This window comes from Paramormyrops kingsleyae, chromosome 11 (assembly GCF_048594095.1).
Source record: "Paramormyrops kingsleyae isolate MSU_618 chromosome 11, PKINGS_0.4, whole genome shotgun sequence".
NCBI lineage: Eukaryota > Metazoa > Chordata > Actinopteri > Osteoglossiformes > Mormyridae > Paramormyrops > Paramormyrops kingsleyae.
In genome coordinates this window covers 24,218,104-24,356,149 of record NC_132807.1, presented here as the reverse complement: position 1 = coordinate 24,356,149, position 138,046 = coordinate 24,218,104, and the positions used below count along the sequence as shown (strand labels likewise).

The window sequence follows — 138,046 nt, the reverse complement described above, 5'->3', positions numbered from 1 at the left end:
TCAAACCCGAATATTGGCATGATGGTCTACAGCTCCATGATTCAGTGGAAAAGCACAGAAATACATCGAGACTAAACTTCTGGTGCACAGTAATACTACAGGTGTCTGCTCCCTTTGTGTAATACCACTGTGGTTTTGGAAAAGGCAGATTTTATATTCTAGTGTTTGAGCTGTGTAATATAGCAATTTAACAAAGTCTTATTCATACATGCTCCCAGATTTATTTATGCTCCTTCTGTATCTGATGAAATACAACTGAAGGAGCTCATATTCTGTATTTTACTTAAGGGTAGCATAGAAGTATCCTGGTAAATACCATCTTCCTGATTACAGGTTTATCTTTTTTTACCGATTCTTTTAACAAATAATAAACCTGGCCAGCTTTTATTGGACCTGCCTGATCACTGCTCAACTGGAGCACTGCTGAGGTGCAGTCTCAGGATTGGCAGTGCTGGAGACTGTTCTTCTGCAGGGCCTGGCTGGGTTTCCATCACGGGGGAGATATGCGCCATGGCAACCTGGTTATCTAATAGGTCCTGTCACCATGACAACCACAGCATGCAGGCTCTCTCAAGGGCAGTCCATTGTTATTGCATACACAGCCCCTGTGGTAAGGAGCAAACATCATACAATCTTCTGTGCATAAATGTCACTATGTCACTCTTAGTTTCCTCCTGTTCACAAAAAAAAACACTTTTCAAGTAACACAAATCATTCATTTTAGACAAATGAATAATCTATGTTATGGCAGCCAGAAGTATAAGCTAATGTGTTATCTACAAGCTAATATGTGTATTGGCAATGGAAAAACTTTCATATATGCTCCTCCATGTATTTCTCATTATATCGTGTTGGTCACTATCAATCACTTTCAAAAACCCTGCAAATTCTTTGGATCCCTTCTCACTGCTGTTACCATGGCAACACTGCAAACCCCAGCATCAGTAAAGCAGTGCGAAAACATTCGCTCTCAAGAGTACGAGCTGAATTCACACACCGGGCAGCCACTCATACACAGACATATAATAACCATACATATTTAAAATACGCAAATGCCTGTTTGACTACAGATATGCTTTTTTTAAGGGCAGAAAAGAAGGAGCAGGATTTTCAGTATGTTAAACAGCCATGTTTTTTAGGGGCCTGTGCTTCTGTCTGTCTGACTGCGGCCTGTATCCCCAGCCCAGTCTGCCGCCGAGTCTGTTGATTCTGACATATACACTATGTGACTCTGCATCAAAAAATTACTGCCGCAATAATAGTCATAATAACAACAGTAACAACAATAATTATAATAATAATAATAATTCCAGACTACATCATCACAGTCTGTCAGCACTGTCCACAATACTGAGAAATATAATGTCACTGGAGTAATTTGTTGACAAGCACGAACATCTTCTGAGTTCACAGTTTCTATAAGGCGCCGCATGCGACTTCATGCGATGCTATCCGACAAACTATTCACATTATGTACAAACAGGGCTCCTAATAACATGCACTCCTTCATCTATATTCACAATAGCAGAAATGTGAGCTGCACCCTTAGTTATTAGGCCATTGGACATCGTGAAGTAGCAAAGCAGCCAAAGCATCAGAAAGAAAGAAAAATGAAAATCACCATTGATAAGGACCATTTAATAGTGTAAAAGCCGGCTTTTGCTCGGTGTGCAGGGTGAAGAGTGACTGCTAATAGCCAATTATCAGCTCCATGTCGATAGATAAAGACTGGTAAAGGGCAGACATAAAACGTCCCGCCTGTGTTGTCCCTCGTATACAGCTGGAGGTTTGGAACATGCTTACCCTGATAGCAGCCAGGTCACCCAGCTTACACCCAAAGTCGCACTCATTACATTTTCCCAGCTGGCTTGAGATGTTTTCAGCGCCATTTCTGATCAAGGCTACACAAACTGGGATTGTTTACAGTGTTGTAAAAGTAATATGTGTGGCACAATATGACGAATAATGGGATTTCTTTTCCACAAGGAACAAGGCCAAGTCAGGCCAACCCACGCTGGATTTATTGTTTTACCACCATAGTCAGGATCCCACACTGGGCTGCTGATTGAAAGGTGGTCAAATGACAAAGTATAGCTGCAGCAGGGTGAGCATATGGCTTTTGTTTTTGCCTGTACTGTAACATAAATCAATGCTTTGGTGTGAGCGTAGTATCCATCACTAATAGCCAATATTAGGCATTTGTTATGTTTTCATCCACACAGTTTTATACAAGCATTTAAATCATAAAAAATGCAAACAACTATATTCAAAATTAATACAACATAATCCGTTGAATAACCCCCTAAATATAATCACAACAGAATATGAAATGGAATATAAAATGCTGTTTAAATAGCATTCAATGTATTGATATTTTTATATAATGAAATTAATCAATATATACTTACATTAAAAAGAGAAAATGGTGTTTTTAGAAGTACATTTGTCAAAATAATTTTATGAAACTAGGAGCAACAGAAATTAACAAATAAATATGTGTATTAATTCTTTATTAAAGTTTGTGAAAGAATTATTAAATTAAAATACTGGGGACAAACACAAGGTTGGGGGTCACCAGCTAAAATGTTTGGACTTAGCTAGGATAACATACTGAATACTATAAATTTCAAATATGAAACAATGTTACTTCATGTAACTGTTCTAGTCTGGCCAGAGCAAACACTGCAACTCTGTCACAGCACTGCATGCAGTTGTTGAAGATGGTCTCTGCTGAAACTGGCCCAGGAGGGACATTGTTCTTTTGGCACTCTGCATATGATAATGGGGAAAACATCAAAAAACTATTTTCACAGTTTGTTCCAATACGATAATGGAATGACACCTCAAAATACAAGGGAGGGGAGAAGTGTGAATGAAACATGAATTGTTTCTGTTACAAGAGACACCAAGCATTGGGACTATAAACCTGAATGAAACTGGTTCTTTACACTGCCAAGGCTAAAATACCATTCTCTCTACACAGGAATATGTGGCTATATTAATGTAATAGAGAAACTGAGACAGCCAGTCATTGTTCCAGAATGGTAGATACTTGACAGTATGATTCTGTTCATGGTTGCATTATACCTGAAAACTCCAGAATAGTCTGAGAATGTATGGTTGAAATGTGTAGAACAAAAGGTTAAATGAAATGAATGGAAAAACAACAATGGAAACAATAAAGGAATAAGTGTTGGGGAATAAAAAACTGAAAGATGATGAAGTTCAAATCTGTGTGGCTATTCTACAGCTCATTCTTCCACAGCTCCCACTGCCCCAAAATCATCTCCACAGCTGCCCAGCTGACATTAAAAACCCTGTAGGGTCAAGCAGTCTAATTGGGGTCAGCTGGATTTCATTACCTGAGGAGCAGCTTGGTATGGGGCTTATGACCAGTAACCAAGGCGATGCGATTGATCAGTTTAAGCCCGGACTCTGTATCCATCTGTGTCTCATAATATATATGTTGACAAAAATAAGAAGCAGAAACGTCTCCTGTCTTTTTCTTATATTTCATTTTTATGGAATCCAGCTATATGTTGCACCCTGTGGAAGTCGGAATCGGGTTATCTTTAGGTTCATAGCACAGAAAGCCCTATTTTTACTGGAGTTATTTCATCATAAATCCTCCAAGGCTAAAGTAAGCAATGGAGTGATGGTTGTATAACCACAGAGCCCAGGAAAGCCCTTCTGCACAGGCAGGTGGATGTGTAATGTCAAGAAAATATGTTACTGACTGAGAACCATGACAGCTTAGGTTCAGCTGTGGCTTTCCATGAGAGGGGCTTTCCCCAGCCCCAGCAGGGAGGGGACACACATTCATGTGCACTCATCTGTCACCCATCTGCCCATGAATTTTCCATCACGAGAGAGCAAAGGTGTTCTCCTTTTTCATAGTCCACTGCCCTCCGTCCAGTAAAGGTGAGTGTGAGCGGTGGCCAGGCACAGTAGGGGGATATTGAAATGTCTTGCTCTGTTGTCATGTACATCTCCCCGGTGTGAGCCGCGCAGCACATCTACCTGAAAGGCGGGCAACCGGAAAGCAGCGGGATGCGGCAGCTTTTGGACAAACACGGACTGTGTTGTGCAATTAACACATCTAAGTGGTGAAAAACCCAGGAGCCGAGTGCTAGAGACCCCGCAAAGCGTACGGCGGCCTTCCGGCAGACAGAGGGGCCCGGCTGCATATGTTCTCGCTGGAACTGCACTCGTAGACAGAGGACCTTGCCATGCACACACATGGCTGACAGAAATCATTCCGCCCACGCACAAGTGACGGGTCTTGCAAGAACTACGTTCAACCAACACACCTTGAAATAACCCAGATGAAAAGACTTTACCATGCTCGGACTTATAAATGAACGAAAGCATTATTAGAGCCCAAAAGAGTCACATCCTTTTTCCATTTTTGACGTCTTACGTGGTTATTGCTACTAACTCACACTCTCTTGATGTCTCATAGTGACCATACCTCACAGTATACATGTCTCAACCTAACTGCTTCTCCACACTGCAGTATGGGCCAGGAGTCCTGAGAGGGAGCAGAGTTACGGGTGATGATTCACCAGAGAGTGCGCAGGTGTGTAGGCGTGCCCGAGTCGTCCATCACTCCTGAATCTGGCCTCACCCTTCTAACCTCATTCCCAGGGCGAAACTGTCTCTTTCTGATAGAACAGACATCTCCGAGGGGTTCAGTGTATCTAAATAATTGTTTAGATTTAGAAGAATCTGTGTGCAGCACAGTGATTAGCACTGTTACCTCTAACTAGGGACCAGCTTTCAAGTCTCCTCCATGGCTCCATGTGTGTGGAGTTGGCATCTTCTCCCCTTGTCATCGGGGGTTTCCTCTAGGTACTCCAGCTTCCCCCCATGGTCCAAAGACATGCTGAGATGGACTGTAATAACTAAATTGCCCCTAGGTGTGAATGTGTGGGTGAATGGTGTGTGAGTGTGTGTGTGTGTGTGTGTCTGTGATGGCCTGGCATCCCGTCCTGGGTTGTTCCTTGCCTTGCACCCATAGCATCTGGGACAGGCTCCACACCCCCCACCACCCTGAATAGGACAAGCGTTTACAGAAGATGGATGGATGGATGGATATCTGTTTTCAAGCATCTGAAGTTTTGATGTGTTCTGCTCTTTATGCTCAATCTACGGCTCTCTTTGAGCTACATTCTGGCACTGATAATACCCCCTTTATAAACCAAGAGAAGAATGTTCAAGCATTTTTTTTTAAATCACACTGTTTATGAAATACAACTTTTAGCCATTCGTCAGTCATCACAGAGTAGAAAGCTCATTTCACAGCTACCAGTAACCATTTATAGAGATTAGAGAGAGATGAATCTGGCAGAGAAGAAACAGTAAAAAGGAGTCAATTTTCCCTCCTCTTCAGTAGGGTCATTATAGTTTTGAAGGCTGGCCTTTATGTCCAGACTTATCCCATAAATAAGACAATGTCACCAAATGGCATGTGATACACTAGGTATTTAATTCACTTGTGATTTATTACTAAATATGTTTAAATATGTCTCTACCTGCCTTATGAAAGCAATTTTATATTCCACCCAATGATCCCACTTGCATCACCTGTCACCTGTAATCATTTGCAACATGCCACAACATAACTATTATAATTTGTTTTTCTCTCTTTGGTTAATTTTTGACACTTCAGAAGTTTCTCATTCACATTTAGTCTAGCAGACACTGAAAGGATGAAACCCAACACTATAAGAAAAAGTATTTCTTCAAATACTTCTTTTATGATCTCTTCTCTTTCATTCGACTTTTATGCTACGAACCGGAGCTGTGTACAAAATCCACTTATTTTAAGCACAGAAGCAAAGACCACTTCACCTTTTTTAGTCTTTTATCTTAATATTGCTTAGAAAGATTAGCTTGGAATGAACAAGTTGTAATCAAACCACAAGGGAGTTTTATATCATAAATTAACAATACACTGCTTAATTGTCCCATAAGCAGCTCGTATTCTTTCTCTGGCACGAGGAAAGATGGGATGGTAGGCAGATTTTTAAATTTTAATGAAGAACAGTTAAACCTTCAAAATCGGTTAATTGGTCTGGCTGGGGGGGGGGGGGGGGGCTGTGTAGACAGAAGAGAGGGGTGATGGGGGAGGGGGAGGGGGAGAGAGAAAGGGGCGGAAGCGAGAGGACAGCAATCCGAGGCTGAGAAAGCCATCTAAAAACAATCAGGGACTGTGAATCATACACGCGGACTGTCTGTCAGTGTTAGAGGGCATGCACTAACCTGGCCTATATTCATCATTCCATAAATGATAACAGATGTTGTACGTTATCAAAAAAGAACACGAACACACATGCATTTTTTACATCAGACAACTGTCTGGAAGGGCAGACATATTAACCTGATCTAAAGACGCGAAGATGAGGTTTACACCAAACACCAATTTTACCTTTCAAGGATCTATTAGCAGCAAAGTCAATGATTGCATTAAAATGAGTGGAAACTGCGTTCGTAGCGGTTATCTGCAGGTGGAAAATGTTATTCTAAAATCAAGAACAATCTGTAACATATGAGAATACAGGTAGTTATTTGGAAGGATAGCCTGGGTGGCATAAGGCAGGGTTTCCAGTCTAGTTCTGGAACCTGTGGCAAACCAGTGAACAGATGGATAGACCAACTGAAGACCAACAGAGGGAGTGTCCAAGCTGCTCTCCTGATCTCCTTTGGTGTTTGCATGGACATCATGAGTGCCACACGCTGTCATCACCATCCATTATTTTCTATAAAAGGATGCATTATAGGGCATAAATAAACGAGATAAGAAGGCTTACGCTGCACGCTCACAATGGGAGTGTGCGTGCTACAGTGTTGCGCATGTGTTTGGGTGTTTTTGCCGGTGATTCAGTGGTCCCTGAGATTATGGTGGAGGTACCCCTGTCATCCGCCATCACCGCTGCTGTTTTTGTGAGCTACTGCCTGCGGGGAATTTTATTTGTGTGTGACCTTTGAATGACCTTGCTTTTGTGTTTTTGCTTCCTTTATATCAATTGCATCCTCCCCTCTGGCTTTTTGGGAACCCGCTCGGTAATTACTCTCAGTGGTTCCCCCACTTTGACACTGTGAAAGGACAGTGTGCAGGTACCAGTGTGGGTGGAAAAGCCGGAATAGGCACTTATTATAGCGCTTTAGGCATTCTTCATGCCGCATCGACTGCTACCACATACTGTACACATTATATCAGATCACACTACACGTCATACATTTAATATATTTTTATGTGACTTGAGTGTTTTAATGTGGCCCATTATTTTCATGTAACCCACAGATGTGTGAACATAAGCCAGAAGATATCCATTACAATTACTAACTTCCATGTGTGCTAAATCTCCACTGAGACTTCGTAAACTTCGGATGCAATTCGTGAATAAGGCCTGGGTTTGTGTATGCGTTTTCATTTTGAGAGTGTGTGAGATTTCTTTGCTCTTGTCACCCCCCCACATACTTCACTACATTTCCCAAGGACCCATCTGTCTATCATGTGGGGGGAGTGCTAACCCTTGGTTGACCCCTCCCTGTACTTGTTAAGAGATGGCTTCTGGTTCTCATGCTACAACAAATGTCTTTCTCCTGGGGTAATGATGCAGATCTCCCCCTCCTAGAAGCAGAGCTCATGGTCTGCACAATGCTAATCTCTTGCATTCTCTTGGATTGAAGTCACTTCAGTTGTTGAAGGCCAATAAGCCTATGAGCACTATGAACATCCCTACCTGTCTGACACAATAAAGAAAATGGCACAGGATGCAATTTATTATTGACAAAGAGGGACTGCCTGTGTGAGTGGAACTATAAACACAATACTCTCTAACAAATGATCAGTATGGGAAACATCCCTCATTATTGAGGTTAGTCTCTCTTCAGTAATAAAGGATGTGTGCCAGATTCACATACTTTTTTCCCATACTTTCTTCCTTGTTTTTTTTCCATCCTAGAGAGCTGGATTAATGGGATTTTTGTGGCGTGGAGAAAGTTGCCCTTAGGGTGTGCGGTATTCAGACAATATGGGGTGATCTGTATGTTAGGATGTGAAGGAGACGGGCTCTATTATTTATGTTAAGGGCAAGGGAAGGTCAATGTGTGGCTGTGCAGTGGATGTGGTCAGAACGTCCACGGTACTGGCTAGAGATGGAATTCCTGCAGAAACAGGTACAAGCGGTCAGAGATATAGTGGACAAAGGTGAGAGATTAATAAATGGTGCCACCAGGAAATATACAGGTATGGCGATATACAGGTATGACGATATACAGGTATGGCGATATACAGGTATGGCGATACCTGTATATTTTCGAGATAAAACTCTGCAGCTGGAAGTTCCATAGATCCTTTTTATTTCCTGTTTTTTTTTTGTTTTAATCTATTTTCAATCCTTCAAATGAATAAATGTTTATATGAGTATTGTGGACTGAGCTGAACACAAGGCCCGGCATCTGACTTCAGCACACGTTTCACTGTGAAGTGCTCTACAGCTTTATTTCTACTCCATTCTGCTCTTCCTGCACACATCGGTAATGGTAATTGTTCGATATTAGTGATGTTGCATGGTACTTAGCCGGAGCCCGTGTGCAAGGCTCGCTAAAGTGTGTGATATCGGTACAATTTCCCCACCTACTGTCCAACACCAAGCATTGCACCCCAAATTCTGCCACATGGTTATTATCATGAAATATTTTGCATTCTGAACATCAGTTTTCCTGGTAAGTATCTAGCTGTATAAACGTAATATACAGTTCACATAGCCTTTTCTTTATTATTGTCCACTTTCCGGTGTGTTTTTCTGTTTCTATAGCAGCACAATGTGGTCTTCACCAAGAACTGTTTTTTTTTCTATTTCAGTTTGTTTACAAATACATAGCTCTAATTTATCGAGGCTCTAAACCAGACAACCTTCGGTTATTTTTCTCCCCCACATACAAACTATGACCGAGTGGCTTTTCCATTACTATTTTGTAAAGTACGCCAAAATAATTTTGAAAACACTGCAAACACTGAAGCCCCAAGCCACTGACCCAAACGAATGGCGAGAACCTTTGTGTTGCCATGGCAACGACGTTCCGCGAGAAGTAGTATTACACCGCAATTATGTTGCTTTGTTTTTTCTCTTTACATTATTAATAGCTTACACGGTTTGTAAATTTCCGAAGACACCGTGGACTGCCGGTTTAAAATACGGAAGAATAACTCCAGTTCAGAGTGTCATTTTTTCCCTTAAATTAGACAAATCACATAGTGACGCCGTAGTCCGTTCAGTGCGAATGGATCGTTGGGAAACTGTCGTATTGCGGTCAGGTTGTCTCTTTTACACTGTTCCTATCCGTAAAACAACCGCATAAAAATATAGTTTGTGTGCAGCCTATATGAGAACATGGCTAGCAAGCGTGCTGCTAAGAGGGAAATCTTTGGTAGTGATCCAAAACGTGCAAGAAAGTCCAATACTTAATAAATGAGGTTGGATATGATAACACAATATGAGCGTGGACGTGAATCCATTTAAGCAAATCATGCTGTTTGTCAGATTTCTGGAACCGTTTCGGGTTTCGATTTAATATAAATTATCGTCTGTGTAACTTATGATATATTGCCTTTGTTTTAGCACCTTTAAAACCGAATCTGTTAATATGCTGTTAATAATACATACACTTAGTATCATAAGATCTTAATCAAATCATTGATAAATACAGCAGAAACGACAGGTTTGCATCCCCGCCTCCTATGATATTACTTACACTTATATTAGCATTTAGAAACATCAAAAATATAATTCAGTATTGTTGTCGTCACGAGAACTGTCAATTAACAAGTACCTGGATTATTTAGACCAGGCGAATTATTTTGAATGAAGTGCTCTGTGATTCATCAAGGTGTTAGCTCCCCCTGGTGGTCGAGAGCCCCAAATATAACATCGCTGTTTTATTTCTGCAAGAGATAAGATAAACGCTACCTGTGTGTACAGGATTGACGTCCTCACATGGGACACTTAGTATACCCTGTCATCAGTGACACAAAGTTTCGTTGGATACTACATGTATAAAAGTCTATCAGAAATTGAAGCAATGACTGTATTAAATACAGATATTTAATTTTCTATTTGTACGTCTGCTCGTCTTAGTCGGGGACGCAGGGATGTGTTATTGCCAACGTCCCTGCATTTCCCTAATGTGGAATTGCCAATTACCTATTTTTTTAACGTGATAAATATACGTGAGCGTTCTCGGTTGTTCACGTCTTTCATTCTTCAGCCTGTAGATTTTATCATGTGACCTGACTTGGGAAAGACCGATATTAGGCAGCCCCGTCAGTGCGAAGCTGACATTAGGTGTCGCTGTAAACCAGTAAATGGAAGAAGGATCTCGTTGTTCTGCCTGCCCTAAATGCAAGCCAGTTTGCATCATTCATATCAAAGTTCAGATTGAACCCACATCTTCACTGCCATCACAGATCTCACTTTTACCATTGCCTCAGTGGAAAAAGGAACTGACAACGATGACAAAATTCCAATAAATCACGAGATAGTAACACAGTAGCAAATTTTTATGCTTTATTGTTTTTTTTTTTCATTTCGCGCCACATTTATTTAATAAAATTTCATGAAAGAGAAAATAAATGAATGAAACTGTAACATACAGCGATCCCCCCGCTATACCGCGGATTCTTCCCCGACGCATCACAGTCCTCTGCTTATCATGTACCTTGCTTGTGGTCCGATTGCATGTTGTGAGCAAACTAATTGTGAACTTTTCGTTTTGTTTTAAGCCCTACGATTTACGGCTTAAACTATTTTAAAATGATTACTTATATAAGGATGGGTCTGGAACGTAACTTCTGCGATAGGCGGGATCACTGTATTTCGTTATATCCGAAAAAGGGCAACAATTATGGTTGGTTGTTATATACAGAATAAGTCAGTCATATGGGAAGTCACAGGCATATGCAAGGTGTCCCGGTTGGACTACATATTTATTTATGTACAGGATTATATATAATGTATTAGTCAGCATATATCGAGTATATGCTAATTAACCAGACACATAACTAAATCTGACATTATTTAACAGGCTAAACTGAGTGTTGGTCAGCCACCAATATTTGATATCGCCTCATTTGATGTCACAGTGGACGCATATGGCTAAATAAATCATTGGATGTGGAATCATGAATTTGGGGATTTATTCCTAATCAGCTTTTATAATTAAATATTAGTCATTATAATTACTTTGTGAAAGAGGCCTAAAAGCTGTAATTGTACCTGTCAAAAAGGTCACTCACATCTGCAAACGTGTTTAGAATCTGCAGGTCCAGCAAGCAGCAAATAAAAAGAAACAGCAACAACTGAAATGCATATATACAATCAGGAATATTTAATCATCAATATTCAAAATCAAAAATAAACACACAAACCAATATTTTAACACTGTTAGTTACTACAGACCTTGAACATTTGACATGTATAGTGTAAAATGTTTTACAGATTGTCTAAGCATGCTTCAGAGATGGACAGGCTGGGAGCTACTGATTTGATCTGAGACAACAAATGCAGGATCTGAATACAAAGAAGTAATGCATTTACCAGTTGCTTACAGGATAAAGGATACTACATTTGACTCTCCCATAGGTTGTTAATCTTAATGCAAGTTAAACGGCGAAAGATATTTTGGAGGTTTCTATCTCATTAGCTGAATCTTTGGTTGTTCTGGATTGTAGGGTTGGGTTTGGAAAGGAGCATGATGTCTGCATGACGGCTGGGATCAGCACCCGGGGATCAGCACCCGGGGATCAGCACCTGGGGGTCCAGCCGGGTATCACAACCCAAGCTGCTCGTTGAGTCGGCTGAGTGCGTCGCCCACGATGTCGAGCTCGTGACGCAACTCCTCCACTATGCTGAGAATGCTGGGCGTGTCCTTCAGCACGTCCACACTTTGGGTGTAGGGGTTGTAGTGCACAGTGAAAGGCCTCTTGATGGTCTTAGCGAACTCCCTGTTCAACAGACAAAATTACATCATACACAGGGCTGTGTTTTGTTTTTCTTTTAAACAGAAATGGGTCTCCTGAATGCAAAACAGTCTACTGGCTGCATACGTGGTCTATTGGCTGCGTACACGGTCTACTGGCTGCATACGTGGTCTATTGGCTGCGTACACGGTCTACTGGCTACGTACTCGGTCTACTGGCTGCAGATGGCTGCAAAGTGACATGTCTTCTTACCTCATTTTGACTTTCGCTTCCTCAAAACTGTCTGACATGAAGTATACATCTTGAAAGGTGGTGATGAGGCACTCCTGCTTGCAGGTAGTCTTTGGGTCAAAGGGCATAATCCTGGCATTCCCAGAGAGGGCGTGCTGCAATGGGATGCAATAATCATTCAGAAGAAAGAATGGCACAGCATAGCCCTCTATGATTTCATGCAAAAAAGACATGATAAGGAGGTGGCTGTATTTACTACCATCAGACCATGCAGAAGTGTATAAATTATGTAAGCACAACTGCATGGGGTTTGACAGATGGTGGGCGACTCAGCAAGATTGAAAGATAATAGTGACTGGCATATTTTGTGGTGCAGTGAGCTGTGCATCTATTAAACACACAAAAGCATTACGCAAACACTGCTGGTCATTGTGTGTGATGCATGTGGCCTATGCTTCTTAATGATTAATTACAAGTTATAAAAGCTGGCACAATGCTACGTTCAACTGTGCGATTTTACAGGACCAGCCAACAGCTGTATGTTTGCTTAGTTGTTTTGTAAATTGAATACGCTTTTCACAAAACCGCTGCCTGTTTATACAACAATACATGGCTAACTGTAGAGGGAATATTGTGGAAATGCATATATTGAGAGTTTTAAATGAAACACTGTTTGATATGAAAGCCAGTTATAGTCTCATCATGTGATGTAGGATAATACAGGCTGATACACAGTAAAAAAATCCTTTTGCGTACCTTCAGCTCGCTAATGGAGGACAGCAGTCCGGCCCCATAGGCCCTGAGCTTCCCCTCCTGTTTGCACAGGCCAAACTCCACCGTGAAGAAATAGCACTGTAACAGAAGTACCAGATGTACCTTAATGGAACCTCAACGTGGCCATGAGAACAGCCATGAGAACAGCCATGAGAACAGCTGGCGGCGGAGGACGAGGTGGGAGCGCTCACCGTGGCCAGCTTCTGGACCGAGTCGTCGGAGGCCCCCAGCGAGGCCAGCCCGATCTCCTGGGAGAACTGGGCGAAGCTGGGCTCTGCCAGTAGGGGCACGTGACCCAGCAGCTCATGACATGTGTCTCTGGAACCAGGCAGAGGAGGTCAGACATAATAGTAACTGCGTTTCACATTAGACTTTAATTACACTTTAAATGTTAATACATAAATATGCAGATGAGTGAGTAGTTAGCATCTCTGCAGCAGGACTGGGTACATACAACATCATACATACATACACGCAATAAATAAATACTATACAATACTGCCAAATAGCTTCAGTTTTTTTGGTTGTGGAATGTTTTATTTAAGCAGCTTTCAATTCTTTTTGTGAATAAATTGACAAAGGACTGAGCTGATTGCTACAAATTTGTTGTAAGGAGCAAAGCAAAGGCTTCATGCAACTGCGCAGCGAATTTGCCTTGACAGCTCCATTACCACCCTACACGGCAGCCCAAATTCAGGGGACGCTCATCAAACAAAAGACCCAGACTGAGCAGCCATGCAGGTTAGCATTAGCGACGGCGGGGGAGGGACTTACGGCTCTGGGGTGTACAGCGGGTCAGAGCTGTGCCGCACATACTGCGTGCAGTGGAAGACGCGGAAAGCCAGGCCCGCCAGGAAGTCTCGGGGGGACAGGTAGCCGGCTACGGGCCGGATGGTGAAGCCTGTGCGCTCTGAAACACACATTCAGGCTGCTGTCATGCAAGAAAGCAGCACACAGTATCTGAGGCTGGCAACAGTTTGCTCAGGAGCATATTGCTATGGTAACCTTGAGAAAACATTTCTTAAAATGGTATTTGTCATTTGTCATGTATTTGGCTGGATGCAGAATAGACACACTGCCACTATACAGTGTAGGGCTGGATACAGAATAGACACACTGGCACTATACAGTATAGGGCTGGACACAGAATAGACTCACTGACACAATACAGTATAGGGCTGGACACAGAATAGACACACTGCCGCTATACAGTGTAGGGCTGGATACAGAATAGACACACTGACACTATACAGTGTAGGGCTGGACACAGAATAGACACACTGGCACAATACAGTATAGGGCTGGACACAGAATAGACTCACTGACACAATACAGTTTAGGGCTGGATACAGAATAGACACACTGCCGCTATACAGTGTAGGGCTGGATACAGAATGGACACACTGCCACTAAACAGTGTAGGGCTGGATACAGAATAAACACACTGACACAATACAGTTTAGGGCTGGATACAGAATAGACACACTGACACTATACAGTGTAGGGCTGGATACAGAATGGACACACTGCCACTAAACAGTGTAGGGCTGGATACAGAATAAACACACTGACACAATACAGTTTAGGGCTGGATACAGAATAGACACACTGCCACTATACAGTGTAGGGCTGGATACAGAATAGATACACTGCCACTATACAGTGTAGGGCTGGATACAGAATAGATACACTGCCACTATACAGTGTAGGGCTGGATACAGAATAGATACACTACCACTATACAGTGTAGGGCTGGATACAGAATAGATACACTGCCACTATACAGTGTAGGGCTGGATACAGAATAGATACACTACCACTATACAGTGTAGGGCTGGATACAGAATAGACTCACTGACACTATACAGTGTAGGGCTGGATACAGAATAGACACACTGGCACTATACAGTATAGGGCTGGACACAGAATAGACTCACTGACACAATACAGTTTAGGGCTGGATACAGAATAGACACACTGCCGCTATACAGTGTAGGGCTGGATACAGAATAGACACACTGACACTATACAGTGTAGGGCTGGACACAGAATAGACACACTGACACTATACAGTGTAGGGCTGGATACAGAATGGACACACTGACACTAAACAGTGTAGGGCTGGACACAGAATAGACACACTGACACTATACAGTGTAGGGCTGGATACAGAATGGACACACTGACACTAAACAGTGTAGGGCTGGATACAGAATAAACACACTGACACAATACAGTTTAGGGCTGGATACAGAATAGACACACTGCCACTATACAGTGTAGGGCTGGATACAGAATAGATACACTGCCACTATACAGTGTAGGGCTGGATACAGAATAGATACACTGCCACTATACAGTGTAGGGCTGGATACAGAATAGATACACTACCACTATACAGTGTAGGGCTGGATACAGAATAGATACACTGCCACTATACAGTGTAGGGCTGGATACAGAATAGATACACTACCACTATACAGTGTAGGGCTGGATACAGAATAGACTCACTGACACTATACAGTGTAGGGCTGGATACAGAATAGACTCACTGACACTATACAGTGTAGGGCTGGATACAGAATAGACACACTGACACTATACAGTGTAGGGCTGGATACAGAATAGACTCACTGACACTATACAGTGTAGGGCTGGATACAGAATAGACACACTGACACTATACAGTGTAGGGCTGGGTACAGAATAGACACACTGACACTATACAGTGTAGGGCTGGGTACAGAATAGACACACTGACACTATACAGTGTAGGGCTGGGTACAGAATAGACACACTGACACTATACAGTGTAGGGCTGGATACAGAATAGACTCACTGACACTATACAGTGTAGGGCTGGATACAGAATAGACACACTGACACTATACAGTGTAGGGCTGGGTACAGAATAGACACACTGACACTATACAGTGTAGGGCTGGGTACAGAATAGACACACTGACACTATACAGTGTAGGGCTGGGTACAGAATAGACACACTGACACTATACAGTGTAGGGCTGGGTACAGAATAGACACACTGACACTATACAGTGTAGGGCTGGGTACAGAATAGACTCACTGACACAATACAGTTTAGGGCTGAATACAGAATAGACACACTGCCACTATACAGTGTAGGGCTGGATACAGAATAGACACACTGACACTATACAGTGTAGGGCTGGGTACAGAATAGACACACTGACACTATACAGTGTAGGGCTGGGTACAGAATAGACACACTGACACTATACAGTGTAGGGCTGGGTACAGAATAGACACACTGACACTATACAGTGTAGGGCTGGGTACAGAATAGACTCACTGACACAATACAGTTTAGGGCTGAATACAGAATAGACACACTGACACTATACAGTGTAGGGCTGGATACAGAATAGACTCACTGCCACTATACAGTGTAGGGCTGGGTACAGAATAGACACACTGACACAATACAGTTTAGGGCTGAATACAGAATAGACACACTGCCACTATACAGTGTAGGGCTGGGTACTGAATAGATACACTGCCACTATACAGTGTAGGGCTGGATACAGAATAGACTCACTGACACTATACAGTGTAGGGCTGGGTATGGAGCCTGGTATAGTGCAGCTTCTGTTTCTCACCTTTGAGGAAGCGCGACACGTCCTCCAGCTGCGGGATGTTATCCTCCCTGCAGTCGCAGTATGTGGCCAGCAGGGGCAGGTTCTTCAGGTACTCCCGGCAGGCGTGGGTGGGGTACAGATTACTCAGCTCCCTGTACACCACCCCCCACGTCTTCACCTCCTCCTCCGTGAATTCGATACGAGGTATGGGGTCCCCACTGCCAAAAGGGAGTGTCACATGAATAGCACTCTCACATACTCAATTTATCAATTACCACAATCACTTTTCCGAGTGGTTAAACAGACCTATATGTTCATGCTTGAGATCACTAAGATAATCTATGGTTATATTTTACATGAAGAACAGAACCAACACACATTTTTAATCTATCTGCTAAAGCTTCTTTAATAACATACCAAAATAAATAAAATATATGCAGTAAAATACTGCAACCATAACATTTATTACAAATACCACTTTAACAACAAGCCCATAGATAGTATTGGATGACACACATATGCAGATATTAAAAAGATATTTAAAAATGATCATGATAGTTTATACAATAGTAAAATTATTCTTGTTTTGTAATTATTTATGCTTTTCTCTAAAAGGCAGCACTGGGTGTATCAAATTTCATTTAGCTCATTATCATTATGCTAAATTGCATGTATATAAACACTATCCATTAATTCTAAAAATGGCATGTGAGTAGTGGCCTAAACATTTGCTTTACTTGCTCAGACAGAAAAGCGGAAGTTTGCAATTCACAAGATCTCCACAACTACATATGTTCTATTAGCTGTAGAAGAAAATATCCCCATTAAAATCACAGACTTACTGTTTGTAACTTAAGGCCAGGTCAGCAAAGTACTTTCTCCTCTTGCGATAGACGTTATCCTTGAAGCCCTGTGTAAAGAGCACCGGGCCCTGAGTGAACAGTGTGCTTGGTGTATCGAGCACCTCTGAAAGTCTTCCATACTCTAGAAATTAGGCGGCACAACTCACCGGGTGCTCAGCATCAAGGTCCGAACCGTACATCAGGACGCGATTGGCGCACTTGTCCAAGTCGGAGATCTTCTTGGGGAACCATGGAACGTCAACCAAATCTGGAAAAAATCAGGTTTGCATCTTGAATAAATCCATTAGTATTTTTGGCACTGAAATCATAATAGGAATGATCATATTTTAAAGTTTAAATCTTTCTTCAGCTTGTACTGTGGTGGCACAAACTGGTCCATTACGCTGCTGTGGGTGTACCTTCCTCAGGCAGACAGGAGTTGTCAGGAGCATTCATGTTGATGACCTTCACGCGCTTCTGTAACAGCTGGATGATTTCATTAAGCTGCTCCTGCTCACTGTCGCAGTCCACAAAGATCTCAAACTCTGAGTTACGCCGCTTTGATTTCCGGGACTCAATGTGAACAAGGTTGACGTGGTTCTCCTAATAATCAAATTAAAAAACATTAGCATCAGCTAAATAATCTTTGTAATCAAACCAGAGTTCAGCACTATTAAAGAACCATTATATATGAAAAACAAGCTACGTATGGTAAAGCTGTATGAAGAGAACTGTCAATATCTGCAGACAAAGAATTAGAATAGAGATGTGAATTCTTCTGTTTTCAAAAATGGTGATTAGCTGAATGACCATGGACACAGAGATAATCTTCTACCTGAAAAAGCTTAAGTGTCTTCAGAAGTCCGCCGACTTCATTCTTCAGGGAGAATATGATTTCTGCTCGGCTCCTCTCTGAGGACAAGTTCTTGTTGTCTTTATTCTCCTCAATCTTGCTGAACACAGATTTGTTCATCTGCCCATGAGAAAACCACACAGGAGTCTGAATAATCTGCCAGTTGAATTTTTCTGTTTCGCACCTGATTCCCATAGTTCTCCTAGAATTTTTGATCAATTTAAATTGTTTCACTGTCAGATATTACTGGGACTACATAGGCCTGGAACTACATGGTTTGTGGTAAATGAGTTGATCCTAAATGCAGTTGTCTGGCCACTACACCAATAGCTGTCTGTATTTAATGAGGCACACAGCCATTGGAGATATCTCATTGAAAATTTCCTAAAGACACACAAGGCTGTTGCAAAAAATGTCCCAGATAATCCCAGCATGTCCCATATCTGATTACGCAATGGAATTAAAATCATCCATCACTTCACACCAAGACTATTGCAGATAACACTGCCTTTAAAAGTATTATTTAAACAAGATTTTATATTTTGCAGGGGAAAGTCGACAGTTTATAGTGTGATGATATAGTCTTTCTTGATGTTTGTTTAGCTTGATGCAACCAAATAAACATTAAAACTGAAAAAATAGCAAACTATTTAGGTAGTACTTTTACTTCTGCTTCAATATAAATAAAAAGACTTACAGTTATATCAATCTTTAAAAACGTCTTACTGTATTAAAAAGGAAAAGGTTACAGTCCATTTCACAGCTAAATAAGGGGTGAACCACGTAGCAGGATTTCTCAGTCAACTGGGTTAATTTAAACTGTAACTCATGAACGTCCAATAGGAATGCTCCTTACCTAAACTCTTATAGGACGAACATGATTTCTAGTTAAATTCAATCCAGCTAAGAAATCCTGCTTCGTGAAAGGTGTTATATTGGTATAAACTGATATACCACGGGGTTAATGAGTTCAGAGGGAAATGAATTTAATTTTGCAGAAAAGGTTAGATTGTTCAGTTACTTATCCCAAGATTTGCGAATGTCTAAAGCAAAAGTCTCTGGCTTCTGCATCTTATAAAAATCGTGTACATCAGTCTAAGGCAACACTTCATAATTTGACTATTCATCACTTTCAATCACATCGATGCATTTATAAAAACAGAATAACTGTTTTTATTACAACATGTTTATGTTGATATTACAAGTGTTCGAAAACTTCCAATGCTTTCATTAAGGACAGACGCATATTTAATATGATTATACGTGGTTGGTATTTAATTACCCTTTTTCTGAGACAAGCACCTACAGATCTCCTTTGTCAACAATCGTATACACCTTAAAGAAAGGGTTAAAGTGTTTAAAGAAATCTATTGTGTAAAATCATAAGCATCAAAGAAAGTTAAATATTAAGCAGTTTTTATTCTCCATGCAAGTTTGTGATAATATTCCTTCATAACGCTTAACCCGGCGTTGAAGCCGTGTCCTTCAGATAGGCTTAGTCCCGCTTATCAGAAGTGACTTAATTAGTGAGAGGTTTTTAATGAATAGAAAATGTGAGTGCCTTTGGTTACGATAAAGCGGAACAGCCTATTAAAGTCCCGTTTTAATGTACGTCACCTACATTATGTCATGCAAACATTTCATAGTTAAATCTAATGCAGAGGTGGAAAGTTCAGGTTCAGAAAGTACAAATCCAGAATAGGATTTTGTCTCAGCCAACAAGTTGCGCATAAAGAGCCACACTTACAGAGCGCTCAGCTGCTTAGCTGAAACAAAATCTTGGTCTGGATTTTTTATCTCTGAACCTGAACTTTCCACCTCTGTTCTAATGCACACATTCAGGACACCTCACCTCATTGTTCAGATGCTTCTCTTCAAAACATGTGTTCATAGAATCGAAGGATCTTCCTCTGCGTGGTCCATCAACTTTTGAATTCATATTAAATTCTCTCAGCAGGTATTTGAGTCTAATTAGGCAACTGAATTAACCTGTGATGTGTCGTTCACTCCGTGAGTTGTCGCTCTCTGGGACTGCTCATTCAGGTATTTATGAACGGTAGTCGTGTATGCTTGGGTGTTTGTCCCCCCGCGGGGGTGTGGGAGGTGTGCAGGATTTAGCACCCATAAGTGATCAGTTCACCCAAGAGCCAATGAGAACGAGCAGCATCGCTTACGTCATTGGGAAATTCATAAGAGAGTCATACCGGGCTGAATTACTTCTACTGGTAGAATAAAAAGAAAAGGGACAGACGGCAACGCCGATCAAAGAGCAGGATGACGGTTTTCCGTTTCTGTGATGGACGTTTTGCATCAGCACTTGTATTTGATTATTTATTTCCGCCGACGGCATACAGTTCGAACGGCCCGTAATGCGTTTGTGCTCCTGGAATAATTTACAATTGGAATGTTAATCATTGATGTTACATATTTCGGCAACACATTACTTCCTTTAATAATGGTATCAATAAAATAAATAAATATTGTGTTGCTTAAATAATTTACGAAGTAAATATAACTAGGTTACATATGAAATTAAGTGAGTAGCTGACGTGGACTATATTTTTGTTTATTTAATGTATGAGCAATATCATTTGATTAGACACAAGGTTCACCTATTTATTTTCTGAATTAAGGAACATTTTAATGCCCGTAAGCACTTTAATCAGCTTGACTTTTTTTTATAGCCCACCAAGTTTGTTTCACCCGGTTTTTAAAATGACGACCTTATAGGTTTAAAAACTACTCGGAGTCAGAGTTTTTATTTATATAGTGACTTTGTTTGTTTGCTTATGAATAAAAAGATATAAACTCGTATTAATTTCACATTTTTACCATAAAAACTGCGACCCAGACCAGTATTAACGGCTAGAAGATTGATGGATGGATACTTAGGTAATGTAAATATTGAGTGCTATTAGCTTCCAGTCGGAAATAGCGGGGCATTATTTTATTAATTTATTAAGTAGTAGGAATAAGGCAATAAATTAGGCTCAAATGGTTTATCACTCAGTAAACACGGATGAAGTGGGATGCGATAAACAGAACTAAAGGAAGACCTGAATAAGCTTCAGCTTTAACCGAACAAAATATAGAAATTAATATTTTTTGATAATAAACCACCGTTCCCTTCAACATAGGCCTATTTATTTTCATGTACGATTTGCTCATCATTATTTTGTGACCGTGGTGTATTGTGAAAAAATCCGGGCAATGAGTAAACAAAAAGAAGATATATTTATGTTGTTAACATTGTTAGAAATTTGAGTTTCAGTTCGTGCTGTCAAAACATATAAGATATTATACATCTCGTACATTTGTCAAATGTCATGAGGTATTTGTTTGAGACTGATAAAATATGATATCTGAAGTGTTAAAATGTAAACGGTTTTTACACTAATCGATACAATTACACTTTCGCACCTGCTTTGGACAATCCTGCATAGTTTTACATTCTTCAGAAGCATTCGAATTACAAAATAAATGCAATGCACAGTAAACATTTTATTAGTTGCATTACGCAATACAATACGTGTTTTTTAAATTGTTGCTTTCTTTAGCCTTTTAAATGTGATTTTTATAGTGTATTTTTTTGTTTCGTTAGTGATATAATAATGGACTTTACTTGAATTAATATTAATACATTTTAAGATTTGCGGTATTACAATCTGATCTCCTTCTCATGTATTATCATACTGAAGGAGCTTCCCTCAGTGGTGCGTGTGTCATTGAGGAGGACTAATGTAAACAGAGACTGGGTTGCTGTGTCATAAAGTGCAAGTCCTTGGCGTTAGTAAATGCACGTACAGAAGACGTTTTTTTAAAATGACATTTTGACATATTTTCCGTGGTTGAATGCGTCTGCCTATGTTTGTGTAAGACCACGCTGTTCCGGGAAGAGCCGGCCGGAAAAAAATAAGTGCTGAGAGAGAACATGTGGACGCTGTAGCAGCTAGACAAGGGGTCTGATGACAGCGACAGACGAGTTAGTCGACAACCACATAGGGACTTTTAATGTCCATTTAGTATACTATAAGAAAGCGGTGGTTATATTGGAAGAAACAAGTATTATATTGGATGTTTTCTGGGATTCAGAAAAATAAATGCAATATCCAAAATGGGAAGAAAAACATTTAGTTACATTTAAAAATTATTGTTATCCATGCTCCAAATAAGGACTGCACATCCTGGCAGTAAATATTCTGTGTTGGCGTTGCTTTGTCTGTTTCTCAATAAGCAAGCATCTCATTAAACTCCGAATGCTTTTCAGTCGGATTTAATCGCGTGCGCTGATAAATCGGGCCCACACACAGCGACGGTAACAAAACTGCTGTAGGCTACTCCTCTCTTCCTGACGTTTCCTTAATAACAACGCCGTCACAAATGATAAAACTAGGTTTTATGAAACTATATAGCCGGGCATTTGATTTAATTACATAAAATATTTAAGACGAATTGAAGTTTTGGGTAGTGCGGTGGTGCAGTGATTAGAACTGTTGCTTCACACCTCTGGGACCAGGGTCTCCACCATGCTTCTGTGTGTGGAGGTGGCATCTTCTCCCAGTGGTGATACGGGTTTCCTCTGGGTATTCTGATTCCAAAAAAAAGGGTTAATTGGAGTTGCCAAATGGCCTGCGGGTGTAAGTGGTGTGTGAGTGTTCCCTGTGATGGGTTGTTGCCCCATCCTGGGTTGTTCCCTTCCTTGTGCCCGTAGCCTCTGAGATAGGCTCCAGACCCCCCCACTACCCTGAACAGAACAAGCAGTTACAGAAAATGGATGGAAAACAAAGTTCTTTGCAAAGTCTTCTGCAATCCAGCCATATTCAAAGTAATGACTATAGGGCTACCCGTGTTATTAAATTTATTTATTTTTTATTGGTTTGCATTTATTCAACCAACTGAGGTAATAAATGGTGAGAAAAACACTGGGCTGCCTTGGTAAGTATCCAGCTGAACGTGCAATAATTGCCTTTATAGAGACTCCAGCCAGTCTATGAATAGATGTCTAGTCAGAGTGATTAATATAAAATTGCCCTCTGACATTTAAAGAAACGATTTTAAATAATGGCAGATCATGCACACGCACAGACTGCTGAATATGGATGCATGGTGAATGAGAAAAGAAAGACGGGGAGGTGTGAAACCCTGGAGGCTTCTGAAGGAGAGCGACAGAGCCGCTAGCCCAGCCGCCTGGCAGGAGAGCTCTGCTGCTTGGAGGCTTCTGAAGGAGAGCGACAGCCCAGCCGCCCGGCAGGAGAGCTCTGCTGCTGCCCTCTGGTCATTAACTTCTGGCTCAGCCAGCTTGTTAGTGAACACCAAAGTGCTCTAATTATGTCTATAGAATGGTCTCCAGATGTGGAGTCTCCCCAACTCTTGTTTGGTCATACAGCCCCCCCATATTGGATTCTGAGGTCATACCTGTGTCCACCTGGAGAGTTAATCCCCCGAGACAAAAAGGCATCCAGGAATCTTATAACCATATCATGCTGTGCCAGTTGCTCTAATCAATGTCAAATCCTGGATATTATTAAAGTAAGAAACTCTTGGTAATGGGAAAAGCATGGGACCACTTAATTCATGTCCGATTCCTGTGTCTTGGTCCCTTTTCCAGAGAACCTGAACTCTCTGGAACACCCAATGGGTGCGGACCATGCAGATTTAAAAAATGTCCAACATCATTAACCATGCCAGTGTGATCCATTATTATCTGGCTGAATCACCCGAAGAACGACATCATCCAACACCTGGAGAAACCTGTCCTTTATTGGCCGCTGTGCTGAAAGGCCCGAGACCCTGAACCATGCTGTGTGCGTAAAGCCTGGTGTGATGTAGTTAGTGTTTAATCTCATTTTCTGTAGGATGCATGAACGATAAAAAAAACGATAAAAAAGCATGTTGGTACTGTAGAAAATGGAGGAGCCGTCATTGCTGGCCAGTGAGGTGAGGGTCCCTGACCAGTAATCCGGTCAATTATCTGAAATACTAATATCTGAAAAGCAGATTACGTTCCAGCCTCTTTGAGCAAGGCGGACGGCCCACTGGCCCTTTCAGAGACACTGGAGGGTTAGCTACACCTTAGTCCTTGGGTCTTGGCCAGGGAAAGGGCAGTAAAACAGCTCAAGCAACTCATCTTGCGGAGAGATGGGATTACGGAGCCATAATTCCTTGGCTCTCATTTGCCTTCATGCCCCACCATCTTCCCAGGATTGAAAGGGTCACCGTATTACGCAGAGAAGTATGACATTTCACGTTTTGTACATATTTGGTGCTGGTCTACATCAAATAGTGTCATTTTTAAAGCGACAATACAGTAATATTAATGAATCTGACCTGTTTCATCTTGAAGTGGACCATCACCAGGACCACAAGAAACGGGTAAGCACCAAAACTTCGAGGCTGCTGATTGGACAGAAGTGTGCAGGAAGAAAGTGGATGATTAGTCAAAGCGGAGAGTAGAGTGACAGGGAGTCAATTAAATCCTGGGTATAAATGGAATATAATGTAAGTAATGAGAAACTAATCCATCATCGATCCATCGGATTCCAAACATTTATCCTGCCAGCACGGGGCACAAGGCTGGGGAACACCCTGGATGGGTGGATGCTTAATTGTGAAAAAGTGACTAGTTCAGCTGTGTCACTGGTGCACATCCCACAGCCCAAACATTTCTACTGATATAAAACATATAAACAACGAAACATGAAAACTGTCATGGAGTTTATTTGCAATGTTTTCCATAATCAGAGTTAGCTGGACAAAATGTGAAGGTGGGTATACATGACTTAAACATACAGGAGGAATTGGAGGCTTTGGCTTGAAGAATTTCCAAATGTCTAGTGTTTTGCTAGTCAACCTTGAGGCCAATATAAAAGGCAAAGCGGACCAGCAGAGATGCTAACCACTCCCTGATTGCACATTTTCAACCGGCGACCTTATAATAAAGACTAATTCGAAGTTGCATTTATAGTCTATTTATAATGGAACACGAAGAAGCTTTTGAAAATATTTCATAATAAATATGAGATAAAGACTGTGGAAAATTGAGACGCATCCCAGCCATCGCCACTACTCATACTCACCCTCTTCATTCATTTGAGTCCTGTTGATTAGCAGGGGTCTGTATAAGCCATTCAGGAGGGATTCGATTTTGAATGGAGCACACCAGACAAGCCCAATAACGTCTCATATTAAAGAACGCATTGTGCTTCTAATGACCTGCTTGGCGTTTTACAAATAAAAGTGTTCTGCTAAGCTGAAAATGTACACGCAGCACAACGAAATATTAGCCCCGGGAAAATGAGTGAATGTGGAACTAAAAATGAATGAGCAACTCAATGAAATGTCTGACTAGAAAGATGTACCACCAAACTAAACAATAAACAGAATGAATATAACAAGGCATTAGGCTATCTAAGGACACAAGAACAGCTTTGAATATCACTCAAGTGCCCTGAAAAATCATCCCCGAGAAAATACTTCTTCCTAAACTTCACGCCTGCCTCAAAATCCGTTTTCCTTCCTTGTCTCAACATGACTGTAAAATAGTTTCCTGATAAATTCTTGAACTGCATATAGCTGCAGAAGAGGAGCCGATGGTGATACAGGGACAGATCGTGGTGACCCAGACAGCATTTTCCCTGGCATGACATAGTCGGGGCATGTGACTCCATCACTCAGCAGCCTGTTGCTGGTGTTTAATTATCCTGCTTTCTTTCATGGCAGCACAAACAGAAGCACGCCAGGCTAGGTAACAGGATTACAGGAGCACGGGCCATGCCACCTGGCACGTACACACCTCACACCTAGAGAGGCATCGATGAGCCACAGTGGAGCAGAGACAGTGCATATAAAGAGAGAGAAGCTCCCGTCCCTTAAATGCTGTCAAAAGCTGCACCACACTGTCAGTAACGTGCCATAGTCGTGTATCGCTGAATATATCACAACTGTGAGTCTTACTTCACATCAGAATCACGATCAGAATACTCATATTCGCCAGGTACGGAAAGTATAAGGAATTTCTATTGGTGCAAGTCGGTGCCATAAAGTATACAATTAAACATACGATCAAAACAGAAACATAAAAGTCAATAAATAGAATAAAAAATGAAAATAGAAGTAGAAATCAAAATGTGCAAAAAATAAACATGTAGACATGTAAATAATGGGGAGACACACAGATGCAGAGTGGAAACAGCTTTGGGGTAACGTGCGAAAATGCTTATGAAATACAAGTAAATATGAAACAGTCCAAAAAGTGCAGTAGCAGAGCACTCCTTAAGCGTCCTTATTTAGGAGGACAATGACCTGCAGAATGACGCTGTTCAGGTGGCAGTTACTCCTTGTATTTAGGGCTCTTAGGGAGACACTGGAAGAGGAAGTGACCAGGGTGTGAGAGGTCAGATATTATTTTCTTAGCCCTGTTCCTCTTCCTTGATAAGCACACATTCATACTGATGTCCCTCCGCATCCCCGAGATTCAGTCCCATTAATTCAGAGGCATGAAGAGAGCCACACCATTTGCTGGTCTGTAAAAGCCAGGGACCTCAGTGGGTTTATCCCATGAGCCCTGCTTCCTAATCCTACTATGACAACCATGTAACAGAGGAACAAACTTGAGCGACAATGGGTAGGATTGCAGTTCCACAGAACAATGGCGTCAGCAGACTCTGTCAGCAAACAGGGAAGGCTGTCATCACTATTGCAGGGCTTTGGGGAAGGGAAACCAGTTCATTATAATGCTGTTTACACTAGATAGAGCAGCAAACTCAGGAAATGACTTGAAGGGTCTCTGATTACGACTCCCTGCACAGTGTATCTTTATTAGGCACTATGGACAGGTGGCAAATTTTAATATAATTTCATTTTAATCATACAGCCTCAGCTTTTCATATTTTTCCTCATGGCAAGAATAACTTAAAGTGTTCAAGTTCACGTATCACCAACATCCAAATGAAGTGGAGAAAGATATTTTTGGAAAAGTATTATAATCTTATTATTATGGAAAAGAGGTATATTTTATGCAGTAACTACCCACCTAATGACCTTCCAACCATTTACCCCGTCCTGGGTAGTGGGGAGCCTGGTTCTTATCCAAGGCAGACTAGGGCACACGACAGGTGGGTATGTTGGATGTGATATCAGTCCATCACGAGGCAGAAGCACGCATAAACACACGTACACAGTTACAGGCTAACTATTAGCTTTTAGCTCAGTGGTCTTTCTCTTCTTTCTTGTCCTGTCCTCTCTGCTCCATTAGCTAAAAGACAGAAATTCCTATCAGACCTGTCTCTCCTGGGATATAAAGATATAGGTTAGATGAAAATCTGATATTCGGAGCTTCGACTACATACTTAGCTGTACATACTTATTCCTTCTACTTTACTGTCCTGAGGGGAAAAGTGATGCAGGTTGTCAGATTCACTTAGGGAACATCAGAGGAATTATGGGGGCTCAGCGTGAACTTGACATACATCTGACAGCTGAGTACGAATGGACATGACGAGCAGAATGATGCCAGAGGCCCTGTCAGTTTTCATCATGCTGACTGGTAGCCCCGCCATAGAGATGTCAAACTGAACACCACGGCCTGATCCTCCTCGCTTAGAGATTCTAACATTGTGCTGCTTCAGAGATTATAAAATGCATGATGAAATTCAAATCGGATTCACATGGGTGGAAGCACGTCAGTTCGATTTCGGAGCTTTTTCCGAATGGATGGATCCATCGCACAGGGCTGGGCGATTGAGCTACACCGTGGTGTAGCGGCTCGCCAAGCTGCTCCGTACATTGGCACCATGAGAGGGAGTGAGGCCTTCGAACAACACTGCTGACTTGTGGCTCTGCGACACCCAACGCACCCGTAAGACACGACCCGACATGGAGGTACGCACGTCCTCATCCCCTCCCATCCCCGGCATTACTCGCCATCTCCATTACAATGACCACTTTGCATATCAATCCACTCGGTAATTAAAAACCTACTATGTTCCTGTGACCTGAAGAGGCAGGCTGGAAACACACAACCCACCGGGCCCCCCTCCCCGACTCTGTTCTCTGCTGGGAAGGGTGGAGAGGCAAAGGGCGGCATTTGGAAAGCAAATGAGTTCCTTGATCATGGGGATCTTTCATCTAAATGTGCTGTCCCCCCCCCAGTAAACACTCCAGTAGACACAGATGTCTGTTGTTCACCTGGAGGAGCACTAATCTCTTCTATTAGTCATAAAGACATTATAATTCAGTGCATTTTAGTGCATGTCCCTTACATAGATATGGATCAGCAAGCACAACCCTCCCCTTTGTCTGCTGGATGATTCTAAGAGGAAGATCATCTTCTCTAGCTGGAGTTTGTTTTTGCTATGATAGCATCAATCAACTCAAACATTATGTAGCGTATGTAATTTTGTACTTTCCCCAAGCGATAATAATATTCATTTAATTTGTGTTGGTTCTCTAAACCGGCTCAGGATAAGTAGATGGAAGATGGATGGATGTCTTGATGATGCATCTGCCATTCTCCATGGAATAAGTCCATTTCTATTATGTTTAACACATCTGTGCTCATCACACAGGGTGATTTAAGATCAAAGACCATGAGAAGGAAAAGAAATCCATAGTTTTTTTTAGCTTTTATACATGGTTGTATTTTAACCTCCAGTACCTTTGAAATCCAGGCCTAACTGGGGTGAATCGGTTTATTAATACTTTATAAAACTTTTATAGGGCAATCAAAAGTCAAATAAGTGCGGGTAACTCAGAGGATCAAAATAAAAAACTCTTTAGAAGGTTAATCATTCACAACATAATTTTTAAAGCATGCAATTCCACATTCACCAGACCGCAATGTTCTCTGACAATTACACACACACACACAGTCCAAGTATTCATGCCTTTCTGGGGACACTCCATTCATTTTTATGAGCATTACTCTAATCCCAGCTAACCTTAAGCAACCAAACTTTACACAAGACTTTTGGCTATTTTAGTTTTTTAATTGCTTTCACACACTTTTATAAAATGGAGGTTATGCTTGTGTGTCCTCACAAGATCAAAATAACAGTTTTTATCACATTTTGGGGAAAATTGGTCCCCACAATGTAATTATTACAAAATCATACACATACAATCCTCCCTTGTCTCTTTTAGTGTAATTCATGAGCGTTACCCCTCAAACCTGCACTCCAGCATAACCTAACCATAGATCCTGAAATTCCTGCCAAATATTCCCCAAGAACTTGCCCACTACACAATTCTGAATTTAGCTCCTAAATTGGAACCCTATCCATATGGCAACATTTTGAAGTTACTTTGTCCTAAACGAAATGCACCATGATGAAACTGAGCAATGTTTTTTTTAGTAAAACTAGAGAAACATTCATAAAGTGATTAAAATCAATATGAACACATAGGAACTGTGATTAATCTTACTGACAACTCGGGAACTCAAGAATATTATAACTAATTTGTTTCAAACTGTATGAAAAGCACACTAGCACCCATGATGAATGTGCATAAACTATAACAAAAATGGCAGAATTCCTATCTTTAAAATTCTTCATTAGTTAGGAAATTACACTTTTCCACAATCCTCTATGGTCGTGTTCTCATTTACACAATCAGTACTTTCAGTTAGAAGGTGTGTCAGCACAGTCAAGCATCCTTAATTAACCTTTATGTTGCTACATGCATACAGCTGCATCTCTCATCTTAGATTCCTGATTTTTTTCAAAGCATTTCTTTCTGCTTGTTCCTTTGTTTTTAAAACCCTAGGACATGGTATTCTTAGCGTTAATTCCTTCACAGTGGATATAATCTATCAAAGAGCATGAATGGAGGATTTGTTAATGAATCACTATTATAAGCAGCATAATTAATGGGGAAACTGGGGGTTCTAAAAACCTTTCCTTGTTCTTGTATGCTACTCTCAGCAGGGAATGGAAGCAGTGCGACCACATCTGCTTGACTCATTGTACTTACAGCCTTGATATTGCAGACAAACTTTCCTGAACCTCAGGGCAGCACCAAAGCAAGTTACCTTTAGAAGCTTAAAGTATATGCTGATATGAAATAAAAGACTATGACAAATGTCCCTGTGAATGTTCCTGTTGATTGCATGTGACATCAAGGAGCAGACTGTGACGGCTGAAATCAAGGACCAGGTCAATAAAATTTCAAACAGCTCTTAACACATAACTTTTAATCATATTTATGTATTGTACAGTAGGGGTTCCAAGCTTTTGGCTGGTTTGCGTCGCACATAATATCACGGGCTGGGAAAATGCAGGGAGGGTTTAAGCGTTTCCTTTTATTTCGGATACTAACAGAACGGTTGTGGAACAGTTGTGGAAAAATAGAAAATATATAGTTCATTTTTGGAAATTCAGTGAACTGTCTAGAAGAAGGCGCGCGCGCGCATACAGACACACACACACTCACACAGACAAACACGTCGGGTATACCGATCCTTATGGCGACCGCTCATTCACTTCTATGGGAAAAATGCTAACGCTAACTATGACAACCTTAACCCCCACCCAGCCCTAACCATAAGTAACCAAACAAAATACAAGAGTTTTTGTATTTTTAGTTTTTTCATAGCAGTCACCGATTTTTGTAATACGGATATTTACCAAGTTATGGGGACATTGTGTCCCCATAAGGTAAGGTATACCCGCTCACACACATACAAACACAAACAATCAAATACAGCAAATACAGAGACACATTTGTCTAAACTTCTTCATTAGAAATTTACACAAGCACAGGGAGAACACGCAACCACCACACACGGGGTTAGTAAAGAATTAAATAAAAATTCCCATTTGGTAGTTATGTAGGCCTGCCAGTTAGCATAAGTTACTCCTGCCATTTTTGAAAAGGGCACCGTGTTTTACTGGAAAAACAATTTGGATGGAGAATACGGATGTTTGTATACATCACGTCAGACAACTAACAACAAATTAAAGCTACTAAGATGAAAAATGTGGTGTGATAAAAGTTATGGATAAGTCTGAAACAGAACCATTAAACACTGCATGGCTATAACTTAAACACGTTTTTCCAGTTACCTGCAAGTCCCATTGCATTTCAACCATGCATCTATTGTAGTGGTCAGTGCTGCCACCATCTGACAATAATGGGAAAATCACTATCAGTGATATCCAAGCTGCAACCGTTCAACAGCTTTCCATTGAGTTTACCTGCACCCTAACTACAGTTTATACAAGGTATATGCATTACTGTATTTTGTTTATTTATTTGAAAAGCTCTTAGACTCCTGATTATAAATCTAAATCCTTGAGTTAATTAAACCTGATTACTAAAGAATAATCTTTAGCATTAATGGTTTTCAGCATGAATTAGTGTCTACGTTTTCCACCAGAAAATATCTTGAAATTCCTTTTTTTAATCCTTTCTTGCACTTTTGTTATACACTCAACTTGGGAAAGTTTGTGTAAAAACCAGCCCAAGCCGCCAATGTCTGTAAAAAGGCATAAGAAGCTTGATCTTACATTTCCCATTATGGCTGCCACTAACAACTATTTTTCTAAAGATTAATCTGTCGACTATTTTATCGATTGGTCGGTTAATCTAAACAATTGATTTTCCTCCAGAAAATCAACTTGACCGTTTAAGTTAATTTTATTTTGACAACAAACTGTATGCCATTGCGGGGCTTTAGATAATGTACTCACTATTTAACGCTATACAGTGGTACCTCCGAACTCGAAATTAATCCGTTCAGAACTCCGGACAGAATCCTAAAAAGTTCGAGTTCTGATCGAATTTCCCCTATAAGAAATAATGGAAAACCAATTAATTGGTTCCCGGCCCCAAAAAATTATGATTTTTTTAGCATTTAAACCCAAAGTGAACCGGACAAAACAAGAAAAGCATATACTGTATTAAACATCTAAGCACATTTATCAAAACAGTAATTTTTAAAGTAAGAAAATAAATGTATCCAAACAATGTGTAAAGTTAAAAAAACAATGTGTCCTGCCCCGGTCGTCCGCTCCTTCCGTGTGCCACGCCCCCTCGTTAACCCGTGTGGAATCCCCGTGTCATCAGCTGTTTCTGGTTGTTTTCATTAGCCCTCTGTATTTAGTCCCTGTTTCAGTTTGTTTCCCCAGTCCCGTCATTGTATTGTCCGTCTGTGTTGTGCCTGCCTTACCTGTAATTAAACCCCGTATTCCCCGATACCCTGACGTCTGCGCCTTTCTCTCCCTTCCATCCCGCTGGGCACGACAATATTATTATAATTAAATGTATTAATGGTTTATTATTAATATTAAAATAATTAATAAGAAATCCTTATTTTTAAATGTATTTTATTATATAATAATAATAATTACTGTTACTGTCAATCATTGTCTAAATGTATTTTTACTGTCTAAATATATATATTCGGCTAGTGTAAACATGCACGATGCTATCACAGCGAATGCGAGGCTGACACTGAAGTGTTACCCTTTGTTTCCGCTGAGAGACGTGTCGCGTGACTCATTTCCCCGCGCATACAACTTATCTTAGGTCGGTGTTCACGATTTGACTTCTGAGATTCAGATCGAGTTCTAGGTCATTTTTTCCCGAATTGATTGGTTCGACTTTTAAGAAATTCGAGTTCTAATGAGTTCGAGAACTGAGGTACCACTGTATATGAACATTATTTTCTCTCGCAATTTGATAAGCAGATTAGTGGTACGCCTAAAAATATTAACGAGATTCGTATACTGTGATGGCCAAAAGTTGGTCATCTGTATAAATTTGGCGTATCCTTTTCCTTAATAAATTAAGATTGTGGAGCTTGCCAATGAACTCGCGAGGCAGGTTAGCAGCGACAACATATTTTAGAGAAGATAGTGGTTAAATAAGGTAAAAAGGTGTGGGTGGTGTGGCGGTACTTTATGCAGATTAAAAGTTTCATTTTCTTCGGTTCACAAATTTTTATTTAGCGTACGTTTTCATTTCAGTTTGAGTTTATGATAACGACCCTGGTCCCAACAAGTCCAACCTTCATGAACGCACACAATCACACCGTAGGCCTATTCAGTGGAGATTCTAATGCAGCAGGCATACAAATTTATGGCTTTAATAATTAGTGTATTTAGCAGCTACAAGGACAAAAGATATTAAAAAGCAGTCCGTGTTAATGGTAATTTAATAAACATGGATAGACAACACGGTGGTTTTGCCTTTTCTGGTGATCTGGAATAGCACCTGTGTGTTTTCTCTTCCAGTGTGGTATGCCATCGTATTTTGTAGTGTAAAACCAGCTTTTTCTTTTCTTGATCATTTGAACTACTCCCATAATTACGTAGTGATCGATATTAGAGGAAAACATTTGATATAATGGATTGAAGTGTTTCAGAAATCATAAAGGTAATTCTATTAAAATAAAAAACGATGTGTCGCTTTAAAATATGGATGTTGACGCATTTTCAGCGTCTACGCCGTCGACTAATCGCTGTAGCCCTATTTCCCATTACACCAATAAATCCCCCAAACTACTAAAATACGCTGGATTTTCCAAAACCTGGGACCCTTATTTGTTTACACCCAAACCAGGAATGCACACATCCATCCATCTTCTGTAACCGCTTATCCTATTCAGGGTCGTGGGGGTCTGGACCCTGACCTGGATGCAACAGGCGCAAAGCAAGGAACAACCCAGGATGCAGAGCAAACCCTTTAAAGTCAAAGTATGTATAACAGAAAAGTGCAGAAAATGTACCATGATTATAAAGTATACGAATCAATTATAGAAAGATTTTTATTAGAAAGACGCTACATCTAATAAAGTCATAAAGAAATAAGTGGGGCAATAATCCGAAATAAAAGACCAAATCTCTACATATGGCTACTATCAACCGAGATTCAAAGCCAGTGTAAACACAAACACACTAAATAAAATGACGTCTGTAGGTACTTCAGTCCTGTTCCTCTGGAATCCCAGAGGATATATGACCTACAAGAGACAGAAAGCAGAGCCAGAGAACTCTATCTGAGCAGATAATTCCTTTATACACCAAGTCTCACAACATAACATTAGTGATCACAGCACAGGTGTCAGAGAACCTTAGTTCCTGGGAAAAAAACAGCTTGGAAGACAAAACACTGTCGTCAAGAGGAAACAGTCTGTGGACAACCTTGGGCAGTGTGAGCGTGACGCTGGATGCTGTCCCTCAACACAGCGTGCTTATATTCACACTGCCAGTGTACTCACTGCTAGACTGAGAGTGTGACACGACTCACAAGGGCCGTCTATGCGGACAGCCTGCAGGGCGGCTGGTTGGCAGGTCGGCGCGGTAACTCAGCTCCATGCTGCGCTGCATGAAGTCCGGAGAGGTTTGCCCAAGCAACCAGTGGGGGCAGAGGGCAAAGCAGATGGCACCGCTCATGTGACCGCAAGGGGGAGGAGCCGAGCAGCATGGCTGCTCAGGGCCTGGCGGCGGGGAGCTTCCCCTTCAACACGTCTACCAGCTTGGGCTCCTCTTCTGACAGTGCGGCCGTCATGTGATCTACCTGGGGGGAGACGGAACGGTTAGAGGCAGAATGACCTCAGACGGTTGTTCTGTGAGGACCTGGAGTGTGAAAACACTCAGCACACACACTAACACACTGCTCACAGTCACGCGTCTCGTAACATCACATTCACAATTAAGGGGTTTTGGTTTTGGAACTAGATTTAAAAAAAAAAAAAAAAAAAAAAACAGAACACGCAGCATAAACATTTAAAGTACACAGGATTTGTTTACAGTATACAGTAAAGAAATGCACATCGATTACAGTGTGCAGACATGATCAAAAGAGCCTTTGCATAGTCACTTAATGTCAAAAAATGCACAAAAACGAAAAGGAAACACGTAAAATACTGACTGCAGCCCTGTGCTGTGGCAACAGGCTGTTTGCCACAAGCAGACAGGTTTGCGCTGTTAGGGATCCTCTCTTCACCAGCTCAGCCATCGCACCCTGTGCACATGCAACACAAATGCAATATGTTGCGTTAGCACTGTCTGAGCATGAAGAAAAAACGCACTTCTTGTATCTTTTCTTGCCGTTTCTTTACTTAATAATGTCCCCTTACTTTCGTTAAATCAATTAGAACGCTGGCAAGGAACTCAGCAGTAGTTTCCTTCAGGGCCTGTAGCTGCACATCCTCTTCCTCTTCCTCCTCATCCTTGCTCACCTCAGAGTCAGTGTGGTTGCCAGTCTCCCTCTGCTGGCAGACCTGTAAGTACTGCAGCACCCGCAGCAGACTCCCTATAAGAGGCAGGTCTGTAACACAGACAGACAGAAACTCCACCTTACTCACCTTAGCCTGACAGGATCTCAGTATTTAAGAAATATTTTACAAAGGTTCCAAAAGAATTAATAATTTCCATTATTTGTTTTGTTATCAAAATACAATCATGTTGTGGATGCCATTATATTTCACTTCTGTAATTTGCCATCGATGTTCCATAAACTATAACCTATATTCTATTGCCCCAGTTCCTGCTCTCCTCACAGTCATTATCAGCCACCCCCCAATGCCCTGCCTAGATCCCAGTTCATACTCTGCTCCACGTCGCCGCCCTGCTGTCCATATCGGGGAAACAGAGTGGACAGCACAGCCAGTGCAGGAGCTAGCAGGCCCTTCTGCTCCTGCAAAATGACTGGAGGGTCATCCATCTGGCACAGGTCTTGACACACCAGCTCCTTCAAAACGTTCCAGGCCTCCTTACCAAGTCCCTCGCCCTCTGCTGGAAAGTCATGAAGGTTTGGGGAGGTTAATTCCACAGTCCCACGTTCCACTCACTTCCAGGGCTGTGGAGTCGGAGTCAGAGTCGAGGAGTCGGAGCATTTATCTACCGACTCCACAGCCCTGCTCACTTCTAAAGTGCAGGTGTTCATTACACCACCGTTTCCTAATCCAGTCCTCGGGGACCCACAGACAGTCCATGTTTTTGCTCCCTCCCGGCTCCCGGAGCAAAAATGTATACTGTCTGTCATGGAGCTCGGAGAGAGCAAAAACATGGAGTGGCTATGGGTCTCTGTGGACCGGATTGGGAAACACTGCACTACACTGATCAGTCATATTTACACAATTCTTAATAACATCATTTTAAACTTTCATACTATACCAATATGTTTCATGTGGCACACCAGAAGAGGCCAGCGAGGCAGCCAGACAGCAGTCGTGCATCTCTCCGCCACAGGCCTTACCCAGAAATAGCTGGACTCCTTCATCTACTGTAGTGAGCAGCTGGATTGCATGCAGGTACACCTCCAGACTATCCAGACTCTCCGTCCTGCTCTCCCGGACGAGCAAACAGAGTGGCACCAACAATGATGAAAGTTTGCATGAGAAAATGTATAAAAAAAGCTCAAACATTGTGGAACACAACCTAGGTATAAAGAGGAAAATTCTCCTGAAAATGTTTCACCTAAGCTGTTTGGTGGCTTCCAGCAGAGAGGTAGAGATGTGAATCTGGCTGTCAGGATCAACCTCACTGGGCTGGGCTGTGATCCAACTTTTCATAAGATCTTCATCAAGGTCGAAGAGCTTATCCACCAACTCCCCGACCTTCACTAGGAGGTCCGCTTTGGGGATAAAAGAAAAAACAGAAAGTCTCAGCACTGATATAAGTAGACAAGCAAACAGGCTGAAATCTGTTCAGGAATATCTACGTACATATTAAGACCATAATATGACAATATCTATGCTTACTATTTGTAGAGCTGCACATGATGAAACACAGGTTGGGGTAAACAGATTTTTGCTGACGCACTCGCTCCAGCCACAGGGGGGCGACATCAGACTGGGACAGACAGGTAAGCAGCAACCTGGCAAAACATTTAAACCAATAAACACATGAAGAGCATTTCCTGCAGAAGTCTCCTCCACAGACTGCTCATAATATCTTTGTCAAAGTAGTATGTTAATAATTCTGTCAGAGGGCAAAACATTCCAAGCAAGAATTGTGGGAAACTTAAATCTCCCACAAGCATGAATGGTTTTGATCTACAATGGTGCATTAAGTGTAACAAGATATTCTCCAAATCAAGAATTTTAAAAAGAATTTTGTTTAAAAAAATCTATTTATAAAACAATTATGCAACTCCAAATAATTTGTCATTTACAAAGGAGCTGTTGATCACACTATTCTCAGATTAATTTCAAAATCATGCACAGACTTCTAACATACCAATGGATATGCAAACCTTAATAACAAGACTATTAGAGACAACGCCTGGCTCTTCATCAGATAACAGTGTAGCCTCAGAAAACTAATGTTATGTTAACACTGACTATTAGCTAAGACGTTCCCCATGCTCTTGCCCACCTGTTTCCACCTGGTAACTATGCGAGTACAGCTACAAACTGACCTACATGTCTCCAGCAGTGTCGGTGGGTCAGCATCTCCAAGAAGGAGTAGCAGCACTGCTCTGTAAACAAAGGTCACACTTTAGGCTAAACATGCTTCACTCTGTGGATTGAGTTGATTTAGTGTTTAAAGTATTCACAGCAATATAGTATACTATGGTCATATCCTACTTACTTGTAAATAATCAAAAACCTATTTTCCCCCCATAAAAATTAATTTCAAAACATGGTGCCATTACTCATGAGGGCGGAGGGGTGGCTCTAAGGCTCGGGATGTGTGCCAGCAATCTGAAGGTTGCTGGTGTGAATTCTGCAAATACCAGGAGTGATTGTACTCCGTTACGCCCTTGAGCAAGGCCCTTAACCTGCAGCTGCTTCGTCCTGGGTATGACGTTAATCTACATCCAGGCCTGCAAGCAGGTCCTCCAACTTACAGGGAAAATATGGCGGTTGGTGGCAGGACTGGCAATCCAGCCACTGGAAAAACCTCACACTGTTCTATCTGGAGTAGTGTGCTGCTACATAAAAATAATTGACGTAACTGATCTGACAAACCAATCACTGTCTGTTACAACAGATTATCATCAACATTTTTGGTAGACTGCCACTGCACTTTCATGCGTTCAGAATATAATGCTGGAAACAATTAAGCTGGTTCCAAAACTTGTAGTACAAACTATCTTACCCCAGATCCTCATTTTGACTGAGAGTCAGACACGTGTTGGGGAAACAAGCCATGTTTCCAAGGATACCGACACAGATTTCCTATAGGAAAAAAGAACAGGAATCCAGCTTATAAAAGAAAAAACCACCAGCACACTTTATACCGGAAGAGTCTATGTTTTCGATTAATTTCTCATACAAAGATTGCAGATAGGAATGTTTAGACTTTCAGTTAAGACGTTACCACAGGCAACGGGACAAATATCTCAGTAGCAAAGGTATGTCAATGTGTATTCAGGGCCTGCAATAGCCATAATATCTGATACTGCATGCCACTGACCAGCCTTTCCGATGCACGATCCATGACCCCAGGGGTGTCGGAGGAGCGAGAAATCTCTGACAGATTAAGGGGGCCCAGCACTTGGCAGGGGCCCTTGAACAATTATAATTATACGTAGAACTGTGCAGGGGGCCAAGGTGCCCTCCGATTTTGTCAAGGGGCTCAACATTTCTCGATAGATAGATATTGAATCAATGCCACACATCTGTAGCAGAGATCAGGATTAGGAGGGATCTTGCACACACTACAGCAACGGTGCAGATGGGCAGAGCCATATTACTAATATTTTGGCACTTTTCCACTGGCATCGAGGAACTGGGCCGTACACAAGCCGTACTGCGAAGGGGGGCTAGTTACAGTGCGGTTCCAGTGCGCTTCGGTTTTCCACTGCAGAAGGGTCGGCTCGGTAAAGGTGCTGCTGGGTTTGGAGAGCGACAGCGAAGTAAAACCAAAGAGATGCACATTTACTGTTCGGTGTGCATCATGATTTACTAATAATTACCAAATTCTTTAGCACATCTGTGCGAATCGTCTTGTTATGCAAGCATCAAACGCTAGTGGAATTAGCATTAGCTTGTATAAATTTGCGTTACGAATCCAGTGCGTTTCGCCATTCTGTAGTACTTTTTTAAGCAGGAGGTTGGAAATTTTCAAGTTATCAGGAATGCATAAATACATCATGATGTATGATACTGCTAAAAATGAATATATAGAATTCATCCTTTTTCCTTCAGACAATCCATGTGCAGGACACTGGCATCTCCGTGCAGATGGCGGTGATGCAGACAGCTCGATTGGGTCACGATTTCGGCCCTGCTAGTATGCAGGGTCATGTCAGCGCAGGTACGGTTACGGTACAGATTACATTATTTATAATGGAAAACTGCTGGTTTGCAGTGCGGCTCTGGTATGGCTTGATTCTTGGTTGCAGTGGAAAAGCATCATTAGAGACCATGATGACGACTCACTGTAAGCCGGGGACTCCGGGACTTGGCAATCACCCCAAGGAGGATATCAGGAGCCTTGAACTCCTGTAGGAAGCCAGCAACGTCCTGCACATAGAGATCGAACAGTCAGGCTTCGGAAACCAAAACAGAAGAAAGCGAAACACAAGAGAGGACAGATGCATGGCCCACGGTTACTGTATCTCACCATATCTGCAAAAACACATCAATAAGCAAAAATTTCTCATATTCAGAGTTAGACATCGTTACCATGTGACACTAATATTGCTTGCAAAATTACTTAAAGAAAAAAAAAAAAACAAAACAAGGCCTTCTGTCTGTCTGGGTGAACTTGGGTGTGGTCTGAGAGGAGGAAGTCACGGCCAACCTTATCCATGGCCATGTCCCAGATCTTACAGAGCTCCTCCTCCTCTTCTTCAGACAGCTCCACTTGGCTCTCCTGATCACCTCCCTCCTGCTCTGTCACAGACTAAAAGTACAGAGCAACTGTGTCACCATGGTGCCCTGATATGCTTATTACGACCATGACAAACTTTGACATTTTTGTTGCCACAACCTATAGTTTCTCTCACAAGCACCTTACATAAACTATTTACATCACTCTTCAATTGATTCTTGTCTGGTTATATAATGAAGTAACCAGAGCTGGGTAATTCAGGTCCAGAGAGTAAAAGGCCAGACCAAGATTTTGTTCCAACCAACCAGTTGAGCATAAAGAGTCACAGTCACAGAGTATTCAACTGGTTGGTTGAAACAAAATCCCAGTCTGGACTTTTACTCCCTGGTCCTGAATTACCCAGCTCTGGAAGTAACTCTTTTCCTTTCATGCCATTATACTATACCTAGTATTCCATACCTGTACCAGCCGGGTCAGAGTACTGAAGAGCCAGTGTTTGCTGTACACAGTTTCACCGATGGCATCCCCTTCCTCCCCAGATTCAGCCCCGTCCAGGTCTGGAGGTGGCGAGGGGTTGCGGTCCATTTGTGCGGAGTCCCGTGCGCTAAGAGGCGAGCTGCTTATCGCCCTTCCCCCGTCATCCGGATCACTACCGCGATCTGATGAGAAGTGTCGATAATCCATAGCTACTGGCGGATACAATACTGGAATCCACTGCTATTTTTCTGACCTGCCAGGCCGTCCGGAACACTACATTTTCATATGATCCCGACGGAAGTGCTGCGATTACTGAATTTAGCAAGTAACAAAATGCACCAGTAGGTAAGCTGCAAGAACACCCCACAGTGGGCGACAACACATTTAGCTATAAATTAATATTTACTTACTCGTTTGTCGGTGGCAGTAAGTCAAAGTTATATTAGCCGACATACATTAGAGATACACTATATTTATAAGGTGTGTAACATTTGGCAATTAACCATTGATCTATAAGTAACAGTTGATCCTAAAGAAATCATTTAACTAGAAACAAGCAAATTTCATGCTAGGCTGCATTCCCCATAGCTACTTAACAGTAAAAAGCAACGTGAATTTAACAAATATTATTATGACATTAAAAACTTACCCATGTATGTCTATCAGTTAAACAGCACAGTGCAATACCGACAGAAAGGTCTTATTAATTAAAATAATTATACTTGATCAGTATATCTAAGTAAAATCTCTACAGGTACAAATTTGAACAACCCTCCGCTGCCGAACTGCACATGTGTAACTTCCTCGATACGCAGAGCATTCTGGGAGATGTGGACGACTGAAACGTGACGATGGGGAGATTCACGAAAGTGGTTTGCGCATATTCGCAGAATGTTGTCGCGCGGCTTACTGTCTTTGAAATGCAAGTTAATATATGTCAATAAGGTGGGAGTTAAATTTCAATGTATTGTCAAGTATACTCTTAAATAATTGTTGCGTCGCGGCTTTGTTGACGCAGCTTTATTATTATTATTATTATTAAAATGCTTAAAACTAAGCCGAATATCAATGGGGGAAAAAAACAAAAATGAAAAAAGCGTTTCACCTGGGGGAGGCAGGCTGGGACCAGTTGTTCTGTTAATGTGGCGAGATGCACCTAACCTCCAAGAATGACTTGCGCTAGATTGCCAGTATTAAGAAGTAAAATCAATTTTGAAAACCGATGTTATGTAATGTATGCGATGCTTTGCAGTCACTTTTTACAGTTTTAATAATTCACTGATTTTTTTTTCGTTTACACTGTCTTGCCTACACGTGATTATTTTTTTCTGTCGTTAACTGAAATTTGGAGTGCCACTAGGAGAAGTAAGTCGATCGCAGTGAAAGCTGGACGGGTTAGGGGTTTGAATTCCACCTCTGTCGTACGTGTGTGGAGTTTGCATTTTCTTTCCGTGTCGAGTGGGATTCCTCCGTAATTAGGCTACGTGGTGCCTCAAAATTGCCTGTATATTGTGTAAATGAGTGTATGTGCCTCGTGGTGGACTGTCATCCTGTACGTGCAGGATGTGCTCCAGGCTTTGTGCCTTGCGCTGCAAGTGACCCCCCCTCCCTGGTGTCCCTGACCAGGATAAGCAGATCTGGATGGATGGGCAATATTGTTTTTCATTTTATTCTATTTTTTCCCTAGACCTTTAGACATTTCAACCCTTCAATTACTGTCAGCCATGTCATATGTTTGTAGTCCTGTTGTTTTGTGAAACAACCTCTCTGCATGTAATATCAAAACATGCCGCTCCTTAATCAGCAAATGCTGTAAGAATGTATTCAAACCCTGGAGGTGTTAGGCAGCCTGGATCACCACTGCACCCCCAGATTGTCCACAGTGTGCATGTATGTGTCCGCACATTGATGGACTGATATCCCATTCTGGTACGTGTTTCCCTGCCTAGTGCTCTGTGCTCCATAGACTACTATCTCCGTATGACCCTGTTCTGGAACCTGTCTAAATGAGTTTTTTTTTTTAATATTTTTTGGGGAAAAAGCACCATTCACTTTAGGGAAATATAAACAAACATGACTAATATGACTAGATGCGTCGATATCTTGCATTTTTAGTAAACTTTTAGTCAAATAGAATTTTAAAGGCTGATTGTTAATTGCAAATGATATCTGAATCTCCTTTTAAGCTCTATATGTCTCCAGACTTATATGTTAGGTGACAAACAAATGAAAGGAAATGAACGACAGTCGAGTCATTGACGTGCGGCCAGTGATGTACCGTGACAGCAAATGTTTAAAGCTTGTCTGCGCGTTCTCGTCGTACAGGAATTTAACCACGAGCGCTGACGAGTTCACGAGCGCTACTGATTCGCGCATCTCCGCTTCCGAGTGACTCCCCGGTACGGTTTTTTCCGTTAAAACCTGCGAAACCTGGCGTGTCACCTTAGGGATAAATACGGTCTGTTGGACGGTACGAAATGCCAGCAGTATCGAAAGGAGACGGGATGCGAGGTTTGGCTGTCTTCATTTCAGATATACGGAACTGTAAGTTTTGCCGTTGAACCACGCTGTCAATTGACCTAAAATGACAATGATGATTTATGGCAGATAGTTGAAAACGTGTCCTGGGATTTCTTTCTCTTAGCTAGTTAGAGGTAAAATAAAGCTTTCTCCCAGTATGCTGACCCACGCACTTTTGGCAGCTAAGACGTATGCAAGGTGCAAGTGGGGAGGTGACTGTTACTCTTAGTTCAAGTTGCAAAAGTTATGAAAGTCTACAGGCAGAAGTACGTTTAAGTCAAAATTTAGCGTTCAGTGTGTCACATTTTCAAAAGTTTCCTTTGGCTGGCACTGACATTTACAAAAAAATAGGCGTGGGGCTCAAGCAAGGAACTATGAAACACTGAATAGATCAGTTTCACTTGGTAATGCAGTCACTGAGACAGGAAGTATGGGAATGATATATGGGGACTCATTTTGTATATATAAAAAAAACATACGAACAAGTCAAAACATTTTGAGAATAATTGCGTTTTACCAAACAACTACGGAAGACTGGCTATTATAAAGTGCGTTCATTTGTAATGAAAGTTTAGTGTACTGTAAATACAGCTTTTTCCGGGTCTGTACGTGTGCTGTACTGTTTTGCGATCCTGAAGCTAAATATCACGGCAAATATGATGCTTTAGACTGATTTCCCTTGTGTATTTGAAATAGTCGTCTAATATACTTTGAAAGATTTAACTGGAGGTCACTAGCGTTCCTGTAAGTTTACTGAAGGACGTGATGTATTTAAACTTAGAATAGTGCTCCAGCAACGTCACTGAATTGACTTTAATGAAGGATGGGTTGGGCAGTTTAATCTTTTTCTGATGACTACTTAACCGCATATTAATCTACTCGAAAATGAAATCTATTCCTTCCTTAGTAATTTTTAACAGCGTATTGCCGACAAACCGTGTTATTACCCAGAACTTTTGCTTAAAAACGAATAACTGAACTAAAAATACTTCATTTAAATAGCCACATATCATCAAAAGTCCTCATTAGCCTTGAAAATATTTTTGGCCTTATTGGCTGTCCTCTTACAAAGATATATTTGGCTGTCTGCAAGGAATGGGCGCTATCCAGTGACCTGAGACAAAGACTGGACCCTTTGGTATACTGCGTCTCTTTGTAGAATCCTTGGGTACCGCTGGTTTGACTTTGTGTCGAATGAGCGGCTGCTCAGGGAGCCCCGAATGAGGCACGTTACCTGCATTGTGAGGGAGCGTCAGTTATAGCAGTATGGCCATGTGGCGCGTTTCCCTGCGGGTGATCTGGTTCGCGGCCTCCTCATTGTTGAGGACCCAAGTAGCTGGACCAGGCCAAGGGGACGCCCATGTATTACCTGAGGGTGTTACCATTTTCAGTAGGTGGGACTAGACCGCATGTTGGCCTGGGGGTCGTCAACCAGGTTCCCAAGGTGTTTCATCAGGTGGTGGGTGTGACAATGCACTGTACCAGTGCTCCCTAACCTGACCTGACCTGTTTTGGGATGTTTTTTACACATAAACGTGTTACAGCTTACATATACCGGATATCACAAATAACAGTAATAATACTGAAACTGTGTGAGTATGTGCGTGTATGTGCTCCAGTATGGACTGGGTGCCCCCCCCCCCCCCCCCCCCCGCATCCAAGCATATATCCTCCTGAGACCCAAGGAAAAAAGTGTCCTTCAATTGTAGTTTATTTGTCTTTGGAGGAAATAAGACATCTTACAATTTAGATTTTTTCAAATTTATTCTTATTTTAATTTCACAGCATGTCCTCTTTAGTGCACAACAAGAATAAATACGTTTCCCAACATCAGTGAAAAAATAAATGCAAAAATACAATGTCCACTACAATGGACATAAATGAATGGGTGGGGTCTCAGGAGGTTACAGGGGGTATGTAAAGCATTACCCCTGCTCTGCAAAACACATGAAATAATTTGTCATGTGTGCAGTAATTTTACCAGGGCTGTGGAGTCGGTAGATAAATGCTCCGATTCCGACTCCGACTCCGACTCCTCAGTTTCTAAATCTTCCGACTCCCCGACTCCGACTCCTCTGTATGTATATACTATGCTAATGTATTTTCTACATCCATTGAAGGAAAGGAAGGCAACATACATGTCATTTCACCACAGAACTACTGGCTAGGAAGCCAACACTCTACTATAATGTCAGATTAAAGACAAACACAATGAAAACAAGGTTTCAAGGGTAGCGCATAGCGAAGGGGAGCCGACGGAGCTGAGAACACACCAGATGATTTTTCAGGCGTTTAACGCGTGATGACTCGTTGAACGGCCGAAAAATCGGCAGTGCATCTGTAAATGTATGCGGGGCTTTAGGCTAGGTTTCAGAGTTCCCTGCAACAGTGGAACACGACACAATGGAAAGCCGTGCCGCACCTTACCTGTGCATTACATCCCATATAGTGACGCATACAGTCAATGAAAAGCATGCTTCATGGTTACTTGACATGTTCGTTTTGTGGTAACATTATGCACTGCATGCATTGGGCTTTATTCTTACAGCAGAGAAGTAGTTCATTATGACTGTTTGTGAATTGGGACATTTCAACTTACTTTTTTAATTCCCATTTAAATTTAGTAGGAGTCGGAGTCGGTTAACTTTTTGCCGACTCCGACTCCGACTCCAGGTACCCAAAATTGTCTCCGACTCCGACTCCTCGACTCCGACTCCGACTCCACAGCCCTGAATTTTACACATGGAACACTGTCCTACAATTCACAATATACAAGTTAAAGACTAGAAAATATGTACATTTATGAGTGAAGAAGTGTAATTATTTTAATACAAAAAAAATCAGTGTAACGAGGAGTGCTTTTGATTTGAACTCTTTAGAGATTAATGAATGCACCAGTCAAACTGCCGGCTCCGCTGCCCCACCCTCTCACTCCCCTAGGTGCCAAAACAGGCCTCTATAGGACTGTAAAATGTGTACAGACTCATCACAGGGTGTTTGTGACTACAGCACCTTTGTCACAGTTGTGAGAAGAACATGCCCTTTTTTGTCTTGGCTGTATGGTACCTTTCTTGAATGACTGGCTCTAGCAAGATGGCCAGCTTTTGTAAAAGAAATACAAAGTGTATTAGTGCCTTATTGTTGAAAGCATCCGTTCAGGTTTTGTTCGTGAACAGTAACACTTGATCACGTTTAGCATTCATTTCATCATTAAATTTAGCAGGCTCTTTTGTCAAAAGCGACATACAAGTAAGAGAGCAGAGTTAGCTAATCCCTGGAGCACCTTGGGGTTAAGGGCCTTGCTTAAGGACCCATTGATGATATAATTATTTTGCCAGCCATGGTATTTGAACCAGCAACCTTCTGATTACAGCCGCAGAGTAATAAACCTGCGGAGCCACTCACTGCCTCTTTGTGCCTAGATGAGATGAGATGAGTTTTTTAACAGATGGAATTGTCACTGACGCTGTGAAATGTGATTATTATACAGTCATTAGTCACTTAACAATGAGGATATGTTCTGAGAAATGTCATCGTTAGGTGATTTCGTCATTGTGCAAACATCAGAGTACTTACACAAACCTAAATGGTATAGCTTACTACACACCGAAGCTACAGTAAACTGTTTTTTTTAATAAGTAGAAAGAGTACACTCTAAAATAATGATAGTCATGTCATATATGTACTGTGCATAATTGCATGTGCTGTACTTTTATACGACTGGTAGCGCAGTAAGTTTGTTTATACCAGCATCACCACAAACGTTAGTAAAACGTTATACTGTGATGTTATAATGGCTACGACATCACTAGGCGATAGGAATATTTCAGCTCCATTACGGTATAATCTTGTGGGACCACCATCATATATGCGCACCATTGTTTACAGAAACGTCATTATGGGGCACATGACTATATATAAATATAGCATATTTAGAAATGTAACTATGGATATTAGAGACAGATAAGCATGGGGTGGGGGGAGGGGTTTACACTCTTCTCAGTATGGCCTATATGTTCTGGACTGTCATAGTTGGAACTTAATTGGGCAAATGTATCAAGGACTATACATTAAGTTTATATGAATATTATTTGTCATGTAAAATACAGAACCACTTGAATAAAAGAACTCTTGATTGTTGCGGGCAAGTGATTGAGATCTGATTACTTAGGGATTTATTTGGACTAACACAAAGTCTAGAAATATGGCAGTAAAATCTAGTCCATGAAAAACACAATATCTGATTCTTTGATTTGTAAGACATCCAGAGAACACCAGTGGTGGCCACATTGCGACATGTATTGGCTTCTTTTGACCATATGGCATTTGTTCCTAACAGACATGGGTTAATAATGAACTTGACTGGGTTGAGTTCCTTGTGGTGCCTAATAGCCCAATAGAAGACAGTCCCGATCTGCTATGGGTAGGCACACTAAACTGGCCCAGCAACATTCCTTGTGGGAGAAGGTGCTCAGAAGCTAGCACTGACTGTATAAATGGCGTGGTCCAGCAATGGCATGGTCCAGCAATTAAGGAAAGGGACCTACAAGCAGATAACTACAGTTAGTTGTAGCCAGATGTGGCATTTTGTACTCCTAAGATTCATAACATTATTGTTTGTTGTGCATCAAGCTGGAAAAAATAAAAACAGCTATGCTTATCTTTTCTTGTTGAACATGTTGCGTGTTTTACTCTCGCACGAGATTAATTTGATTGTTTTTGCATGTTTCTAGTTTGTTTGTAGGTACTGTATGTGTGTGTACGAATGGAATTCTCTAGATTTTCTTGCGAGACATTTCACATGCAGTACTTTTTTCAAACACTTTTCATTGTGCTGCTGTCATCTTCTTTGATTATAGAAACTGAATCTTCACAAAAAATTTGATTATTAATACTCAGTAAAACTACCAAAGCATGGGAATGCAACAGGAAAACTTAACTGACAAGTAAAATTTTCAAGTTCTGTGTCTTTTTGATTAATTACCTTTTCCTCAGAGTACATTTTACCTTATGACCCAAAATATAATGATCACCGCAGAGCTACCAGGTACACTTAGGCCTAAATTTTCTTTAGTTTATTCTGGGGTTTTCTCAAGGAGTCATGTAACCCTACCACCACATATTATTCACTTTTGCATGACGCTAAGTTTATCTGATTAGGAGAAGATTCTGTACATTTACTGTGATGTCTGCCTATTTTTTCGAATTCTATGTGTGTTACATCTCACTGTTAACCATTAGTGGTTATATGCCCCAGTATGATGTAGATTTGTACCGCGGTGTCGCTGATATATTCACTGTATTTTTTTTCTAGGCAAAAGCAAAGAAGCAGAAGTGAAGAGGATAAACAAAGAATTGGCCAACATCCGCTCTAAGTTTAAAGGTCGGCTTATCTTATGCATTCTGCATAAATGCAATCTGATTCTCGGGACCTATTTGCATTATTATATTTCATGTGAATTTAAATTGAGCAGCAATGGGATGCTTTAGTTCATGATACTACTGTAAGTATCATTCAAGGTAGCATAACAAAACTGGAACTAGATGACATAAGGTATGCTCTGCAAATATGAACGTTTTTCCCAAGATAATTTCTTTGGTTCGACAGGTTCAGATTATTTTACAGGTATAGGCACATGCATGCAAGACACAGCCTACCAGGGTCACATTGTTTCCACTTGAATAATTTGTTTTTAATAGTGCTGGTCTATTGTGTCTTAGAATTAGCTATCAAAGTCAAACTGTGAAGGCTATTGTCTAAGTGTGTACTAGAAACACATTATCTGGGAGGCTAAAGGCCAATTCATGCTTTACTTCTCCAAGAGCAACGTAAATTTCATCATCAGAGGTGTCCGGTAGACATGTACAGCCCATCTTTTTATGGCTGGCAGACGTTATGCACGTCAGAGTGTGTCCATTGCTCATGTCCTAGGACATTGACTAGGGATTTCCAGTAGGTGGCAGCACTAACTTTCACAGAGCAGACGTCAACGAAAAAAGAGCAGATTGAGAATAGTTGGCATATTTGTAGTTATGAAGAGTAGCTGTATCAGGATGTGTGGAAGTATTCACATATCATATTCACATATCAGACATTATACTGCAGCATACAGTATTTTCAAAAGCAATGTTATTCTGGGATTTTGAAATCTTGGTGATAAAGTTCACTGAGTTGGAGTGGTCCTGGGTAATTTTGTTGCCAATATGTCAAAATACCACAATATGACAAATGACCATAATACTGTCTGAATAATAACTAAAAATGTTCATAAAAATGTAGCCATTTCACTATGACGCTTGTATTTGTGTTTGTTACAATATATCTGCCCTCTTCTGGTAATACAGTAAGAGTTCAGTACTGGTATGGAATTTATTCACACGGAATAAAAACAGTCAAACACTGACCACATGTGAAGAATTTTGCAAGCAACTGCAACAGCGAAGAGGAGCTGGAGAAAAAAAAATAACGGAAGCGTACCGTACCCATTTCACATTATTCGTGCGATGTCTGTGTGACAGGGGACAAATCGCTGGATGGCTACAGCAAGAGGAAGTATGTGTGCAAGCTGCTTTTCATCTTTCTGCTGGGGCATGATATTGACTTTGGCCACATGGAGGCAGTCAACCTGCTCAGCTCCAACAAGTACACAGAGAAGCAGATCGTGAGTGGAAGACACAGCCCCTTTCACTTTGTGTGTGTTTGTGTCTGGATGTGTGTGTTCGGGGTGTATGAAAGGTAGGTGGTTGAGTAATGTAGCTAAGGTTATCAGTATTGATTTTTTTTCATTGTTCTTGGTGATTTATATTCAGGTGTGTTCCATTTTACTTTGCCCCCGTAGCCCAGATCAGAGAGCCCGTGTGAGTGCTTTCTTTCTTTCCCCGAGATGGGCAACTTAATTTTTCCAAGAAAACCTTGTAAGCTTATCCCCAGACAATTCCTCTCTGTCCCTATCAACAGGAACTTCTGATCCACTGTAAATGTCCTTGTTGTAGGGATGTTGTGAAACAAAACCTGTGTTTTAATCTACTTTAAAAAAAAAAACTTAATAATTTTCATTTTGAAAAATTTGTTAGAATGAGCTTAAGGCTCTCATTAACTTATTAATCTCTTAATTGAACTAAAAATGTATGTGTGTGTTGTATGCTATCCAGCTTTAGTCCTATTTAATTTATATAACTCTAGCATATCTCAAATGAGAGACATTTGGAATGTAATTTTGGTGATCTTACAGTATGTGAGCTATTGAAACATTTCAGTAGACCTTCCCTTAGTATTCAGTCAAAACATGTTGTTTCATGACATCTCTTTTTTGCCCGTGAAGCTGAAAAATTCTCTCTCCTCTCCTTAATTTTGCCATATGTCCGCATTTTAACAAGAAAACCTAGATTTTTTTTTTTTTCGTCTTTTAGATGTTTAATATTGTAGAATATGTCCTAATACACATAGTAACAAATCCTTCCCTTGTTCCAGGGCTACCTATTCATCTCTGTGCTGGTGAACTCCAACAGCGACCTTATCCGACTCATCAACAACGCCATCAAGAATGACCTCTCCAGCCGGTATCCAGTGTTCATGAAGCTGGCCCTGCATTGCATTGCCAATGTGGGCAGCCGTGAGATGGCTGAGGCCTTTGTCCAGGAGATCCCTCGCATCTTAGTGGCTGGGTGAGCCGCCAAAGGGAATTTTAAGCAGTCGAATCAAGGCCTCAGAAATGCAGGTTGAGGAACCAACTCTAAGACAGGGTTTGAATACTGCAGACGTGCGAACACAAAATTCTTGATATCTCTCTGTGTCCATTTAACAATGGAAGTGGACGTCTTAGATGTTCAAATGTAACCCGCGTTGACAGAGACGAATGCAAAGAGTACAGAATAAACAAAGGAGACACTTCTACACCAGCAGATGGTGAAAATGTGACTTCTTTCCATGTGGGGGACGCTGCTAAGTTTGGACATGTGTGGAGACACATCTGCTGAGCTTGGTCTGAGTATTACAAGGAGAGTATCCTGTCTGCCCTAACCATGATCTGTGTGTTACAGGGATACCATGGACAGTGTGAAGCAAAGTGCAGCTCTCTGCTTGCTTCGGCTCCACAGAACCTCGCCAGACCTGGTGACAATGGGAGAGTTGACCTCTCGTGTGGTGCACCTGCTCAATGACCAGCACTTGGTATGGCCTGCTCCACAGGTGGACACTGAGAGCCTGGGGGTGGGGGGTAGTTCTTATAGCAGCCTTTGGTACTTTGGTATGGTATTCTACCGTAAAAGGGTATACATGCTTGCCTATACCCTATACTAAATACTTTTAGAGCAATATCACATAGTGCTTGATATTAGATTAACTATTATTCAAATTTAGTCAGAGGCTGAATGGTGAGCAGATGTTTCTAAATGACGATTTGAAGGCCATTATATGAGATAGCACTGTCTCTGCTGCAGGGAGTAGTGACGGCAGCCACAAGCCTCATCATTGCCATGGCTCAGAAGAACCCAGAGGAACTCAAGGTTTCTATTCCTCTGGCTGTGGGTAGGCTCGGCAGGGTAAGTCACGTTGGTAAAGGTGGAGCTACACATTTGGAAGTCTCTGCTTAAGGAATGCCTACATTTGTAAGAATTAGTTAGAGAACCCTTTGAATTTATCTGGACAGAAATGGCTCCTAAAATTTGATCTAATCCTTATCCAAGTTAAACGAATGTATCAGTTCATAGATCCAGGTTCAGCAATACCAAAATGTAATCCACAATCTTTACTCCGAAGTGCAGGCTAGGGTCAGAAAATATCACACGCTTGAGTTTTCAAGTCCAAATCAGAAAACCAAAAGTCAAGCTCAATATACCCGGTAAATGTCAGAACAACAATGAGGTATGAAGGTTCAGTAGAATGGTAACATTACCTGTGTATTATGCTGAAAATGTCCTTATAAAACCCTTGGCCCAATTAAGAAATAGACAACAGGTGTGTCTAATATTCAGTTGAGACAGGGCGTGGTCTGGCTTGCCATGGATAGGTGGGCATGGCTACAGGGAGTATTAACTGTTATTGGCTTCTTCAGTTCTTTACAGAACTGTTAAAGTTGCTGTATGTTTTTTTTTTTGATGTCTTGCTTTAACGGCCTGTGTCAGATAACAGGAACATGGACCTTAACAAGTGCTAGATATGTCTGGAGATCTTTAGCATTCATCCTAGGGTTCTTTATTACTTCTTTGAGAATTCCGTACTGTGCCTTAGTGCCGATATTTTTAGTATCGCCGCCCCAAGGGTGAGGAGCAGTTGTTCTCAATTTTTTCCACTTGTAAGCTTTCTGCCTGAATGTGGAGTCTTTAGAAAACCTTTTGCAGCCTTTTTCCCATCTTATGAGCTACAATAGCTCTTCTTTTGTGTTCCTCTGAAATCCATTTTGATCAGACCATATTGCCCTTGAGTAGAGTCCTACTTAGCGGGTAACCAAAATAGTTTTCTTTTATATGGAAGGTTATGTCAGACCCACACATGAATTGATAGGAATGCCTGACTCCAGTTACACCTGTTTTGAAGGTCATTGTTCTTTATTTATTCAATACACTTGTGATAGTGTGAATGTCATTTGTGTTCTTTGTTAAGTCCTTTTTATTATTATGACTTATGATGAAGATCTGATGACATTTTAGGAGCCATTTATGTAGAAATCCAGAAATTCAAAATAGTTTACAAATCACAGCTGCATGCTGTTTCATGGGGCCTGTAGATTACGTATTTGAGTTTTGAGCTTCTTTAGCCTGCAGTATGTTCTGTAATGTGGTGTTGGGAAAGTTGCATCTTAAAATTAACATGCTGTATATAAATAGGTAAGTTGTTTTCGTTAAGAAAAATATTTTGGGGGAAAAGAGGGCTGCCCTCTGCCTTTTTTCAGCAAATGTTTCAGCTTCATCCTTCTTTATTTCAGATCGTGATCCCTGCTGCTTCAGATTTACAGGACTATGCCTACTACTTTGTCCCCGCCCCATGGCTGTCTGTCAAGTTGCTCCGCCTCTTGCAGTGCTACCCACCTCCAGGTAAGATGTCACATCGGATGTTAAGTACAGCAGTGAGGTTCCACTTTATATAAAAGCTTAATGTTTCATCATCACGTTGTTGTTTTGCCGGTGCTGGCCAGAGGATGATTCTGTTCGCAGCCGGCTGGCTGAATGCCTTGAATCCATCCTAAACAAGGCCCAGGAACCACCCAAGTCTAAGAAGGTGCAGCATTCAAATGCTAAATATGCTGTGCTTTTTGAGGCCATTAGTCTCATCATCCACTATGACAGGTTAGTAGCCAGCATTTATTTCACAAAAGAACAACACAACTGTATATTAAGTATATTTCAATTTGAAACCCAAGTATTGGTAATGGTTATAATGTGACACTTTATTCCTCCCAGTGACCCTGGCCTGCTTGTACGTGCCTGTAACCAGCTGGGCCAGTTCCTCCAGCACCGGGAGACCAATCTGCGCTATCTGGCTCTGGAGAGCATGTGCACACTGGCCAGTTCAGAGTTTTCCCATGAAGCTGTTAAGACACACATTGAAACAGTCATCAGTGCCTTGAAGGTACCTTTTCGACCTTGTTATATTGTGGGTGAGCTGCAGAAGGCAAAGCTTTTCAGTGAGGCCATGTTGTGGATGACCTGCATACTTTTTCAACTCCTTATAAGGATGGACAAAATAGCAGAAACTCCCAACAATATATTAATTAATATCAAGGCCATAATATGAAGTGGGCCACTGTTTGGCTTCAGTACAGCTTTAGTCCTTTGTGGGCTGCTGTCATGCACATCCTGAATGTCGCTTAGTGTGATGTCTGACAGGTCTTCTGGGGCTGGTTTGTGGCTTTGCATCCTGTGCCTCTGAAGGTCACTGGTTCAAATCACATTCAGTAGAGGAATTTCTCAATTTAACCCCCAATTACTCCAGGGATCGTCCAAGTTAAAGTAAAGTAAAGAAAAGCCTGCAGTTGTTTGATGGATGAAGGAGGAGGAAGTCTGCATGCCCTGGAATGCCCTTCAATCCATTTTGACTCACCTTTGTAGCTGTTTTTGTAATTGTGGTTTAGTTAGAGTACTTTTTTATGTGGTGTTTCCATGCCCTGCACATCTCCATACTCCTGTATAAATGCACCTGGTCAGTCTGAATGCAAATAGGCACATTTGCAGACTCTAAAGTCAGGCTTGTTTTCAGGATTGTATAACATGTTTCTTACGTATTTTAGGATAATTAAGTATGAGCGACTACAAGTGACCCATTCAGTATGATGATTTTTACTGGAATTTCTTTTCTGTGCAGACAGAGCGGGATGTTAGCGTCAGGCAGAGGGCGGTGGACCTGCTCTATGCCATGTGTGACCGCAGCAATGCCAAACAGATTGTGGCCGAGTTGCTCGACTACCTGGAGACAGCAGACTATTCCATACGGGAGGAGATTGTGAGCAGGATTGTTACGTCAAATGTCTTTGCTTGATTTACATTATCTGATCTTTTTTGCATATTGTTTGGAAATCGGTATAAAATTCCATTTGCATTCCAAATTTGTGTTCTTCAGTAACTATAAGTCATTGTCTTTTGTTTTCAAGGTGAATTATATATCTAGATAACAAGCTTTTAGCTTTGGTTATGCTGTGTAGATCAGTGGTTCTCAACCTTTTGTCATCCAGGGACCCCCTGTGTCCCTCCCGCTGCCCATATAGGTTCTGATATTGTTCTGAATTGGTGACAAAAATTCCCAATGTTAATTAATATAAACATATGTTTATTTGATTACACTGCCAAAAATGTCATTTCTTTTGAACATGACTTAAACAGGGTTTTACTCCACAATTTCTACTAGCACTATTATTTTCTTAGTTCAGAAAAGAAGGTGGATGTTTATGAATATCTTAATAACTAACAAGCCTTCAGCAAAATAAAACAAATATTGGAAATTCTGATATTTTTAAAATGAAATGAACCTAATAACAAAGATTCCTTTTCCCCTCCGTCAGCTTTCCCGTGAGACGCTTAACTGAATGGTTATCGATATACCGTATAAATTCAATATAGGCTACTGCCCAACGCTAGCTTTAGCACAATAGTATTTTTCCTGTGCTTCACGAAAAAAATTGCATGCCCCTCCTTGGTCCTCGCTGAAGCCCATTAGTGGCCTGCGGCCCCCTAGGTTGAGAACCGCTACTGTAGATGCACAGATGTTAAGAGATTTATAATGTTATACAAATGTGTGTCTTCGTCATGGTCTATCCAGGTGCTTAAAGTGGCCGTCATAGCTGAGAAGTATGCAGTGGACTATGCATGGTACGTGGACACCATCCTGAATCTGATCCGCATTGCCGGCGATCACGTGAGTGAAGAGGTGTGGTACCGTGTCATCCAGATCGTCATAAGCCGCGAGGAGGTCCAGGGCTATGCTGCCAAGACTGTCTTCGAGGTAAATGTAGAGCCACTTTCAGGTGTCTGCAGACTCATTTTGTGGGCTATCAGAACTAGTAACAGCAGTGTTTTTAGTTCAAACTGATTTTTCACTGATTCTGTAAGCTTCATACTGTTATTTTTGTTTGCCTTTTTACTATGTTCATCATTGGATTGCACTTATTGCATTCAGTTGCAATTAATGCAATCATAATTGGAGTTGCAATTTGAGTTTTTTTAGACTTGTGTATTCTTGTTTTGTGTTAGTATTATGTATATTTATCTAGTACAGGGTTTTTAAACCTTTCCAACCACACATTGTTTATCATGACGATGGCTGGGTGGGGGCTGCTTCCCTCTTCCTCATTCAGTCCACCTTGCACTAATCCACCTGCCTTGCTGATCCGACAGGCTCTTCAGGCTCCAGCTTGCCATGAGAACCTGGTGAAGGTCGGGGGATACATCTTAGGGGAGTTTGGAAACTTGATCGCTGGAGATCCCCGGTCAAGGTAGAAGCTTGTCTCTGCTTATACTGTATGTGTGACTTCGCTTTGCCCATGACCTCTTAGCTGCAGTGAATTGTGTCTGTATAACTACCTCTGTACCTGCTGGTTTGCTGGTAGAATAAATCACTTCCTTCCATTGTGTGCACTGACTCCACCTCTTTCCTTGGCCCTGCAGCCCTTTGGTCCAGTTCAACCTTCTGCACTCCAAGTTCCACCTATGCTCAGTGCCCACTCGGGCCCTCCTTCTCTCTACCTACATCAAGTTCATCAACCTGTTTCCAGAGATTAAAGTCACTATCCAGGATGTTCTGCGCTCCAGCAGCCAGATCCGCAACTCAGACGTGGAGCTACAGCAGCGTGCCGTGGAGTACTTGCGTCTGAGCTGCGTCGCCAATACTGATGTCCTGGTACTAGAAGAGGGCTGGGAACTGGGAGGACTAGATATAACTGCAAAAGGCTGAGAATGCTTAGATCCAAGACTGCTGTTTGCATGGATATTACTGCTTAACTGATTTAAGTTTGGTGATAAGTAGGTAGACACAAATCCCTTGTTTATGAACATGATGCCTATTGAAGAGTAACAGAATGTAAAAAAGCTTTTATAATTCTGATTTTCTTAATTCTAAAGCCTGATTTCGGGAGTTTAATGGACGGGTGAAAAGATGAAGGTGTGAAGGATCCAGGAAATACCGTAACATTCACCCGGAATGGTCAACTAACCAAAGCCTTCATTTCCATTTGTGTCCATCTGAAGGCAACAGTTCTGGAAGAGATGCCGCCCTTTCTAGAACGCGAGTCCTCCATACTGTCCAAGCTGAAAAAACGAAAAGGGCCGGGCTTGCTTCCTGAGCAAGAAGACAGCCCCAAGGATAAGAATACTGGAGTCAACGGCACGGTGGAGTCAGTCAGTTCCAGCAGCATGACTAAGGTACAGGCTACTCTATCTGCCACTCTCACTCAGCTGCGTTTACAGATGCTTTGTCTAACATCCTTAACTTCTATTTTTTAACTTCTTCTGCTTATGTGCTGTGGATGTTACTAGAAAAAAATGTTCTGCCTACAGGCTTCTCTGTCACCATTGTCGGCTGATCTGCTGGGTTTGAGTAGTACCTCCAGCCAAAGCTCCTCCTCCTCTGCTCCAAGGGGAAGCTTGTTGGTGGACATCTTCGCTGATAACCAGTCTCCCGTCCCCGAAGCTGCAGCTGCACCTGTTGCCACTGAGAACTTCTCCAAGTAAGAGTCAAGAGTGTTCTAGCAAGTCAGTGAACATCTAACAAAGCTACCTTTCTGGTGGGCAGAGTTGACCTGGATCATCTAGACCTTTTCATCAGCAAGGACAAAAGTAAAAGTAATTTAAAGTTGATGAATAGAATTTTTTGCCACCCGGTGACGTCAGTGATTTGTGGTCTTTTAAGAGTTTTTTTTAATAGGATTTTTGGAATTACATGTACTGTAGACAGAAGTTTTACTGCCTGCATTTTGTTATTCTGTGTTGTGATATTTTGTGAGATGTGTGCACTTTTATTTTGAATATCGCCTACAAAAAAAGTTTCAAAAAATGGATTTACATACCATGAAAGCAGCAGCTGCAAAAGGCGGTGGAAGGCTTAATTCTAGTGGTATTCCAAGACTACTGTTTGCACGGATATTACTGCTTAACTGATTTAAGTTTGGTGATAAGTAGGTATACATCACTTGGTGGGTAAGTAGGTACAGTATACACCACTTGGTGGTGCTGGGTAAGTAGGTACAGTATACACCACTTGGTGGTGCTGGGTAAGTAGGTACAGTATACATCACTTGGTGGTGCTGGTTAAGTAGGTACAGTATACACCACTTAGTGGTGCTTGGTAAGTAGGTACAGTATACACCACTTGGTGGTGCTTGGTAAGTAGGTACAGTATACACCACTTGGTGGTGCTGTCCTCATTGACATGAAGTCTGGTCATTTTACTCTTTTTTCAACGTAATGGAGTTCATGCAGGTGAAGAGCACTGTGTCACTGAACACGAGGCGACTAAACACATTGGCTACTGAAACAATCACTTCACAGAGGTTCTGCATTAAACAGAATCATCTCCGTGGCCTGTCTGCATTCACGTCTTAGATAAACATAGAGGTTCTGTGTTTCACAATATGTCTTCTTGTGCCCTGATAGGTTTGTGTGTAAGAACAGTGGTGTCCTGTTTGAAAATCAAATGCTCCAGATTGGACTGAAGTCAGAGTTCAGACAAAATCTTGGTGAGTTTCAGTCCATCCATCCATCCATTTTCTGAAACCGCTTAATCCCAACTGGGGTCACGGGGGACTGGAGCCTATCCTGGGAACAATGGGCACAGACGGGAACCAACCCTGGGCAGGCACCAACACACCGCAGGGCGCACACACTCACATACACACACACACAACTACAGGGCCAATTTAGACTCACCAATCAACCTATCCTGCACGCTTTTGGACCGTGGGAGGAAACCGGAGTGTTTCACCTACGATAATGAGATTATATATCAGTATAAAGACCATTACTTTTCGCCACGTTTCATTTGTTTCCTCTCCATTAGGTCGCCTCCATGTGTTTTATGGAAATAAAACTTCAATGCAGTTCCTGGATTTCTCACCATCTGTGGTCTGCCCTGATGCCTTAAAATCTCATATCCTTTTTAAAAAAATGTGTATTATCAAAAGCCGTGCAAAGTTATTATGGGAAATATTTATGCAGATTTACATTTTTTTTTTTAGGTTTGCTTCATAATGAGAAAATATAATTAAGACAAGATGTTCTTTTTATTAGCATGCACTTGATTGGAACTTAAATGAAATAAAATTAGATTAGGTTCAACTTTATTTTCATAGTGCTACAGGTACAGAGTCGCCATCTAACCAGGTCCAATAAATACAATAAATTACAGATAAGTTATGAATATAAGTGTAAATTATGGTTCTGTATAAGGTATTGTGTAGCTTATGGTGCAGACAGGAAGTACAGAGAATGATTGTGTCAGGAAATGAGAAGATGCAATGATAGAAGTGTAAACTGGAGATATACGGCATGCAAAATGAATAGTCAGTGCAGACAATGTGCAAATGTTCAGTTGAGGTACAAAGCTGTGTGTGTTCGGGGTTGGGTTTGAGACAGGGTGGAGTTAAGCATGTGTTGTTGTTTTGCTCTGCATATGGCGGCTCACCCTGTCATTCCCTCTAGTGTTGTGTTCTTAATGATATCATACAAGTCAATGTACATGCTAAGTCTGTGGACCCCGTTGTGAATGGAGGTGCCCAACTCCAACAGATGTTCAACATCGAATGTATTTCAGATTTCCAGGAGGCACCAAGTCTAAACATCCAGTTCAGGTAATTGGTCATTTCAGATGACTGGCTTTTAGTCTGTTGTGTCGTAAATGCTGGTGGGTATTCCACAAAGCAAGATTTCTTCATTAGCCAGATAACTTAAGACAAATTTAAGGACTGTCCAATAGGAATGTCACTCATTTCTCTTCCTATTGGGCAGTTTTCATGTTTGGCTGTTCACTGAAGTCCACTGGCCTACATCGGCTATCCATTACCATGCAAATGGCAACTACTTACTCTTCCAGGTATGGGGGCACCCTGCAGAATATAGGTTTCAAGCTTCCAGTCACCTTAAACAAGTTTTTCCAGCCGACTGAGATGTCATCACAAGAATTCTTTCAGCGTTGGAAGCAGCTGAGCATGTAAGAGTGTTTTGCTCATTGTTCCCTCCCATATTCTGTTCTGCTACCACCCACACCCACAGAGCCTAACCTGTGTTACCTATCTTGCCTTATTCTTGACTCCTTCCTTTGTCTTTGTCTTGTGCTACATTCCTTTCCCTAACCTTTATCTATTGTATCAAACTGACAGCCCCCAGCAGGAGGTACAGAAGATCTTTAAAGCAAAGAATCCCATGGACATGGATGTCACCAAAGCCAAAGTAAGATCTTAGCATAAGAACCTGGCTCAGCATCAGTATAAAACCATTCTTTGGTTTGTAGGCATGTAGCGATGAATCACGAATCGGTTAAAAATCAATGTAAATGTATGACGATTTAAACTGGCTGATGTGGAAAATTAATCACTACTTTAGGAGTACTTCATAATACTTTAACAGAAAAACTGGTGTAATATTACATTTGATTTCACGATGTCAGTTCGACGACAGATGTCACTGCATATTCACGTCGACGTCATACGTCAGTTTTTGGTTTTGACCGAACGCAAGATGGCGAGCATATTTGAAATTGAGGACGCACAGCCGGGCGGCGCAGTGGTGCAGTGGTTAGCACTGCTGCCTCACAGCAAGAAGGTCCTGGGTCCTTTCTGTGTGGAGTTTGTACGCTTTCCCCGTTTTCACCGGGGGCTCCGGTTTCCTCCCACGGTCCAAAACTATGCAGGATAAGTTGATTGGTGAGTCTAAATTGGCCCTGTAGTTGTGTGAGTGTGTGCGTCCTGTGGTGCGTAGGCAACTGCCTGGGGTTGGTTCCCGCCTGCACCCACTGTTCCTGTGATAGTCTCCGGTCCCCCCTGCGACCCCAGTTGGGATTAAGCTGTTTCAGAAAATGGATGGATAGACGCACCAACCATGCCCAATCTTAAATCGGCGGTGTGGCAGCATTTTAGCTTTCCGGTAATCACAAACAAAAACAGCAAGAAAAGCACAGACAAGACAAAAACTGCATGCAGACATTGTAAAAGACTGATAACATACACAAATTACACAATGAACATGCTTCAGCATGTCCACCGGCATCACAGTGAGCTGAGCAAAGATTATTAACAGGGCAAACCATGCTAAAAAGCTGCACATGCAAGCCTTAGTTTATTTATTTGAAGATAATTTTTTTATTTACTTATTTTGATTTGGGATTTTTTAAAAACAGTATTATCTTTCAGTTTCACTGTTAAGAAGAGGACACATTTTGCAGTTTAGAAAGATAAATAAAGAAATATTTTTGAATACATTTGTTTGAAGCTCATTCTGCTAAAAAGTTGTGAGAAAATCGTATCGTGAACTCAGAATCGTGAATCGTATGGAATCGTGAGTTGAGTGTATCGTTACATCCCTATTGGTTTGATTTGGATACCTTGCTGGGTATTGTGATGTGATTTTAATTTTAGTAAAATTAAATTTAATTAAAGTTGTGTTTTAAGAAAATATTAAGATTTCACCTGAATTGTTTCTTATTCTGTTGCATATTTCGCCTGTAAAATTCATGATCTTGCAAACATTGCTCAAGATCTCTCTGTATTGTTCGCATGTGCTTGCCCTTCTAGAATCATCCTGTTCTGTTGAATAAGTGTATATAAGTTGCACATAAGACCATAAACTGATTGTGATAGAAATTGGCAAACAAAACCTTCTAATCAGGTGGTCATCGTTAAGGGAGTCCAATCTGGGTAAACTGGGCTTTGTTAACGAGGTTCCAGTTTGCATGGGGCAATTCTAAATTTCCAGAACCCAGTCTGGTGACATTCCTGTATTTTTTCTCTACATGCACATAAGGGTAGTTCGCCCAACCTCATTTTGGATGAGGCAGCATGTTGATAAACTCTGCATGGTGTAACTCATTGGTAATCACCACAAAATGGCCTCATAGCAAAATACAAAGAGGTAGCATTAGGTTTTGTGCCCTGATATCCACAGCGGATTTAGCAGTGTGCTGTTTTTCAGATCGCTGGATTTGGTGTAGCCCTTTTGGACCAGGTAGATCCCAACCCCTCCAACTTTGTTGGTGCTGGAATCATCCATACCAAGACAACGCAGGTGGGATGTTTGATGAGACTGGAACCCAATACCCAAGCACAGGTGAGCCGGTCTCTCCACCAGACAATTTTTCTTCACATTGGTTCTATGTCAGTGAAATACATCAAGTCAAGCCAAGTGGGACTTTATTTTCATGCCAGTCATACAGAAGTATACAGTGGTGTGAGACATCATTTCCCCAGGACCACGGTGCAGCATAAAATACATGTGGGGGGGGGGGGCGCTGTATGAACACAATTACAGGGGCAAAGTGCAAATTAACACATAGTGCACATGACACGACAGGAGGGCAGACGGATGATGTATGCGAACTATCTGAACATAGCAATGTTAAATATAAACTTTCTACACATAATATACAGTATGTACGATAATTTAGCAGCAGGTAATGTAGCAGCGGATAACAGAAAGTGCAAACATGCCAGTAAAAGAAAGAAAGTTAAAGTGGTTGCTGAAGTGAGGAGTTTGTGCTGCTCTCTTAGTGAGCAACTGTGGAGGAATTCAGTGTTTACACATATCCTTTTCCCATCTGTCCTTATACCTTCATTGCTGTGTGTACCTTTCCTTTGTTAATAATACTGTATTCTGTGTTCCTTCACCACCAGCTCAGCATGTTTCCTTACTGATGACTCCTATGCCTGAGCCTCGCACCACATCTCCTTGTACCTTCTTCCAACTGGCCTCATAACTTCTTCAGATACCTGTTCCTACACCGTTCCCTCTTACTACATCACCTTCTGTCACTCATGTCCACATTCTTCTCTTCTTTTACAGATGTACAGACTTACCCTACGCACCAGCAGGGACAGTGTGTCCCAACAGCTATGTGAGCTGCTCTCAGATCAGTTTTAAACTCTATGCTGCCAAATGAGCCCCACCCGATCAATGTGACCTCAACAGCCTCGTAGTGCAGTCCATAATAAATATTCAATTTTCTTTCCTATTTTACATTGAACTTCTCCAGTGTATAGTGTAAAGGTGTTTGTTATTCTTAATATATAATCATACATAAATGATATTTGTTAATTAACTTTCTAACAATTCAGTTTTTGTGTTTGTTTGTACAATATAATACTATGCTTTGTTTTCCCAGTTTCTCTGTGAAATGATAACTTACTTGATAGGACCTGTCTATTCTGCACACCGGTTAACTGAATGAAGGGCTTACAACAGAGGAACTGTGCAGGGATGGAGACCAGCTTCAGCTGTTCCCATTATTTACAGTAACCCTGTCTATGGCCCATACTGTAGTGGACAATTAATTCTGGCTGCTCTTATTTCAGTGAGAAAGCCATTGCTCCCCACAGCTTAGGAGAATGTGTTGGGTACAGATATTTGTGTATAAAATGCAGAAGTGGACAGGACAGGGAGGTACACTCTGGTATTTGTTTGTCAGAATGAGCTTGAGGAATGTGTGCTGTGGCTTCTCAGTGTGGAAGTCACCCTTTGTCTGTTTTCAGTCTCATTAATGCCAGGGAATGGATCTGTCATGACCATATAATATGAATTTGGACAATATGAGCAGAAAGTTAGAATGTTTACGAGCCTGTAAAAGAAAAAGCAAACCCAACCAGTAAGGTCAACTGGGGCTTGCTGCTCCAGTGGTTTTATAACCAGGGTCTCCTCATCATTTGGCCATTTCCCACCTGTCATGATATTGCCAGCTGTGCCACTGCCTTATGATCAGAGATGGGAGATTCAGATCCAGAGAGTAAAAGTCCAGACCAAGATTTTGTTTTATCCACCCAGTGGAGCATAAACAGTCAGTCATAGACCACTCAAATGATTGGTTGAAAAAAAATCTTGGTCTAGATTTTTACTCTTTGAACCTGAATTACCGACCTCTGCTTATAATTTTCTTCCTTGATTGTAAGACTGTGATTTGATTTTAGAACAATTGTCTTGTATGAGAATTCAATCTGATAATAAGTGATTCTATGCAGAAGAGAACTTTGTATACTTTAACTTTGCATATAAACTGAGACTTTTAATGCATCAATGTCGATGTACTTTTCATAATTTTTAAAATATTTTTGCACCTCAATGGATGTACTGTATGACAAATATGAATGAAAAACTCATCTGTTGGATTTTATACAGTGGATCAAGGCAAACGCATGAATAAAAATGCCATAAATCTCCGACTTGCTGGCAAGACGGAAATAAGGGTCTCGTAAGTCTTACTAGCATTGAAAAGTTGTTCAACAATACGTATGAGTCAGTTTTTATTTTATATCAACAGAAATGTGCCAATTTGTTCCTTATACGTGAATGTAAAATAAAATCTATAATTTCTTCTGACTGATTTTTTTTTTTATTCCAATAATAAATCTTACCAACACAGCTGCAAAATATATGATATAAAATTTCTTTGATATTGGCTTTTTAGACTTATATGATTTATAAATATTTATAAAAATATAAATGTGACGTGGAACTCTTTCTTGGTCCATAGGTGAGCTCTGGCAACCACATTTTTGGTATTTTTTCCACTGGGGGAAATCATTTAATTGAATTGAAGGTCTGCAAATCCCTGATTAACATAGTTGTGAGTTTATTGGTGATGCAGTAAAGTTACCCTGATGTTTAGGGTTTATGGGGGGCATTTTTGTGCTCTTGCTTGATGTAGCTCGTCTAGGGAGTACAATTGCTTTCCCTGATTCAAGTTCTCTTCACTGGATCACAGCAGTGCTTTCTCTTGATACAGTCAGTGCCAGGGCATGGTACTTAACAGCTATCAGTCTTAACAGTTTTTTTTTGTATACATACACACACGCACACACAGTCATGTAATCATATATTTTTGGGGACCGCTCATTCACACACACACGCACACAGAATTCAGTGTAAAAGTTGATGGATAACAAGAGTATAAATATACTGTAGCAGAGGCAGTAGAGTGGAGCTACAGGATGCAGGTCACAGGGCATCAACCCATCACAGGGTACTAACCTATCACAGGGCACTAACCCATCACAGGGCGCCAACCCATCACAGGGCACTAACCCATCACAGGGCATCAACCCATCACAGGGCGCCAACCCATCACAGGGTACTAACCTATCACAGGGCACTAACCCATCACAGGGCATCAACCCATCACAGGGCACTAACCCATCACAGGGCGCCAACCCATCACAGGGCATCAACCCATCACAGGGCACTAACCCATCACAGGGCGCCAACCCATCACAGGGCATCAACCCATCACAGGGCGCCAACCCATCACAGGGCATCAACCCATCACAGGGTGCCAACCCATCACAGGGCACTAACCCATCACAGGGCACTAACCTATCACAGGGCGCCAACCCATCACAGGGTACTAACCTATCACAGGGCACTAACCCATCACAGGGCACACTCACACCTATGGACAATTTAGCAATTCCAATTAGCCTCAGCATGTTTTTTGACTGCAGGGACGGGGGGGCTTTGGAATACCTGGAGAAAACCCCACGATGACACAGGGAGAACATGCAAACTCCACACACATGGAACCCAGATCCCTGAGAGATCCCAGAGGTGTGAGGTGACAGTGTTAATCGTGCCATCCAATCACATCTCAATAACACACTTTTAGTTCCAGACATGACAATGATCAAGGTGACGTAAGCTTAGGACAAAATTATTTTTATTATGTTGCTTTACAAACAAAGCTACCAGGTATTTCTGAATCCAAATTTCAAATTTTTTGTTTCTGAAGTTACAGTTATAATCCATCCATCCATCCATTGTCCAACCCACTTATCCTACTGGGTCGCGGAGGTTCCAGAGCCTATCCCGGAAGCAATGGGCACAACCCTGGATGGGGGGCCAGCCCATCGCAGGGCACACTCACACACCATTCACTCACACATGCACACCTAAGGGCAATATAGCAACGCCAATTAGCCTCAGCATGTCTTCGGACTGTGGGGGGAAACCGGAGTACCTGAGGTGCGAGGCAACAGTGCTAACCACTGCACCACCATGCCGCCCCTACAGTTATAATAAATACTACAATTTTTATCTTTATAAGTGCAGTTATACACCTTATATACTGTACACCTTATTTCCATGTATTTAAACTATGCTAAATGATAAATGAGTTTCGAAGAAGTTTCCTCTTTGAATAAATATTTATTCAAGAATTAGTCTATATATTACTTCAGATAATTGGAGACTAACTATGCCAATGTAAAATAAACGTCATATGGCGTATTCTGTTTGTCTAGTATTAGAGAGATTATTTCTTCTTAGTAAAAACGTCAGAGAGAAAAGCAATAATGTTCAATCACAAAGCAGAGCGTCCTGTCTTTGAAACACTATTGTTTTTGTTACAACACAACTTATCCAGACATCCTCACTGGATTAAATCAATAATTCCTGTTAGAGAGTGATATATCACTAGAGCAGTCGGGCCTGACACTAAGCTAAGGACATACATAGCCTTTGGTCTTGGGGACAGCAGTGCCTTATCTGCGTTATTCAAACAAAAATGTGTACCTGAGAGCTATTGGGCTGAAAAGAGCAGGGTTCATCTGTATCTTTAGTTTTTCAACATCTGAATTTTATAGTATTGATGCTTATAATGGCAGTTTGTCACGCAAAGGGTTACTGGCAACAATAATTATATTTAAATAGAGAATAACTTGCTGAAGTTTACCTTGTTCAGTGTTAAAATTAGTTACTTAAAAGCAAATAACTTCATTATTTATTTAACTAAAAAGTGAAAATATGAAGCAATTCGTTGTCATTGTTGACACACCATAATGAAATCCTCTACATTTAACTAATATGTGACATAGCAGTGGGCAGCTATTATTTAGCACCCAGGGGGTAGTACATGGGGGCCATTCCCTACTCAGGGTACCTCAGTGATGCCTTGTTGGTCAGGGATTTGACCCAACAACCTCTCCTTCACAAACACACTTCCCTAACCATTAGGCCACAATACAACTGACTGCATAAACAGAATGTCAGTTAAAAATAACGAAAATAAAGCTAGCAAGATTTAAAATATATAAAATAGAAAAATATTAAAAGACAATGAACTATTAAAAGACAATATGGTTTTCCTGTTATTACTGGGGGAATGGGCAGCATGCAGCTGAAACAGTAACAGGGTTAAATCCCAGTCTTTTTCTTGCTTTTTAACATTTTGTTAAGGTCCTGGGTCCGCACGGACATCCTCATCATTATGTCTGTCAGCTGAGCTGGTTAACATTCGGCCGCTGATACGCTGCTCCTTCTGGCAAAGTTCAGTCCTAACCTACATTAAAGTCCAGCACAAGCATGGATATCACCAGCTTTTTAAAATATGTAGTCAGGAAATATGTTGCTGACCTGATGAAAAGATGCTTCTTAAGTGATTGTTAATGTGATTTAGCTGTAGTGTAGTGAAATATTCCTTGGAGTTGAGTGCAGTTTTTCCTGATGTCTGAATAGCTATTGTTCCTCTGAATTTAAATATCATTTCAATTTAAAATTAATATAACGCTACAGCAAGGGAGTATATTTGGGTGTGGATGGTAGGGACACATCCCAACCGATATTGTGGGGATAGCATGTGTGTTTAGGGGGGTGAGGGGGTTTGAGGCTGATTTTTTCCCTGCCAATGTTGAAACCAAACATATGCCATTGCCCTAGAGGCAGTTTGGATGTTTTATCATCATTTTTTTAACTAAAACTTTATTGGTTGCCTTTTAACATTAGCACAATGCCTAAGTAGCTTTACAAACTGAATTCAGACCTGACCACTACAAAATGAGCCAATGTAAGCCTGGGAAACTCCCTGAGGCTGACGAGAAAGATCTTAAACTGGAGCCAGTTCCTTAAAGAGGAGCTATTGTCTTCACATCCTGTTTTAAAAGGAGGGGGTAGGATATAGTTCATGGAAGCAAGTCCATCCTTATGTTTAATATTATTAATTTGTTTACTCAGCAGACTGTTACACCTTTATAATACACATCCTTTCCACTGTGTGTACACCAAGATGGATGGGATAATGCCCTTTTATTTCTGTTTTTATGCATCATGGTGAAAGACAGCTGAATGTAGACCGCGTACACAAGACCCCTACACCTAAAGCAGGGGTAGCCAATCTTACCCAGAAATGGCCATTGTGAGTGTGGGTTTTCGCTGCAGCTCCCTAATTAGATTTCTAATTAGGGGACTGATTGGCTGAAGAGTCCTCACACCTGGGTTTGAACAGCTGACCTACAGGTTATCCCAAAAACCTGCATACACACCGGCCCTTTGCGGATAAGATTGGCCACCCCAGACTTAAGGGATTCACTCGATAATGTGGCTCATAAAATGGCCTGGTATTAATTTCCATTGTGTTTACTGACTTTTCTGTCATAACATTTTATGCTGGAAATAATGATCAATATATTTAAAAACCAATCATTAAGGTGGAATGTTAATTAGATATATTCTCATCACAATATTTGACATCAATATATACTATTACACTGTCTTATGTGTACATTGTCTTATCAGTACTGACCTCGTTTTAATTTATCTGTCCTCTTTTGATACCTTGTCTCCAAAGGATGAATAGATTTGCCATTTTATTTACAAGTTAGTTTATATATTTTAAACACTTTTGTTGTCATGTTTAAAAATCCCCACTCACTAAGTATATCCTCATGATCTCTAAAAGCAGCCCTGTTCTTCAGAGATGCTTCACTGGCTATCTTCATCACGGAGGGAGTATCTGCTCAACTTGACGTCACAATTTCATCATTATGCTGCATCTGCGTCATTCACCTCTTTCCATGCTTCTTTTACAATAATACACCACACGTTAACCTTTAATAAGGTGCCACTCATAAATCATATTCATTTATTTTACTTCTGGATTCTGTACTGTAAGCTTATGTTAAGGGCAGGTTGACACTCCATCTGTTTACCCAGTTAAGGCAAGGCAATAGGTTTCAGAATTGGAGAATCAATCTGTAATGATTAAACAAACCACCTTGAGCCGATGAACCTGGTAAACAGTGGTGGTTTTGACAAGGCTTTCAAAAGGGTGGGAAATGAAGAAGGATACTAAATCTTCTGAAGAAAACCATCCTGTGATTGAAATATGACTAACACACTAACATTACAACATATGGTCAATATTACACTTAGGGATTGGTCAGAACAGGACGTTGTGCTGCAAAACAGGACCTTTCACTATATGAACAAAACAAAGGCCAGTCCAAGATCAGTACATGTTAAGGGTTACTTATGGGTAATAGGAAACATTCCTTTACTGCTAAAATTGCTGTGAGACTTCTGGTCATCTATAAAGTCTACAAATCAGATGTGCTGTCATATTTTATTGAATACTGGGAAATCCTGTGATAAACTGGCATCCCATCCTGGGTGTACCCCAACCTTGTGTCTATGCTAACCCCCCCCCCCCCCCCCCCCGCTCATGACCAGGACAAGAACATAGATAGATGGGATGTGTCTCTGATTGTGGGACATGGATCTGGGACAGGTTCCAGGTTCACCCCGACCCTGCAATGAATAAGCAGGTATGATGGATTGATGGAGTTCCTGTCATTACCAGAACCATATTTGTTAAAATCGTTGAAAACTGTCATGTTGTTTTTCCATGCAAACAGAATGAAAGACATTTTCATTTGAAATCCCGGCATGTGTGGCCAGTCATGCTGAGAGGACATCAGCGAAAAAAAAACAAACGATTATTCGATTTGTTTTGGGGGTTAAATAACTTATTACAGATTCTGGAAATACAGCTGGTGAGGTGAATCGGGTCATTTCTATCTGCATAATTACATAACACCACAGCTCTGGTAATGTAATCCAAGCAATAATGGTGATTTTAGTTGTGTAATGTAATTATAAAACTAGTGTTACCAAAACACAGCAAAATGCTTCAGTGAGGAGCCCCTAGCAGGACGTGCTCCAAAGTAACCTGTATTCCTTAAAAAATGTATAGGTACTTCTGTTGAATTCTGCTAATATACTGCCTAATGTAGTAATTATGGCTGTCCATATTCAAGTAATATTACATATAAAAAATAATACATTTACTGTCAATGTCATTAACAACTGGACAAAGTAACCAAACGAGAGGCTGGACATAAAAACATTATACACGCAATTCCATTTAAGTAAAATCCCATGGAGTGTTAACTGACTTGACGATAGCTCTTCTTACATTAACGTTAAAATAAATAATCAAGTGACAATATCCACACAATAATTTTAATAGGTATCTCATTTCTTCTTCCAAATTTTGGTGATGAATTATTTATATTTGTTTCTCTTTTGTTTTAAAGCTTAAAGGTATATTTTCAACATGAAAGAAGGAGAAAGTGAGACACAGTGTATAATGAAATAGCAGACAATTTTGATGTAGGATGTTTACAAATTAGGGAGGGAATCTATTGTATTTCCCGAAGCCTATTGTTAACAACTTTAGAATTGTGCTCCACCTTCATCCTTAACTTTTAAGCATGCTGGTCCCTCCTCAGAGTTAGGTGGTATAAAAATCAACGCATGCTTATGCATATTGCTCAAGACAGGTGTTGCTTAGTGAGACTCAAGACACAGGGGGGACATGGGTACGGCAATGAACGTACCCTACTGGGTACTGGTATGGATGGCAATGTCTGTCGGACTCTCCTCCACACAAACAGGTTGGTAGACTACGAATTTCTAGTTCAAAACTAGTTTTTTCTAGAGAGAAACATGGACAGTATGCATGGACAATGTTCACTGACCAAATGTATTTTAAGGTTGTAATATCAAATTTGTGTGTCAGTTAATGGCCCTGAAATTCTTCTGGCTTTCTCCAGTTGAGAAAAAGTATGTTTTTAGGTGACTAAATTGTCCATAGTATGTATATGTATGATCATTTTGTCATGCTTGTATTTTCTGTGACCTAGATCAATGGCACCGTATGAAGTATTTAAATGATTCAATATAAAAGATTTGGTTCAATATAGATCATAGTTGTAAAAAAATAATAATGAGTGATAGTAAAAAATATAAATTGAAAAAAAAAACATTCCTCCAACCCTGATTGGAGTAAAAATATGTCCTCTTACTTCTTATAATGGCTACGGATGGTTGTGTACTTCATAAACCCTCCTTCAAAAAATTGTTAAAAAGTATTATTATATAATGATACAGAATGAAATTGCACCTAACTGTTCTTCATTCCAGTCAGAACAACTGACAGTCTTACTATGACTGGCCAGTGAATTGAAAAATATGATGACACTAATATATATGCACTGATTTACCATTGACCTTTCTGCTCATCTTACGTCATTAGCTACCATCAGAAAACTATGCAACACATTTAATATGTGTCCTTTCATTTTTAGTAAGCAACCAGACCATTACAGCCATTCCACCGTTGCTGACAATCCCAAAGACTGCAGGTAGGAAGCTTACAAACGTGCTCTACAGTAAAAGTGTGATTAAAGAGTGTGATTATCTGAGACTAGCTTGATGATGCTGTTATCTATTTTGCCCTAGGTGTTAGCCCTTCACACAATGGACAGATTTGCAGCACATGGGGAAACTATCACTTCAAGACCTTTGATGGGTACTTCTTCAATCTCCCCTCAACCTGCAACTACATCCTAACCTCACTCTGCAAGACTGCTTATGAGGATTTCAACATCCAGATGAGGCGTCAGGTTGTAGATGATCTGCCCACCATCAGCAAGATCACGATGAAGCTCGATGGGACGGTGGTGGTGCTCCAGAATGGTTCCATTGAGGTCAATGGGCAGATGTGAGTGCTACCCTTCTTTTGGCACCTGAGTGGCATCAATACATTCTGGTTAAAAGACTGAAATTCTAAGTATCAGCTTCTAACCATAAAGTATATGATTATTTACTAAAGTTCTATTAGCAAAATGGATTATTGCCCAAGTTACTACAAAGTAATCATATCTCTGCTGGAATTCTGTTTCCCCCAGAGTCGTGGCGCCTTTCAGCCAAGCGGGAATTCTTATTGAGAGGACCCCTTCCTACGTGACTATCCATACAAGGCTGGGACTGCAGCTCCAGTGGAATGAAAACGATTATCTCATGGTACAAATGTTCCATAAATTCATTTTTTAATGTTATTTTTAATAATTTGCATCTCCAACATACCCGGCTTTCCGAAGAACAAAAATATCATGCATTAGGAAACTCATGCGTCTTAGCATAGCATTTAGCGTTGAGTCTCCCTATGCAGCGTCATGGGGTTTCTCCCTAAGGAAGGTTAGGTAGACTGGGGTTTCTAAATTCCCCATACTGTGGGACTGTGTGTGTACATTTGCATTACATTTTACTTTACTTAGCAGACTCTTTTGTTCAAAGCAACACACAATTGAGGAAAACTGTGATTAGATGCTGTCCCATCCTGGGAATTCCCCTGCCGTATGGTGTGTGATTCCTACAGTAGGATCTAGGCTGACCCTCTATAGGATGCTTATTGGGGAGATGGATGGATGGATCACTATGCGCCATTCAATCCAAATTAATGCTGTGCTGCTTGCAATATATTTGTAAAGTCTGTTCACCACCATTTAAGCACCTTTGGTCAATAGTTCCTAACCCAGTCCTCAGCTCCCCTCAGCCAGTTCATGAGTTTTTTCCTAGTCCACCACCTGCAAGGCTAAGCCAGGCCAAAAAGGGTACTGTAGTTGACAGGTTAAATCAGGTGTGCGGGCAAAAATGTGGACTGACTGATATTAATGCATAAAAAATACTGCTGGTTGGCTTTGACCTTTTTAAGGAGTGCAGGTGATTCATCTCATTTAATGTGCTGTTATAAGCTTCTGGGGAAACGGCATTCTTCAGCGATTTATTTAACACTCTACTTGTCTTAATAGGTTACTAATTTCTGTACTGTCCCTAGGTGGAGCTGGACAGTAAATACAGAAACCTGACTTGTGGACTTTGCGGAGACTTCAACAGCGTACCTCTGTATGATGAGTTCTACACAAATGGTGAGTCACCATTCAGTGTCCTCTTCCGGAGAATTCCACAGGGGGGGGTTGACTTTGTTTAAACAGTCCATTTCCTTTCAGGTGTGTTAATGAATACATTGCAAATGGCTAACATGTGGAGAATGGACGGGCCAACAGAAAGCTGTGAACTTCAGACTGTACAGGAATGTGGGGAGCAGGTATTTAGTCTGATTACAGTCATGAAATATGTGGAAGTTTAACGCACTTGTATATAATGCCATATGACTTTGGAAGACTTTTCTACACCTTTAGTCACTGATCACGATGTCATCATAGAGCTGAGTTTTCCTGTGTATTAAGCTCCGCCTCTTCCCTGTTCACTGCCAGGTTCCAGTTTGCCAGGAGCTGCTGAGCAGCTCTGCCTTCAGCAATTGCCAGGACCTCGTCTCCGTCGACCCCTTTATCCAGGCCTGCGCGCAAGACATGTGCCAGTGTGACAACAGCAACAGATCCTTCTGCCTGTGCAACACCATTTCAGAGTACTCACGTCAATGTGTCCATGCAGGGGGGGCGCCGGGGCAATGGAGGACGGACCAGTTTTGTGGTAAATAAATATTAACATAAGACTAATTCTCATTAAAGTGGTACTTCTGTTGGATTTCAGGGTTTGACCTTTGCCTCCCTATATCTGGCAGCTGTGTCATGTCCCTCCAACATGGAGTATCAGGAATGTGGCATTCCTTGTCCTGACACCTGTTCTAACCCAGAGAGAGGGCAACTGTGCGAGGAACATTGTACTGATGGATGCTTCTGCCCACCTGGTATCGTATTCATTTAAAATGTATACTTGATTTAATGCTCAGAAGATTGCCCTCACCTGAAATTACATACATTTGCAGTGCGAGTTCACCAAGTCAGTTTCAAAGAGGGTTTCTAAATCTCCTCTGATCTGTGTCAGGCATGGTTATGGATGACATCACCCAGAAAGGCTGCATCCCATTGGAGGAGTGCTCCTGCAGACACAATGGGAATGTTTACCAATCTGGGGACTTGTATACGACCGGCTGCAAAAGCTGGTAAGCAACCTGCAGCGGCTGCCTCACAGACTGAAAGATGGTGTCTTCGTATTAAGTGGAATTTCGTTAAACCCATTTCTTTCTGATATCCTAGTGGGGAGATAGTGGGCAATAAGTCCCTGAAGTTGACCCCAAAGAATGTACTGTTTGCAAAAGAATTACTGTGCGGCAACCAGTAGAAACTCAAGCGTTATATAACTTTACACTACTGAGATTAGTACTTTTTAACTCTAAATGGATATGCATTGGCTCAATCAAGTGCTTCAATTTGTGCTGCTAGCATGTGCTATGGAGGCCAATGGAACTGCCAAGACCTGGACTGCCCAGGTAACTGCTACGTGGAAGGAGGTTCACACATCACCACCTTTGATGGCAAAGCCTATAGCTTTCATGGAGATTGTTCCTATGTCCTTACAAAGGTCAGTGACTTAGTTTTCCTTTTTTTGTAGCAAGTTGGGGATAGGAACCATGCAAGTGGCAAAACAGTGATCTGACATTCAAGTTACATTTTGTGTATTTCTACAGGAATGTAACGGAACTGACTTCACCATTTTGGGAGACTTGAATAAGTGTGGACAGTCTGACACAGAGACATGTCTCACCACCGTGACTCTCTCCATCAGTGATGGGTCCACTGTGAGTAAGCCGGGCTTATTCCTGGTGAAGTAATAATTTGTTTGATTACTCTGGGAGCTATTTATAGATTGGGGCAACAATCTTCATATTGATCTGACTTGATGATGCTGACAAAAACCCATTGTATCTAAAGGTCATCAGAATCCAGGACGATCAAAATGTGCTTGTTAATGGACTGAGCGTAAAGCTGCCAATTTACACAAGTAAGGTTTATGTTTTTAAGACCACAGCTTCCATGTCCAAGTCATATAATTGAACTGTTTTATAAATAACCCTTTTTTTTGTTTCACAGCATCTGTGATTATCTTCAGACCCTCCACATTTTACGGCATTGTACAAACCATGTCTGGGATTCAGCTCATGGTCCAGTTCATCCCCACCATGCAGGTCTACATCTCTCTGGACTCATCCTACAAAGATAGGACATGTGGTACGCACTCCCATCTCCTTCTTCCTGAAGATCTTGTCGGTATAACCACATCAATAGGAGGGGGGCGGGGGGGTGCACTGTGATTTTACATTTATTTAGCAGGCACTTTTATCCAAAGCGACGCACTTTTTTGAGAGATTAGCCAGTCCCTCAAGTAACTGAGGGGTAAGGACCTTGCCCAAGGGCACAGTTCCCTAACCTGCTGAACCACACGCCATGCCCACATTTCCTATCTTCCTATTTTTGCGACAGGTCTCTGTGGGAGCTTCAACAACATCCAGGCTGACGACTTCAAGACTGATAGTGGACTGGTAGAGGGAACAGCTGTGGCCTTTGCCAACACCTGGAAAACAAGACCCAGCTGCCCAGATGTGAGCAGCAGCTTTGTCAACCCCTGCAGCCAGAGTGTGGACAACGGTACCCATTATTTCTGTCAGCTGTTCTTACTGTATATCCTTTTCCCTCAGGATTTTTAAAGATTTTTCCTCCAGGGCCTTCGGTTTCCTTCCAGAGCCCGGAGACAGTAGGCGATTGCCAGTAGTGTGTGATTGCATGTGAGTGAGTGTGTGGCTGTGCTTTGAGATGGAATGACGTTGCGCTACGTGGCCTGAGCTCCCTGCGTCCCTGTTCTGGATAAGCATGTGGAAGATGGATGAATTTCTGCAATTGCATTGTAATCAATCTTTCTATTTCAGAGCGATATGCTGAGTACTGGTGCTCCATGCTATCAGACCCACAGGGAGTGTTTGCGCCATGTCATACCGAGATAAGTCCAGGCATCTATGAAGATGTACGTCTACCCACACTTATACATCCCTCACTGTTTGGTAGATTCCTACCCTTGCTAGTACTAAAGTTAAAATGAAAATGAAATACTTATCATTGAAACTTCCCTTTAAGAAACTCTGCTCTCCCCTTGCAGAACTGCATGTATGACAGCTGCAACTGCGCAGACAGCGAGAAATGCATGTGTGCTTCTATCTCCGCCTATGTTCATGCCTGTGCTGATGCGGGCGTGCTGCTCTCCGGTTGGAGGGATACCATCTGCCGTAAGTTTGGTGTCATTCAATGCAGGACAACCTAAAAGAGTTCAGCGACATTCACATTAACACCGTGTCCTCCTGCATCCACCTGTCCAGAGACATACAAAGCCAGCTGCCCCAGCACCATGGTCTACTCCTACGACATGAACAGCTGCGGCCGCACCTGCGATTCCCTCGTTAAGCCAGACTACTCCTGTCAGGTGAAATTCACAGCCGTAGATGGCTGTGGCTGTGATCAAGGGAGTTACATGGACCAGGCGGGGAGCTGTGTCCAGCAAGACAGCTGCCTCTGCCAAGAGAGCCTGGCATCGGGGTAGGGGTTTCCCACTCATAATCACAGGGTTTTGCTTTCACTCCATTTACAGGTTCATTCTTTGCTTGCAGTTTCCCTAAATCTGCAAAGATGCAACATATTGTCGATCATAATATCCACCCCATGAAACTTCCCTTTATTGTATTTACATTGACTTATTTACCAGATGCTTGTATCTAAACCAATGTACAATGAGGAAGCAGGATCAACTAGTCCCTTCTGCATTTGGGGTTAAGAGCCTAGCTTAAGAGCCCAACAATGAAATCATGATAACTAGATGTGTGTGTGTGTGTGTGTGTGCGTGTGTCTGTGTTAAAGGATACAGGTGCAATTCAAGACATTTTCTTGAATTTTTTGTGGCTTCATTGGTGGCAGCTGAATTAGAGTCTGTACATGCAGATCTGTCTAATGCTACTGTCCTTCATCTTGCAGCGTATGCAGTGACGGGATGGCCGTGTTGCCCCTTTCTGCCGAAACGAGTATGTGCTTATTTTTTCATTGAAAAATCTATTTGTTATCAAGAATATTCAAATGAACCCAAACATGATTTGACCAGCTTAAATTACTTCATAAATAAAGTTTGATAAGGCAGTTCTGTGGGAAGAGTGACTAGCTTCTCTTTGTCTCCTTAGGATGCCAAAGCCCAATGGTCTTCTTCAACTGCTCAAGTGCTGGACTAGGTGCTGTAGGATCTGAGTGTCAGAAGAGCTGTAAGAATCTGGATATGACATGTGTAAGTCGGCTGATAGTTAGCACTTTACACCATGATAACATGATACCAATGTCGACATTTCACCCCCTCCCTCCCTCCCTCCATCCATCCATCCATCCATCCATCCATCTTCAGAACGCTTCTCCTAGTGATGGTTGTGGTTGTACACACTTCATCCAGTTATAAAGCAGAGATGCCGACTGTAAGCGATTGTTTCCAATAGCACCCGACTAACTTTTTTATTCCCCTGTCACAGATCAGCACAGAATGTATGTCAGGCTGTACATGCCCCCCCGGCATGGTATATGATGGGAACGAGGGATGTATAGAGGAAGAGAACTGCCCCTGTTTTTACAATGATGCTCCACATAATCCAGGAGATAGTATTAAAGTAGATTGCAACACATGGTATGTTCTCCATCTTTGGACAATTACTGTAATATCAGAGTCATATGAAAGTATACAAATATGAAGCTATATTGTGGCTTATATTGATTTTCTTAGTTCAGATTTTCTGTTCTCTCTTTATTTCAGTACTTGTGAGAATAGGAAGTGGGACTGTACCAATAATCAGTGCTATGGTACCTGTTCTGTCTATGGAGATGGACATTATGTCACTGTTGATGGGAAAAGGTACAACTTCAATGGAAACAGTGAATATGTTCTCATCCAGGTATGTCAGAGTGATTTAAACTTCCGTACTCACGTTCTCATGAAGTAAAAATGTCACTCGGTTTTACAATAACAATTACATTTTATGAAAATCAAGTGTTATGTAAGAGTTCTGAAGTTGAAACACTCTTGCAGGACTATTGTGGTGGGAGCAATTCCAATGGTACCTTCAGAGTCATCACTGAGAACATTCCATGTGGCACCACAGGCGCCACCTGCTCTAAGGCTATTAAGCTCTTCCTAGGGGTGAGGGAGAAAGATCAATCTTCTGTCCACTTCAGGGAAGGATGAGATCTTTACCCAAACCTTTTGGTTATTAACACATATAATCTCTGTTTATTTCAGAATAATGAACTTATCCTTTCGGAGGGAGAATACAAAGTAATTCCGAAAAATACAGGCATAGAGGTGCCATACCAGATCCGAATTATGGGGATTTACATTGTTATTGAAGCCAACAATAGCCTCATATTCATGTGGGACAGAAAAACTAGCATATTCATCAAACTGAGTCCTGCATATAAAGTGAGTAAATACAATTTTTAAAATATGTGATTGCAGTATTAATCTCCATCTTATTTCTAGTTGGTTCTAACCCTCAACGTCTTGTGTTTTTGATTGTTCATCTAGGGCCAAGTCTGTGGCTTGTGTGGAAACTACGATGGCAACAGAAACAATGATTTCATCACTCGAAGCCAGTTAGTCGTTGTAGACCCCATTGAGTTTGGGAACAGCTGGGCAGTCTCATCGAACAACCTTAATGATACAAGCAACAACGATCCTTGCAGCACCAATCCATACAGGAAGTCTTGGGCCCAGAAACAGTGCAGCATTATCAACAGCAATGTGTTCACTGCTTGTCATTCTAAGGTACAAAATCTGATTACACTCTTGATTACTGTCTATGCTAGGGGTGCCTTGTGGAATCTGCATGACTAACCTAAATACCTCGAACCTATACATTTAATATTGCCATTAAGATGCATGCACCATAAGTGTAATTTTTGTAATAGCTAGCATTTTGACAGCGCTTGTAATTTCTGCTAAGGTGGATCCCAGTGAATTCTATGATGACTGTGTCAAAGACTCATGTGCCTGTGACAGTGGAGGGGACTGTGAGTGCTTCTGCACAGCTGTTGCAGCCTATGCTCAGGCCTGCAATGAGGCAGGTGCCTGCATCACCTGGCGGTCACCCCAAATCTGCCGTGAGTTTCTGTTCCGAATTCAATTGACAGCACTGCACTTTATGAGTCAAATAAGAGAATCACAAAATAATGATATTAATAATGTCATAATGATCTCCTCTTCCATGCTGTAGCATTGTTCTGTGATTTCTACAACACTCCTGACCAGTGTGAGTGGCATTACCAGCCCTGCGGAGCTCCATGCATGAAGACTTGCCGGAACCCCACCGGGGTGTGTTCTGAACAAATGCCAGTGATGGAAGGTAAAACGATTTTGCTGAGTTGGACTACATGTATAAGATTTAAAAAGGAATTGCTGTTGTTAAAACTTCTATATACTTTATGTGCGAAGGGAAACACGGATTTGCACAGTGGTAAACTTTGTTTGGATGAATCTGTCTCAAGGTTGCTATCCCAATTGCCCCTCGAGTCGACCCTTCTTTGATGAGGACTCAATGAAGTGTGTGGAGGCAGAGCAGTGTGGTTGTTATGATGCTGAAGAGAAACACTACAATACAGGGGAGAGTGTTCCCACCACACAGAACTGCGAGTCTTGGTAGGTGTCTCGTATTTATGTCTATATATCATTTGTAAATCACTATAAAGAAATAACACATTGTGTTTTTCCCCCCATCAAGTTACTGTTCATCAACCGGAATAAACTGCACCTATGATGTTCAAGGTAAGCACGATGATCTGCATCAGTTCTGTGAAATTTCATTTGATGGAGAAAAGACAACCATACTTAGAAAAGAAATGTTTCTCTACAGCTTGTTCCTGCATCTACAAAGGAAATAAGTACTCATATGGGTCAACAATATACCATACTACTGATGGTGATGGAAGCTGTATCACGGCAGTGTGTGGGGAAAATGGAACCATTAACAGGGACATGAACGCCTGTGAGACTACTGTAGCTCCTACCACAATGACAGCAACAACAAGAACAAGAACCACATCAACACCAACTACGGTTTTTGTATTTTCAACAGGTAGGAAGAGATACTTTTACGTAATACATTTAGCGAGCCTAATTATTTAAAAAAACTAACTATATATCAACGGTTGTAAATATCAAGGATAGTAAAATGTTGAAAAGTAATTCTATGCTCTTTAACTTAAAAAATTACAGAAAGTACAACAGCATCTACTGAAGCTCCTACCGTAACAACAAAAACAGCAGGAACTACATCAACACCAACAACCATTTTTGTATATTCAACAGGTAGGAAGAGATATATTTAAGTAAAATAGTTAGTGAGTGCGATAATTTCTAAAGATCAAATGCCAAATATGTCATGAAAATCAAACATAGTAAAATGTTGAAATGTAACATTAGGCTCTTTACTTTCAACATTTACAGAAAGTACAATGGGAACTACAGCCATAGCACCGCTAACACAAACAATACCAATGATGACAGCAACACTGCCAATCACTGAAAGTACAACAGGAGTTACTAGTGGATCCACTCAACCATCCAAGATTCAGACCAGTGGTCCATCAACTGCTTCGACAACGACCCTTGCAGAAATTACAACTTCCACCTTACAGACTACAGCAACTTCAGGACCACCTTCAAGCACCACAACTATAATTCAACCTGAGACAACGTCAGCACCTTCCACAAAAACAGAAACAACCACAGTCCCAACATCAACAATACCACTCAGCACAACAACACCTGAAACAGTGAAAACCTCGACTGAAGGTACAACAACAGGAGTTACTAGTGGATCCACTCAACGATCTAAGACTGAGACCAGTGGTACCTCAACTATGTCAGCGCCAACTATATCAGAATTAGAAAGCTCGACAACAGGGGTTCCAAAAACTTCTGTGGCGTCTTCAACAACTTCGACTGAGAAAACGTTAGCTCCTTCCACAATAACAGACACAACAACTGTCCCAACATCCACAATACCAGTCAGCACAACAAAACCTGAAATAGTGACAACCTTGACTGAAGGTACAACAACAGGAGTTACTAGTGGATCCACTCAACCATCCAAGATTCAGACAAGTGGTCCTTCAACTGCTTCGACAACGACCCTTGCAGAAATGACAACTTCCACCTCACAGACTCCAGCAACAACAGGACCACCTTCAAGCACCACAACCATAATTCGACCTGAGACAACGTCAGCACCTTCCACAAAAACAGAAACAACCACTCTCCCAACATCCACAATACCAGTCAGCACAACATCTGAAACAGTGACAACCTCGACTGAAGGTACAACAACAGGAGTTACTAGTGGATCCACTCAACCATCCAAGATTCACACCAGTGGTACATCAACTGCTTCGACAACGACCCTTGCAGAAATTACAACTTCAACCTCGCAGACTCCAGCAACATCAGGACCACCTGCAAGCACCACAACCATAATTAAACCTGAGACAACATCAGGACCTTCCACAAAAAAAGAAACCACCACTGTCTCAACATCCACAATACCAGTCAGCACAACATCTAAAACAGTGACAACCTCGACTGAAGGTACAACAACAGGAGTTACTAGTGGATCCACTCAACCATCCAAGATTCAGACCAGTGGTCCTTCAATTGCTTCGACAACGACCCTTGCAGAAATTACAACTTCCACCTCGCAGACTGCAGCAACATCAGGACCACCTTCAAGCACCACAACCATAATCCAACCTGAAACAACGTCAGCACCTTCCACAAAAACAGAAACCACCACTGTCCCAACGTCCACAATACCAGTTAGCACAACATCTGAAACAGTGACAACCTTGACTGAAGGTACAACAACAGGAGTTACTAGTGTATCCACTCAACCATCCAAGATTCAGACCAGTGGTCCATCTACTGCTTCGACAACGACCCTTGCAGAAATTACAACTTCGACCTCGCAGACTCCAGCAACATCAGGACCACCTTCAAGCACCACAACCATAATCCAACCAGAAACAACGTCAGCACCTTCCACAAAAACAGAAACAACCACTGTCCCAACATCCACAATACCAGTCAGCATAACATCTGAAACAGTGACAACCTCGGCTGAAAGTACAACAGCAGAGGTTACTAGTGCATCCACTGAACCATCCAAGATTCAGACTAGTGGTCCATCAACTGCTTCGACAACGACCCTTGCAGAAATTACAACTTCGACCTCGCAGACTCCAGCAACATCAGGACCACCTTCAAGCACCACAATGATAATACAACCTGAAACAACGTCAGCACCTTCCACAAAAACAGAAACAACCACTGTTCCAAGATCCACAATACCAGTCAGCATAACAACACCTGAAACAGTGACAACCTCGACTGAAGGTACATCAACAGGAGTTACTAGTGGATCCACTCAACCATCCAAGATTCAGACAAGTGGTCCTTCAACTGTTTCGACAACGACCCTTGCAGAAATTACAACTTCCACCTCGCATACTGCAGCAACATCAGGACTACCTTCAAGCACCACAACCATAATTCGACCAGAGACAACGTCAGCACCTTCCACAAAAACAGAAACAACCACTGTCCCAACATCCACAATACCAGTCAGCACAACAACACCTGAAACAGTTACAACCTCGACTGAAAGTACAACAGCAGAAGTTACTAGTGGATCCACTCAACCATCCAAGATTCAGACCAGTGGTCCATCAACTGCTTCGACAACGTCCCTAGCAGAAATTACAACTTCGACCTCGCAGACTCCAGCAACATCAGGACCACCTTCAAGCACCACAACGATAATCAAACCTGAAACAACGTCAGCACCTTCCACAAAAACAGAAACAACCACTGTCCCAACATCCACAATACCAGTCAGCACAACATCTGAAACAGTGACAACCTCGACTGAAGGTACAACAACAGGAGGTACTAGTGGATCCACTCAACCATCCAAGATTCAGACCAGTGGTCCATCAACTGCTTCGACAACGACCATTGCAGAAATTACAACTTCGACCTCACAGACTCCAGCAACATCAGAACCACCTTCAAGCACCACAACCATAATCCAACCAGAAACGTCAGCACCTTCCACAAAAACAGAAACCACCACTGTCCCAACATCCACAATACCAGTCAGCACAACATCTGAAACAGTTTCAACCTCGACTGAAGGTACAACAACAGGTGTTACTAGTGGATCCACTCAACCATCCAAGATTCAGACCAGTGGTCCATCAACTGCTTCGACAACGACCCTTGCAGAAATTACAACTTCAACCTCGCAGACTCCAGCAACATCAGGACCACCTTCAAGCACCACAACCATAATCCAACCAGAAACAACGTCAGCACCTTCCACAAAAACAGAAACCACCACTGTCCCAACATCCACAATACCAGTCAGCATAACAACACCTGAAACAGTGACAACCTCGACTGAAGGTACATCAACAGGAGTTACTAGTGGATCCACTCAACCATCCAAGATTCAGACAAGTGGTCCTTCAACTGCTTCGACAACGACCCTTGCAGAAATTACAACTTCCACCTCGCATACTGCAGCAACATCAGGACTACCTTCAAGTACCACAACCATAATTCGACCTGAGACAACGTCAGCACCTTCCACAAAAACAGAAACAACCACTGTCCCAACATCCACAATACCAGTCAGCACAACAACACCTGAAACAGTTACAACCTCGACTGAAAGTACAACAGCAGAAGTTACTAGTGCATCCACTGAACCATCCAAGATTCAGACCAGTGGTCCATCAACTGCTTCGACAACGTCCCTAGCAGAAATTACAACTTCGACCTCGCAGACTCCAGCAACATCAGGACCACCTTCAAGCACCACAACGATAATCAAACCTGAAACAACGTCAGCACCTTCCACAAAAACAGAAACAACCACTGTCCCAACATCCACAATACCAGTCAGCACAACATCTGAAACAGTGACAACCTCGACTGAAGGTACAACAACAGGAGGTACTAGTGGATCCACTCAACCATCCAAGATTCAGACCAGTGGTCCATCAACTGCTTCGACAACGACCATTGCAGAAATTACAACTTCGACCTCACAAACTGCAGCAACATCAGGACCACCTTCAAGCACCACAACCATAATCCAACCAGAAACAACGTCAGCACCTTCCACAAAAACAGAAACCACCACAGTCCCAACATCCACAATACCAGTCAGCACAACATCTGAAACAGTTTCAACCTCGACTGAAGGTACAACAACAGGTGTTACTAGTGGATCCACTCAGCCATCCAAGATTCAGACCAGTGGTCCATCAACTGCTTCGACAACGACCCTTGCAGAAATTACAACTTCAACCTCGCAGACTCCAGCAACATCAGGACCACCTTCAAGCACCACAACCATAATCCAACCAGAAACAACGTCAGCACCTTCCACAAAAACAGAAACCACCACTGTCCCAACATCCACAATACCAGTCAGCATAACAACACCTGAAACAGTGACAACCTCGACTGAAGGTACATCAACAGGAGTTACTAGTGGATCCACTCAACCATCCAAGATTCAGACAAGTGGTCCTTCAACTGCTTCGACAACGACCCTTGCAGAAATGACAACTTCCACCTCACATACTGCAGCAACATCAGGACTACCTTCAAGCACCACAACCATAATTCGACCTGAGACAACGTCAGCACCTTCCACAAAAACAGAAACAACCACTGTCCCAACATCCACAATACCAGTCAGCACAACAACACCTGAAACAGTTACAACCTCGACTGAAAGTACAACAGCAGAAGTTACTAGTGCATCCACTCAACCATCCAAGATTCAGACCAGTGGTCCATCAACTGCTTCGACAACGTCCCTAGCAGAAATTACAACTTCGACCTCGCAGACTCCAGCAACATCAGGACCACCTTCAAGCACCACAACGATAATCAAACCTGAAACAACGTCAGCACCTTCCACAAAAACAGAAACAACCACTGTCCCAACATCCACAATACCAGTCAGCACAACATCTGAAACAGTGACAACCTCGACTGAAGGTACAACAACAGGAGGTACTAGTGGATCCACTCAACCATCCAAGATTCAGACCAGTGGTCCATCAACTGCTTCGACAACGACCATTGCAGAAATTACAACTTCGACCTCACAAACTCCAGCAACATCAGGACCACCTTCAAGTACCACAACCATAATCCAACCAGAAACAACGTCAGCACCTTCCACAAAAACAGAAACCACCACTGTCCCAACATCCACAATACCAGTCAGCACAACATCTGAAACAGTTTCAACCTCGACTGAAGGTACAACAACAGGTGTTACTAGTGGATCCACTCAACCATCCAAGATTCAGACCAGTGGTCCATCAACTGCCGCGACAACGACCCTTGCAGAAATTACAACTTCAACCTCGCAGACTCCAGCAACATCAGGACCACTTTCAAGCACCACAACCATAATCCAACCAGAAACAACGTCAGCACCTTCCACAAAAACAGAAACCACCACTGTCCCAACATCCACAATACCAGTCAGCATAACAACACCTGAAACAGTGACAACCTCGACTGAAGGTACATCAACAGTAGTTACTAGTGGATCCACTCAACCATCCAAGATTCAGACAAGTGGTCCTTCAACTGCTTCGACAACGACCCTTGCAGAAATTACAACTTCCACCTCGCATACTGCAGCAACATCAGGACTACCTTCAAGCACCACAACCATAATTCGACCTGAGACAACGTCAGCACCTTCCACAAAAACAGAAACAACCACTGTCCCAACATCCACAATACCAGTCAGCACAACAACACCTGAAACAGTTACAACCTCGACTGAAAGTACAACAGCAGAAGTTACTAGTGCATCCACTGAACCATCCAAGATTCAGACCAGTGGTCCATCAACTGCTTCGACAACGTCCCTAGCAGAAATTACAACTTCGACCTCGCAGACTCCAGCAACATCAGGACCACCTTCAAGCACCACAACGATAATCAAACCTGAAACAATGTCAGCACCTTCCACAAAAACAGAAACAACCACTGTCCCAACATCCACAATACCAGTCAGCACAACATCTGAAACAGTGACAACCTCGACTGAAGGTACAACAACAGGAGGTACTAGTGGATCCACTCAACCATCCAAGATTCAGACCAGTGGTCCATCAACTGCTTCGACAACGACCATTGCAGAAATTACAACTTCGACCTCACAAACTCCAGCAACATCAGGACCACCTTCAAGCACCACAACCATAATCCAACCAGAAACAACGTCAGCACCTTCCACAAAAACAGAAACCACCACTGTCCCAACATCCACAATACCAGTCAGCACAACATCTGAAACAGTTTCAACCTCGACTGAAGGTACAACAACAGGTGTTACTAGTGGATCCACTCAACCATCCAAGATTCAGACCAGTGGTCCATCAACTGCTTCGACAACGACCCTTGCAGAAATTACAACTTCAACCTCGCAGACTCCAGCAACATCAGGACCACCTTCAAGCACCACAACCATAATCCAACCAGAAACAACGTCAGCACCTTCCACAAAAACAGAAACCACCACTGTCCCAACATCCACAATACCAGTCAGCATAACAACACCTGAAACAGTGACAACCTCGACTGAAGGTACATCAACAGTAGTTACTAGTGGATCCACTCAACCATCCAAGATTCAGACAAGTGGTCCTTCAACTGCTTCGACAACGACCCTTGCAGAAATTACAACTTCCACCTCGCATACTGCAGCAACATCAGGACTACCTTCAAGCACCACAACCATAATTCGACCTGAGACAACGTCAGCACCTTCCACAAAAACAGAAACAACCACTGTCCCAACATCCACAATACCAGTCAGCACAACATCTGAAACAGTGACAACCTCGACTGAAGGTACAACAACAGGAGGTACTAGTGGATCCACTCAACCATCCAAGATTCAGACCAGTGGTCCATCAACTGCTTCGACAACGACCATTGCAGAAATTACAACTTCGACCTCACAAACTCCAGCAACATCAGGACCACCTTCAAGCACCACAACCATAATCCAATCAGAAACAACGTCAGCACCTTCCACAAAAACAGAAACCACCACTGTCCCAACATCCACAATACCAGTCAGCACAACATCTGAAACAGTTTCAACCTCGACTGAAGGTACAACAACAGGTGTTACTAGTGGATCCACTCAACCATCCAAGATTCAGACCAGTGGTCCATCAACTGCTTCGACAACGACCCTTGCAGAAATTACAACTTCAACCTCGCAGACTCCAGCAACATCAGGACCACCTTCAAGCACCACAACCATAATCCAACCAGAAACAACGTCAGCACCTTCCACAAAAACAGAAACCACCACTGTCCCAACATCCACAATACCAGTCAGCATAACAACACCTGAAACAGTGACAACCTCGACTGAAGGTACATCAACAGGAGTTACTAGTGGATCCACTCAACCATCCAAGATTCAGACAAGTGGTCCTTCAACTGCTTCGACAACGACCCTTGCAGAAATGACAACTTCCACCTCACATACTGCAGCAACATCAGGACTACCTTCAAGCACCACAACCATAATTCGACCTGAGACAACGTCAGCACCTTCCACAAAAACAGAAACAACCACTGTCCCAACATCCACAATACCAGTCAGCACAACAACACCTGAAACAGTTACAACCTCGACTGAAAGTACAACAACAGGAGGTACTAGTGGATCCACTCAACCATCCAAGATTCAGACAAGTGGTCCTTCAACTGCTTCGACAACGACCCTTGCAGAAATGACAACTTCCACCTCACATACTGCAGCAACATCAGGACTACCTTCAAGCACCACAACCATAATCCAACCAGAAACAACGTCAGCACCTTCCACAAAAACAGAAACCACCACTGTCCCAACATCCACAATACCAGTCAGCACAACATCTGAAACAGTGACAACCTCGACTGAAGGTACAACAACAGGTGTTACTAGTGGATCCACTCAACCATCCAAGATTCAGACCAGTGGTCCATCAACTGCTTCGACAACGACCCTTGCAGAAATTACAACTTCGACCTCGCAGACTCCAGCAACATCAGGACCACCTTCAAGCACCACAACCATAATCCAACCAGAAACAACGTCAGCACCTTCCACAAAAACAGAAACAACCACTGTCCCAACATCCACAATACCAGTCAGCACAAAAACACCTGAGACAGTTACAACCTCGACTGAAAGTACAACAGCAGAAGTTACTAGTGCATCCACTCAACCATCCAAGATTCAGACCAGTGGTCCATCAACTGCTTCGACAACGTCCCTAGCAGAAATTACAACTTCGACCTCGCAGACTCCAGCAACATCAGGACCACCTTCAAGCACCACAACGATAATCAAACCTGAAACAACGTCAGCACCTTCCACAAAAACAGAAACAACCACTGTCCCAACATCCACAATACCAGTCAGCACAACATCTGAAATAGTGACAACCTCGACTGAAGGTACAACAACAGGAGGTACTAGTGAATCCACTCAACCATCCAAGTTTCAGACCAGTGGTCCATCAACTGCTTCGACAACGACCATTGCAGAAATTACAACTTCGACCTCACAGACTCCAGCAACATCAGGACCACCTTCAAGCACCACAACCATATTCCAACCTGAAACAACGTCAGCACCTTCCATAAAAACAGAAACAACCACTGTCCCAACATCCACAATACCAGTCAGCACAACAACACCTGAAACAGTTACAACCTCGACTGAAAGTACAACAGCAGAAGTTACTAGTGCATCCACTGAACCATCCAAGATTCAGACCAGTGGTCCTTCAACTGCTTCGACAACGTCCCTAGCAGAAATTACAACTTCGACCTCGCAGACTCCAGCAACATCAGGACCACCTTCAAGCACCACAACGATAATCAAACCTGAAACAACGTCAGCACCTTACACAAAAACAGAAACAACCACTGTCCCAACATCCACAATACCAGTCAGCACAACATCTGAAACAGTGACAACCTCGACTGAAGGTACAACAACAGGAGGTACTAGTGGATCCACTCAACCATCCAAGATTCAGACCAGTGGTCCATCAACTGCTTCGACAACGACCCTTGCAGAAATTACAACTTCGACCTCGCAGACTCCAGCAACATCAGGACCACCTTCAAGCACCACAACGATAATCAAACCTGAAACAACGTCAGCACCTTCCACAAAAACAGAAACAACCACTGTCCCAACATCCACAATACCAGTCAGCACAACATCTGAAACAGTGACAACCTCGACTGAAGGTACAACAACAGGTGTTACTAGTGGATCCACTCAACCATCCAAGATTCAGACCAGTGGTCCATCAACTGCTTCGACAACGACCCTTGCAGAAATTACAACTTCGACCTCGCAGACTCCAGCAACATCAGGACCACCTTCAAGCACCACAACCATAATCCAACCAGAAACAACTTCAGCACCTTCCACAAAAACAGAAACCACCACTTTCCCAATATCCACAATACCAGTCAGCACAACATCTGAAACAGTGACAACCTTGACTGAAGGTACAACAACAGGAGTTATTAGTGGATCCACTCAACCATCCAAGATTCAGACCAGTGGTCCTTCAACTGCTTCGACAACGACCCTTGCAGAAATTACAACTTCCACCTCGCATACTGCAGCAACATCAGGACTACCTTCAAGCACCACAACCATAATTCGACCTGAGACAACGTCAGCACCTTCCACAAAAACAGAAACAACCACTGTCCCAACATCCACAATACCAGTCAGCACAACATCTGAAACAGTGACAACCTCGACTGAAGGTACAACAACAGGTGTTACTAGTGGATCCACTCAACCATCCAAGATTCAGACCAGTGGTCCATCAACTGCTTCGACAACGACCCTTGCAGAAATTACAACTTCGACCTCGCAGACTCCAGCAACATCAGGACCACCTTCAAGCACCACAACCATAATCCAACCTGAAACAACGTCAGCACCTTCCACAAAAACAGAAACAACCACTGTCCCAACATCCACAATACCAGTCAGCACAACATCTGAAACAGTGACAACCTCGACTGAAGGTACAACAACAGGTGTTACTAGTGGATCCACTCAACCATCCAAGATTCAGACCAGTGGTCCATCAACTGCTTCGACAACGACCCTTGCAGAAATTACAACTTCGACCTCGCAGACTCCAGCAACATCAGGACCACCTTCAAGCACCACAACCATAATCCAACCAGAAACAACGTCAGCACCTTCCACAAAAACAGAAACCACCACTGTCCCAACATCCACAATACCAGTCAGCACAACATCTGAAACAGTGACAACCTCGACTGAAGGTACAACAACAGGAGTTACTAGTGGATCCACTCAACCATCCAAGATTCAGACCAGTGGTCCATCAACTGCTTCGACAACGACCATTGCAGAAATTACAACTTCGACCTCGCAGACTCCAGCAACATCAGGACCACCTTCAAGCACCACAACCATAATTCAACCTGAAATAACGTCAGCACCTTCCACAAAAACAGAAACAACCACTGTCCCAAGATCCACAATACCAGTCAGCACAACATCTGAAACAGTGACAACCTCGACTGAAGGTACAACAACAGGAGTTACTAGTGGATCCACTCAACCATCCAAGATTCAGACCAGTGGTCCATCAACTGCTTCGACAATGACCCTTGCAGAAATTACAACTTCCACCACGCAGACTCCAGCAACATCAGGACCACCATCAAGCACCACAACCATAATCAAACCTGAAACAACGTCTGCACCTTCCACAAAAACAGAAACAACCACTGTCCCAACATCCACAATACCAGTTAGCACAACATCTGAAATAGTGACAACCTCGACTGAAGGTACAACAACAGGAGTTACTAGTGGATCCACTCAACCATCCAAGATTCAGACCAGTGGTCCATCAACTGCTTCGACAATGACCCTTGCAGAAATTACAACTTCCACCACGCAGACTCCAGCAACATCAGGACCACCATCAAGCACCACAACCATAATCAAACCTGAAACAACGTCTGCACCTTCCACAAAAACAGAAACAACCACTGTCCCAACATCCACAATACCAGTTAGCACAACATCTGAAATAGTGACAACCTCGACTGAAGGTACAACAACAGGAGTTACTAGTGGATCCACTCAACCATCCAAGATTCAGACCAGTGGTCCTTTAACAGCTTTGACAACGACCCTTGCAGAAATTACAACTTCCACCACGCAGACTCCAGCAACATCAGGACCACCTTTAAGCCCCACAACCATAATTCGACCTGAGACAACTTCAGCACCTTCCACAAAAACCGAAACAACCACTGTCCCAACATCCACAATACCAGTCAGCACAACAACACCTGAAACGGTGGCACCAACAACCTCAACTGGAAGTACAACAACAAGAATTACTAGTGGATCCACTCAGCCATCCAAGACTGAGTCCATTCCTCCATCATCTGCTTCGACTGTTTCTACAACTTCTATGTCTCAACCACCGACAACTTCAGCAACACCTCCAACTAGCTCTTTTACTTCAGCTTTCAGCAGTACAGTCTCACAAACAACCAGATCATTTACTGAGAGTCACAGTACAACAATGGAAACTTCAACCCCTTATACTGCTGTTGCACCAATTACACAAACATTACCTACTATTACAATGACCTTTGCTAAAACTACCGTATACGCTACACAACCCCAGCATGTTTTGACAACTAGCACTGGAATTGCTCAGTCTGAAATTACAACACAGATAAAGTCGTCAACTATATCTACTCATCCCCTCCCCCCAATTACTTCTGCTGCCTATAATACTAGTACTGTTCACGAAACAACGCTACCTTGCACTTGCAAGTACAATAACACAGATTTTACGCCAGGTAAGTCCTGTTTTTTATTGTATGGATGTCTACACATGAACAATTATTCAGTCTTATCAGTAACATCTTTCTTCATTTACTTGGTACTATTATCTTTTTTCCACCATCAGGTTCGCTGATATACAACCAGACTGATGATGCAGGATGGTGTTTCACTGCTATTTGCAGTCTCTCATGCATTGTGGTCAAACAGCCAATGCCCTGCCAGACCACCATACCTTCACCCACTTCTTCATCTTCTACACTGAATGCTGCTACTTCTGCAATGACAACACAACAGCAAAGCACAGCCACACCATCACCCACATCCGGGCTTGACTGCAACAATGTTCAGCCACCAAGAAAGGTGAAATATGACACTTTAAAAACAATTTAATTAAAAAGTACTCGCTCTGAGTATTGCCAGCACAACAATAGTCCCTACGTTACTCAATAGATAATTAAAGTAGTAGTTAAGTCTTCTTTTCAGAATTACCTTATTTCTAAATATTTATACCTGTGATCATTCATAGCATTTCTGTGTTTCTATCTGTCTCAATCCATTGTAAAGAGTAAAGTACTGTTGGGAAATGGAATGAAACATGTGGTGGGGGCAGCTAGTCAAATCTGTAAGTGTTTCTCCTTTTCTGTGACAGGATGGCGAGTCATGGCAGGTGGAAAATTGTACTACTGCCACATGTCAAAACGGCATTGTTTACACACGTTATGACTGTCCATGTAAGTACAGATTTTATTGATATTTTCTACTGAAAACTGTTTAATTGTTATGCATGTATATGTGTAGTAATATAAGTACACTACTGTTCAAAAGTTTGAGGTGACTTAGAAATTTCCTTGTTTTCCGTGAAGACATACAAGAAATTTGAATAGGAAATATAGCTAAATAGACCTTGGGCATTCTATATGTCAATTTGTTGAGGTAATCAGACAATATTTCACCCTGTGCATCCTGAAGCATCTTCCACAAGTTGTATTGGCTTGATTGTCATTTCTTACGTACCATTCGGTCAAGCTGCTCCCATAACAGCTCAACAGAGTTAAGATTCTGTGACTGTGCTGGACACACATTATATGCAGAATACCAGCTGACTGCTTGTTCCCTAAATAGTTCTTGCATAGTTTGGAGCTGTGTTTAGGTCATTATCCTGTTGCAGGACGAAATTGGCTCCAACTAAGCGCTGTCGGGACACAGGGATGCATTGCTGCAAAATGGAGTGATTTTCTTCCTTCTTCAAGATCCCTTTTACCCTGTAGAAATCTCCCACTTTACTTTCACCAGAGCAGCCCCAGACCATCGCATTGCCTTCAACATGCTTGGCAGATGTTGTCAAGCACTCATCCAGCATCTTTTCATTTGATCTGCATCACACAAAAGTTTTTCTTTTTGATCCAAACACCTCAAACTTAGATTCATATATCCATAGCACTTTTTTCCTCTGTCCAGTGTCTGTTTTCATTTGCCCGTCCCAGTTTTTTTTCCCACTGTTGACATTGAGACTGGTCCTTTGCAGGTATTATTTAATATAGCTGCCAGTTGAAAACCTATGAGGTGTCTGTTTCTCATACTACATACTCTGATATATTTATCCTCTCGCTCAGTTATGCACTGGGGCCTCCCTCTCCTCCTTCTGTTGTGGTTAGAGCCAGTTTGCGCTGCTCTGTGAAGAGAGCAGTACACAGCATTGTGCGAGATCTTCAGTTTCCTGGCAGTTTCTTACATGGAATAGCCTTCATTTCTCAGAACAAGAATAGACTGACGAGTTTCAGAAGAAACTTCTTTGTTTCTGACCATTTTCCGCTTGTAAATCGAACCTACAATTGTTGATGCTCCAGATACTCAACTAGTCCAAAGAAGGCCAGTTTTATTGCTTCTTTAATCAGCAGAATTTTCATCTGTGCTAACATAATTACAAAAGGGTTTTCTAATGACCAATTGACCTTTTAAAATGATAAACTTGCACTAGCAAACACAACATTCCACTGGAACACAGGACTAATTGTTGCTGATAATGGGCCTCTGTACACCTATGCAGATATTCCATTAAAAAAAAGTTGTTTCCAGCTGTGATAGTCATTTATAACATTAACAATGTCTACACAGTATTTTTCATAAATTTTATGTTATTATAATGGAAAAACTTGCTTTTTTCAAAAGCAAGGAGATTTCTAAGTGACCCCAAACTGAATGATAGTGTGTGTATGTGTCTAAGTTTTGTCTCCCTTTTTTCAGACTGTAATGGTTCTGATGGCCAACTCAGAAAGGTGACCGTCCTGGATCATTCATTCATTCTTTCATTCAAATTAGGCATGCAAGTTTATGGATTTTTGTATATTTACTCTGCAATCTTGTGCTCCAAACTCTGTACCACAAAATGCAGCTTGGAGAGACTTGGCAGACCAACTGTGACCAATGTGAATGCGATGCCAGCTCCGTGACCATCCAATGCCAGCCTTTCAAGTGTCCAACCCAAGCCAACCTCACCTGCAACCTGGAGGGCCAGGTGATAGTGACTGAGACATTGGACTGCTGCCAGAGGAACAGATGTGGTGAGTAGAACTCAATGTCAGTGGAAGCCTATGTAGAGCCCTAGGCAAGCTTCACGGTCCAGTTTCACTTGGTCTCGGATGCTCTACACGAGGGGGTGGTGCCCATGCTGAAGCTTGCCCTCAGTAGATGCTGCCCTAGGCAGCTGACTGCGTCGCCTAATGGGTCGTGGTAGAGAATCATTACTTGCTTCTATCTGTTAGCTTTGCATTTGTTCTTCAAGAAAGAGACAGAAATACCATACACAGTATCACAGATATCCTCCCATTTTGTCTTATCACGGATGTTCTACATCTACGTGCTGCTCAGACCCTATCTGTCGTTCCTTTTCGGTGCAGAATGTAACGTATCCCTGTGTCCCAAGCCTCAGCCTTGTTCACCTGGCTACACCCTTGTAACAAAAACACCTGCTGGACCTTGCTGCCCATCCTATGAATGTGGTGGGTACTGCCTAGAAAACCTTGCATGACAACTTACACACCATTAAAGTACAGCTGTACACTACTGTGTATAACTGCTGTGAATATACCATCAGTACAGTGGTAGTAACCTACAGGCCATAAATTGTTGCATCTCGTATACGAGAACGAAGACTGAAATATCCACCAAAACTTATATCTTATCTTTTCCAAAACATTAATAAATGTTCACATATGCTAATTTCACCATGTCCTACCTTCTACAGAACCAAAACCTGTCTGTGTTTTCAATAACACTGAGTTCAAGGTAAGAGTCCATAATATTAGTTAAATAGTAACTTTTTACAGACAACCAAGCCCATTATGTTTGGAGTACCAGGCTTAGCAATTAGAGCCTAGTGGTACATCGCAAGGGGTTCTCTGCCACTTAACGGTCAACCTGTGGCTGTCCCTTCCCTAATATCAGGTTTCTGACACTGTCATTGCCATACTGTCCCCCAGGTGGGAGAAACAATGCCCAGTGATGACTGTGAAGTGTGCAACTGCAGCACCAACATCGATCCGATAACAAAGTTGCACCTCAACATCTGTGTTCCAATGACCTGTGATACTAACTGCCAGCAGGTGGGAAACACATTGGTTGCCATACAGCATGTCTATATGTGTAATGTGTACTGTGTATACAAATTGATTTTCAAAGGCCTAGCTAATGTACTATAATGTTTAAAGTGTACTGTAAATACATATCGATTTTCAGAGGCCCAGTTAATGTACTATAATGTTTAAAGTGTACTGTAAATACATATCGTTTTTCAGAGGCCCAGTTAATGTAGTATAATGTTTAAAGTGTACTGTAAATACATATCGATTTTCAGAGGCCCAGTTAATGTACTATAATGTTTAAAGTGTACTGTAAATACATATAGATTTTCAGAAGCCCAGTTAATGTACTATAATGTTTAAAGTTTACTGTAAATACATATCGATTTTCAGAGGCCCAGTTAATGTACTATAATGTTTAAAGTGTACTGTATATTCAAATCAATTTTCACAGGCCCAGCTAATGTACTTTGTTTGTGTCAGTATCAGGATCACGTAAACACATTTTTAGCCCATTTTGTAAGGAAAGCAATAAATTCAGAATTACTGATATAAATGACATTTGTCTAGCTCAGTTAATATGATTTAGTATGGCATATTCTGAAATGTAAAAATATTAGCATCAAATGATTTTGTAATGCCTAAAAATGCATAAACTGTTTTGCATGTTTGTATCTGTGTTGATGTGCATATTCTGCTCTTCCTGTATGCAGGGCTTTGAGTATCAGACTGTTCAGGGACAGTGCTGTGGTATCTGTGTACAATCCACCTGCATCGCATCCCTGCCCGATAATACCACACATCTTATTGAGGTAAGCCGCGCTATTGAGATACACCATGGTTTTGTGAAGACATAGACTTCTGTCCCGTCTCTTTGCCTTCTGTATATTAATAGTTATAATTTTATTTCCTTCCGCAACTAAGAGAGTATTAAGAATTTTTGACTTACCCAAGTAATATGTATTTGACTGGCAGCCTGGGCAGAGCTGGTCACCCGCAAATGATAAATGTGTGACGTACGAGTGTGAAAAGATCGGAGACAAGCTGACCACTGTGAAAGTCAAAGCTGTGTGCCCAGAGTTCGATCCTGGGAACTGCATGCCTGTAAGTATCACCATGATCCCGGTTCTCTTTTGGTAATTTAGATTACATCTCAGTGATGATTACTGTCATCTAAGCTGTTCCCTTTACAATGCAAAACTTTTTGTGAAAGGATCTTTTCTGTCTTATGATACCAGCCTCTGACTGATCCAAACTGCTGAAAAATCCTGCTCACCTGTTAAATTGCGGTGCAGATCCATTAAATGTATTCAATTGTAGCTGGTTTACCACTGACTTAGAACTGCTTAAATGCACCAAAAATATGTTATTATAACCATCAATTTCATTTGATTGTTTTTCGTATCAAAGGGTACCGAGACAACTGATGCGGATGGCTGTTGCCAGACCTGTAAGTAAATCGGATACTATAAGCATTGGTGCTCCAGTGATATGTTGTAAATTTCAAAATAAATATTCGTTACCACACACTCAAAGGCCCAGGAGGTGGGTCTCACATTTACCACACACTGAAACATCTTCCTTTGCAGGTACCCCAATTCAGAATTGCAACTTAATGAAGAACAGCAGCATCCTGGTGCACAACACATGTCAATCCGCAGATCCTGTAGAGCTGTCCTCATGCACGGGATATTGCGGGACGTATTCCCTGTGAGTTTACACGCTAGTGTGTGTGTATAGCTTTAAAAAAGTGTGCTACATTTTATCAGTCGCTGATCTTCATTTAAAAATGTATTCTACTGCTGCCACTCAATGTACTTTCCATGCGCAGTGTTCTCATGCATCTATCTGTCCTCTGACAGGTACTCTGCTAACGCAAATGACTTGGTCCACTCCTGCTCCTGCTGTCAGGAGACATCTGTCAGCAAGAAGCAGGTACAGCTGGTCTGCCCAGATGGATCAACGATGGACTACACATACACCTACATTGAGAGCTGTAGCTGCAGCCCTGTGAACTGTGCCACGACGGCTGCAGGAAAGTGAGAGGAAATACTGCTTATTTAATCCCTTAAAATGTCTCAGTCGTGAACATTAGCTTTGTTTCTTTTTTTTAGCTGTCTTTGGCCATGCTTCTTAATATTAAACATTATGTGTTTTAACTGTTAAAGGTATATTAACAAAAGTAAAAATGCAGCCCCAATAGCACTACTCCGCTTTCCTGTATTTGCTTCTCAATAAACTGTAGCTGTGCAAATCCCATGATCCTTTATTCTTCTGATTTATTGCCCCAGTTTGTGGTTCCTATATATGCTGCTAGGCTAATTGGCATCTATATATTTCCCATGGTGTGCAAGTGTATGTGTGTGGGTTGGAGGATGGATGGTTCTCCATTAATAAGATAGCATGTGCTTTAAACTCTCATTCTGACTCAGGCCCCATTGTATACGTAATCAAGCAGTCCTGATTAGATATAGATTAATAAAGGTTAATCTTCTCTAAGAATATTCTTTTTTTATTTTCAAATGGAAAAAGCAGGTGCAAAATGTTATTGTTAATCAAGAGTTACTCATTGGAGTGGATGCTTCAAAGCCATTTAAAAAGCTATTCACTAAATAGGAGATAAACCACAGCAATTATGCTATGCATATCTAGTGCGATCAAGGCACCTGCCTGTAATGAACTAACATCCCATACAGAGTGACTCCTACCTTGTTCCCTGTGTGAAAGTGATTTTAAGAAATACTGAGTTCCTGAGATAAGACTAAGGAATACAAAAGGAAAAACGTTTGAGGGGAATCGGAGTAATCCAGCAGAAAGTCTTGAAAGCCATAGATGAGACTGGAAGTATTGAGACTGAGAAGGTCAGCAGGCAAGCGATTCAACAAGAAGAAAACAGGGCAAAAAGGGTACAGGAATCGCAAAACGAATTCAGCAAGGTGATCCAATGTATCCGATGTTCAGGAAATAATGGAATGGAAATGCTGAATACTTGCTCATACTTTTCTAAAAACTCTAAAACAGTGTTGCATGCGGAAAAGCATGTAGTTTCTTTAGCCGTCTCCTGTGAGAAAGTTTCTACAGCAGGGTATATACAGGAAAAAAGGATAACCATAATTCATAATTGCATTAATTAAAACATGCCAAAATCCTCAAAATAAATGGAACGGACCAAAAAGTATTTACAGCAATTTTTTGTAAATGGAAATATCTAAACATCAAAACATCAAACACACACACACACATACACACACACACTTTATGCTGTTGTGCCCTGCATTCTCTGGGTGAGGCTTCAGTGACCTTATAGGAGACAAGCAGGAGGAAGGTGGGTGGACAAAAATAGCTTTATCTCAGAATAGACCCAGTAATGTTTCTAAGAAATGCACAGTCATATGGTGTATGTCACCAAAAGTGACTCCCAGGACATGAATAGCATTGTGCTACTGTTACTGTGTTAGGGTCTATTTACTATTTCACTGTAGTTTTGTAAAATACATTTGGTTAAAAAAAAAAATTATAATTTGGGACTTGACCAAGGAGAAATATGTGTCCTGAGACTAAAACAGTTAAGAAGCACTGATTTACATTTTGTAGAAATATTTGAATTTTTGAGCAAGGAATATTATGAGAAAAGAAATCAGAATGGACAAGAAACAGGGGAGGAGAATGTGTGGAGATGGGTAAAGAAATTAAAGACAAAGACAGTCAGACTGCGGGACAATTTCTTGAAAGAAGTCATTCGGGAAATGTAACCAACTACTGATCATCAACAGGTAGTGCCAACTTTTTAAGAAATCCTCCAGAATCCACATGTCCAGCAGTGGGCGCTGCACCACTGCTAATTCTAGTCTCCACAAATGGATGCTATGTTACTGAATAATGGCAGACACCCAAAGTGCCTAATATGCAACCAAACAGTGTCTATTCCAGGAACTTATTTGCTTGAAACCATTACAGAGTTCAATAATCAATAAAAACATGGATCCGCTATTATGATGTGAACAACACTATACAACTAAAAACTGTGTGCACTAAGAAAACAAACACTTGGATCTGTACACCGAAAAACAAAAGGTAAGGCAGAGACTACAATGCAGAGCAATATACCATCATTAGTTTAATCATCAGAGCTTTAATTTCTCTCTCTCCACTATCATCATTTGACATCAATTCAAAACTAATGGGCCAGCCTGATTTGGGAGAGAGTTATTGAAGTGTGTTCACAACCTAAACACTATATTAAAAACATTACAGTATGTATATGTAACCAGATATTGTTCTGTTGGAACACCCAGTGCTACTGGATCCCTTGTTAAGTGCAGAAGATACTAAAACTGAAATTTACCATAAACGAAATGCATGCAGAAAACCTCCTGACTGTAGTTTGTGTGGTAACCAGACTGTGACTCATTGGGTCAAAATGGCGCAGTTGGACACCATTCACAGAAGGCTGGATGTGTAGCTTTGTTGGATAAGACAAAGACTGAAGACTCCCATGACTGACTTATAATAACCATCCATCCATCTTCGATAGCTCTTATGCAGTACAAGGTTGTGCCGACTCTGGGGACTGTCCCAAGAATGATGGGGCGCAAAGAAAGGGACACTCAGTGTGACAAGTCACTCCATCACAGGGCAAACTTTCACACGCAAGCACTCTAAATTGCCTTTGAGACAATTAAAAAGTACAGATTTGCCTAACTGTATTTTTGGACTGTGGGGAGACACCAGAGTACCTGGCAACCCACACGAACACAGAGAGACCATGCAAACTTCGCACAGGGAGAGGAGCCAAACCTGGGGTAGAGAGGCTAAGGTGCTGCCACTGAGGCACTATGCTGCCTCTTATAAAAATACACAATAGTTTACATTTTGTTTTACATTAATTTTTATTTAGCAGACATTTTTCTCCAAAGTAACATACAAGTGAGGTAAAACAACTTTAGTTTAGTAGCATTAAAGTTGTAAAGCAGTTAAGTGAAGTGAAGTGAAGTGAAGTGAAGTTAAGTTAAGTTACGTTAAGTAAAGTAAAGTAAAGTAAAGTTCAAAAACAGGGTGGTGGTGGCCTAATGATTAGGGAAGCACAATTGTAATTGAAAGGTTGCTGGTTCAATTCCCCAGTGTTAAAAAAACACACTGGGTGTTGAATTAGCTGCCCACTGCTATGGCAACATGGGCATCTTGCTGTGGTGCACCAACAATGGCAATTAAGCACTTCACTATAGTAATTTCAAAGCAAAAATGTTCCACAATGGTTATTTCCTATACTATCAATAAAATAATTGCTGTGCTCTACTGTTACTACTGGTTAATGTTTTGATGACTATAAATGATCTAAACTGCTTATTTTGTTTATTCCAGCCAACAAGGATAATGATTCCTGCAGCAATATAAGCTTTAATCATGACTAAGGAGTTTTAGGTGAAATATATGCTTCCTAAATAATGTGCTTAGATTCTGCATAGGGGTCATGCTTCAGTCTATTTTAAAAACACTGCAATAGCTGACTGTCTATGTTGGCCTCTACAAATAGCCAGGCCAGATGCAGCTCTGCCACAAACTAATCTATTCACCGATTTTCTGTTGCTACAAGGAGTTGGCCTCAGCTGTTTATGGGCCTTAAGAAATAAATTTACTTTTCTTTGTTAGACAAAGTAGCCGTTTGCTTATCTTTGCATCTCTACCGCAAAGATGATGATAAGCAACCTAATTATCTCAGTTTCAATTACAGTTTGATAATCCCCTGCTGATGGGCAAAATCATTTACAGCAAACTTTATACACACGTTACAAGCGATTGCTACAATTTATGTTTGTTTACAAATTTTTTTGTAAAAAAAAAAAAAAAAAAGATTTTACATTGCAGTATTTTAGGTACGGTCATCAGCCTTCTGTCAATATTGCCTCCAGTGGTTTATTCCAGGGATGCATATCAGATCCCAGATAAAATGGTACCTTGCCCCCCACCTCACACATTTCTACTTATAATATTATGTATTCAAGGGCTTCAGTAAGGGGCTGAGCCCCCTGAATCTACCAGGGCACCCATGCCCCTTCCACATTCCACAGTCCAATAAAAGTGCAGTTATATGAACTGGAAATTCTATTTTGACCAAATTATGTATTTGGCAAATGCATCTGTTTTGGGGGGTGGGGTGGGAGGGGGGCCTGTACTGACATATAATTAATTGGCAATTGTGTAAAGTATGTTCCCTGTGTGAAGGAGGCACTGGTACTCCTGATCTGTTCATTTTTAGAGACGAAAAACTGCCTGCTTTGTATATTGCTTGGTTCACCCACCTGTTTAATCTTAAGAGTGACAGTAAAGTTTAACTTTCCATCTGCATAATTGGCATGTCCTGCAGATCTGCTCAACTTTCCATCCGCATAACTGGCATGTCCTGTAGATCTGCTCAACTTTCCATCCGCATAATTGGCATGTCCTGCAGATCTGCTCGCTGTCCGTCACTTTGTCATGGAGGAAGCCTGAGTTTTTTTTACAATGCGCTATTTTGTTAGTGTTTGCACTGAAGTGGACTGGTACGATCGACCAGGACACTCACCTTTCCTGATACTAATGTAATGTATCAGTAGGATAATATGTATTCTATGTGCTAAACCACTGGCTCTCAACCGGGGGGCTGTGTCCCACTAAGGGACCTCAACAAAGACCGAGGGGGGGGGGGTCGCACATTTTATTTGAAAATCGCCGAAAATAATGTGACATTATTAAAACTGGAGTGGGTTGGTAGCCCATATCGAATTTTTATGGTATGTCGATATTTTTTCAAAATAAGATAATATTGTTTATTGTTTATTACATTGATATAATTATATTTATATTAATAAACATTGGCTATTTTTGCCATCTCTGCTAGACACAAATAAGAGAAACAATATCATAACATGGGGGGGGGGGCAAACATGTTTTCCAGGACACAGGGGGTCCTTGGATTAAAAAAAAGTTGAGAATCACTGTGCTAAACAATAAAATAATATCAAGTCACATTAATGCTCTGTATTTTTACATTTACCTAATCACACAGCTGTCGACTGTAGGATGAATCCGGATTACCTGAAGAAATACACACATAAACTTTGTAATTGTCAGGCTCCTTTTCCTTTGAATGAATGAATGAAAGTTACATTTATGCAGCGCTTTTTCAAGCACTCAAAGTGCTTCACAGAACCAATGGGGAACCACTTCAACCACCACCATTGTGTAACACCCACCTGGATGATACGACATCATCCATTCTGCGCCAGTATGCTCACCGTACAGTAGCTAAGGGGGTGAAGGGGTTAATCTAACTTTAATGGAAACATAAAAAACAATTATGCCTCAGCAGACTGGAGATTCAGTACATTGTACATTGAAACTAGTACTACAACTTCTATGTATTTCCTCACATACTATATCTGCCTCATAAAAGTTTTCTCGCTTCACAGATTTATTTTGCTGTGTTTCAATTTCACTGAATCCTTTTGTTTGTATCCTCTGAATTTCCCCCTGGAACTAAGCCAAGCAAACTGCATCTTCATTTGTGTGTCAGACACCAGGAGAATGTGATAGACGTAAAAATCCCATGAATCATGAAACCAGAACTACTTGCATATTCATGGGTTCCAAAAAGTAACAGATAACATGTCAAGATGCACTGAATAACAAAAAAAAAATCCTGATTAAATGAGTCGTTCCGAGGGAAATACAATTTCAGAGGCCGAACGGTGCATTTGCATTTGCTGTATCGTTCTTCCTCACAGTGGGTGTGCAGCGTACCTGCATCCATGTGTGTGTGTGTGTGTGTGTGTGTGTATGTGTGTATCATACTGTGCTAGTTTTTTTCTGTAGTAGTACTGAATACCATTAGGTGTCTTACAGAATTCATTTCATTTACATTTTTGTGTAGTTATGGGCAATACAGCAAACGTATTGTTAGCATAAGTAACATATTCAGTACCTCTTCCTTATACTGATACTGGTTCTATTCGAATTAATTATTTAATTGTAGTAGGTGCTGTGCTGTAAGTCCAGTGGCGAGTCACAATTAACAGCTGGATATGAACTAGTTGATTTCCGGCACGCTTTCTTTCAGACATTGTGACCTGGACGCTGCTGCGGTAAGAGCAGGGGTGCAGGGGGCTGCGCTTGTGTTCCTTTAATTATGGAAACCAGTTTGAAACCAGCAAAACGGCTTAGTGGGGAAGGGGGAGGAGCACGTGCTGGAGCATTAGTGCGTGAGGCACGAGCTCCATGGTGGTGAACTGGGCTGTTCCGCTGGTGCAGGCCGTAGGAGACTTTCACTGCAGTGTGAGACCCTCATGTATCCCAGGCAGGAGAAGCTGGGTGGGATAGAAATGAGACTCGTGACAACATCTGGAGTGAAGACCCTGCACTTCCCTGTGGTCAGCATTCTGTTTCGCAGGACAGATCCAGTTCTCTCACCCTACATATTCTTATTTTGATTATCCCCTGTATCCTCTATCACCCTGTGGTACCGTGGGCAGCCTGCTTTGTGAATCTTTCCTGTTTTATGTGCTTATTCTTTCCTGTTTTTGTACTTGGCTCAAATTTGAGTAGGGTTGCTGGGTAATAACCATTTGCTTATGGAATCACTGCAGTTTTATTTTTCTTAAATTGTTTTGGAGAGAATGACTGATCTTCCCGCCCAACTAATGGCATTTATTAACCATTTCTTAATGATCGTAGCTCCTTATAAAAGGATTTAAGGCACCTGTGTTTGGTCACCTTCATTCAGGACTGCTGCACGAGAAAGGCACCAGAAACTGATGGTTGGGTAATGAACTCTGACAAATGCAATTTATCATTTTCACACAGCAAATACGATGCAATCACGTTAGTGCAAATTACCTGCTGAAGAATTATCCAGTGTCAGGGAATTAACGAAACAAAATTGCAGTAGGTGAACTAGTGAGTGTAAATTGCTCCTGCTATGTATGTGAGTGCCCTGTTTTCACCTCATCTTGTGCTCTTGGGATAGACTCAGGTTCACTGTATTGTTAACTGGAAAAGTCATCTTTTTGTCGGTATGCTCAAATGTGTGTCAGGATGTCAGGGGCTTTAGCATCGACACATGCGCTGTGTGAGATTAAACTGGATACATGCAGGAAACCAAATTATTAAGTAAAAAAAAAACACACACAAACAAAAGAGAACACGCAAACCCCAGCTCCTATAACAAGGCAACATTTGATCTCAATGTGTCCCATTGTGATTAAAAATATTAAGCAGTACAGGATTTATAGACAATGTATTCCATTGTAGCTACTCCATTAATCCAGCAGTCCCTTGATATTTGGGTTAGTTTGCCAGCATCAGCAGGTTCTGATTACTGATCTGCACACAGTTAACTTTTAAAAGGCTGACATTTGCTGTGGTTTTACTGCCATAAATCCACACACATTCACTTCGTTGGTTCTATACATTTACATAATTGTGTGCTGTGGTCTATAATTCTTCATAAAATAGTGTTGAGATCAAGTGATGAATTGTGGAGTGCCATTCCGGAGTGATATGACTACATAGGATTCCAGGGTATGAAAAATGTCACATAGTATGAATATGTTCTGCTCCTTATTTCCTGGAAGGTCAGATCTATGAAGATTTGTGGTTTTATTAATCAGTTTATACTGTGACATTAGTCATGTGACATAGATCCATCCTGCACACAGCAGCATCTGGTAAAAATATAGTAGCTTGGATACATAGTGAACCAAAATACAGCACAAATAAACAAATAAGGTATGTGGACATTAAACACCCTTGAACTCTCACCAGAAAGGCTAAGTGACATCTATGACAATCTGGGACGGACATAAGTTGAGGTACATAATTAAAGATACACTATCATTCATCTGCAAATGCTATTTTAAAAATGCACAAATTGAAATGTTCAGATGTTATTCCTAATATTAAAAGTGGTGTTTAAAGAATAAATGTGTATTTATTTCATCCATCTTCTAATAGCTGATACTGGTGAGAGTCATGGGGGGGTAGTGGTGGGGGTTGGGCTGGCATGCAGACAGCATAGGTCACAAGACAGGGGGACTCCCTGGGCAAGATGCCAGCCCATCACCGGGCAAACTGACACACACAATCACACATGACTGTCCCCTGGGAGATGTCAGTCAGCCTAACTGCATGTCTTATGGCTGCATGAGGAGCACTGTATTCCAGAGGTAGAACGTGCAGACAACCTTAACCCTATCCAGCCCTAACCTTAATCATAAGTCACCAAATGAAATACGGGACTTTTGGAATTTTTAGTTTTTTGATTGCAGTTTTATAAAATTAGGTTTCCCCTTGTTGGGACCAAAAAAAAAAAAAAACGGTCCCCACAACATTACATTAATAGGTTTTTGTTGTTGTTTTTTATCACATTGTGCAGATATTTTGTCCTTACAATGTAACATATACATAACTTAGACACACACACACACACACACACACACACGCAAGCCTGGAGGTGTGAGACAACAGCTACAATTTCTTTATTATGTTTTTATTCTACTGAGGCTTCAAAAAATGACAGCATTTCACCTCTAAAGTATTTTGGGGTTTAAGTTTGTCACGAAGTCACATTAACCTTCTTAACAACTGTTAGATAAAGTATTATAAAGTATTATTTTAACACTCTAGTGTTGTAACCCACCTTGGTCTTAATATAAAGGGTTAATATGCTACTATGAAGTGGAACTCACTCACTCTAAATCGATTTCAACTCCAAAGGTGTAACAACGTGCCCTGGGTTACAACACTAGTGAAAGCAAAACCGCTACTAGATTAAATTGCTCTCTTGGTTTACAAACAGCGCTGAGATACCAGCAGTCTTCTGATGAAACATTAAGCTCCTGGAAAAAGTTAATCCGGTTTGCCTGATTCCCTCCTAATCCTTGGCCTGGTTCTTTACTAAAGCATTACTGGAATGGTCTGAGTGAAGTGCTGAGCTGGGTCAATTTTATTTAGGTATGTTCTGAATTAGCAGTTAGCACTATGGTAAACTGGCACATTATCCAGGGTATACCCCAGCCTAGTGTCCTGTGACAGCTGGGATAAGCTGCAGGGCTTTCGACGACCCTGAATAGGATGGAATATGGTCTGATTATTATTATTATTGCTGAAGTGCTATTCTGCAGGCGGCACAGCCAGTTATAATGCACATTCTCTTACTTCCCTTGACTGTTAGGTCAATTTGCCGCCATCACAGGTTGCTCATGGGAGTTTCATTTACACAGAAATGTTCTGAGGGCGGAAAAAAAAGCTGCTTGGACCCACCTCCTCTACAATCTGATTGGTTATCACCCTGGACCAATCATTTTTAATTCTGCACTCAACATTTTTGTGTAAGTGAAATTCCCATGAGCTTGCAGGTGGCCATAAAACTAGCACCACCAACAGTACTCCCCCCCCCCCCCCGCAACATCACATCCCCAAAGCCACATATTTCAACCCGCATGTAAAGCCACACAGCCCGTCCCCATCATACAAGTAGGTTAATAAGAGGACATGGAACTTCCTGGTTTGCCTGCAGCTCTTGGTATCAATGCCCATGCTTCCTTTCTCCCAGAAATGGGTGACAACTCCTTGTCAAAATATCATAATTTCAGCTTCGGTTATCATCTCTACCATCTCGTACATCAGTTGCTTCCTGTTCAAGGTGAGGTCTGACATCATGCAATATACCAATTAAATATTGTTCCTCAGTCAACTTGGCTTTTACAGTTACGCTTGTAGGTTCTGTAAGCTGGAAGTACCGAGAAGACAAGCTACTCTTGCAGAAACGGGCATCACCAGCCTTGTGCCTGCGGCAGATCTCTGCAACACCTCCGTTAATCAAGTGGGATTTTTCTTTGTGCTCATATTCACTCCCTGTAATCCCTAGTTCATATACTTTCACTCCTGCTCTTCTCCTTTCTACCCACCACCGTCTAGTGAAAAATAGTGTTCCTTACAGATTCTCCCAATAATTCATCCAGTAGTAATAATGTTGCAATCTTCTCTCCAGAGGATCAAGGGCAGCTAGCTTGCGGCTATGAGCTGGAGCTCCGGTGTTATTTGAAAGTGTTTCCCTCAGTCAGACTCTCCAACTCTCAGAAGATATAATGTTCAAAGTACGCTTTCCTCATATCATCATAAACACCGGTAACTGTGCAAATGAATTCTTTCTTATAGATTTTACTCGGCAAAGAAAGAAAGGATGCATGTTAGGGATGTCGTAGAAGACAACCGTTTATTCTGGTGTTTGGCAGACGTCCTGCAAAGTAAACTGCGCAAGTGAATATCATTATTGATGAAGTAAGTGGTGCCGCTGTACTAAGCTATAGAAGAAATGATGAATACTCAGAAGGAAACGGGACCTTTTCGTAACGATGGCGAAAAGCCATCAGCTGGTCCAGTTCTTATTTACTTGGAAAATTATTAAAGCCTAAAAAACAGCCATTCACCTATAATAAGATCAAATTTAGATGCCATATTATTTTCCATAAAAGAACATTTTTTTTTACTATGAGGTTTCTGTAGTAAATGGTAAAATACATCAAAGAAATGTACCACTGTGTGTGTGTGTGTTTATGTGCGTATATATGTGTGTGTGTGTATATACACACACTCAGTGACAAAAAAGTTAAGCACCCAGAAGTAATGGTCCGATTTGGATGCAATTTGGTACATGTGCAGACCAGCGATGGGCACACATGGTGACACGTCTAGTCACCAGACACAGAGGATGCCTCGTAGACGCATTAGACAGCATTACCAGCACTTGACAGAGTTTGATAGGGGTCGCACTGTGGGTTTGCATGAGGCCGGATGGTCGTATCGTGCAATTGCCCGGCATGTGGGGCATGCAGATGTCACAGTCACCCGATGTTGGATCCAATGGGCACGTGAGGGCACCCACACACGTCGTGAAGGTTCCGGTCACCCAAGACAGACCACACCAAGGGAGGATCGTCATATTGTGCACCAAGTATTACAGAACCCCGTGACATCTGCACCTGCCACCTGGACCCAGGTATTGGACTCTCTGCAGCACCCCGTATCATTCCGCACTGATGACTGGTTCACTGTCCCATGCGTAGGCTGCCGTTAACACCAGCTCAGAGACGGCTGTGTTTGGAGTGGTGCTGTAACCTGGAGGCATGGACTGAGGACTAGTGACGTCATACCATGTTCAACGATGGATCTTGGTTCTGCATTACCATGGATGAGTGTTCTGTGTGTGTATGGCGGCGCAGAGGGAAGAGGATCAATCCTGCCAATGTTGTGGAGAGACACACCAGTGTTACTCCTGGCATCATGGTGTGGGGAGCCATAGGGTATGACATCATGGTGTGGGGAGTCATAGGGTATGACATCATGGTGTGGGGAGCCATAGGGTATGACATCATGGTGTGGGGAGCCATAGGGTATGACCTCAGGTCATCTCTGGTAGTGATTCGGGGGACCCTGACGGCACAGCGCTACATCAGTGACATCCTGCATCCGCATGTCTCACCCCTCCTGAGACAGTATCCTGGTACAGTCTGTCAACAAAACAACGCCTGTCCACACACGGCACGTGTCTATGGACTGCCTGCGTCATGTTGAGGTCCTCCTGCGGCCAGCCAGGTCCCCCAATCTTTCCCTTTCAATCAAACATGCGTGAGATCAGCTCGGGTGTCAACTCAGACCCAGCGTCAATCTGCAGGATCTCGAGGGCCAGTTACAACATCTGTGGGCCGACTTGCCGCAGGAGAGGATACAACGGCTGTACGATTCCCTTCCGCACTGTATCGCTGCATGTATCCAGGTCCGGGGTGGGGGGAGAGGGTTTGGTGCCCTACTGACATGGGACTAGCAGTGTGCCCATACTGCCAACTCTGTTGTCCTTTTAATCTGATATTACAGGCATTGTGATACAGTCACATGACCTTTCACCATATATAGATTCATTTAATTTCCACCACTCCGTCTGGGACCTTAACTTAACTACTTAGTGTATATAACATTATATAATTAAATATAATGTATAATAAAGTAGAATTATTAGTATAGTACTTGATGATTTCCATTAGTGTACAATGAGGTGAAGTGTATATTTTAGTTGAATAACACCATCCCGAGAACCTACAGTTGCACGGCAATTTTCCTGTGAGTTTCATTGTATAGTACCAACTATACCCTGAGGCATATGAACATGTTAAAAGCATCCACAAGAAGACTTACAAAGTAGCAGATTTACAGTCTTACCATGGCACTGCCATGTGTGGTGCACCACTAATTCAACACAAAATTCACTCGAGGCTTTTGATGCAAGTGAACTCACATTCAGCTATTGCTAGATGACCATAGGCTCTGGCAAGACTGACAAGATGACAGAGACAGAATTGATTTTCAAAGCTCTCACCTAGCAGTTCTTTCAGATTTCAGATTTTGATGTTTCTGGTATTTCACCTCTCTTGCCCTCTTTGTCCCAGAAGGTCTGTACTCTTGCTGCCTTTGTTGGCCTGAACTTTCTTAGTCCTTGTCTACAGTCATTTTGCTTCCTTCTTCATCTGGTCCCTCAGCACTGTAGTGCTCTGAAATAAATTAAGTCCCAGCGGATGTCCTGTCAATCACAAATGACACCATGAATAAAAAGAAAGCCAGTCCACCTTAAAAAGATGCATCTCAAGAATGGGGACTCAAGATGCACATTCATAATATGTGAGAACAACAGAATGTTAAAACGTGTGACATATTGAGAAGCGTGTTGGGCTGTCACAGCCTGACCTTTGCAGTCTTACGTGATCGTATTTCATCATTAAGTCAATTGTTTAAAATTCCACGTTGCTTTTCTGGAAGTGTTTTTATTCTACGCATAAAAGCACTAACTGCTTAGGTCATGTTCAGTTGTGACCAAAAGAACGTCATTATTGTTCTAGCTGACAGACTCAGAAGTCCAACAATGAGATAGACAAAAGGCATCATATTCTTAAAGACTCTGTAATGAGCATTGATACAGACTCCTAATGCCCCCTACTTAGGATTGATCCCACGGGGGGCAGTTCCATCACAATGGAGAGTGGGAGAGACAGAGAAGGCAGGGCTAAGAGGCTAGAGTAGGGTTTCCTCAATTATGGTCCTGGAAGGCCAGAATCCAACACAGTTTGCAGATCTCTCCATTCAAGTACACCTACTAAACCTGGTAATTAGCTGATTAAGGTGTATGTTGAGCAGGGGAATCTGCAAACTGTGTTGTATTCTGGCCCTCCAGGATCTAGGGAACTAGGGAACCCTGGGGTAGTTTGAGTAAAATAAAACAACAAATGGGAAAACAAGTCTTACATTTTCCATAATGGTTAAGATAGTACAGGTGCTCCGTCTGAAAGATGATGGAATTTTGACGTCAAGATCTGAAGGAATGGATGAAATTCAAAAGACATTATGGAAGACTGATGGAATAAGAGATGTTTAAGTAGATTCACTGGTCATATAGTTTTTTGTATGTGAAACAGGCAGGAATTTAGCTCATCACAAAGCAGGAAGTATTGCAGAGGAACCGTCTATTTAGTCAACCTGCTAATGTCATGAATTGGCTATAGCTAAACCTCCACAGATATTCCTGCATCACATCTGCTTTGTATGTGCACCTCACTCAACGGTCCAAAGCAAGCCCAGTCTCACCATAGCGTGACAGACAAAAGCTGATAGACATGCCAAATATCTTGCTGTTTCTATTGTCTTTTTCACCCTCTGGGGATTATGACTTGAGCCCTATCAGCATATTAACTATAACGACCATAATAATGGTTATATAAGCACTACTCAGTGTGAAACGCAGTTCATATCTGGTCATTTTCTAATGGTTTCTAGAGCCAAGGCTGGGTGCTTTGGGAACATGGTGCACTTATAATAGGTGACGACCCAGTTGCTTTACCCTCAGGTCTTCTGCCAATAGCTAATTCTGCTATTCAGCTCCCCTTGACTGTCCGTGTCAGGCTTCCTGGGCTGTCAGTGTGTGTGTACATGCAGAAACCTGCTTAGCCATGTAGTCATCAATATATTACATACATTTACTTTGATTTAATAGCCATACTTTCACTATAACTATTATTAAGATAATATATTACTAATAATATACGCAATTATTACTCTGATATCCTAGAACCTTGGGGAAGTATCTGCTAAAATAGTTTTGGTCAGACTTGACCTTCAGTCTATATATTAGTGTAATTACCAAAAGGTGAAGAGCTTTGTTTAATACATATTTTAATAGTTCATAATAATTCATAAATGTATTAATTTCTTCCACACATTAAATCACATTTACCTTACCTTACGGCAGCCAGAGCTCCAGCCTGACATCTTCACAAAAATTAATAAATAAAATGAAATAAAAATCAGTAGTTCCAAGTGGCCAAAAGCAACACCAGATATTTGCAGTTATTAGTGTTGTGCTGAATTGGAAAACAGCCAATATCGGGACATTAAAGCTAAACCTTGAAAACCTAATTTTCCAACTGGGTTCACTATAATTGATTTTTTTTTCTCTTTACTGCCGATGCCTTATAGATTAATTAATTACACTATCAAAGTATTTCCAACCCACAAAAACATCTTCAGGCAACTTTGCCCTTTTCTGCCCGTCGAAGTTGTGAGGCCACTTTGCTTAGTACGCATATAAAGGTATATGCTGATAATGAATTATAACTGAATGAATACAAAACACAATTTATTAATATCGCGCGTTTAAGATTTTGGCCAGGTCATGAAACAAACAGTAAAAAATATTGGCAGTCTTGTAGATTTTCTAAGGTACAAAAAATTTATTACCTTTGAAGTCAGCGTGTATTTATATCCCACTGTCATATCGTGTGTCACTGCATGTTCTTCACCTAGTCCTGTGATCCATTCAGCAGCAAATACCACTTATGTATGATTCTTCAGTCACACAACTCAACTGAACGGATAAAAGAACCACTGTGGTAGAAGTCTGTAAGTGTTTTCCGATGAAATGCTTCAGGTAACTAATAAAACACATGTATGGTGGTATTTTTGTTTTTTAGCGTGTTTTTAGGAGGAATGGTTTTTCGTCTATGAATGCTTGTTTTTTTTTTCTCTTCTTGGGAACCTGTTTCAATCCCCTGTCCTTTATTACAAAGGCTCCATCCGTGCCATTGTAGTATATTTTCTCAGTTTGACATGACAGCGGCCCTTGTCTTTTATTTCTTTGTTTCTCTGTTCTCTTTCACCTGCGTGATTATTTCTGCTGGGGTCCAGCTGCAGCCTGAGTATCGTGACTCTTTGCCATCGATGGAATACGCCCATTGTCCTCTATCTACTGATAGTGTTTGACATTTAATTGACCCAATGTTTCATGTAGTCATCTTTTTAACTAGCATTTTTGTTTGTACTAGTTAACTAGATAGCTAGCTACCATTATTGTTAATTGTGAATATAAAACAAGATTAGTTTTTATCTTGTTCACACTGACATAATTGCCTTGCTAACAGTCCACGCAAGTCCTTTTCAAATATTAAACCGTTCACTGACAGCTGTGTAAAGATAGTTTTCCATTTGTGCTGAGGGTGTCTCATCACATTTTTTAGGTTAAATTTGTAGTTTCTGAAGGAAGTGTGTTTTTTATTCTGCTGTAATAATGGATTTTTGAAAATGCGTGTTTTTTGCTCCCTTGTGTTCATGGAGATATTTAGCTTCCGAGTTTTAATGCACTATTAGCTATCCATCCATAGCTACTTACTGAGTACCCAGCATGTCCATCCCAGCTAGCAGAGGGTGCCAGTCCATCCCAGTGGACACACTGCAGGCATCTTAGAGTCACAGACTGACTCTGCCACATCAATTATCACCGGGCCAAATCTAATCAGAGCGACAACATGCAAGCTCCACATGGGGAGACAGACAAAGGATTCCAACCCTCAACCCAGGAGGTGGGATCCACTGTGCCGTGGTGCCAATCCTCTGCCTCACCTAGGCTAACATGCCAGTATTATCACCTTCTGGACAGGGGCGGATTAACGCACAGGCTAGATATGGCTTAAGCCTAGGGGCCCCACGTGTGCCAGCCGGCAAGGGGACCCCCATTGGCACGGAGGGGGGCGGGGTTGGGGGGACCACAGACTACTGTAGCCTAGGGGCCTCTGTACACCTTAATCTGCCCCTGCTTCTGGGAATACTCTTTTACTTTGTATTAAGTACCACTAAAAACTGTCTTTCAGGCAATTGATTAGATGTACAATTTCTTCATATTTACGCTCTTTCCACTCCACATACTTCCCCGACAACTTCTTGTTCCACTTACTTGCCAGCGATTACCTTCCAAAACCAAATCACCCTGTCGTGTTCATAGGTTATCACACCTGAAATTGGAATGTTGTCACCCTCGCAATCACTGCTTGTGCTGATACGTGAGATGAGAGCGTTTCTTTCGATATCTGCTCGAGCCCCAATTGAGCTTGATGAAGACTCCAACTTTGCGAATCCTTCTGCCAGCTCAGCTGCTGTCTGATCCAGCGCAGGGAGGATTAATCTTTCCCAACTGACACTCTCATTACAGTGAGTGAGGTCAATACAGATTCTTATCATTCTATTTTCTTTCTGGTTTCAGCAAACCGGCTCGTCCGATGTCCATTGACCCCATTCACTGTGCTGTTCCTTTATTTTTGTCATTGATGCCAGCAGTGTGCCACAGACAGTACTTAGTGTGGAGTCTTTCAGTTTAACTTCATTGTCCCTTTTATATTATACCTAGTCCTCTGAAGGCTTTTGAAAGCGACTGTTAAGCTTTAAGAGCCTCAATATGGCTGATAAGGGTAGAATAGGATCATTAATTCTAATTCCAATTACTTTTTATTTGTCTTTTTTCTAGATGGGGCTGCAAAATCTTCCAATCTCGAAGTTTATTGTGGCCCAGTTTATCGTTGCTAGTTTGAAAGGTGCGTCATGCTGATTTTCTGTGTCCTCTTTTTTATACATGCACATCACTGCAGCGTCTTCCTTTTTATGACACTTCCAGCCACTTCAGAAGGGCAGTTTTGATAGATGGTTCCTTCTGTCCCTGTGTTGTGCTGCATGGCTGCATTTACTCTGGCTTGACCTTGTTTCCCATGTTTTTTTTTCTTAGAATTCCATCGCGACATTCGTTTGCTGGGAACCAGCTGAGTCATGAAAGGCAGACCCTCCTGTTGCTTGATTTCTTCTCGCTGATGGATTTCTGTTATTCTCTTTTTGTGAGCCGCTGCAAGCCCAGTTGAAGACACTCTGACAAATCGTGGCTCCTGGTTTTAGGCCTCATTCTTTTTTAGCAAACACAGTAGTTTTTATGAACTTGCTGTCTTGAGAAAATTGTATATTTTCTGTTATTTTGATTCATACAATGAACACCCGTTGTGTACAGTAGTGTGTGATCTTGAAGTACTCCATAGCTTAAACCTGATCATATGCTTATGAGTCATCCATTACTCAATCTGATCTATTTCAAATATTAGAAGTTGTGGTTAGACTGACAGTAAACATTGTCCCCCTTCATTACACTGCTTTTTTGCTAAAATACTTATGGTATACACGTTTATTGCTTCTGGAAGCATCTTTACCTGGTGACACTGCAGGCAGCCCAGGCTTATCCGCGTTTGACACAGTCCCAAAGGCCATGTCCCACTGCCCCTTTCATATCTCCAGCACTCCTTTTCCCACAAGTCCTTAGTGACATCAGAAGGCAAAGAGCAGTCTGGATGGCAACTACATGTCTTGATGAAAAATACCATGAAGTTAAATATAAAGCAACCATATTATCAAGTTACATTATAGTGAAATGCCTGCTGGGAGTTTTCAGAACATATAAATAACAGATAATGATCCCCATGTCTGCAAAACAATCATCAAGGAGCTTAGATTATTTTTTGTAGAAGTACAAAAGTCACATTTGGTGTAGATTTTCTATTGAATTTGTTGATTTCCACTTTACACAAAGGCATCAAGATTCTTTAATTGTCACATACATAGTTATACAAAGTAAACACGCAGTGAAATGCATCCTGAACCGCTCTTTTGTAGATTGTGCAGTGTCCTTCTCCAGGGAAGACCATGTATAAAGGTGACCCTGAGGCACAGAGTATTTCTGTGTGTTTCTGATGGTATCCTGTCCACAGCATGTCTTATTGTCATTGACAGACAGCATACTTTAAAGGCTTTTGTTGCAGAACTAAGACTACTTCAATCGTAAGTTGAGGGGGAACAAATACTCAGAAGTAACTCAATTACAACTGAAGCACAAATCATGAACAAATATAGTAGCTACTTGAGATAAAAGATGCATCACGATTCATGATGAACAAACATGAGGTCAGTATTTCACTTGTGTTCCTTAGTCATTCCTTCACTAGTTCCTTAGCTGTTCCTTCAGTAGTTCACAAAGGTTTACAGAAGTAGCAGATGTAGTAACAAATATAGTAACTACTTGGGAAAAAAGATGCGTCATGATTTATTAGTGATGAACAAACATGAGGTCACTTGTGTTATTCATTATTTGTTCCTTCAGTGGTTCCTTCAGTAGTTCATGAAGGTTTCAAGAATTAACAGATATAGTAATAAATACAGTAAGAGCTTGAGATGAACGAACATGAGATCAGTACATAACTAAGATTTATTTGTGTTTAATTAATAGATAAGCAATAGCATAAAATGATATTATTTGTGTCCCCTCAAGTTAAATGTTACTAATAACAGCTTTCCCATACACAGACTCACTTCTATATTCACAGTTTGTGACGTCCCTCCATCGGACCTTATTAATTTGTTTTGTCTTCTCTCAGATCTGAGGTTGCCATAGTAATCATTGGAGGAAAGCTTATGCAGACACACTGGAAGGTTATTACCCAGCTGACAAATGTTGCTGTAACCAGAGATTGCCTTGTTTGCGTAACAGGAATATAATGGGGTCAGCTGACTTGAAAGCAGCTGCCGAACAGATAAGCCCGGGAGCCAGTGTTGAGAAATGGTTTTCACTCGAGGTCTCAGTGGGCCTGAAAGTGTAGAGGTTTCCTAGCTTTATCTTTAAGCCAATAACAAGCTCAGGACTGAGGAGGAAATCTGATTAGCTCAATGAGGGTAATAATTAGTTCAACTCTGTGCCTGACAGCTCTGGCACACAAAGAAAAATCTTTACGTATCCCAGCCCAAGGCCTGACTGAACAGACACAGGAGGGAACTCAACCAGGTTGACACCATCCACTATTGATCAGACTGATGTAGACTGATGTTGGGAAATCCATTCCTCTATATTCACCAAGAAGCAATATGACCTGTATGAATGAATTTCATGCCTTCTTTTTGACGTGTTCTGCTCCTACGCTTCACTCTGTTTCCACATAAATGCCAAGTTTTTGGGGGTTTTGCAAGATTTAATGGACCTCCAACTCTTGCATGAAATCTGCCCCATCCTTTCAAACCAAGGTGTCGATAAGGTTTGAAAGGATGTTAATCGCAGCAACTATATGTACACGTGGCAGGATTATGTCAAGTTTGTGCAGGTTGCGACCAGCCTCACCTGCATCTCAGTTATACGAGTTCAGTACCATTGCGTAGGGTTAACCTTAACTTTCAATTTGTCTCAGCCCCAGAGGACTAGAAGGAGGATTCTGTAGGCTGAAGCGTTCATCACTTTTTCCGCATTTACACTGAAAATTGCATTGTGAAATTGCCAAGAAGTGGGAAATAACCTTCCCTGTGGGGGACATTGTGCAAGAATGCACCTGCCAAAACCGTACTGATTCACCCAGCCATTTAAAACATTAATGCATTTATTATATCGATCGAAAGCTCATTGTATAAGTAGTCATTTGGAGATACACATAATTATGTGTGTTCATTAAAGGTTTTTACCGCATCCACCATGGCTCAGAGGGAGAAATGCAAATTACTACTTTACACGATAAATCACGTAACTTTCTAGGTCATGCTTAAGGGTTACCATTGCACTAAACAGAGAATCCAGACTGCCCTGTACCTAGTTACAAATAATCCATGACGAGCAGTTAGTCAGCATCATCCTGACAGCACTTTAATGGCGCTGCCCAAAGATCCGAGGATTGCTACGGGAACCATGATCACAAGGTTGCTAAATGGAGCTTCCGGAAGGCATAAATATTGGTTTACTAAGACACGAACCCACCGTATAAGTACCACTGTCGACTCAAGAGGATGGAAGAAATAGTGTGAATAAATTAAAGCTAAATACTGGAACCTTGCACTCAGCATTGTACTTTGGAACATAAAGGGAGAAAACTGTCCTCACCTGACAGTAGTGGGGTTAGTCTCTTCCTCTTAGAGCGACACGTCACGCTGCTGTTGATGGGGGTTGTCTGGGACTTCAAAGCAGGAAAAAGGTCACCCTTAGTGGTGGCAGCTGAATCAAAACAAGGGTCTCCAATTAATTAAGAGGGACCTAGCTTGAAAGCAATTTGTCTGAGGGGTTATGTCTGGATTGCTTTGCCCTGGAGAACTAAAGCTCGTTAATTAATCAGGGGAGGATATAAACAGATTTTTTTCATCTCTTTTACCACCCACTGGCTGATTTGCTGTGGGTTTCTTTACTGCTTTGCATGGCCTGTCCTGGGATCTGTAGAAGGCTTGCAAGCTTGTTCCCTGTATACACTGCAAGGTGACACTATACATTTTACAAATGAATATGCTAAGTCAGTTGAATAATAGAAATCTATGAACTGAAATATATACTATGAATAATATCAAAAGGAAAGCATGCAGTTCTTTCACAGATCCATGAAAATACAAGTTTTCTCATGTATAAGTTGCACGAGTGGCATGCAGAAATTCTCCACAATTAACTTGTTTCCTTGTAGTACGGTCTTAGGGCAGAGTCCTTTTGGCTGTTGCATGCTTCTGCTATAGACGTCTGTTGCATGCCTAAATATTGTGGACTGAAAACTATTTCAGATATCTGTATAATATCCACATCACCATAATATTCTCAGTATTAAAAATGACTACATTATTTAAAAGATTACTCCATCCCATAACTTTGTATCCAAAGAATGCTGACGCAGAGAGTGCCACTCTTTAATATTTAATTGAGCAATGGTATTTTAATGTAACACGTATAAGACTTAAGCAACAGTAGCATTTCAATGTGCAACAGAGGCACACTACGGTTAGATGTGAAATGTGCACTTGGACGGATGCCACAGTCTCAAACAGGCATCTTTTTTTTTTTAATCAGAGTTCTGCGGGTAAAACCATATGCAATGGTCCAAATGGTGGAATATAAGAAAGGAGGGTGGTTATTTTATTTACAATTCCTTCTACTGAAGATGTATCCAAATCCTAACCTGATTTGATTTATAAGACATGCACATATAAAAAAAAATGTTTTCTAGGTTAGAAGTTACAAAATGTATGTACTGTATAATGCACAATCAAATAGTTTAAGCTAACTTGATCAGTTTGTTGGGATACAACTGTTTTCATTATAGTTACTCCTTATACTTTCTACTTATACTTGTACATGACATACATTTTTTTATTCTGAAATTAATAATTGCATTTTTCATTACAGATGAAAAAATGTGTTTTTGAATAAAATAGCTAATGTTCAATTTAAAGAAAATGAAAGCACATATTCAGGTATATCGTCAGGCTTCTGTGATTCAAGATGTACCCCAGACTTTTGCCCTCTCTTCACCACCCCTTCATCCCTGGCTACGGTAAAAAAGGTTAAAAGATTGATGGATGGATATTTTCGCTTTGAAAATTTCGCTTCTAGAAATTCTGTAACATGTCCCCCACACAGTGTAAACAAGGAGTTATTGCGGCAAATGCTTGCTTTTGTGGTGTACTGTGAAATAACTAAACTAACTCAAAGTCTGAACTTGACAATGTGAGCTGAAGCCTTACATGGATCTTAAGGTCCTTCGACATTCCAGAGCTTACTTCACAAGCAGTAGAGTGTTTACCAGTGATTGACAGTGGTTGACTGTCCTAAGGCTTTGATCATCAGGGATGGGATGTTGATTCTGAGTGATGCCTCACCTGATCTGAATCCCTCAGTCAGGCCCCACTTCTTCATCTGATGGCCCAGGAAGCAATAACTGGAGCCTGATTCCACAGAGCCTTTTGGATTTTATTGCAGGATGTCAATAATGCCAGTGAGTAGGAACTTGTACGGCCCCTTTTCAAGTCATTACATTTAAGCTATCATTGATTTTACCGAATGCGTAAAATCCCTTAAAAAGCAGAGGTGTGTGTTTAGTAGCTGTGCAACGGTACACGTATTCGTACCGAACATTTTCGGTACGGGTCTTTCAGGTCGGTACTCATATCTTAAATAATGTGAATAAAATACAGGTCAGGTACAGTTGATTTTCTAAATGTACACCTTAATGGATATTTCTTTTAGTTTTATTTACTTGAGAGGATATTTATTTTGATTTACTTTTAAGTAAATTTCAGTTTTTTATTAGTAGGTTGCACCAGTATTGACAGACACTTTTCATTTAAGAAAGACGGTCATACTTTGTTCAGTAAACCACTGTGTAATAAAGAAAAAAAAGTAGCAATTTCTTTTAGTTTATTTTACCCCCGCTGTAACGAAAACGTTCCAAACCGTGATTTTAAAACTGAGGAATGTACCGAACCGTGATTTTTGTGTACCGTTACACCCCTAGTGTTTAGTCACCTAACCTTGTATGAGGTCACGTTTAGGATATGCAAGCATATATACATATAAAATCACATGACTGTCCATACATATAGGTGTGAGGTTTGTCAAGCCGTTGCATACTATATACCTATTTCTATAATAAAACCTATCATTTGAATTTAAAACAGAAATAGAAAATGAGATAATTAAAGTTTAGGGTTTCAAGTAATTGTACCCACAAAGGTATAAGTTAGTACTTTTTTCTGTACCATTCTGCATGGCAGCACAAGTACGAAATATACACTCTGTCATGTCAAATTATGAAATAAAAATAAATTAGACCATTAAAGGGCAATAAGAATGCAGTTGATAACAAAGGCCATTAAACGATTATTGTTTGGCATTGTGCTGTTTTGCGATTACCCGTCCTGGGCTCAACAGCAAAAATCTTGGTTGACGGACCTGAAAACTGAAATCTACTGTAAGGGAGAAATGTCATGGCAGCCCTTTGGCATGTATAAACTGGTAATCATTTCAAACAGTCTCAGAGGTATTCAGAGAGCTGAGTTATCAGCAGAGCAGGCTTGTCCTTTCCCGCACCATCAGTTGCAATACGCTCGTCCTTAGACATGCTGACATGCCACATCCATCTCTTTATGACTTTATGGTTTGGTGGAAAGGTGTTGCTGGCCTTGTAAATGAAATACAGCTTATTCTCCAACAGAACCAAGAAACATTAGATCGATAATAAGAACATAGGGTTTCAGCTATAGCATGAACTGTCAATACTTTATAATCCAGCTGTTGATATTTTTCATTTGCTGTGCAACATATTAAAAGTTTAAGCTGATTTTATATACAGATGTATGGTCTTCTTAGAGTACATTTTGTACTTTCTTGTAGACTTCCTGTCATGACGTCCAGTCTGTCACTGATGCAGGTGCCGAGGTACTTATAAGACTGTTTGCTATCCAGGCTGGGGAACGTGCAACCAATATAGGAGACTATCCATCTTCCTATAAGTGCTTAAAACAACAATACCCCTAGCCAGTAGTGACGACGTGGGGCAATTGTAAATAGATGGTGCAACATGATATGAAGTGATATGTGGTGTAACTATTATGAAAGATCCCCACAGTCGACTTTCAGATAAAAAGGGGCAAATGCCTTTAGTTAGACTTTCTTAAATTGTTGAGGGTTTGCTGAGCCAATAATAAACTCTGTACTTAATGCGGTGTGTTTAAAGGGAACTGGCCTATCAATTGCTAAACAGACCAGAGACCCCAGCTTCCCTGCTGAATAAATGAACTGACAGAAATAAATACACTGAAGCTTCAACAGCAATACCCACAGGACATTTCAGGTGTTTTGTGATGATTAATTGATTCAGTGATATTAGTTTGGGGGACGCGCTAACAGCAGAGATCCCTGCAGTTCAGCGAGCTTCGATCTTTCTTTATTACTGTATTTTGCAGCTGGGATCACTATCTGGCTCGGGGAGTCCAGACAGAGCTGCAGCTATTGATGGCATCTCGCTGAAACTTGATCTCCCAGTGCACTTTTAAAAATCGAGTCGAGAGAAAAATATGAAAGGGATGCCTTATTTGTTATCATTTTATGTCCTCTGTATAAAAGGGTTGATGTATTTAAGAAACTGGTCGAATTTTCACATCACACAAAATGCACAGACAAAATAGAAGATGCAGAAGGGTACAAAAATGACCTAGACAGATGCGTGCAGTGGACAGGCACCAGGCAAAGGAAATTTTAAAAGGAACAGATGCGGAGCGTTTACAGAATTTATACATTTGTGATGACGGAGTAGACAATACAGATATTATATGGTAGATTAATGAATTCTTAACTAATTACCTGCACATACCTACACAAACATGCACATACCTACACATACATACACATACCTACACGTATATGTACATACGTACACATACCTACACACACATACACATACCTACACATACTGTATATGTACATAGGTACACATAGCTACACATACATACACATAACTACACATATATGTACTGTACATACAAACACATACCTACACATACATGCGCATACATACACATACGTACTGTTTGTCATATTTTCCATTTAAAAAACAGAAGCAAATTCACAGAACGTGTTACCTCATGAAAAGGCTTATACACAGCAGGTTGCCATTAATTAATCTGAGATTGCAAAAGAAAAGCAGGAAAACAAGCTCAGCATGCAGAAAGATACAGGAATATTAGGAAGTCACTCAGGACCGGCCAACCAGAACACACCCCGGGAAAGGGAAGCGGTGACATGGATTAAATGTAGACAGAGCAGATTTGTATGCAGCGCTAGTGATGCAAAAATGCTGTTCAAACCAGGATGAGCTATATACTGCTACTAATTAAAAGGAAATTATTATTAAGTGTAAACAGATAAGTGAAAAACTAAGCAGCAATAATCAATGCGGCTCTGAAATGTGTTTCTTTACCTTTAATTTCCCAACACTTTTTTCTTGGGGTTTCATCACATCCAGTTAGTCTTTGCTGGTGGGCAGACTGGGGCGCTCTGGCATGGTGGGGGCGGGCTAAGGACAGAACCCACACCACAGGTGGCCAATCCCGTCACAGATGTCAGGGAGAATCCTGCCAATTTGCTTTTTCTCCATGGTGGAACAAAGACCATTTGTTCTTCTTTTTAGGGCCCAGTAACTTCTTATGGAAGTAATGGGGTGACTAGCCCAATTCAGAATATTTATCTCAGCTTTGGAGCCTTTATGGGAAAGTGTGGATGTATACTTAACGTAAGGTACCTTCATGTAATTCATGCATCAAATACCATGGTGCTTGTCGATGAGAAGCAGAGTAATAACCGGAAGCCTGAAAATCATGGGGAAGCCTTAACTATGGTCAAATCAAAAGGTTTCCCTTAAATCTTGAGCATGGTTCAAAGTCCTATAACTTGTTTTTCCTGGGAAAAGTAAAACCTGCAGTGTAATCGGTGGGGCGATATTTAGTAAGCCATTCAAGAGATCTACCATATTAGTCATGCATAACTTAATCAAGCCTGACATATTCCTCACATTTAATATTCTTAATGATAACATTGAGCATTTTTAATTAGAAAAATCCTCTGGTAGTACCACAAAGGGCTGGTCCACTGGGGTGCTGCGAGATAAGAAAATAAATTCTCAATTCGCTGCATTAAACCACATATGCAAAAGCTTAAAACCAAACCTAGTCAGAGTGCATAAATATCCATTTAATTAAAAAGCACTGCACAATATCTCATCCATTATTGGTGAGGTGCAGTAAAACTACAGAAAAAATACACAGACCTACACACAAAAAAAATAACAAAACCCATGCAATCCACATGCCTTTTTAGATAAAATCTTTAGATTAAATAGTTTCAGAGTTAATCAGAGGTGAAAACCAAATTTTACAGTTCATTGCACACTAAAAGCAACTGTGAAAGTAAATTACTTAAGTAATTTAAACTTTTTGATGATAAAGCAGAAGTTTTTTTCTCTGTCAGGTGAATCGGATGTGTGACGCATACTTAATACTTCCACTGTGTTTAGTCTTCAGTAAAAATCTGTCCTCTTGACTAGTTCAGCTGCTGGTTAGATATCTGTACCATGAAGGCACAATCCAGGAATGCCACTACATGCCTAGTCTTTGACCTCCAGAGTTATTTCATGGTTCTTGGTGTCCAGACAATGACTGTAAGCCACCAATGCATACTGCAGTTCAGCTCAGAAACTCTGGAGATCTCTGGCTCATGTTTACTCATTGCAGGTGAAGCAGGAAACACTGGGAACAACCAGAAACCAGCCAGGTAAAGGGCAGAAGCGACTTTATAAAGCCAGAGATGACCGTCAACTTATCTGACAGTTTCTCATGAATCGTAGGATGACATCAAATGACCTTCAAAAGGAATGGGAAACATTGAGGTGCACTGCTAGGATAGTATCAGGCTCCTATATATAAGCAGGACTGAAGTCCTATAAAGCAAGGAAGCAGCCCTTGATTAATGAGAAATAGAGAAGAACCAGGCTGCAGTTTGCAAACACAAAATATATATTATTCACAGACACACACCCATAAATTGAGAAATGAGTGAAAAAAAAAATTGTGCTCTAGTCTCTTAATTCTTTCCACGACTGTACAGTATATGTACATATTTTTAAATATAGAACACTATCAAAACACTGCACAATCTGGAGGCAGCCCTGTAAAAAATACCTGCTGTTCTTGTCAACGATCCCTGTTGGCATCATCCTTAACAAGCGGCTCATCTTCTCCCATCCATCCCTCCATCAATTAAATCCTATAAGAAATACACATACTGTAAGATATTCACACAATAATAACACAATCCTGCAGACTCACACATTTCAGTGGCCTGTAGATTTACCCATACCTGTACAAAGCCATTTCCCTTTCAGTATTGGTTGTATTTCTTGGATTAGTTCAATTAAAACCTAGTGGAAGGACATTGTGATTTTACTCGTACCTCCAGGTAACAAGCAGATGTGTTTTTGTTTTATTTCAATGTTTTTAACAGATGGCTTAGTTGATTTTCCTACAGTGACTATAAAAGCTAGGAAGCCAATAAATTATTAATGTCTGTATCATTAATTCAGATAATGCTGATATTTTCATACACCTACATATGGACCAATTATGTCATTTGTCAGGCATTTATAGCACTGTAGTTTAACATAGTACAGTCTGCACACTTGGGTGCCGCAGTGCTCAGTGGCCATTTTATTAAGTCCATCTAATTACTATTAGGTAGGACCCACTTTGGACTCCAAAACTGCTTCAATGGTAGATGAGTTGTGCATTGAGAGAAGCCCCTCTGAATGCAACTCTTGTACTGAGTGGTTATTTTTGCATGGTGTTTGGGTTTTCCAATGTTTTACCTTTGACCTAAGGCCTACGGTTATAAACTTTGTCTGTCCATCCATCCATCCTTTATTCCTTCATAATAGCCTATCAAGTACAATGTCATGGTGAGCTTGGAGCTGATCTTAGGAAGCACTGGGTACAAGGTTGGAGACCCTCGATGGGAAGGCAGTAAATTGCAGGACACACATAGCCAGACACTAGGAGCAATTTAGACACCAATTTACCCAATACATGTTTTTAGCTTACACAAGGGAACCCAAGTAACCAGAGTAAGCCTTCACAAAATCCTGGGAGAATATGCTAACTTCTACTCTGCATTTAGAGTGGGATAATATCACTGTGCAGCTCTGTAGTACAGAGCCATGACCGCAAAGTATTATAGATGTATTACAGACAGGGACGGACATAACTGGTACAAAAGTACGCATCCACCTTTACGTGCGACAATCGGTAGTGGTAACAGTGTAAATGCATAAGTATTTTATATGCATTTCCGCTGATATAAAGATTAAATCATTTTAATCTTTATATGCTAACTCTACTTCATTTGTGGTATACAGATTAAAATGCAAAGTATTTTCTTGTCATAGCAGCGCAAGTGCACATAGAATAAGTACGCATTTGCGCTTTTACAAACAATCGTGCGACTTGCGTACCAGTTATGTCCATCCCTGCTTATAGACCAACATCTATTTAAAATAAGTAATAATCTACAATCTAAGCAACATGCCGCAAAATGAATTTGCCTGCAGTGTGGAGTAGTTCTTAAGAACTGAACTCCTCCTGAATTGTGTAGATTTGATGTTTTGTTGCTAAAGGAACCTGAAATGCTGCAGAAAAAAAATACACTTTGCCACAAAATGGGTTAATTATAATTGTAAGCTGTTTATATGCTACAGAAGCTCTCCTCCTTTGACGTGAAGGTGATGCCCAAAGTGGGTTACTGATAGACACTGATCTGAGAAGCTCCATTATTCTCTCTGATCTCCAGAGCACAGAATGGCGGTTCCTGTATTAGAGCTCTTGTGATTGCATAGAGTCTGTAGCTATGTGGGTCAATGCCCATAAAAGAGAACCCTTTGGCCAGAGTTACAGTTTCCTGAATGTAAGAGATTATATTGCACTTATGTCCTCCTGCTTATTAACTCATTTCGCTGGAAGTGGCGTCTGCTGTTTTGGCATCTTGCATTCTCTAAATCAGCGTTTTTTAACCTTGCACTGTGCGCTCTGGATTTTGGTCCAGCTGGGCTTTTAATTAATTAGGGTGGATCTGAATATGTGAAAGACTAATTGAATGTATCACACAATTTCAGTCACATGAAAGGAAGTGTTACTTCACGGTTTGCTATAAAATTTTAGTTAACCAAAACCTCTAAAAACCCATTACATGTATTTCTACTAATATAATTTTATTTACTTCATCATTTGTAAACAAATTGAAAAACATATTTCATGATTGATTTAATATAGCCACTCATTTAGTCAAAATACAAAAGAACAATCATTAATCAACTGAAATTAATAATTCAGAAATTATTAGAAAAGGAAGTTAAATCAAACGAAATTGAGAAACATCACGCAGTTTTACACTTTTCCCACAATTATATTTAACAAAAACTTAGCACAACTGTAAAATTGAAGTGCTAATCAACATTAATTTCAGCATGATTAAAAAAAAAAATTAAATGAAGAATTAAGGAGCTCAATCAGGAGCTCAATCAAGCCTAATGAATTAACAGCACAACTGGAAACTGAAAATTTATCAGTACAAATGTTGAGATGTGAATAACATGCTTATATTTCTTGTACATAATTTTTGGACCATACATCACAGCATCCCTTTACAGAATATGTGGAAAATGAGTAGATGGATCGACTCATTCATTTATTCATTTGCTATTCATTTGTAATCGTGGTATCAGTAGTGATACACAGTACCAGAATGTTGATCTTCTGACAAGGTTTAAATCTAACATTTGCTGCATATCGATAATGTTTATAGGATATTTTATCTGACAGACTAAGCAGTGAATAAAATTCATTTAAAGATAAATAACCCAACAAGGCCGGTTCCAGGTGCTGTAGAGACATTTCTGGGTAAACAGTTAAACTTCAACTTGTTTACTTTCTTAAAAGATGCAAACCACACATTAATAGGGTGACACAGCATTAGAAAAGATTTGTCGTCAAATAACTTTGAATAAGACCTGCCTCAGATAGAATTTCCTGTTTGAGTGAGTTAATTCAATCTATTTGCACAGATAATAAGTTCACTACAAACTGTGGGTGATACATTTTAATGGTTTCTTTTTTCCTTTAAAAAAAAAACATACCCATTCAATTCCCCATAATCATATAATAATAATTTGGAGATGGATAGATGCTAGATGGATGTACTGACATTGAGGTCTTTCATTTCTCTGTCAGGTTGGAAGAACAGAGGCCAGATCTGGTCACATGACATAGGGATACATAAATATCCCCAAGTATTTATGCAAAATGTCCTGCCATCTTGTTAGCTGATGTGGTGAATGATGCAGGCATGGATTGACTGGTGCCAAGCTTAACCCTCTAATCTTTTACTTATTCCCTAGTTTTACAGAGAATATTGGAACCCGGGACTGGTGTCAATAAAGCAGCATGACAGTGACAATCTGCAGTGAGGCACTCATTGATTAAAGTCAAGCCAGCACCACAGCCGGGAATGATGAGAAACTGGGACCCGCAATTTGCTCTGAGTGGCTCTCCCAGGTCATTCCTTCTTATGGAAATTGAAATGAATAAATAAACCAGGGGCAGGGAAGCGCCATGCTCATAACCTTGTCAAAAAAAAAAAAAAAACTGGAATCACATTTTCAGTAAAGCCCTGCACAACTCCAGCCCTCTTCTCCAACAGCAGCGGTGCTGCCAAGAATTTATAAAATGCACTCAAGGGAAGTGTATCAATAAATGTTACACGGCAGAGTAAGTGAAAACAAGCTTGTGCATATTACAGCAAAGCTTCATCTGTATAGTAAATTGTCTTTTTCAGTTCTTGAAAACATCATTATATTATTGAAATTACAAGATCAGCCACTTATCATGCTACTGTCTTGAATCAGCTCGCTAGCAGTGTTTTCTGTTACAGCAGGGGTGTGATAAATGTCCAGAACCCAGGGCTGAGAAGACTTAGGATGCTTGATGCTTGTTAGCACATGAAATTGGTATTTTTCTTACCACTGCACCTTGACGGATTGTTAAGATAAAGCTAAGAAATTCACACAGCTGACACAATCTTTCACCCATCTTTCATAGTGACATATCCATTATGGGGTTGCGGAGATTCTATACGAAATGGAAAACAGTAGGGTATGAGGCAGAGGAGAGTGCAGAACTTTCCATAACTGCATGTTTCTATATTGTTAGTGTGGACCAGAGTACCCAGAGGAACCCGACGCAATATAGCCAGAAGAAGCAGTGGGATTAGAATCCCCCACCCTAAAATGAGCAAAACAGTACAAAGAATCAAATAGAAAATCCATCTATTCATTCATCTTTCCACCACTTACCCTCAACACTACTCCTCTACTGTACTTTTAACCTCTACTTCATTAGCACACAACACCTATACAGATTCTTAATACATACACATTACAGATCATGAAATGGAATTAAATGTCTTTTTTTTTTTACATGTATTAAAAATTATATCACTATGTTCAAACTTAGTTGCTCTCAATTTTTCTGCAAAAATAATAATCCTAAATTACTGAACAATCATATTGTTTCCCACTTTGCACACCTTTATGTAACAAGCCCAACACCTCCTGACAAAAGCTTACATTATCTTATAGAAGCATTCCCATAAGCAGCCAGTGCAGCACTTCTTTACTGAGGACTATTTTTACAAAGCAGCAGTTAAGACCAAATCTCAGGTCTGCCATCTTTTCCTAAATGAAACTATGTAACGTGTGATACTGAACTTTCTTTAAACCTCATCTGTAATGCTTGTCAGGGATACTAAATATATTTTATTTTAAACATTAAACATTTTTTAAAGTCAAATTGCTGATGTGTGACTATAGCTATAAGGTCAAGCTGTCAAGGTTTCCTGTCTGAAAACCTCATACAAAAACCAGCACTAGGACGTTCTGTTATATAACCACTGGACGTCTGGGTAGGAACAAGGTCACAGGGACTTCATCATCTTCGAGGGCGGCAACATGGCAACATCTGTGGGAACAGAAGTAACATTAGAAATAACACATATGATCTTTCAAAAATCTAGAGCCCATATGTGCTGTCATTGGTGGAAATAAATGACATTGTTTGCAAAACAGACCTATCTGCTAATTACAGGAATATACTAAATCTAGTACTGGTACTGTGGAGTCCATGGTGACTTTTGGCACCCATATATGGTCAACTGTGCTGCTCCAGAACATTCTGTCTTCAACCTGATTATAACTTTGATTAAACATGAAGTAGGACAGTCAAATGGTAGAAGCTTGATAATGGTGTAGAGGAAGGCCTGGCAAGCATCCCATATTTAATAGTAAATGTAAAAGACAGGGAACAATGAAATCAATAGCCATAAAACCAGAATGGTATTACTGTTAAAGTTTATTTTTGTTTTTTAAGCAAGACTCTAAGTAAAGGAATTAATCTGATTTATAGTGTGTATTCATAGTGGAACTAACTGCACCAATCAATGGTAAAATATCCAAAAGGAATTCCTGAATTGCATAACCACCTGTTAGACTTTTATCATGCTAAAAGGGGTTGAAATCTCTGTCACTTGTGAGAAATGGATGACATCAGAAAACACTGATAAATGAGACAGATAATGAAAACATAATTACAAGAACTATTGCCTTTGGACCTCTGTGGCAAACAAGACGAAACAGAAAAACAAACTAAACAGAAAGTCCGGCAATTGTGATGAAACATGGGCTAGCTGTGTAAATCATATGGCAGATGGCGCCGTCAGGAAGGCAAGAATCAGCAGTGAGTGTAATGACTTGTAGCGTCAGTTTCTCTCTTTTTGATTATCCTGTTTCAATTTATGAGGGCAGCTCTGTTGTTATTAAAATAGTGAATAATTCCCTGTTAAATATTAGACAGTTACATACAGGTACCTGTGGCCAAAGCACACATTCTGCAGCTACAGAAATAATAATTCTGTAGTTCAACTATTTACCGTTTTCTACAATGTAGCAGCACGTAGCCATTTCTGGCACCTACTACAATATGTACATCTGTTAAGTTATATCCTACATTTTAATTCCATTTATTTTGCTGATTATTAGTTTATTTATCTCTTTGTACAGAAGTGGAAGCACTGGATTTGTCTAGCACATAGTTTGTCATAAAATCTGCATGGCAGGGCTAATTTTGTGAGGGCTTACTCGTCATTTTTATATTAGACCATTTCAGGCAACCAGATTATGATTTTCCATTATGTAACTGTATCCTTAATGGCCTTCTTTTCAAATGTAAAAGCAAATTGCCCGATTTAACCAGTTCTGAGCGTTCTGTTGTGTTGTAAATAACATGAAAGCTAATTAAGAAGTCATCACTAACTCTGGCTAGCTTGCTTACTGTGGTTTTAATAAAAACTGAAATGGCCAGGCACTGTTTTTAAGTAAATTATTAAAGAAATCCTATTTAGTTATTCTGTTTGTGTAGCAAAAAAAAAATTAAAAAAGAGAGAGAGAACTGGAAGAAGGAAGGTAACAATGCGGGCGGAAGGAGAAAAAGATCAGATAGGAAGAAGTGGAAGTAGCTAATGAGCTCTTGAGAGGTGTTTGTGCAGAGAGATGAATTCTCTACCCTTTGTTTTTAAAGCACGTTTCATGCTCCCTGGTTGCAGCCTTATCTATACACTACTGAGTGATCTGAATAAACCAGCCCAATCTTAAATAAAGAATATAAAAAAAAACATATCAGCCATTTGAAGTTCTGAATATTTCTATGGAACTGCGACAGAGAGCAGACAATCCTGGCAAAAGTAGAACGAATTCATTTATCAGCAGGTATAAAATGGATTTGCTGTGCAGCATAAAAGGTTGACAATACTTGGCTCCCGATTATAACACAAAGCAAAATGTTGAAGAGGAATGTTGGTTGGTGAATTGTATTTCTTGATTTCTTTTAACAAGTTGCACTCACTTTTGGTGATACTGACAACATGAAGTTGTTAATTAGTTTTGCCATGTTTTCTACCCTTAAAGTGTCTTTTTTTTCTTTTCTTTCTGAAGCCGATCCGAGTCCTATGAGGCCACCAGTCAGCAGTTCATAATTCCAGACAATGAAATAATTATTTCACTAAGACTTAATTAAAAGCCCTGATGCGCTTCTTTACTTACATGAACAGCACTGGAGGAGCATGTTGGTTGGCAGATCTGGGTTTTCCATCCCTAGTTTATGGGAATCAGTGCCAGGACGTGCTGTGATTGTCCCTTTTTTGATGTTAGTTGTGCATTCTGTTACATCACTTCATTTGTACGCTAGAGATTTACCACAGCTTGAGGAAACAGAGAACTTAACTCACAGCAGGCAGCACTTCAGTGATCAATGTCAGACAAAATAGGTAGGATTTGAATGGTAAGAATTCTTTTCCTTTTATAATAATGTACCAGGTACTTGTTTTTATTGAATAACCTTCTTTTAATGCCACATCTCTCCCTTGCACTTTGTAACTGATATACAACATGTCTAGAACTCTTGTTGCTCCCAGAAGAATATTCATTTAAACCTCATGCATTATTAACTCCTCAAGTCATTTGAAGTAGACAGCACATAGTGACTCAGGATATTCTGTTCAGGGACATCCGTTTGTTCAATTCCGCATGTTTGTTTAGACCCCATAAAAAAACATGAACTCTTTATGTCACACCTAGAACCAAAACAGAAAATCTGTGGGGGAAATGATGGACTGCAGTTTCTAGGAGCAGAGGACACCTTGGATAGTACCCCAGGTCCATTCTCAAAGCAGTCTCAGACACAACCTTGATTCAAAAGAATTACACAATGGACATTCTGTTGGGAACCATATTACACATGAGCTCAAGAATTCCTAACTACTTGGCTCACTGTACTAATCTAAAGCTAAGGTTCCCAACCCCCAATCCAGGAACCGGTACTGGTCCATGGCCAGTATAACATGGGGCCATAGAATGTTGGAGGATTAACAAAAGGGATGATTAATTTCCCAAAACAAACAATGTGTTTTTGTTTCTATTAGTTCCCACTCCATACATTCACACATTCTCTTCACAATTAAAAAATGTTAACCGTATACTGTAAACTTGCTGATTGATCGGTACCCCTCCATATTTTGCAAGTCCATGAAATCATTGTATGACGTAAATTGGTCCGTGGGAATCAAAAGGTTGGGAACCTCTAATCTAAAGTACTGAACATTTCAATACAAAACCCATGGTGAGAGGACTTTGATCTCTCAGTATCAAAAGCTATTTCCCACTTCCACTCTGGGGTGTGATGCTGCTTCACCTTGGTCAGTACAATGCAGTAGAAGAATTTCTACATGCTCCAAGTCTGTACTTCTGACCCTATTCCTATTCCCTTAGTCCGAATAGGAGACTAACTAGAAAAGTCAAGGACAATGATGGGGTTATTATGAGAAAGAAAATCATAGACCTAATTTGGGTGAAAAAACAGGTTACTAGAAAGCAGGAAATATGCTACTAAAGCGTGCTAAACTGTGGTTCCTCATCCTACGGGGGCACAGAACTGTCATAAAAACACATGTTGATGGCTGAACTTGCCATACTTATTCTAACCCTAACCCTAGCCTCAGTTTGCTAACCCTAACCCTAGTTTGGGGCCTTAGGGTGAAACAACAGGCTGTTGTAAAGTTGGAAATATGCTACTATAACGTGCTAAACTGTGGTTTCTCATTCTACGGGGGCGCAGAACTGTCATAAAAGCACATGTTGATGGCTGAACTTGCCATTCTTTTTCTAACCCTAACCCTAGCCTCAGTTTGCTAACCCTAACCCTAGTTTAGGGCCTTAGGGTGAAACAACAGGCTGTTGGAAAGTTGGAAATATGCTACTAAAACGTACTAAACTGTGGTTCCTCATCCTACGGGGGCACAGAACTGTCATAAAAACACATGTTGATGGCTGAACTTGCCATACTTATTCTAACCCTAACCCTAGCCTCAGTTTGCTAACCCTAACCCTAGTTTGGGGCCTTAGGGTGAAACAACAGGCTGTTGGAAAGTTGGAAATATGCTACTAAAGCGTACTAAACTGTGGTTCCTCATCCTACGGGGGCGCAGAACTGTCATAAAAACACATGTTGATGGCTGAACTTGCCATTCTTTTTCTAACCCTAACCCTAGCCTCAGTTTGCTAACCCTAACCCTAGTTTGGGGCCTTAGGGTGAAACAACAGGCTGTTGGAAATATGCTACTAAAGCGTACTAAACTGTGGTTCCTCATCCTACGGGGGCACAGAACTGTCATAAAAACACATGTTGATGGCTGAACTTGCCATACTTATTCTAACCCTAACCCTAGCCTCAGTTTGCTAACCCTAACCCTAGTTTGGGGCCTTAGGGTGAAACAACTGGCTGTTAGAAAGTTGGAAATATGCTACTATAACGTGCTAAACTGTGGTCTCTCATCCTACGGGGGCGCAGAACTGTCATAAAAACACATGTTGATGGCTGAACTTGCCATACTTTTTCTAACCCTAACCCTAGCCTCAGTTTGCTAACCCTAACCCTAGTTTGGGGCCTTAGGGTGAAACAACAGGCTGTTGGAAAGTTGGAAATATGCTACTATAACGTGCTAAACTGTGGTTTCTCATCCTACGGGGGCGCAGAACTGTCATAAAAACACATGTTGATGGCTGAACTTGCCATACTTTTTCTAACCGTAACCCTAGCCTCAGTTTGCTAAACGTAACCCTAGTTTGGGGCCTTAGGGTGAAACAACAGGCTGTTGGAAAGTTGGAAATATGCTACTAAAGCGTACTAAACTGTGGTTCCTCATCCTACGGGGGCACAGAACTGTCATAAAAACACATGTTGATGGCTGAACTTGCCATACTTATTCTAACCCTAACCCTAGCCTCAGTTTGCTAACCCTAACCCTAGTTTGGGGCCTTAGGGTGAAACAACAGGCTGTTGGAAAGTTGGAAATATGCTACTATAACGTGCTAAACTGTGGTTTCTCATCCTACGGGGGCGTAGAACTGTCATAAAAACACATGTTGATGGCTGAACTTGTCATTCTTTTTCTAACCCTAACCCTAGCCTCAGTTTGCTAACCCTAACCCTAGTTTGGGGCCTTAGGGTGAAACAACAGGCTGTTGGAAAGTTGGAAATATGCTACTATAACGTGCTAAACTGTGGTTTCCCATCCTACGGGGGCGCAGAACTGTCATAAAAACACATGTTGATGGCTGAACTTGCCATACTTTTTCTAACCCTAACCATAGCCTCAGTTTGCTAACCCTAACCCTAGTTTGGGGCCTTAGGGTGAAACAACAGGCTGTTGTAAAGTTGGAAATATGTTACTATAACGTGCTAAACTGTGGTTTCTCATCCTACGGGGGCGCAGAACTGTCATAAAAACACATGTTGATGGCTGAACTTGCCATACTTTTTCTAACCCTAACCCTAGCCTCAGTTTGCTAACCCTAACCCTAGTTTGGGGCCTTAGGGTGAAACAACAGGCTGTTGGAAAGTTGGAAAAATGCTACTATAACGTGCTAAACTGTGGTTTCTCATCCTACGGGGGCGCAGAACTGTCATAAAAACATATGTTGATGGCTGAACTTGCCATTCTTTTTCTAACCCTAACCCTAGCCTCAGTTTGCTAACCATAACCATAGTTTGGGGCCTTAGGGTGAAACAACTGGCTGTTAGAAAGTTGGAAATATGCTACTATAACGTGCTAAACTGTGGTTTCTCAACCTACGGGGGCGCAGAACTGTCATAAAAACACATGTTGATGGCTGAACTTGCCATTCTTTTTCTAACCCTAACCCTAGCCTCAGTTTGCTAACCCTAACCATAGTTTGGGGCCTTAGGGTGAAACAACAGGCTGTTGTAAAGTTGGAAATATGTTACTATAACGTGCTAAACTGTGGTTTCTCATCCTACGGGGGCGCAGAACTGTCATATAAACACATGTTGATGGCTGAATTTGCCATACTTTTTCTAACCGTAACCCTAGCCTCAGTTTGCTAACAGTAACCCTAGTTTGGGGCCTTAGGGTGAAACAACAGGCTGTTGGAAAGTTGGAAATATGCTACTAAAGCGTACTAAACTGTGGTTCCTCATCCTACGGGGGCACAGAACTGTCATAAAAACACATGTTGATGGCTGAACTTGCCATACTTTTTCTAACCCTAACCCTAGCCTCAGTTTGCTAACCCTAACCCTAGTTTGGGGCCTTAGGGTGAAACAACAGGCTGTTGGAAATATGCTACTAAAGCGTACTAAACTGTGGTTCCTCATCCTACGGGGGCACAGAACTGTCATAAAAACACATGTTGATGGCTGAACTTGCCATACTTATTCTAACCCTAACCCTAGCCTCAGTTTGCTAACCCTAACCCTAGTTTGGGGCCTTAGGGTGAAACAACTGGCTGTTAGAAAGTTGGAAATATGCTACTATAACGTGCTAAACTGTGGTCTCTCATCCTATGGGGGCGCAGAACTGTCATAAAAACACATGTTGATGGCTGAACTTGCCATACTTTTTCTAACCCTAACCCTAGCCTCAGTTTGCTAACCCTAACCCTAGTTTGGGGCCTTAGGGTGAAACAACAGGCTGTTGGAAAGTTGGAAATATGCTACTAAAGCGTACTAAACTGTGGTTCCTCATCCTACGGGGGCACAGAACTGTCATAAAAACACATGTTGATGGCTGAACTTGCCATACTTATTCTAATCCTAACCCTAGCCTCAGTTTGCTAACCTTAACCCTAGTTTGGGGCCTTAGGGTGAAACAACAGGCTGTTGTAAAGTTGGAAATATGTTACTATAACGTGCTAAACTGTGGTTTCTCATCCTACGGGGGCGCAGAACTGTCATAAAAACACATGTTGATGGCTGAACTTTCCATACTTTTTCTAACCATAACCCTAGCCTCAGTTTGCTAACCCTAACCCTAGTTTGGGGCCTTAGGGTGAAACAACAGGCTGTAGGAAAGTTGGAAATATGCTACTATAACGTGCTAAACTGTGGTTTCTCATCCTACGGGGGCGCAGAACTGCCATAAAAACACATGTTGATGGCTGAACTTGCCATACTTTTTCTAACCCTAACCCTAGCCTCAGTTTGCTAACCCTAACCCTAGTTTGGGGCCTTAGGGTGAAACAACAGGCTGTTGGAAAGTTGGAAATATGCTACTATAACGTGCTAAACTGTGGTTTCTCATCCTACGGGGGCGCAGAACTGTCATAAAAACACATGTTGATGGCTGAACTTGCCATACTTTTTCTAACCCTAACCCTAGCCTCAGTTTGCTAACCCTAACCCTAGTTTGGGGCCTTAGGGTGAAACAACAGGCTGTTGGAAAGTTGGAAAAATGCTACTATAACGTGCTAAACTGTGGTTTCTCATCCTACGGGGGCGCAGAACTGTCATAAAAACAAATGTTGATGGCTGAACTTGCCATTCTTTTTCTAACCCTAACCCTAGCCTCAGTTTGCTAACCATAACCATAGTTTGGGGCCTTAGGGTGAAACAACTGGCTGTTAGAAAGTTGGAAATATGCTACTATAACATGCTAAACTGTGGTTTCTCAACCTACGGGGGCGCAGAACTGTCATAAAAACACATGTTGATGGCTGAACTTGCCATTCTTTTTCTAACCCTAACCCTAGCCTCAGTTTGCTAACCCTAACCATAGTTTGGGGCCTTAGGGTGAAACAACAGGCTGTTGTAAAGTTGGAAATATGTTACTATAACGTGCTAAACTGTGGTTTCTCATCCTACGGGGGCGCAGAACTGTCATAAAAACACATGTTGATGGCTGAATTTGCCATACTTTTTCTAACCGTAACCCTAGCCTCAGTTTGCTAACAGTAACCCTAGTTTGGGGCCTTAGGGTGAAACAACAGGCTGTTGGAAAGTTGGAAATATGCTACTAAAGCGTACTAAACTGTGGTTCCTCATCCTACGGGGGCACAGAACTGTTAGAAAAACACATGTTGGTGGCTGAACTTGCCATACTTATTCTAACCCTAACCCTAGCCTCAGATTGCTAACCCTAACCCTAGTTTGGGGCCTTAGGGTGAAACAACAGGCTGTTGGAAAGTTGGAAATATGCTACTATAACGTGCTAAACTGTGGTTTCTCATCCTACGGGGGCGCAGAACTGTCATAAAAACACATGTTGATGGCTGAACTTGCCATACTTATTCTAACCCTAACCCTAGCCTCAGTTTGCTAACCCTAACCCTAGTTTGGGGCCTTAGGGTGAAACAACAGGCTGTTGGAAAGTTGGAAATATGCTACTATAACGTGCTAAACTGTGGTTTCTCATCCTACGGGGGCGCAGAACTGTCATAAAAACACATGTTGATGGCTGAACTTGCCATACTTTTTCTAACCCTAACCCTAGCCTCAGTTTGCTAACCCTAACCCTAGTTTGGGACCTTAGGGTGAAACAACAGGCTGTTGGAAAGTTGGAAAAATGCTACTATAACGTGCTAAACTGTGGTTTCTCATCCTACGGGGGCGCAGAACTGTCATAAAAACATATGTTGATGGCTGAACTTGCCATTCTTTTTCTAACCCTAACCCTAGCCTCAGTTTGCTAACCATAACCATAGTTTGGGGCCTTAGGGTGAAACAACTGGCTGTTAGAAAGTTGGAAATATGCTACTATAACATGCTAAACTGTGGTTTCTCAACCTACGGGGGCGCAGAACTGTCATAAAAACACATGTTGATGGCTGAACTTGCCATTCTTTTTCTAACCCTAACCCTAGCCTCAGTTTGCTAACCCTAACCATAGTTTGGGGCCTTAGGGTGAAACAACAGGCTGTTGTAAAGTTGGAAATATGTTACTATAACGTGCTAAACTGTGGTTTCTCATCCTACGGGGGCGCAGAACTGTCATAAAAACACATGTTGATGGCTGAATTTGCCATACTTTTTCTAACCGTAACCCTAGCCTCAGTTTGCTAACAGTAACCCTAGTTTGGGGCCTTAGGGTGAAACAACAGGCTGTTGGAAAGTTGGAAATATGCTACTAAAGCGTACTAAACTGTGGTTCCTCATCCTACGGGGGCACAGAACTGTTAGAAAAACAC

The 138,046-nt window shown here is 41.3% G+C and overlaps 5 protein-coding genes across 6 annotated transcripts; 3 read left to right on the top strand and 2 right to left on the bottom strand.

Moving 5' to 3' along the window:
- Positions 1 to 10,856: 10,856 nt before the first annotated feature.
- On the bottom strand, positions 10,857 to 20,377 carry tph1a (tryptophan hydroxylase 1 (tryptophan 5-monooxygenase) a). The gene is made up of 11 exons (XM_023793874.2): positions 20,156 to 20,377; positions 18,286 to 18,423; positions 17,870 to 18,053; positions 17,618 to 17,718; positions 17,451 to 17,518; positions 16,630 to 16,826; positions 13,766 to 13,901; positions 13,183 to 13,309; positions 12,974 to 13,069; positions 12,239 to 12,372; positions 10,857 to 12,010 (listed from the first exon to the last, which is right to left on the bottom strand). The coding sequence occupies exons 1-11, from the start codon at positions 20,240 to 20,242 to the stop codon at positions 11,836 to 11,838; spliced, it is 1,443 nt and encodes a 480-aa protein (XP_023649642.1). The 5' UTR covers positions 20,243 to 20,377; the 3' UTR covers positions 10,857 to 11,835.
- A 13,678-nt stretch (positions 20,378 to 34,055) lies between these two features.
- Positions 34,056 to 41,380, bottom strand: saal1 (serum amyloid A-like 1). 2 transcript variants are annotated; one of them, XM_023793873.2, is made up of 13 exons: positions 41,158 to 41,380; positions 40,491 to 40,690; positions 40,002 to 40,103; positions 39,638 to 39,721; positions 38,352 to 38,431; positions 37,669 to 37,728; positions 37,010 to 37,125; positions 36,726 to 36,882; positions 36,505 to 36,590; positions 35,856 to 36,041; positions 35,486 to 35,574; positions 35,176 to 35,268; positions 34,056 to 34,821 (listed from the first exon to the last, which is right to left on the bottom strand). In XM_023793873.2, exons 1-13 carry the CDS (start codon positions 41,159 to 41,161, stop codon positions 34,735 to 34,737), a joined length of 1,344 nt encoding a protein of 447 aa, XP_023649641.2. In that variant the 5' UTR covers positions 41,162 to 41,380; the 3' UTR covers positions 34,056 to 34,734. The 2 variants fall into 2 exon arrangements, with proteins under 2 accessions (XP_023649641.2, XP_023649640.1); XM_023793872.2 differs by having other exon boundaries at positions 35,384 to 35,574; positions 41,158 to 41,377.
- Positions 41,381 to 42,784: 1,404 nt separating this feature from the next.
- On the top strand, positions 42,785 to 64,028 carry LOC111834516 (AP-2 complex subunit alpha-2-like). The gene is made up of 22 exons (XM_072718284.1): positions 42,785 to 43,052; positions 48,343 to 48,411; positions 49,548 to 49,690; positions 50,500 to 50,693; positions 51,069 to 51,198; positions 51,468 to 51,569; positions 52,952 to 53,060; positions 53,162 to 53,312; positions 53,427 to 53,595; positions 54,328 to 54,465; positions 55,279 to 55,461; positions 55,854 to 55,951; positions 56,124 to 56,355; positions 56,703 to 56,876; positions 57,012 to 57,181; positions 58,107 to 58,189; positions 58,510 to 58,600; positions 59,177 to 59,299; positions 59,542 to 59,658; positions 59,828 to 59,897; positions 61,635 to 61,769; positions 62,502 to 64,028. The coding sequence occupies exons 1-22, from the start codon at positions 42,986 to 42,988 to the stop codon at positions 62,577 to 62,579; spliced, it is 2,826 nt and encodes a 941-aa protein (XP_072574385.1). The 5' UTR covers positions 42,785 to 42,985; the 3' UTR covers positions 62,580 to 64,028.
- Positions 64,029 to 70,293: 6,265 nt separating this feature from the next.
- LOC111834519 (mucin-5B-like) lies at positions 70,294 to 80,322 on the top strand. Its single transcript, XM_072718424.1, has 30 exons — positions 70,294 to 70,297; positions 71,066 to 71,122; positions 71,220 to 71,481; positions 71,669 to 71,783; positions 72,598 to 72,688; positions 72,770 to 72,867; positions 73,037 to 73,253; positions 73,345 to 73,470; positions 73,608 to 73,725; positions 74,006 to 74,144; positions 74,251 to 74,361; positions 74,495 to 74,564; positions 74,654 to 74,791; positions 75,044 to 75,208; positions 75,487 to 75,581; positions 75,714 to 75,849; positions 75,931 to 76,147; positions 76,580 to 76,626; positions 76,780 to 76,880; positions 77,116 to 77,267; positions 77,394 to 77,532; positions 77,667 to 77,777; positions 77,877 to 78,056; positions 78,162 to 78,401; positions 78,580 to 78,736; positions 78,850 to 78,978; positions 79,121 to 79,271; positions 79,354 to 79,397; positions 79,486 to 79,707; positions 80,201 to 80,322. Exons 1-30 carry the CDS (start codon positions 70,294 to 70,296, stop codon positions 80,320 to 80,322), a joined length of 3,954 nt encoding a protein of 1,317 aa, XP_072574525.1.
- Positions 80,323 to 90,676: 10,354 nt separating this feature from the next.
- Positions 90,677 to 97,454, top strand: LOC111834518 (uncharacterized). The gene is made up of 13 exons (XM_072718423.1): positions 90,677 to 91,631; positions 91,742 to 91,977; positions 92,267 to 92,348; positions 93,862 to 93,893; positions 94,010 to 94,178; positions 94,515 to 94,616; positions 94,862 to 94,902; positions 95,097 to 95,219; positions 95,909 to 96,007; positions 96,171 to 96,299; positions 96,606 to 96,645; positions 96,785 to 96,905; positions 97,058 to 97,454. The coding sequence occupies exons 1-13, from the start codon at positions 90,677 to 90,679 to the stop codon at positions 97,236 to 97,238; spliced, it is 2,310 nt and encodes a 769-aa protein (XP_072574524.1). The 3' UTR covers positions 97,239 to 97,454.
- Positions 97,455 to 138,046: the final 40,592 nt, after the last annotated feature.

Excerpts from the sequence above, each read along its gene's own strand:
- tph1a (XM_023793874.2), bottom strand. The coding sequence starts at position 20,242 with ATGAATTCAAAAGTTGATGGACCACGCAGAGGAAGATCCTTCGATTCT. Across the intron at positions 17,719-17,869 it reads CTCCTGTCTGCCTGAGGAAG|ATTTGGTTGACGTTCCATGG; the intron begins GTACACCCACAG and ends GATTTTTTCCAG. Across the intron at positions 17,519-17,617 it reads ACCTTGATGCTGAGCACCCG|GGCTTCAAGGATAACGTCTA; the intron begins GTGAGTTGTGCC and ends CTCTTTACACAG.
- saal1 (XM_023793872.2), bottom strand. Across the intron at positions 36,883-37,009 it reads CATGTGCAGCTCTACAAATA|CGGACCTCCTAGTGAAGGTC; the intron begins GTAAGCATAGAT and ends TTATCCCCAAAG. Across the intron at positions 35,269-35,383 it reads TTCTAATTGATTTAACGAAA|GGTGCGATGGCTGAGCTGGT; the intron begins GTAAGGGGACAT and ends GCATGTGCACAG.
- LOC111834516 (XM_072718284.1), top strand. The coding sequence starts at position 42,986 with ATGCCAGCAGTATCGAAAGGAGACGGGATGCGAGGTTTGGCTGTCTTC. Across the intron at positions 51,570-52,951 it reads CTGTGGGTAGGCTCGGCAGG|ATCGTGATCCCTGCTGCTTC; the intron begins GTAAGTCACGTT and ends TCTTTATTTCAG. Across the intron at positions 54,466-55,278 it reads ATTCCATACGGGAGGAGATT|GTGCTTAAAGTGGCCGTCAT; the intron begins GTGAGCAGGATT and ends TGGTCTATCCAG.
- LOC111834519 (XM_072718424.1), top strand. Across the intron at positions 73,254-73,344 it reads GAGGACGGACCAGTTTTGTG|CTGTGTCATGTCCCTCCAAC; the intron begins GTAAATAAATAT and ends TATATCTGGCAG. Across the intron at positions 77,778-77,876 it reads CTATTAAGCTCTTCCTAGGG|AATAATGAACTTATCCTTTC; the intron begins GTGAGGGAGAAA and ends TGTTTATTTCAG.
- LOC111834518 (XM_072718423.1), top strand. The coding sequence starts at position 90,677 with ATGACCCTTGCAGAAATTACAACTTCCACCACGCAGACTCCAGCAACA. Across the intron at positions 93,894-94,009 it reads CTGATGGCCAACTCAGAAAG|CTTGGAGAGACTTGGCAGAC; the intron begins GTGACCGTCCTG and ends CACAAAATGCAG. Across the intron at positions 96,646-96,784 it reads GGATGGCTGTTGCCAGACCT|GTACCCCAATTCAGAATTGC; the intron begins GTAAGTAAATCG and ends CTTCCTTTGCAG.